We start from the raw sequence: 122,852 nt of genomic DNA on the forward strand, positions 1-122,852 counted from the left end.
AGACCTCAGCGCTGCCCAGATCCTGCAACCGCTGCCTCCCCCAGAAGCTGGTCCAGCATCCTTCCCAGGGATTAAAAAATCCAGATAAACAAAAAATAAAGCCGTGTTCCCAGCTGCACAGGAGAGGGTGTCTCAGCAAGATGAGGGTCTGGGCCTATTTACACAAACATGCAGACTGTTGAAAAGAACAGTGGAAACGCTTTGCACAAAATCCCGTTAGCAAATAACGGGATTTCTGGGAGCACCATCTGTGCATCACATTGAACACTCGCCCCAGAGCACGGAGACTAAAGCATGTTGCATATAGAAACCCAGACAAAAGAATATACAATAATACACAAAGGCAGGGAGAGCACATATAGGATGGGGAAGAAGCCAGAAGAGATGTTTTCCTCCCCATCCTCACGATACCCAAATCCCATGCCCTCCACAGCCTCCCCACAATGCTTCCTGAAGCATCTCACGTCCCTTCTGTGCCCACTGTGAGGCCCCATAGAGTTGCCAAAAAAAGGGAAAAAAAGCTTTGTCAGGAAGAGAATCAGCTGACAAACCAAAACTGTTTGGTGTGAGGTGACGCAGAGGTCTAGCACTGGAAATATTTCTTTTCCTAGGGTGTTTTCCAAGGAGGTTTCACAGATTTCTAAGCCAAGAAGTCACCTGGAGAAGGCTCCATCTCATCTGTGAACTCCTTTAGCTCCACCTCAGCAGAAAGGGCCCCGGAAAAAGTCCAGGAGTAGCCACACTGAGGTAACTCTGAAACAAAGCAAGAGAGGATTTGGTGTAAGTGAGTTTTGCAGAGCAAAACAAACTCAACTTTACAAAGCAGTAGCTTGAATGAGCCATCTCCAGTGATTCTCAAGCACCCCTTCTCCTTCACACTTTCAAATATCTCCCTCTTTGTCTGCCCTCCCAAGGGCTCTTCAACAGCATCCTCCAAAACAGCTATTACAGCAATTACCGCAATTAATTGATTTGCATATCCCCAAAGCCCCATCATTAGTGCAACACAGCCAAGCGTGTTAGTGTTTAATAATATCAATCAACAATTATTCATAACATCCCGCCCCAGCAGACCTAAATATAGAGACAAGCATTGATGCGAAAACAAAAAGGAGGAAAAAAAGCTCAACCAGCAGCTAAACAAAAGAATTAATGTAGAGCACAATTAGGATCATAGAAACAAGACAGATAAGAGACAAGGTCAGATGTCTCGCTCCCAGCTCACGTGTGACTCTCCTAACCTGCCTGCTCTCAGTTACTTAGCTAGCTGCACCTGAGTGATTTTCTCCTTGCTGTAAATAGCCAGCAAGCCACAATGAGCAGATATGCAGTGGGGCAGAAATAACAAGAGACAAGTTTCACAGCCTGCTAGCCCTGGTTCAGAAAACCATCCACAAAAGCTTGAGAGTGCCTTCATTCAGGACAACACTTAAGCACATGCTGAAATTTAAGTACATGCTCAAATCCTGCTCCTCCCCAGGCCAGGCGCTGGTTAGTATAAGGGAAAGGCTGCTATCCAGTTTTCCAGACATTTTTAGCAATACAAGCTGCACCTCTTAGGGACCATATGCTCTTCACTAACCTTCAGATTTGGAGCCAAAGCCCATTTGCTTAACATGTGAGCCCTTCAGGATGCAAGCAGTGCTTTTGTACTGGGACAGGAGAGCACCTCGCACCAACATCAGAGCCCAGCGGTACCATCTGCAAGGAAATAGCGTACAACCACAAGCCAATGGGAAAACTAGGATCAATGCTGCTTTTTATCAGTGCATCTTAAACCATCTGAAACTAAACTAAGGCTTTAATTAAACCCGGGACCATGCTCACAAGACAGGCAAGTCAGTGAGGGAACCACATCTAGCTGAACTGTAGCTCGAGAGCCAGAAACTCATGCTACTGATGCAAGCCTGCTGCATTTCACACGCATGACTGCCTTAGCCTGAACTCCGTTCCCTGTGATGCAGCACCCAAAATTTAGGCATTTGCCACTTCTTGTGGCCCCCTCTACTCATGTTATAGGATCTCTTCCCCACCAGTGCAGGATTGAGCTGGTCCACAGCCTGTCCACACACTACACAAACCCAGGACCAAGGTACTCTGCTGTGGGAGAGTGAAGACCTGGACAAGGAGCCTTGTCAGAAGATAGCTTTCCTAGCTGCAGTCACACGACATGTAAGTCCAGTATGAGACCATCACCACTGACGTGACTCTGCACAACATAAGAACATCAGAGCACTGAGAGATCTTCACCATCCCGTGTGTTTCACATGGCTCAGATGTGCCCAGATCCCCCACAGGCCTTCTGATTCCCTGTACGCTGCTTCATCACTCACTCCAGTGAGGGTCTCCATCACCACCTTCAACAGCAGGAGGAGGTCTTTGCAAGAGCTCAGCTTACATTAACATAATTAACAGACAAGTTAACATGCACCCTGATCAAGCAAAGAGAACTGCATTTGCTCTGAAGCAGCTGCCTAGCAAAATGCAGGCGTTCAGCTCCTCTGCTGGTGTAAACTGATGAGTACAGCAGGCACCAAAGCCAACAAGTTAGTTTGCTAGCTTGACCATGGTGATAGAAAGCCACAGCCTGCTGCAACTCACAGCTTTTCACCAAGCTGGTGAATCCCACTCTGACAATGTATCTTATTTATTAATTAGGCCAGGAGGTGCTCAATAGGTGCTTCCCGCTCTCGCAGATGCAGCCAGACAGCTGGTCGGGCAGCAATGTCTTCAGCCTTCATCACTTGCTACATCCCGACCATCCGGCAGTGCCCCAGACTGGAGCTTCAAAGCCATCTTAATCTTCCTTCATCCTCACCCGATGCAGCCCGAGGTCCTGCAGACAGCTCTGCCAGCACAACCATGGGCACCAGTCCAGAAACAGCAGAGGGCATCCATCAAGAGAAGGGTCCCTGCAAGCATGGGCACGGGGAAGGGGCCCTTGCATCTTGCCTGCTAGCACTGAGACAAGCTCTCCAGCATATGTTTCCCTCTGCTTTGGCTCCGTCAATCCTGTAGTTGCACAAGAGCTATATCCCAACACTGTAAATCTCACCAGCTTGAGAAGGAGGACAACCCGCTTCCCAGCTCGGTGCCCAGGGCTCACACTAAAAGCGATCACCAGCTACTGACTGCAGACTAAACAAAGCCTTTTTTTTTTTTTTTCTCTTTTTTTATACTGCCCATGGTGAGACTCACCCAGCATGAAAACTCCTGTTCCCATTTCTTTCATACCCCTCCCTGCCTCCGTCAGTGCTGATGCTGGGGGAGATATTGCGCCTTGATGGTAAGAAGGAATAAAATGCAAGGTCTCCTGAGCAGCACTCTAAATAGAAAAACAAATAAATAAAGTTTTAAAGCCTGCTTGCCTTTCGTTGGCCTTCCAACTTCCCCCACTGCCTGCAACCATGCACAACATGCCAGGAGGTGTGCCCAAGAAATGAACTGCCGAAAGCACGAGCAGGAAGCAAGGCAAACTACGAACGCAGTAAACCACTTCAAAAAGGCTTTGGTTTTGCTCAGAATTGCTTAAAAGGAAACTGGCCGCTCACAGATGTTCATCCTTCATCTCCTACCCATTTCAGAAGAAATACTGGTCCAATTGTCTCCATTTTTCTTGGGCAAAAAGGGTTTCTGGAAGGCAGGGTCTAAAACCAAAACATAAATAGGAAGTGTAAATGCTTCCTTAAAACCTTATTTGGCTTCTTTGTGAAAATACCTAGCAGCTTTCACTGCCTCCTGAGAGCAACTTACAGATTTTAGGGGAAAGTTAAGACATTAGTGGCCGCAATGCTGTTTTGCAGAATAACGTGGAAGGGGAAATCCAAAACAACTAAGCGCACAACACTGAAGACCTAGAGAGAGGCTTGCTTGGGGCACATATCTCCTGACTGCTGTCATTACCATGAAAGGTCATCAAGGACACCTCCCTGTGCAAGCTGGAAAAAGTCATGTAAGCATTTCATGTAGTTAGTGCAGCTTTTTTAGTAAATGTAGCAAGGCTCTGACATCATGCCACATGAGATGGTATCAGCAAACAGGCATTCTCCTCAGAAAATGCATGCATAAGAAAGCTGAGGATATTAAGCCCATTCCAACTCCTTGCTATCTTGCTCTTAAACATGGCTGTCAAAAAGGAAGTTCAACCAAAGTGCCAGGTAAAAAGGAAAGGCTGCACACACAGGACTTTGCACTGACAGAGTCACGTCTTGAAACGAGTACAAGAGTTCAGTGTGCAAATATAATTGGATTTAAGAGCCAAATTCCTCCCGGGTGATGGCTGTTGAGAGGTTATTGTGTCCCACCTCCAGCCCAGGAGGGTCCACACGCATCCTGTACTCCTCTTGCATGCTGACATCAACACACGCCAACATGCTGCTCTGTGGGGTTTTTGACACGTGGCTTAATTAAAGGCAGATGCAAAGGGTGGTTCACACAAATGTTTATCTTTAGGCACTTCCCTCCCTGGGACCCAACTCGCAGGCTAGGGGCTGAGAATTGAGAGCAGGAGGATGGGACCTCTTCCCAACAGCCTACAGGTCCCTCCACAGCTTCATCCCATGGATGGAGCAGTCCTCTCTCCTAGAATACCCCTAACAGCCCAGGGAGTGCAGGAGGACACATGGGATGCTCCAAGCAAGGAGTCCTTCAAACCCTGCCCTCCTCTCTGCACTACATCTGGGGCTGCCAAGCGGCTGGCCACATCTGCTGAAGCAAGATGAAGCCACAGCATACGCAGGTCTGGCCACCTGATTTCACCTGTCTCAGACAAAATTATTATTTTGGGACTGGACTGCTTCCTTTACAGTCCCAGATCTCATTTTCAGAGCTGGGGGGAGAAAGCCTTTGACCCATTAAGTGCCTTTGTAAAGGACTCACTGTTGGCATCTGACTCTCTTGGCAAGATAAATATACAGTCATTTAGGTTGAAACGGACCTTTGGAGGCCATCTGGTTCAATCCCCTGCTCAAAGCAGCAGTAAATAAATCGCAGCATGTCTCCTCTGCTCGTGCAGCCAAAGGCACAGGTGGGGGATGCACGAGAAGCAGGGAAGCATGCAAGAGACACCTCAACACAAGAAAAATCTCTCCTGCTCTGAACACCACCATGGAAAACAAGTCTCCTATCTGAGAAGAGGCTGCTAAACCACACGTTGCCCTGACCAACTACCTCAACTCTCTGACCTCTCACTCCAGAGCCTGGGAGCATCTCCTCTCCGCAAAAGCAGGTTTTAGCCCTCAAGTTCCAAGCAAAGAAACACGCAGGTGCATAAAAGGCACATAACTGACCTGCACCTGCAGAAACAAGCGTACTTGGTGCCTTTAGTCTAACTTTTACCCCTTTCTTCCAAGGGCTGGTTGCGTTACTGTGCAACTTGTAAAGCAGTCCTGTCCCAGTGAGGGTCTACTGGACTTCATTTACCCTACGTGGTCAAGCTGGGAAGAGCTGTAACTGCTGTCTCAAAGGCATTACATCACCGTACACTAGTGTCAGATTAAGAAAACGCTGAAAAGCCTGTTTAACTGAGCAAATTCACCTGTTTCGTGCTTTGATCTTGATGCAGGAAGCAGAAATAACCCATGCTACCCTTCTCCAACTCAGACAAAATCTTTCCCTGTGCTTACTCTCAACTACAACCCTGCAATAGTTATGAGTTGTTTTTTCTCTAGCCTTTTTATTTCATTTTGTCATATCAAAAGCAGAGACAAGCCTGGAAACTAAATTGCAGCCACCAGTTTCATTCATGAATTTGGCTGCATCCTTGCACAGTGAACTATTGTTGTTATTTCTCACCACTTACTACCTCGAAGCCGGAGTATTGTTTTTATTGCTATTGTGAGAACAAGAGCAGGGGAAAAAAATAATCATAAGCTTCCCTTCCCCTCCCAATCAAATATAATGGAGAAAAAAAAAAATAAACAGGGCGGATGTCAGATCCTCAAGGTTTTTTGGTTTTTTTTTTAGCTATCTACAGGAGCTCAGCCTGGTGCTGCAGGTTTCTGAGTGTGAATTTTATCAATGGGCTGCGTTGGGTCCATTTGAAAGGACAGCAGGTGTTCGAACAATGAACCCAGGCTGCCTCTACATCTGGGCTACAAAAACCATCACCATGTTTACAAGAAACAGGATAATCAAGAAAACATCCTGCCACAGGCACCTAAAAAACTACAGCCCCTTGTTATTTTTCTCTCACACTGTGCCATTTATTTATAGCGCAAGAAGTTGAACCGGGAAGAGAAAAAAAAAAAAGTTTCACACTCATTTCCATGCAGAAGTGACGCATGTGCAACCTGAAAGGGATGGACAGCCAGGCCCTTGGTTTGTATTGTTCCTTCAGCTCTAGGTGGGTCCTTATTAACCCTTGAGCTCTCTCTGTAACAAATTAGCTGGGCATACGTTATTGGTTTTGCTTCATTCATACAACCACATCAGTTGAAGTTCACTCATTCCGGGACACTCCAGATGGAAACAGAGTCCCCACATACTGGATATAACGTCCCTAGAGCCTAAACACAAAGACATGGGCAATTATAGGGGATGGATTGTGGAAATTGCTCATCCATCTTAGCCTTCAGCACTTGAGGTTGGATCCTGGCAGCCAGCAGAGTAAGAGAGGCTCTTCCTGAGCTTAGAAGAAACATAGAGGGTCCTCTCCCCAGAAACCCTCTGGAGAAACCTCTTTCCCTCCATAGGCAGCACTGGCTGCCCAGCCTCCACAGTCAGAAAGGTGAATACACAATGCATCAAGCACATTTGCAGAACCAAAGGTTGCCACCACATTTCAGCTGCTGATGGCTTGTGGCTCCTACAAAATCACAGTATTTTGGGGTTACTTTCTCCTGACATTTTATTCTGCTTTCTTTTAACTGTTCAAGCACAAATGAAGCAGGATGCAACCAATTTAGTAAGAAGCTATATATATATATAAAACTAATTTTCATTGCAGATACACCAAAATGGAACCTGTAGAACATTTCTCACCATCCTCAAGAATGACTTGGGAAGCTTCTCCCCCTTCCAAACTAACGTTTCATGACTCAGGTCATACTACATCCAGCAAAATTAAGTACTCCCTCCCCTCATATCCTCCCTTCCCTGCTTTAATAGTTTTGCTTCTGGAAGCCTTCAAAACACACTAGCTAGAGCCCCTGCACAGAAACCTGGGGAAATGAAAGCTGAGCTGCTCAGCCTCTCAACGAGTCTGACTTCCTTGCTTTTGAGTTGAATCAAAAAGGATTAACTCAACAGGTGCTTTACTGGAGAGTGGGAGGGAAAACAAAACACAATGAAACAACAGCCTACGTGCACAAATAGCAAATGAATTTCTCTTCTGGGCGATAAATTGCTAAAGCAGATGGCTAACACCCCCTTCTCCTTTAGAAAGCCCAAGCCGCTCTCAGTTACTGGCTTTAAAGACATCAAGTCCCCGGAGCTCAAACACTTCCCTTCAATCAGGCAGTGGGTCTGGAAGGGGATCTTCCTGATCCAGACTTGACCCCTGAAGGGTTAAGCTGCCTTCCCTGCCCCTTACTCATGGTCTTCTCTACCCTGGTCATCCTCAGAAACACTAGCTCCCCAGCTGGAGAGCAAAGGACTTTCCAACAGCCCCTCTGTCTTATGTATTGAGAATGAAGGCTGAAGCCAAGACTCCTGCCCCATGAATTCACAATAACTCCTCACAGCTATTTTTTCCTTGAACAGACCATCAAACAGCACACATATAAACTGACCATATCAGAGACCAGCATCTTTGTCCCCCTCCTGCCATGGGAAGCAAGTGGCACTTCTCTGAGTTCTCACCTAGCCAGGGCTCCCCAGCAGGCTGGTCCCACCAAACCTCCTGCCCATTTACCATGGCATGAGACATGGGGGCTCGGGTCAGCTAAAACCCCACTCCAATCGAAAGCAGCAGATGGTGGCTTATGTTCTGTAGCATTTTTTCCTCATCTTAAAAATATAAGAATTTTTTAAGTTTTCAGTGATTAATGTGCACACATAGCTAGTATTAACTGTCCAAGTTTTTGTCATTTTACCGTCAAAATCATAAGAGATAAACATTTTAAATTGATAATGGGTGAGTCTATAAAGTGAGTAAATGGCTAGAGAATCTGTACATCTTAAAAGAACTGAAATGAGTCTGTCCAAAAGTGTCATTTCACATGCAATACTGAATACATCTTCACATTACACAACCAAAAGAAATGCTACTTATTTCCAATATTTGTTTTGCAGAATAATATAGAAGCAAACTTTCCCCTCTTAAGTGACTAAAGCTTGACACAGTGTTTCTGTTAACTTATTAAAAATCTTCTAGCTGAAGCCAAATATTCAAGCTAACCAGTTTTCTAAAACCTCTGCTAACAAATTACTTGGATAACTGCCAGAAGCCTGAGTCCAATTCCTTTTTCTCTTTCTTTCTCACCAAAAAAAGAAAAAAAAATACAGTGTATGTTTATTGTTGATCTGTATCGTCTGCAAGATTTATGCTGTAGCCACCTTTAAGAACAGCAGTCTAGATAATTAAATAGCTGAACACCGACTAACAATTGTCAATACAGAATAAAATCAATACGGTCCCCGATGTTTCCTAATGATAGAGAGCTGATGCTATTTGAACCAGCTTCTTTTCAAAGCTTTAATTTTATCGAACAACATTACTTCAGGAGAGACGATTTGGGGTTTTGCTTTTTAACAAAGAGAGAAGTAGACCGTGGCATGGCATTTAATATCTGACTGAGATTTAAAACACACGCTCCTTATGAAGTATGACATTTTATACCTGAAACCACAGGAACATTTCCCACATTTAAGTGATAGACAGAAAATTCTTCAAATTAGATTTGAACTTTATACCTTCTAATTCTGCTCCAGTCCTCCTCCTCCATGCACCACGCTCGGGCCTGATGAACATGCTGGTGCTATATCAAAGACTAATAGACCTGACTGCTGACAAATCTCCTTCACTTAGCCTTGAAGTAAGCAGCAAACCTCCTATAGATCTGGTAGTCAATGTTAACAGGCAAAATAGCTCAGCGACTGATCACAAGGGTAAATGAACTGGTCAGCACAGCCCAGCTGGCAAAGCCATTCCTCCTGGGTGTCAATGTGAGCTGAAAGCCAGCACTGAAGCCACAGGGCAGACCTAAGTCCCCAGGCTTGCAGCGAAGAGCAACCCAGAGCTCCCTCACGAACTTTAATCCAAGCCTAAAGGAAAACCAAACACCCATCTGCAAGGAAGCCCTGACCAACATCTCCCCACACTTGCCCATCAGAGGTCCTACTTCTCATTTTCCTAGACTCACAGGTCTGCTGTGCACTCAATTGCAACCAGGTCCCCATTTGGGGACAGCTGCCCTGCTGCAAGTGCTGTCACAGCCACTGTCCCTTGCAGGAGAGCTCCTCTGTCGAGCCCTCCAGGGTGAGAGGGACACTGTTGCTCTGTGGTAGGGCTAAAGAGCAAGATGGTTTTCCAGTGTGAGACATCCAGCAAAATCCACCATCCTAACACTTCTTCACAACCCCAGCTTCCTCCAGCTCATTAGCAGCATGCAAACGGGCCCCTTCAACAACACCTCATGTCAGCAAGAGATACCTCGTAGAGCACATCACATCCTACACCCCAGGGAGGTGCAGCACAGATCTCTCATACCTGTCTCCACGGCCAAACAAGCAAAAGGATGCTTAACTCCCAAGCAGCGGCCCAAAGCCTCAGCTCATCCATCCTGCGTGACAGAGAAAGCCCTGACCCACAGCCTCTCCCTTTGCACGTTCTTTGGGCCAGCAACATGCAAAAAAAAAAAACCAAACCCACTCCACCTTCCCTCCTGTGCCTTGAGGGACAATCCAGACCTTTGTAAGTGCTTTGAAATACAAGTTGCAAAGGCAGAACATTTTTCCTATTGTGTTCCTTGCTTTAGCTAAGCCCCTACTCAATAAGAGACAGGTGCGCTAAGCTCTTTGCCAGGGACCTGCGATTAGAGGAACAAGGTCCTCCAGTTTTATACGTTATCCCCTCGTAAGCTCACTAGTCGCCTCTTAAGCTTGTAATAAAAGACTTTTTTGAAAAATGATGGCACCTAGTTTCCAAGGCAGCAGAAATTTTAAGCCCTTGTTTGCAAGAGGAATTATGGATGCCAAAAGGAACGTGCTATATAAAATCCATCACCTATTCCTGCTGGATAGATTAAATAACGCAGTTTTATTTTTTAATGCAACATGATCTGAACGAGGAAGTCGCTATTAATGCTATACAAAAATTGTACAATGTGTGGAATAACAACTACAAATCCCTCTAATCTCTGGGTATCTACAGATCTCAGATGGTTTGCTGCCTGTAGGAATTATCAGAGATGTGTGATCCTAGACTGGAAAGACTGAGATACGTCATGCCATCAATGGTCTACTGTACCTCAGCTGCAATTCAGGCTGCTGTGCTCCACGGGAAAAGACAAGAAGGGAGATAAAGGAAAGGAGAAGAAAGCTGGAGATTGAGAGCAGCTATGCCCAACCTGAAGCCAAGATGCAGCCACAGCAGAAAATATATCATAGGGTGAACCTTTGAGCATAGTACTGTCCAAACAGCCCAGGCAGACCTGCGTCCTCTCACTTCAAATTACCTGAAAGCTCAAGGATTCAACTAGAAACCTACGGCTAAACCAGAAAATCTCACATGCCCCAGTTGCTCTGTTTATAAATGTATTTTCTTAGGCTAAACCAATTACTTATTCTCAGTCATACGCTACTCCCATTTCAGCTACAAAGCAGGCTCCTTTCCCATGGAAAAAAAATATATATCAACTATGCTTATGTATGACTTTTCCCAGCAATGTGATTTTTTACTTTTTTTTTCAAGTTCCCTACAAACCGATGAAAATAAAAAAACCCCTCAGCTTGTGCATGGGCTGCTCCCTGCATGCTGTCACACACATCACTTTTTTGTAGCTTAATTTCCCATTTTTAAAAGGAAGATGTTTGCTTTCCTTCAACATTTTTTTGGGGTGGCAGGGGGGAAGCAAGCAACTGGCGTTACTTCATCTTTAATATAGTTTCCAGTTTAATACAGACCATCCTTTGCACTGTGACGCTGAGGTGCTAACAGAGGTCAACAAATTCAGATTAATAATTAACATCCACATTGTATCAAGCACTCTTGTTGCTCTCATTTCAATTGCTTCAGAAAGCTTCCTACTTTTTTTTGGTCTCGAACACATGCAATAGGTTGCTTAGCTGTTAATTGTAGAAGCTATTTTTGAGCAATGCACTGCAGAAGAAAAGAACTGAAGTCATTTTCTATGCCGACTCCAATTCCTGAATTTACTTAGGGAATTGCAAGCGTTACTCCCTTTCTCTTGGAGATTTGCAAACAGTACCTTGAGATCTATGGGAAAAGGTATATTGCTCAGGGGTTACAGCCAAATCGGTCCTCAAAACCACAGGCACTGATGGAGACAGTACTGCTGGGACTTTGAGGACAAAACTCTTGGCTGAAAAAAAATAGTTCGGCAAAAAAAGCGATGTATAAATGCCCTCATTAACAGAAATAAAAATGTGAGGCTCCCTTTCCAGGCCGCAAAGACTCGGTTAAGGTATTAAATAAGAACAAAACACAAGTTACTTACTGCTTTTGAGACCACCCTGACCTGCAGATGACGACAATCAGACACTGAAAGCAAGCAGACAAATTTCTGAGGTAAACTGCATCAATATGAAGAATCACTTTCAGATTAACACAACTAATTACAAGCTGATTTTACACCATTTTCCAATCCCCGCCCCACCCCACCCCCAAAAGAAAAAGCAACAGGTACTCAGCTCACTTACTCGCATAGCTCAAATATATGCTTTTTATTACAGTCTTGATCCTTCAAGGTTCACATTTTCAAGCTTTTCTCCAAAACCATGGGGGCTAGCAACTTTATTTCAAAGACCCAATAGCCAAGAGTCTCACCTAATCATACAAGCTGAAGCTTCAAGTGGGGGATGGGAGGGGAACAAAGGAACACAGACACACAGAGATTTACAGCAAAAAACGCAACTGGGGGCAAAACACTCTTTGTCCCAAACTTCTTGCTTTTTCCCTTCCCCACCTGCTCTGCGGAGGAGCACATTTTTTCCCCTGCACAATGCAACATGCTGTAATCCTATCTCACTAGCTTTGATTTTTCCCCTTTTAAAGAAGAAAACTTTTGATGTTCTACAACGGATGCTTCTTATTCTGCACATAGGCAATAAAGTAAAACAATTATTTTTAAAAACTCCAGCTAAACATCATTTACAAGGAGGTAAAACAGCTGTGTCAGCCTCGAAGCCAGCCTCCTACCAAACCAGGGCTCAGAAGTTATAGGTATGATTTTACAGGCTTCATTCCAACATGCTCCCATTTACCCCATTGTTATTTTTAAAAAACAAACAAAAAAACAAACAATGAAACAAACGAAAGAAAGGGCAAATCCTGTGAGGTGTGATGAAATACCAACAGGTAGGATGGAAACAGAAGTCCCCATCCTCAGCAGTCACTTCCCAGCCGCCCTTGGCATACAGATGTGCTCAGTTTGTGGATGCAACTGATGGAGGAAACAGAACACACGAGGCAGATTTACAGCTGTTGTGAAGGAAAAAAGTAATAATAAACTAGTTTTTAAGCGGTAAAAGAATGGAAAACCACTAGAAACTTGCCTCAACAGGTACTCGGGGAAAGAAAAAAAAAAAAGTAAACAAAAAGAGGAAAAATGCAGATGCAACTGGGATAACCCCTTAGGAGGAAAAGGAAAATAAGGAGAAACAAAAGGGGGGGAAATACAAAAAAAAAAAAAAGAGGAAAAATGCCCCTTTCTTCTCAGGTTCTCAGGCCACGTCCTGAAGCAGCACAGTGAGGGGGGAGGATGGCCTCCACACACACCCACAGCCCTCTCCCCCCGCCCCGTCTCCGCGGTAACGGCGGGCTCCGCGCTGAGCGCCCGGTTGCCCAGGCCGCGCACAAGGCGCCACCAGCCGGGGCGGGGCAGGGCAGGGCAGGGCGGCTCTACGGCGGCTTTGGGTCGGTGTCGGGGAGCCGTGCCCGGCGAGGCAGTTCCGCGTCAGAGGAGCGGCCCCGCGACGTCTCGGCATGTCTCAGGCGTGAGTAGCGCAGGGGCCAGGCGGGGCGAGGGGCCGCAGATGCCCGGGCGAAAACCCCATTTCAGGGGGGGGTAAAAAAAATACCCCACCCTCCTCCACATACCTCCAGAGGAAAACACCTGCCGGTACAAACCCGGTACAGCCGATTCCGCCGGGCCTTGCCGGCCGGTGCGAGGTCCGGGCGACGCTTCCCACCAAGCTAGGCCGCGCCGCAGGCCCGTGGCCTCCCCTGAGCCGATGGCGGGGTCCGACAGCCGGAGGGTGCTCTGGGGAGGGCGGAATTCAGCCTTGCAAAGTAACCAGGTAACCTCGGCGGTGTGTAGACCAATATTAATATTATTTCTACTCAGATACTAGGCCCTTTTCTGCCTGAAAAAAAAAACCAAACCAACAACAAAAAAAACCCAACAACAGTTTTTTCCTCTCTTACAGACCAAAATTTGCACATGCTATTTTTTCCTGTAATGAACTCTTCAAGCTTTCAGGACAATGCAAAGCTTTAAGAGTTTATTTGCAATAACCAGACACTGATGATGGCATTGGATCAAAGTGCCTGCAAGGAGCCGAGCTCATTTTTCCAGAAGTATTACTAAGATACCAAGCTCCTGTATTAAGAAAGTATTATTATTGCTGCAGTACAAAGTTGGGAACCTAAGTGTGAGCAGCTTTCATGACATAATCCCTCAGTATTTTGCTGTTTGCTGCCTCCAGGTCCAGCAGTGCAAAACCTTGGGCACAGCCAACGCAGTTTAGGGCAGATCCTATTCCCAGTTCTGAGCTGGATGTGGTGTGCTCAAGTTCAGTAAATACTAGTACGTTAGCAGGGCAGGCAAAGGATAACAACCCTAGTGCCTGCTGCTCCTCTCCTGCATATTCAAGCTCTGACCCAGACAAACCTGACCATATCCAAGCTGTTGCCGCAGCAGGTTGTGAGCACAGACTCTGCTGGCTTCTTAGCCTTGGGCTTCTCTGGCATCAGGGATACCAGCCTCAAAGCTTCATGTTTCTTTTGCTCAGTATCATTTTTCTAAACTCCAGCTCTTCCCCAGGTAAAATGCCTCAGACTCCCGAGCGTCCTTCCAGTCTCAGAACTAGAACAGCTCTGTGTCATCTCCATGCTGGGTTTCCCCTAGCCCAGCCTGCTGCCTCAATGCATTTACAGTCCTAGCTAGATACCACCACCAACTCCACTGCTTTCCATCCAGGCAGCTTCCTTTTCCTTATTCCTTGGCTCAGGAGAGAAGGGTGAGCTGAGAGGAATAAAGAAAATCGCCAAGGGCACAGCAAAGGCTGGCCGGGGCCTCTGTCCAAGGACACAGACCAGCACAGCCTCCAGCAGTGCTAAGTTTGAGGAAGGCTTGGTTAGGTCCCTGGCTAATCTGGTGCAGGACTTGGCTTATAACCGCACTAGTCGTTCCTTGCACTGGCATGGTGACTCAGTTAAAGGACATTCACAAAGCAGCGGGTAGTTACCTAAATTTCATTGTTTGAAAGGGGGGGAAAAAAACCCAAAAACCAACCACCCCACAAAAGTAGTGTTTGACCTCTTCCCCAGAAAGTTATCTCAGAATCTGTCATTCCTACCATGTGTCTGAATCATGGTTGCTCTTATTTAGGTTAGATTAATGCAAAAGCAATTAAGTTGAGTATAGTTGGAAAACACTTGAGCTTCAACTGTTTGGCTTAACTCAGTTTAATTTTAGTAGAGACAGAGCTCTTTAGCATTTCCTATATCATTGCTGGCATTGAACAGGAAACCCCTATAAACATGATACACATCTCTGCACCACATGACAAAAGTCTGTACAGTTCTGTTTCCAGATGAGGTAGCGCTGCTGCTGAGGGATGCCACTCTGACATTGTTGCTACTTGGCTTACTTAACTATGATCACTTTATAGCTGTGCACACCACAGCATTTATAGCAAGGCTAATCCAGCCCTTCGTAAACACAAGTCTGAATATACAGCAGTTCATCAACCACTGCATCTATAGAGCTTGAGTTAAGTGACAGGCTGGACAGTTTTGTTTACTGTGTTCTACACCTCAGCGTATCAAGTTTTCTGAAGAATTAAGTGATTATTGCCCCAGCAACTGTATTCGGGTTATCACCTGAGAATCTCAGCATTCCTTTTAGAAAATAAGTAATTTAAAACAAAAAACAAAACCACCCAAAAACGTGAATCAAAAATGCTCCCAAACCTAAATATACATGGCCTTAAAGGTTTAATTTCATGATTTTTAAATGGTTGGGTCTGACTGCTGGCAAATCCATAAAAATTTTATCTTAATGTTTACTGTTCATAGCCTTGTACATTCCTCCTCAGCACAGAGCTGAGTTGTAATCAATGCCAGTAGCTACGAAATAGGAACACTCTTTCCTTTTATTCTAGGCTATCTTATTTTGCAAGGTACAGTTGAGCTGGTTCTCAAGTAAGTTACTGAGGCTACTGTTATATGATTCTGTGTTGTGAGGTTATCCGGGCTGACTACCATAAATCATGATAAAATAGACGTATTTTAAAAGCCACATAACAAAACTGTCTTACAACAGACTGCTTTACTTGATAGCAGTGAAGCAAAGAGCTAATAATGCATGGGGTTTATGAGAAACAACTTTGATACTTGGAGCAAAAGTATTTTAGGGCATACTATCTTGTTTGGCTGGAAGTAGGGATGGCTGCCTATCTTTCCATGTCACATGGAAGACAGACTCCATCCTACAAAAAAGCAGGCACATCAGTCACAGCCAAATCTATAATACCAATTTTCAATACTGTACATTCACATCCTGTCTACTCTATAGCAATGCTGCACAGCACATAGCTTTTTCTTTTTGAGCCTGAGGTAAACAGCTGCTTTTTAGACATTGGGAAGAACAGCTGCTACACAGAGAGAGGAATTGCCTGCCTCTCGTGCAGCCAGTTGGACATGCTAGGGGTACTAAGTGTGCGCGGGGCAGTTGTCTCGCATGCGCTGCAAGTCAGAGCGGTCAGACTGGCAACTTGTGCAGCACAGAGTCACACTGCCCACAGTTTTCGTGGCTCGGATTTCAGTATTTCCAGTCAGTTTATGGGGAGTGTTCGCCATCCTCAAGGCCCTGTACTTTTAACAGAGGTGTGGTCCAAAGCTCATGGAAGTGTTTTATTCCACTGCTTTACTAAGCTTTGTATCAGGATATAGAGACAGGACATTCAGAAAACACTCTGCTATATTCTCTTAGAGTCAGTAAGCCCCAGCAGCCAGCCAGAAGAAAAGTCAGCATGTTCAGACAGGCTTGACATTTTCTAAGGACAGCTGTAGTGCTCATGAGAGAGCGCACCCATTACATTTGCTGTAGGGTTGATTAAGAAGTACTGGACATATCATACTTCCTAAAGTACTCAGACCCCAGTATTTGCATACAGATGTACATTCTGTTCCAGACATTGAACGGATTTACATAGATGCTTTTGCATTTAATTTTTCCTGCTGCATTTCCTCCTCTTTTATGAATTTGATTACCATTTACTCGACACAATAATTTCTTAACTTGCCCTAACAGTCCTAGTCCAGACACGTTCAAAGTTGAGTCTTGGCACCGCTACCATTTGTACCAGGTTTTAATCAGCTACAAGACATTTGCCACTGCCACCAAGGACCTTTAAACAATCCAAAAGCTTTAAAATTTAATCTTGTGTCACAAATGGAACTTAGATTAATTCAGTGGTTTAATATTGATCTAAGCAAGATCTTTAGCATCTCCACTTCTGCTTCTGACAGAAACAACCAAAGGAGAGCTATGTATTTTGAATTACATTCCCAAAAGCTCAGTTAAGGAAAATTAAGGTTGCAAAACCAAAATGTAAGAAAAAGTCAGTGCAACTGTTCATGTCTTCCTCTCTCCCCTGCTTTACCTGGCTGCATTACGATGCAGTTTCTTATGTTGTGATCACATCCTGTTTTCTTCCCACGGGGCCCCGAGCCTCATCCAGCAACTGGGCTGTTGCTGAATATTTCTTTTTATCCCCCCATTCGGCGTGTGGCCCCAGGCCATATTCTTCAAATGCCACAATTACTAGCTTCCTCCTGGGCATTCCTAGCATGTTCTCTCTCATACATCTCACAAGTATTCACAGATTCATCTTTGCCCCTCTTTCCACCCCTGGTGAGCATTAACGTGTCATCCTGCTTATGTTAAAGCAAGAAAACAGAGACAAAATCAAAATGATCACAACTAAGACTCAAAGCTGCAAGTCCCTCCTGTGCCTCCCTTCATCCTTAACCAGCAGGTAGGGAAAGATCTTGCACATTACTCATCTGTTGTCTCCTCTGGGAAAAAGCATTGTCAGTGGAAATATCGCTGCAGCACTTGTGCTAGAAAACAGTGAAGAGGGTACAGTTTTTCAGGAAACTGAGCAGACCACATTAACTTTGAGCTTAAAGCCTCCTGATCTAGCAGAGGTAGAGCAGTACCCAGGCACAGCATAGCCCTTTATGCATGCAGCTGTAGGCAGCTGGACAGGTGATTGCCCTTTCCCTTTCTAAGGAAGAACAAAAAAAAAAAAAGAAAATTATGCACATAGGGTGGTTAATGCTGAAATAAACTTCATTGCCACGCTCAGTAAAGTGTGGTATAGGCAAATGCTGCTTGGAGCTTAGGTAGGTAGGGTCTTCTCAGCTCTGGCCTATTTCTGGCTATCCATCTCTCAACAAAGAGCTCACTACAGTATCTGCTGCAGCAATGCTACACAGTGGTTGGGTATAAGTTACGAAAGCTCTCCTTCTCCATCTTTTCATGTTTCCCTGGCCAGGAGGAATGCTGCTTGCAAAGCAGAGGAGGCTTCTGTTCTCTCCCTTACCTCAAAGCAAAGGGCAGTTTCCTGCCCAGGCAGGAGCTGCAGCCTGAGAGACAAGGATGGCCCTTGGAGCATGCTACAGGAAAGTTCAGCCTAGAATAATGTCTCCCCCACTTTGATCGCTTCGCAATGTCCTCCTGTAAGAAAACAGCCATTTTCCCAGCCAGCCTTGTGAGTTTGGCTCGAGCAGGTGCTTGGGACCTGCTGAGGTGCCATGTTGCCTCCGCCACTTAGTGAAGCGGGCTTCCTCACCTTCCCTGCGGTTTCCCCGTTACGTTTATGCCACAAAAATCTTTTATCTCCTGTTCACTTTCTGTCTCAGTACTGAAATTGGAGATGACAGAAGCATAGAGCTGTTCACGTGAACAATGCCAGCAGGCTCTATGTTTTCTTCCCCTGTCACAGCCAAAGCTTATTGAGGTTTATCCTATATTTTCCCCAAATGCTTCAAACTGTAGAACATCATGGCTAGAGCAAGTGCTTAAAAGAAGTCATCTGGCAGCATTACATTCACCACCAGATAAGAAAATAGGCATAATTGTAAGCCTAATCTTATTTTAGGAGCAAGGCAGGCCTGACCTAGGCTTAGAACCATGAGTCTCCAGACTGCAGACTAAAGGCTTTTAGGACGGGAATTGACTCAACCTTTCAGTCAGTTTGGTTGTGTCCTACGGCCGCTCTGATCTCTGTTTCTGTCTGCACCTCTCCACCCCCAAAAAAAAGTTTCGTCTATAATAAGACAAAAGAAAAAGGAAGAGAGAGGGCTACTCTTATAATGTATGTAGCCCAGCAATCACCATGCGATACCTGAGCAGGTTGTAGTGGAGGAACAGGTAATTCTGCTGACCTGAATAAGCCAGCAGTCATTTTAAGGCTGGTGATTTTCAGAAAGAGAGAAGGAAAAAAAGAAAAGCAGCAGCATTTGTGCAAGCCCCTTTTCCTCTCAGGGCCTCACTTTCCCCTCCCAACCTTTGTCTCTTGTTTCTTTATTTTACAGAGGCTGCAGGGCAGGGTTTCCCTCTCCCGTGCTTGCCCAGGGCTTAGCACAATGGCTGACCTGTCAAGCCCCAAGTAGCTAGAGGAGACCCTGAGGACTGGCCCCTGCACGCACTTCCTTGTCACTAGACCCACGTCTCGGTCGCTTCTCCTCTGCTCCGTGGCTGTTGGCTTGCTCCGTGCAGCGCTGAATACGTGCTGGCTCCTTGAGTGACAGGAGCCCTGCTCCAGCACGCAGATCCCAGCTGCAGCCCAGCTCCCCTTGCTCTCACAAGCCCTGCCAGTGCTTTCTCCATTCCCTGGTTAGATGGCCCAACACAGCCCAATCTGATCTTGTAAAATGAAATGTCAGTAGTTTGCAGTGGCAAAATAGGTGCTTCAAAAATGTTTTAACACACACACACACACACACACACGATTTAGCGCTCATTCAGTCAAAAGGAGTTTCCATATTAGGTAAAGAGAGCCAGGCCAAGCCAGATTCAAAAATTTTCCCTTCCATCTCCTTACATGTGCCCATCCATCAGAAAAAGCAGTAGGGCCCGTACAGTATTACACTCCACATTTATGTGGTTTGCATGTGAAACTGCAAGATATTTCTGTCCTCAGAGGACAGCCCAGAAAAACCCAGCATCAAAGAAGGCAGAGTTCAGCCCATATACAAATCCAGAGACATACACAGCTTGGAGTGCAAACTGTGGCATGGCTTGGAATAACAGAAATAGCGTTCGCTTTGGCAGCTGAGTGAAAACACCAAGACACTTCGTGGGGGGGAAAAAGAAAAACCACACACACACAAAGGTAACCCCACTGATGCCAGATTCCACTGCTGGCTCAAGAGTGGTCTGAGGGACAGTTTGCATGTTCAGCACAAATCCTTCCAAGAAGGGCATGCTTAAGTCTCAAAACCAGTTCAACAAAAGTAAGCAGCTGTACTCGAACACATTTTTCTAAATGTAAGAAGAGATGGGTCAAGCAAAACATGCAGAGTTAGACAGCCCTGGAATATTAAAATGCATAATTTGGCAGGATTTTAAACATCTCTTTATAACTCAAGCAAAAAAACATATTTCTAAGCTTCACTCTAAATAAGCAGATCAGGCTTTATTTTGAGCAATAAAAGCAAGATTCAAACTAGAAGTCATGCTATGGCAAAAAAGTCTTCTTAAGCCCTTGTTTTAGACTCCATTTCCACTTTGTGGGAGTAAAGAGAAGGGACATCAGTTAGGAGGTAAAGCCTTGACCTTCCCTCCAAGCTGTAAGCTGCCAGACAGCACTCTGGAGGCTCTGGAGTTAAGTCACTTTATGTGTTTTTTTCCTCATCCCATTAGAGCATTGCTTATTTTCCCCATAACACTCTTATTTTGTAGTTGCTATGACAATTTGCAGCATTACTTACACTGCTATACATATGCAGAGATCAAGAGACAGACTTTTCCAAGATTTGATAATCTTACACCTCGAGTAGGAAAATCATGCTCAGTCCTGCTGGTTACCTGCACTAATAGACTAGTTCAAATCTCTAATCCAATCTAATTCTGATGCAATATCATCCTCGGGCACAGATACAGCTCAACCTACTCAGTACAGATAGGAACAAGACTACAAGACGAACCAGTAACAGTAAATAAAAAGCCAGCACACTCAAGGCTGCATTGTACGCTACCCCTTCAGCACATGGAAGCAGTTTCGAGGGAGTTTACAACTTAATGCAAAAGGAGACTGAGCAAATAGGCAAAATGTCCAATAGGGACTTAGGGGTCACATGCTGTCCGATTAACAGGCAAGGAGAGTCAGCCCTGTCCTTTGCTTTTAACACATAACCTTGAAGACATGCATTGCTCCTCCTGACTACCTTTGAACATATTTGTCTCCAAAGCTGAAGAGCTCCTCAGGATTATAGCAGCTCTGTCAAGTCTCCCAGAAAGGGCTGTTAACACCAAGCACATCTGATCCTTCAAACTAGTCCAGAAGGGCTCCCATTGGGACACTAATAAAACCTGAAATAATTATTTCAATCCTATTTTGGGGAGGGGAAAGAAATGGCTGTGCATGTGCCCTCTAGTTTTTAATCAGGGTGAACCAAATAAACACTGAAGTCACATTTCTGCTTGCACTGTCCAGTTATCAAGTATCTGCTGTGCCCCATCATGTGCCTAACAACCTGAAGCCCTAGGGCCAAGTCCCCGCAAGGTGTCAAGTCACCCTGACCACAACAGTACACAGGAGCTACCAGCTTATCACAGCTGAAAATTTAGCAGTTCCATATCCATCTTTTCCTTCAGTACTTCATTTTCCAGTGGGCCTGTCCCTTCTATTCCCCTCATTCACACAGAACATCCCTGCTGCAAAAGCTACGAACATACCATATTATCCATAGTCTTAACATCTGACCCACAGCAACATGGTTGCAATTATCTTAATGCTTATCTGATAAACTAATGCTTTATGGAAGCAATTATGGGCCATCTATATTGCCTTATGTTAATATACTCTGAAGGGCTAGAGCACTCCGTCCCCCTCCTCCCTCAAAAAGTCATTCAAAATATAAAAAGAAACTGGATATTGGCAGCCTCAGCAGGAGGAACCACTTGACATTCCTCAGTCAGAGGAGGCAGAAAGGGAGATTGATTGTAAATTGGAGTGGACAATCGCGGAGTCGGTTCTCGTTGTGGTACAATCTGTTGTCTCTATGCAATAACCTGCATTTGAAACACTTTGGCCCAAGGATACCCACTGTTCATAAATCAGCAGTACAGTTGTGGGGTCAACCCACATTGCTAGGCTTCCTCGAAGATTTATAACCTCCCCACTATCAAATGGTCTGCAAGTAGGCACAGCTAAGTAAGTACAATACCACGTTGTTTCCTTCTATGCTGGAAAAATCCCATGAACCTCACACCAGCATATGTTCTTCTGTGTCCTGACTTCACAGGAAGCATACAAAACTCCCATTGATCAACCAGCAGAGCTGTTAGGTCAAAGCTAATGCTGGCCTTGTTTGTGCCAATCTTCACTCCACTGGTTTTATTTTGTTTATCTCCTGCGCCTGGGTTAATTGCTGCAATTGAGTGATTCAGGTGGTGCAATGCAATGTAAATGAAGTCAGAAAAAAGGAAGGGGAAAGACCTGAGTGGGCTGCAGAGGCATTAGGAAAAGCAAGACCAGCTGCATCCTGCAGAAACCCAGGTCAGCTGAAAAGTATAATATGCACTTTAAAAAGTTAATGGTGCAAATTCAATAGCAGAGTTCAGATTGTTGGTGTTTTTGCTGACTGCTGCAGGGAGTCCCCACAGCCCCATCAGCATCCTGAACATGCAGCACACGCCCCAGGCTCGGGGCACTTGGGGACTGGAGTTTGTCCCATCGATCCCACTGGTCCCTCTCATGGCACAAGCCTCCGGTCGTTCTGTACTCTGAGACTGAGAATGATAGGATCAGCTGACAGAGTTCCAACTGAGGGATTTATTATGAAGCATGAGCAATGTTAACAGCTGCCCAGCTTTCTTGTCACTCCCTCAGTGCTGCGCAGGCCAGCAAGAGGTCTGCTCTGAAAGCTCAGCTAATGGGGACAGGGCCTTTTACTGTCTTCATCCTTTGAGAGGCTCTAGGAACAGCAAGCAATAGCTTGGTTAAGCATGTGGATGGGTCTAGATAGCACCATTGAGGCCAATGGCCTATTTCTAGGTTTAAGAAACAAAGATCACCTTTCCTTACCTTAGCCCGGTTTTCCCCTCCTCCTGCAAACCCGACAACATGAATCAAGTGGTTTTCTCTCAGTATAACTGAGTCTCAGTGCAGGAGAAGTTTCTTAGCTCTGCTGGTAGAGAAGCATTTTGAAAGTCAGAAGATTTTTTGATGCCTGTCACTCCCAAGAGGGAGTCTCCACCTGGCAAGCAGGTTAAAGTGGAACAGGACCTAGCAGGGTCTTTCACTGCCACAGATGTTAGCACCTTTCAGTGACAAACCTACTGTTTGAGCTCTTCTCTGAATAAAAGTCTCATTGCCCAGAGTCCATTTCTTCCTCCTTTAGGATGATTTCCCATGATATTCTGCCCTGATATGCTTTTACCGTGAAAAGCCGGTGACAAGCAGTCCACACTCACATCAGAGCTTTCTACCAAAACTACCCAATAAACAGTGTTACCGCTTCTGGAAATGAAGCTGGCCGTGACATCTTCCATGTCACATAGTCCTCAGGCCACTGGATCAGATGTTGAGCAATTGCTTGGAGTGCACCAGTTGCTACCATAGAAATAAATTATTTTCATTACTTCACATGCGAAATAGCGCCCACAGCTACACTGTAGGATTGGCATCAGTACAGCCTTTATCCTGCAATTAGCTCTGAGCAACCACATCAGAAAGGAAGTAACACACACTTTAGAAACATCAATTGGTTCTCATCCCGAACATGAAAGACCTAAAAGAGACCTTCCCCCATCATAAGGGCTTTGAGGGAGGAGACACTTTTTCTATTAAATCATCATCTCAGCATAACTGAATGAAACTCACAACCCTATCAGGGTTGCAGCTTCAAGCATGTATTAAGGATGAAGTTGAAACTGAGGTTTTAACTTTTAGGCTTTCATTAATAAACGAGCATTTTAAGATTCGTATTTTTAAAACAATCAAAAAGAGAAAATTTTGCTAATGGTTTTTAAAATATATTGTAGTAGTTAAAATCTCTTTATAAGTACAATGGCTTACATTTCCAGGCTTGCTTTTTTGAGAAATACACACACACAGAGCCTTGGCATCACTGTATGCTAACTCATGCTTTCATGTCAGGTTAACGTTGTCTCTTCTTTTCAATTAGCACTTACAATAAGATGTGGGTAGACGCCCAGAAAGACCTCGACATCCAGCTCCGGAGAGAAAGAGAAGAGTTCCTCCAGCCAGAGAAGGACCGTGTGAAAGTATTCAACATGTTAGCCACTTCCTACATTAAATACATGCAAATCTTCCGCAACTTGGAGACTGCCCACAACCGGCTCGTTCACTGGCAGAAACGGATGGTGATTCGGCAAGTGCTAGATGGCGTGATTGGCCGGATTCTGGAGGTGAAAAAAGAGATGGTGGAGCTGGAGAACTCGGAGTTTCATTACATTGATAATATCCTGGAAGATCTAAAGCTTCTCCCAGTAGGTCTACCTCTATTATGAGCAAATTCATAGGAACTTTGCCTACATGTATTTTAAGGGCAGTCACATTTACTTGCAGTCCATGAAGTTCCACCAAGTGATTTAGCTACCTGCACATTCACTAGTGTATTGGGTGATAAGTAATTATGGCATTTTTATTAAATATCAGAGTATATTTGATCTATATTGAGCATTATATATCAGAGCAAGATTTTTAAAAGCTGATCTGCTTCATCAATATGTTGCATTTCTGCTTCTCTGTAACAGCACAGGCTCTGTGGATCTTTCTCTTGCACATGTCCTAACATGAAGTCGTAATTAACTTAGCTTCACTATTAACGTCAGCATCTTGGATCTGCCTGATTTTAACGTGGGATTAGATAGAAGACAGGCAACTGATAACTAAGGTACAATCCACTGCCTTTTGTGTTACTGTGAATCAGCCTGACACCAGGCCTCTTCCAGAGGTTACAGGTAATGCTAAAAGTTGCATGATCTGGGCTAGTAGTTCATAGTACAACAAACTACTAAAATGAGAAATCTGAGGAAGTCTCTTGCTGTAAAGGAGATGGGAGCTGGGAGCATGTTCAATGTCCAGGGCTCAGGACTGCCTGTAAAAGCAGCCCCCTGACAGACAGCACACTAAACCAGATGGGTATAACAACAAGGCAAAGTCTTAAAGCTGTGCTCTAAAAGCAGTATAAAAATCAGCTGCAAAAAGGTGGTTACTTCTCTCGCAGACAGCTCCATCTATTGTCAAATTCAGGTACCGTTGCTTTTCTAAAGAAAGCTGGAGCTTAAATTACTGCTTCCCCCCCGCCCCGCCCCGCATCCCAGTTATAACATCAGATAAATGCCTAATATCCTTACAGAATTATTCTGAGGTTTGCAAACATGTTTCTGTTTGCAACTGCATGTCTATTGCACTCTGTAAATTTAGGATAGTAATTACCATGAATTTTCACTAGCTTTTTACCTTCTACATTAATTGCAGCAGAGAACTATTTTAAACTATGTGAAGGCATACTAGAGAGTATAAACACATGTCCAGGGAAATTTATCCTTCAAATCATAGGTTCAAATCATTAAGCGCTGCTGTTTTCGTGTCTTACCAGTAAATCCACCTGCAGCAAAAAGTTGGCAAGTCTGAAAAGTTGTGCTTGACGTCTATTTAGAAAACAAGCATAAATTTAAATTCCTGCAACACACTTTAATTTTAATGCGGCAAGGCATGACATACCTACCTACTACAAAAAGAAAGTCACTGAAGAGATTTCAGGTTTTTTCAAAAAACCATAATCTTCCATAATAGACGGGAACACAGATTTATGGGTTTTCTATAAAATAATCTCATATTCTTGATTACAAAGCAAAATTACTGGCTAGTACATAACAAATAACTTGTTTCTTAAAGAATCTGCCCAGAAAGGACATCGCTAGTCCTTCCTTTTACTGTATTATCATGGGCTAAAATCCAACACAATTGTAGGCAGAGAACACAACAGGGTAGTCTCATTTTATATCTCATGCAATGATACTGTGTACTTTTTTACTGTATCACTGTAAGGCCAAGCTTCACTTTCTTTAGTTCTGTACCTCATGTTTTTGTACGGTTGCCTTCCAACACTCAGTCTATTTCCTGGGGTAATTGTAAAGGTATTTGGATACACAAATCCCATGTGTATCCCAGGAGCGGCTAAAAAGCTGAAAATTTTACTTGAGGATAAGCATCATGAGCATAACTTCTCAATGCTCGGCCCTGGAAAGAGATTATGAAGAGAAGCAGGCTCTCTACTCACCACCCCTTCCAGCCCCAGTATTGTGGCTTTGATCTCATCTTCACAGTGATATGTCAGGCCAGAATCACTTGTAATTAAAGCCCAGGTTAGACAGAGATACTCATCACCCCTGCACTGACTAGCTCGCACTACTACCTAACAGCCTAAAAGCCCTCCATCCTATGCAAGGGTGTCTAGACAAACTGCTTAATTTCTTATACCTAAAGACAGTCATCCTAGAGTGATTTAGACTCTTAAAGTATGATGCATAATCATTTCCACCAATAAAAAATGTTGGAAGTTGCAAACAGGGAGCTTAACAAGACAAGTATTTAGAAACTTCAGCAGACCAGACCTCTGCATTGATAAAATCAACAGGAATAAACACAGTCCTTCTTGGAAGGAAGAAGCTTTCTTATGCTGCCATAATAGGGATGTCCCGGCCTGCACAGTGTGCAGCTGAGGGAATTAGTAATGAAATCTTGAAGTCGTCAGTTCACAGGGGCTGTTTTCATTGGCCACAGCCTTCCCTGCAAATTCTTGCTCTAGAAATTGGAAGGCCTTATTGCTCACAAGCAGCCCGTTTACCGTGTGCCTGAGTCAAGGCAGGAGCAGTGCTTGTTCTTTACAACCAAAACTTTTCTCCTGTGTATCTGTCCACACCAAAGCTGGCACTGAGGCTGCAAAGAATCAAGTCAAAGGTCTCCATGGGCAGGGCAAAGCCCACCAGTTTCCATAGCAGACAGAACAGAGAGCACTGATAGCAGAGCATCAAGTCTTGTACCTGTCTTAGGCTCCTTGGGCCAAAGGACCACATATATCTGGGGACAAATTATTGTGTAGCTTGACTGTGCAACTCCATGAGTAACATGACAGGGTAACTACTGCCTGTCTCCCCCACCCATCCTTCTGTCCTTCTGGGTAAATCATTTGCTTAAGGAGATATTCTAGATGCTCCTGAAACAATATATGTGGAACATGGCACCAGTATGAACCAGACCTATGACAACACCCCCCCACAACCCTGCAAAAAAGTGTACTTGCCAGTAATTATTCTTGAAGAATTGTCTCCAGTCTTCAATACAAAGAACAGGTTATGGCACTCTGCAGCATCTTCTTTTGGGGAGTTTTTTTGTCTGCCTATGTCTCTTAATTTCTCAACAAGAGTGAAATTCAACAGGAGAAGAATCAGTAGAAATGTGAATCAGTTACATCTTTTTAAAGATGGAAACAAGTAAACAGAGCCACTTCTAATCATGCCTGATTTTGAGAGGTGACTGAGATATCACAGTCATAGACAGTGACAGTTTGGCTATAGGTAGAAATACCTGTAGACAAAACAGAATTGTGCTTTGATTCTTTGGAATGCTTAAAAAAATATGAAAGAGAACAGATCTATTTTTCATGTTGATAAAAAAAAAGAAGTGGGATGATCATACAACCAGAGGTATTCAGTTCTGTGGAAATCACATTTAAATTTCCAGCAACCCTGCCAAATATTTTAACAGTTTGATAATATAATTGAGCCATTATAAAAAGAAAGATTTCTGGGCTGCCATGGTTCAGAAACTGGATTGATTTATTTGTTTTTGTTGAATTAGGCCTTAAGTAATTGCAAGGTAACAGCTCAGTGGCTGCTATAGAGGTCAAATTCCCCAACACTCAAAAATATTCGACAATCTCAGTCCAATTTAATTGCTTTGGAAAGGTGTTCCATTAATAAGAAATAATTTTAATGCAGTTCTTAAAAGCATCTCAGAACTATTTCTTCCTCCAGGAAGACATAGAAGTACCCATCCCAAGGTATTTCATTGAAGAAAAGCTGGAAGTCCTGCAGCAGAGGGAGAAAATTCTCGATCAGATTTTGCTTAATGCTGGATGGCAAACACAGGTAAGCGTACCATGTACCTACATATTAACGTGCTTAACTTTTTTGGTTTGTAGCCACATGTGTCTGAACACCTGAGCCATTGAAGTGAAAAGTACTTTTATAGCAGTTAGGAAGTAAAAGTCTGTTTACAGGTAAGGCACAAATAGAAAGTAACATTAAATTTTCCTGTCTAACGGTATCCAGTCACATCTTGAGTCTGGTTAAGACTGAAATGAATTGACTCTGCTTTATGTGTATAAGTGTCAGAGAAAGGGGAGCACGTTGGCCAAGTTTAGTAGGTGCTTTATTTGTCTAGCTAACTCTTATCATGTAATTAGTCCTACTGAAATCAAGTTTGGCTTAAATTTTACTGAACCAGGATTCCTAACTGGAATAGGCAAAACTCAGAGTTCAGGTCAGCACAACTGTCAGCATTCAGTTGTTTATAACCTCTGAACAATGACTGCAGTCTCTTCTGTACAGCTATAGAGCTGCAGCTGCTAGGAGGAGTAGAAAATTGAGTTTTGGCAGAGCAAAAGTCATTACAGAGAAATACATGAGCGCTCCAGTGAAGACTGTTCTGGATTTGATATACTTTTGACCTTTGAGAAATGGCACATTGTCTACAAGCAGTCATTACTAACCCCTTGAAATAAACAACTGTGCCTACATGTCTAGATGACTTAGATTCATAGATGTTATAGCCATAAGAGACGGTCCTGATCAAACCACTTAGTCAAACTGCTGCACTGCCCCAACCGTTGAATTCTCCACCGGTAATTGTGCTGGTGGGGGAAGTCTGCGTATTGATCCCACAAAGCAACAGCAGGAAGGTTCCCAGGGAAAGAAACAGCACCAATCAGACAGAGGCAGTCTGCAGAGACAGAGCACAGGCCCTTTGCTAGATTAATAGGCAGCTGCAGTCCTCTTGGCCTCCACAGTAAACCTCTGGGTGAATTCTCTGCTCTTCTAGTAGTCTGATGTTGGTCTGTCGAGATCCTCTGTTTTGGCATATTAGACCTTGAAGCCTTATTGTTTCCCACAGTTCTGCACTCACCTCTTTTCAGCATGGTGTCCATTACAGATGAGACTTTCTCGTGAGCACAGACAGCTCACCTGGGAGCACCAGGCTCTGGCAGGGTTCAGGTCTCCCTTGCCAGGATGCCACAAGAGGGACACAAGATTCAGTAAACTTGAATAAAATAATCTCAGTATGAGACCAGTGCCCCTTGCTGCACTTCCAGTTCAGTCACCACTGGGATTGCTAGGGGGTTGTCAACACTTCTGCATGCATCATAGCAAGCCATGTACACTCAGGAAATCCTCACTGCTGTGTGACAGACCACTGTATTCTTCAGTGTCCATGGCAGTGCTGTTGCAAGCAGTCTAACATAAATCAAAAACAGTGGAGTTCATCAGATGAGTCTGCTCTGCAGATCATTTGTCCTTCTATGCAATTCTGTTACAGAAAGCCCTGCTGAAAGTGTAGTATAGTGAGCTCCACACAATATATATAGAAGCATTAAATGTGAACTGCCTCCAATCAGGGGATTAACATCAAGAAAGGACAATAATTCAACTTTTCTGTGTGGAGCATGAGGGGTTATAACAAGAGTTCTCAGGAGTGAGAAGGGGGAGTCCCTCTCTCCAGCTGCACTGTTCCAAAATATTTTTCCCCAAGCCTCTTCTACTTGGACTGGGCTGACCAGGCCTGGGCTGGCTCAGAACAGCCTGTCCTTCCATTCAGCAAGAGATCTGGAGTCCCAGTAGCACATGCAGAAACCCATCCCTTCAGAAAAATGAAAGGAAAACATTCCATAGCCTAAGAAATCCTCCTCTTAATAGGACAAAGCCCTATGGTTCTTCATGTCTGTTTTCTCAAATGGATAAAGTTCAGCAGGATGCATAAGCTGTATAGAGCCAGTCGTGCTTCCCACTACAGCATTAGGCTTTCCTTGTCACACATCAACACATCAGGTTTACTTTCTCCTAACAGTCCTCAGAAAAACACATCACAAGATAGCAAACATCCAAAACATTGCAAGACAGCACCGAGACAGGAGTCTCTGCCATTTGTGACCTGGATTTTTTGTCTTAGAAAGTTTCTGCAAGAAGTTAATTTGTTGTTTCATTTGCTAACTGAGGTAGGCAGTTAACAAAACACATAATTAATACTTTACTTTGTCCATTCCTTTTTTGGCTGTGCCATTGAAGAAACCCGTCAAGGCCATGACATTTGAAGAAGCCATTAGAGTGATCCAGGTTGCAGAACGGGCTCGCCAAGGCCGTTGTCGAGCAGCATTCATGAAGCAAATTTACCTCGAAGAGAAAAGAGAAAGACAAACTGAACTTCAGGTCGAGATGGGTCCAAGTCCAGATGACGCTGCCACTTACATTCAAAAGGTGAAATCTTCGATTTAACAACAGTTCTGGCAGAACCAAATGACAATGTTTTGTTCAGACAGCAGTAGGCAGTAACACAGCTCGGAGGATGGGAAGCATTCCAAAATGATAGCTTTCAGGGCATCTAGCAAGGTAGAATACGTCATTTAAACCACTTAACACAATGAGACAGGACCCTAGATGTGAGACCAATGGAAACAGTCCTGCACTGGCAGTGCAGGATGACTTTATAACCTACATGTTGTTTTCTGATTTTTATGACCTCAGTTGCTCTTTCTGGCATCCTCTTGGAATCCAGTGCGTCTCAGAGAACTCATGCCTTTTCCTGTGATCTCTGGGGAAAGAGTTCATTCCATATCTTGAAAAGATGACTAAGGGAAATCACTACTAAATTCCAGAAAAAGTCCTTACGCATGAGTAATTCAGACAATTCTGTTGGATGAGAATGGGAGCTCAGTCTAAATCTTAAGTCTAAACACTTTGAGACCCTGATATTGTTGTGTTTAGAAGCTAGATATACTAGTGTGAGAGAATAACAAACTTCAGAATTTGTTTTTTAAAAAAAATAGCAGATGGCAACCTGTTAAAGAGTAATAGTTTCAATTGGATGTTGTACCTTTCCTTCCGCTATTTGTTTTTTCCTGTGTCTGCCACAGTAAAGGAAGCTGTAAGAAGGCCCATTTATCTCATTAAAGTTTTTGTTTACAATTCAGGTTTGGCGTGGATATATCCAGCGCAAGAAAACAGAGAAAATGAGAGAAGAGGAAATGATATTTCTGGGGATGGTAAGTAGTACTGCCTAGACAATATAAAATGCCACAGTCTGTTTGTTCTTCAGACTTTTGTAATTTAGCAGAAGATGAGAAATTAATTCCTCAGATTCGTCCTATTTTAAAAGGAGTCTCTAAGGAATATAGAGCTAAACTGAAATCATAGATGGCACAGAAGTAGCACAATTTGTCTTGCACTGCATGCTTTTGTGCTATATATACATAGTCCAACATATATGGCAGATGTGGAAACAGGCGGTGTAGAATTTGCCCTGGGTTCTAGGGAAATTTGACCCAGGCATAACAGAGCAAGGAAATTTTGTTAATCAATTTTTAATCCATAATTCTAAGACACTTGAGCTGCCTTATTCCTGGAGTAGAATTAAAGCAGCAAAGTCTTCTTCTGCCACCCCTTTACAAGCCACTGTGTATGCGTGCTAAGAGTAGGGAAAAGGGACATGAGAACTGCCATATTAGTAAGTTAATATTTCCATAAGTCTGTATAGAAATAATCAAAATATTCTTCACATCATACTGCAAAAGTGCAGGGAAGCAAACAGCTGTCCATGGTCAGTTGGATTATATGGGGTGAAAGAAATGAAATTGAAAATTGAAAGCACACTTTCCAGAAGGAACCTCGTCCTCCCACAATTACACCTCCTCACACCATCTTCCTTCCTAGCAAGTAGCTGAGGAAAAGGATAAACGCTTTACAGTTGACATTTTCTTTGTCCACCACCAGTTCTCTGGGTGCCTTCATTAGGCACTAATGGGTGTCAAGCCTCACAGTGCTCTTCAGCTACAGTAGCACAGCCCTCCTACCAGGTTCCAGTAAAGCTGCTTCACAGCACCACATTACAGAACCATTCATCACCGCTTTGTGTTTGGTAGGTTTATTTACACTTCCATGTTCCACAGTTCTTAAATGATTCATTTATAAACGAATCATTTAATTTTTAATTAAAACAGGCTTTTTGCTTCTCCCAGACAATTTGGATTATTTTTTTGCCCAACAATGGAATTGCCCCTAGCTGTATTCTAGTTTTATGAGCAATAGTTGTGCCTATAGCATACATCTGACAAACATGTATCATCAGTTAAGAATGACCTTAAAATCTTATCTTTAGCAAGTAACATGTACATTTACTTAAGCTTTGCCATGTTAAATACAGATAACACCTTAATGGATTATTGCCTTTAATATCTGCTGGTCATTAACAGTAAATGTGGCCAGCATAGCTAAACAGAGCTTTGGGTGCCAATTCTGCCTCTGTTTAAGACCTCCAAAAAAAAAATTCCAGAGGTGTTCACTAGCCTGGACGTAAAATGATGATGTATTTGGGATGTAATGAAAATGAAAACAAGGGATCATTTCCTGTCAAATCCCGTGATCGTTTCTGTTGAGTCTTAAAACTAGTCTTAGGAAGGAAATCTAAGTCTGGTATCAGTTATTGGAGGGTTCACAGGCGAGCACTCTTTTCATGGTGGCCGATGGTAGGAGTAAATGATAACTAGGATGTAAATTGCCTAGTTTATGGGGAGGAAATCTATATGATCATAGGGATGAAGGGAGTTAAAACCAAACATGTACAGTGTATTCATTTCTTGACCTCCATTTAGGAGCAAAAGAATTGATGTTTGCAACTCTGCACTTGGACTCATTACTCTTTATCAAGTATATAATCAAAGCATGTAGGGAAAAATTGATACCCCTAAAGAAAAAAAAAATCTGTTCATCTTTCTAGCGTTTTTATATTCCCCATTTGTGTTTCCCTTTTACTTTTCATGGTGCATTCCCTTCTGTGGTCTCCAAAGGAAGTGAGTGGCAAGCAGGCATTGGTTCACACTGATAGATAGGCAGTGAGCTCCAAAGGTCAAGTCCCTTTGATGTATGATCACGTCAGCCCTCTAAAAAATGATCACAGATCTTCATGTGTAAATATGTTGAATTTGCTTTTCTAATGCTGCACAACTTAGATAAATTAGAAGACCTAGCCATCCATTACTCCCAAGTCCATCCCAAAGGAGACTTGACTTTTACTGCAATAAACATAATTTCTCTTATAGCTATTTTAAAAATGTCTATGTTACTTTCATGTAAAGACTGCTTTTCAAAAAGAGCTAGTCCCTTTTAAGTTCTGAATAATGATTTTTGGAAAAATTCGGTTGTATTGGCCTAAAAAATATGCAAATACATGCAAATACCAAGAATTGTCCAGTCTTTTACTTAATTCAGTGTTATTTTCTTTACTGTCATCTTGCTTCAGAAAAATTTATGTATCTTTTCTGGAATTTGATTCTATTTCATCTTTTGCTTGATGACAGAGTAGAAGCCTATGTTCAAGATTTTTCTTGGCTCAAAAGTAAAGCCTCATTATTATTATTATTATTATTATTATTATTTATTAAAGCTTAATTGCAGAAACAGCATGATTCCCTGAGTACATGTTTTTCTAAATCTCCAATAAATCACCATTTGCAATACTGGTTTAATTTGTAAAAAGAAGCAAGCTTCACTGAGAATGCACGTATCTTGATAACTGTATCCTGACCTGTTTCCTGATCTTCCTCACATTGCCACCACAATGCTGTTTACTGCCAGCTCCAGTATGACCACTGTAACCGGTGTTCCAGGCATAGGACTGTGTTTAAGCCACACCGACCACACTGATGTTGCAAGAAAACATGTTGTCTTCCAAACATGCATGTGCTGTCCGAAAAACCCTGTGTTTCCTTGCTCTGACTATTTCAGCATTACAGCCCAATTGTAACATGCCATTTTTCCATTTTTTAAACTGATGCATACTTCCACTTATCTGTTTCTGGCATTTATAAATTCCCTGTCATTAAACACCCTGGTTAGAGGTTGCTATGTATTCACAGCAGTTTCATTCTGCTGCAGCGCAAGCTAGCTATCAGCCTGGTGTAACTGGATGTGTGAACTGGTTTCTGGGAGCTGCTCTGTCTCAAGGTGGTGCAGAACAGCCCAAGCCTAATAATGGATCTACACTCAGCACTCTCTCTAACAGACTCTTCTAACAGGGCAGATCCTACAGGAAGTTACAATCTCAGAACATAGGCTACTAGAAAAGAGGAAAAGCTGGTTTTAACATAAAATGTTAGGATAAACAGTTTGCAATCAGAGTGCTTTATGGAAGGGTAGTAGGAGCCTAGGAACAAGGAATACAAAAAGACAAGACAAAATCCATCCCCATTTAAGGGCTGAGCCTACTGTTGCTACTTTGAGGCAAGAGTACTCCAAAGGCCTGGACATCCCCTTGCTCATGTTTTCACTTAACAAGCACAAGTAATCAGTATGTTGGAGCCAAGTGCTCTACATGCTTAAACAATTCATAGGACCAAACCCTGCATGCTTTGGAGATGCACATGCAGAAACGCCTTCTTATCTCACAGATGCATCTGTTCATTTACAGTTACACAGCTCACACTGCTCCATTCTGCATTTTCAGCCCTTATCAAAGAGTTAGTGGCACAATACCATGCTCCTCTGTGATTTCCCTCACATAGCATTTCCACCATCCATTCTTCCTTCCTCTATATACTTTTCACATGAAAGAATCTATGTGGTCTTAAATAAAAAACTGTTCTCTCCTTCTTACCTTTTTTAAACATAGCCTAATTTAGGCATGTTGTCTAGGATAATGCTTTTATTTATATCTGAGAAAACAGTCCGCCAAACATTCTTGTTCTTTGAATTCCTGATAAATATAATTCATTTCATCCAGTCAGAAAAAAGTTAGCATTTCCCAGAATAGCCTTCTGTGTAAACACTATAGACTATGACTAAATAAATATTATGTGGGATTTGACAAACTGCAAACTGCATAAGTAAGTGAAATTTAAAATATTTCTTCAGCTCTTGAAAGCAGGCAGTTACAGTAGTGGTACACACCAGGCCTGCTTTTATCAAGTATAAAATTAAAATCACTTTTGTTTTACTTGCAACCTAGATGGAGCATAGATGTCAGCACAAAGTTATAATTTATTTCACCAGGCATACATATACATCTAATCAGTAATAACTAATCTGTGCTGTTTTCAACAGAAATTTTAAACTTGCGTATTTTTGAAAGAGAAAGACGCTGGGAAGCAAGAAGCCTGCTAAATAATTTAGCTTTCATTGGCTGGAGTCACACTAACAATGAAATCACTGCCTTTCAGAGTCCAAAACATACTTGCCATTTTTAGTAGAAGTTTGACAGCATGCCCAGGTATAATATCGGAAATAAACGTAACCACATTTATATAAACTTATATGGTCATGAAAATAAAGGTTTTCTCTGCTTTAAATTTTTTTAATCATATTAATAATGCATGTCAGGTTTTTTTATGTATATAATTTAAGTCTGTAAAATAGCCATTCTCAATATTTTTCTAACAAGGCCTTTTACTACAAATGCTTTGTTTGAATGCATAAGACAATTACGTTAATTGGCAAAGCCATTGAAGTGAATCATATAGTAGGGAAGCTTTAATGAATGCAATATATTTTGCTTAGTTGTTCCTTTACTGTGCCTAATTTAGGAATTCAGCCATATAATTGATGTGGCTGTTGCCATTTGTGTACCATGGAACCTATATGAATACAATCTTCATAATCAAGAGACCTCTTTAAAATACATTTTTCTCACAGCCAGACAAAATACATTGAGGAAACAAGAAAGCAAGAACATAGCCAACTCCTATATTGAACTTTGAAAGATAATTTGGATCACAGTTTAAAATTCACTTGTAAGTGAAGAACAGGACCCCAGTTGCTTAGGCGGTGAAGTCTTTTAGTCTACTAGTAAAGAGTTACTTGCCCATGTAGTCCAAATGTAAAAAAAAAAAAATCTCTCACTGGCACTACTAGTGAAAATAAGTGACCATTAAAACTACTTACTTTGCGAAGGAAATAGTCCTCCAGAGAAGCAAACTATACTAGTACTGAAAACAGGCAATCTACAGCAAAATGCTACACAACTAGTATGTCTTTCAAACCGTTACAATTATGGGCAATACTGTCTGCTGCAGACCATTTACTGAAGAAGTCCCATAAAACCATGCAGCGCATCTCTCAGCTGTGCTGTTTCAGGTCTAAGAAAAGAAGCTGTCCTAAATTAAGTACCCAGTAATAAAAGCTGCAGTAAATCTACCTTTCAGTCATAATATGAATGTTAGCCTTAAAACATAAAGTAAAATGGAATGTATTTATTTCATTGAAATGAAGACTTCTTTCCTTGTAAGTGTAGTTGTAATGGAACAATTGAGGAGCAGTTAGTTCCACAGCATGGGGCCTCCTATATGTAGAACTGTAGCCTTAAGCATGTTCAGCCAGCCTGCACACCTCTAAGTGTTTTATAATGAACAATAAAGCAGTCTGTGTTGGAAAGAGCTGTTGAGCTGACTAAGCAGAAAGGCAGGCTTTTCAACCTAGGGAAGAGTAATCAGTGCAATTGAGTTCCTAAACTGAAAGGGAAAAGGGAAAACAGAGACTTTCATCACATTGGCTTACCGAGGAGGTGTAGGGAACCTCTTCCTTCCTTCTACCAGTTGGTCTTCCACTTTCATAAAACCTAAATTCTCCATGGGGAGGATAAGGGCAGAAGGAGTAAAGAACAGAAAAATTTAACAGCGCTATCATCAGCATACTTGTGACTGATGAGTTGGAATAAAATTCTCTTTTAGACAAATGTCCATTTTGCCTTATTAATTTAAACCAGGATTTTAAAGACAAAGCCCATCAAACATTAGATAAGCATTTTAAGTTAATGGACCATGTAGTCCTATTTTCCCCACAAACTCAAGACTCTTCATATTATGTCCTATTTTTACAGCAACATCAATTATTAATATGTATACTTTTGTTGACAGAGGACCACACTAAAAATGTGAGTTTCGTTATCCAGTTCTGGGTCATTAACTGTGAAAAGCTTGTAAATATAATGGTTTATTCACATGGGAAGCCTTCATTAAGATGCATTATTCTACAACTGATGTGGCAGCATTGCATTATCAAGTTCACTGTCTCCATCTAATATTTGTAATTTGTTTCTAAATGAGTTGCTGTTTGTAGGGCAAGTTAACAAATTTGAATTTCACACGGCCAAAGAAATTTCTTAAAGATGGGAAAATGCTTCTTCTCCTAAGGAAAAGCTATTTATTAGTGTCTTACTGTAGAATGCCTCCCTTTGATTCAGAAGCAGAAACATTAGAGGTGCTGAGAGAAGGGATGTTAGAAATAAATTGGCTTTTGTCTTCGTTAATATGCACATTAAGTATAGAGGGCTATAAAAGCAGTACTCATCATACCATCTCATACAGCTCTTTGGAGCTCCAGAACAAACACGTACACACATGGGAAGCTGATCCACAAAACTGCAAGGCACAGGTCAAAGACTGGCCAGCAAGGAGGCATTCCTGCTGGAGCCATTTGAAACCATCATCTCACCCTGCCCATCTGTCTTTGAACTCCTTCTGCCATTTCGATGGCCAAAGCTTTTTCAGACATACTTTCTTCTGAAGTCTACTCCTTGACAAGGGAACACAAACTCCGCCAGGACTGTCATATAGACTCTGTCTACATTTGAAGACCCAAGAGTGCTTGAAGGTGAATATAAGGTCCCAGGTTTTGCAATCGTCATCTCAGTCCTGAGGCAGGGCTAGGAATGTCTTAAACTCTGAAGCTGGTGAGGTTTAGGATGACACATACTTTTGTCTTAGGACAAGAACATGGTAGACTAAAGAAAGCAAAATTGACATAGTGGCTTTTATAAGCTGCAAAGCAAGAAGGTGGAAGCGGCGTCCTGTAATTTGTATCACCTATGCTATTCATAGCCTTTTTTTTTTTTATGGTGTTGTAGTAGTCTAAAACATTTCATATCATCCATTAGGTGCTTGATGACTCAGTTTTCTTTCCTTTGTCTTTTACTTGAGAAAATAAAAGCATTTTCTATGAAGATGCATAACAAATGCACAAAAAATGGTAGAGAACTGACAGCTGAAAGGATCATACAATTGCATCCTCTGGACATCTTGTTATATCTTTTCAGCAGCTCCTGCCACTGACATGTCTGTTTTAGGTTACGTTGCTAAATTCACTTCCACACTCAACTTTTATCTAGTTCATCTTCTTATTCCCAACCTATACTTTGCCAACTGATTCCTTTCTTTGATTGTTCACACCCTTAAGTACACATGGATCAATTCTTATAGGCCAGGGAAGAAGTTTTTAAGGCAGTCTCCATTTTACTTGTTAGCCCATGTACACGTAATTTTTTCCTCAAGTCCAACTCATTTTTTGTTGACGTAACTGCGTTGATTTCAAAGTAACAGAATAGAAAGTCAGGCCAGTTGCATGTTTGCCTGTAGTGTTTTACTTAAAAACCAAATAACCATGGCATGATTTCCTCGCTGCCATGCAGCACTTGCCTCCTTCTCCTCCCTCAGAACAGGAGCCAGCCTTCAGTTCCTGACGTGCATTGGCCTCCTTGTCTTCACTCATAAACAGGGTGTGCTGCACATGTTCCACATTAGATGGCCACAAATCCTTTAGGACTCATTTATCACAGCCAGCCCTGCTCTTCATTTCAGGCTCTCCCATCCGAGCTGGTGCTCGTTATTGCCAAAGCCTTTGTACTACAGGAAGAGCCCTAGTTTGGCAACTGTCTGTCCACCACTAGGCCAACTTTAAAGGGTGTCATTTCTTGTTAACGTATCTCCCTGCTACTCATCACAACAGCTTGCCTGGCAGCACCAACTCCTGCTCACATCGAGTGTCTTTTCATACCTGCCATGTCATCCTGTCTTGTTGGTCCTCTCCAACACCTACCCTCCTCTCCAGCTTATCTGGCTGTCTAGGTCTGAGCCAGCTTCGTTTTCCCAGCGATAGAAGCAATCAAGAACAGCACATTTCACATCAGCAACAGCCTTTCCCTTTTCCATGCACCTTAATTTAGAAAATATTAATAACAAGATATCAATAGAATTGGAAAAGACAGTCAAACAAGAGTACAGTCTTATCAACTTTCTCTATTCTCTTTCATTCCGTTTTTTCATGAGTTATTGAAGGTGGGTAGCTGGACTCTTGTTGGTAGAAGTGGTTCCTGTTTCTTTTGTTTTCTTGTAGTAAAATAGTTTTTGGAAAAGAAAATGAAGAAATATGAAGGGCAGATACAACAGAGCTTCTTTCCATAAGCTGTTCTAAAAGGTTATGTCTTTACTTCAGCCTTAGGATTTTGAGTGCAGCTCAAACTAGTATCAGCAGATATATTGATAAGTGTATGGTGCTCGGACAAGTAGCTACACAAGTATTTACTCAGGGCTTGGCTGGATTTTACCAACCAGAGCATGTTCTGTAGCCTTGTTGCTATCAGCATCTGAGCCAGCTGGTTTAGAACTACCTGGGCTGTGTCCACACCAGCTTCATGACTCTGGACTCAAGTGTCAATATGGTTTGTTTTAATTCACTTAAAGGTAAGAATCTCCTACTTCTGGTCTTGCTCATGTGGGCACGTTCTTGCCAGTTCAAACAGTTCTTGCCTCATCTGGCTTTGGTGCTGATGAAAGATACGAGAGTAAATTCACAGTGACAAGTAGCTGGTCATCAAAGGCTCCCTCAGGACTCAGTGGAGAACAGTTCAGAAGAGGAGCTGAGTGGAGGAAAGTTTCAGAGATAGCAAAGAGGAGCTCTGCTGTCTGTGCTGCTGCATGGGCCATCCTGCTCTCCACATTGGTCTGGTCCTGTGCCTACCCACCACTTCCCTTGCTATGGCTCTGGCCCTCAGCTGCCTCCCTGGCAAGCTGATTCACATCATTATACCAGGAGACAATTAACCTAAGGAGGTGGGGGGAGACAAGGCAAGAAGAGTTATTTTCCACTTCTTAAAGAGATGAACTGATTCACCACAGAGTCATGTGAGTGCAAGAGCCTGCAAGAAGGGAGGAACCACACATCCAGCAGTTAGGATGGAGGGGGAACTGCCCCTTCCTAGCACCAATAAACTGTTCATCTGATGAGCCATCTCATGATATTTCACCCTTCAACATTCAGATGCACACTGTAGAAGAGCCTGTCTTTCTCCATCGACTGCAGATCAGCCTCACTAAAGCTGGAGATACCCTTGGGTCCCTCACATGGAGCTGTCTAGGCCTGAGCATTGATTCTGTGGCTTCCCAAAGGAGACAGGAGGGGGGGACCTTCTGCCCAACCAGCAATACACCATCAGTGTTCACCACAACTACCTTTGCTCATGGAAATACTTGTTCAGTCCCTTTTCTTGCGGTCCCAGATTTCTTTCCCTTACCCCTTCTCACATATGTTCAGCTGGAAAACATATTTCTAAATTAAACAGCCCTTTCCCAGCTTCCCCTGGTGATCATCTAGTTAGGAAATCTAGTAGGTTGTCCTCTGCACATAATGCAGTGTCTGTTCAGGCTGTGCTATGGCAGTATTTGTATACATCTTTGTAGACACGGAAGAGTCGTGTTGGCTCTAGCTGGCTCATCTCTTCGGTAGCAGCCCTGCTACCAATACCTCCAGGCAGTAGTACTCTGATGGGAACTTCTCAGAAAAGCAGTCCCTTGAGCATTACTGTAGTGAAGCAGAAGGTGAGTGGGAAACTGCCAGAGGGAAGTGGATCTTGTTTCTAGATCTCAATCTGGGTAGGCGGCCTCGTGGGTCTCTCCTCTGGTTTCCAAATGAGCCCTGAGAAAGCATCATCACATCTGGCTATTCTGAGGTTCATTTAATATTAGTAACACAGACAATGGTGAAGTCTAGGTGAAATACAAATAGCATGAATATTAGTTGTGCCATACTTTAAAACAGGTGAAGGTGAAGATTAGAAACACTTGATTTCTGTGGAAGCTGAAACATGAGTGGAGGTAACATCTCAGGGTAAAAGGCAACATTTTGGGTCATATATACAGGAAGAGAGCATGTGCAGCTGCCTTTCAAAAGCATGCTGCTCGTCTTGTTTCCTCCTGAATATTTCCTTACTGGTGTCTTTGACTAATTCCTTTTGCATAGTGCGAGTCACACATTGCAGATGCAGGGAGGGCAGTAATTTGCTTTCCTGAGCAGGGCCCCTGCACTTACTTTGGATAGGTGCAATCCCGCTGTGTACTTTCTGAAACCAAATTTGCTTGGCACTTAGTGATTTTTGGAACCTGGTAGAAGCATGGAAAAACACTGAATAACATTCTTAAATATAAGCTGGCCAAACCTTTGATAGAAGCTTTTTTGTCTTTGTGGGAGACCTCTGGAATTAAGACTTGGAGCACATTACAAAATACATCACCAGAGCAAGGAGAATGCGTTACTAAATTAGTCTAGGATGTGCTGATTAAAGACAATTTCTATACATTCTGAAGGAGGAAGGCCAGAGCAGAAGTGCATAGGTTTTTCTGAGACAAACCAACAGTCCTAGGCTTTTGTTCACACATGCTGCCACCTATATGTCAGACAGTCACTAACTTTGAAGAGTAAATCACACCGTATTACAAAAACAGATCATCTTTGCTCCTCTTTTCCATTCTTAAGTTTGATATACACTATCAGACAATATGATTAGTACTTCTCAAGTATGTAGAAAATACTTTGTCTAGAATTGCAAAAAAGCCAAAGTTAATTTACAAGTTATTTCAAAATATATTTTCTCTGCACTTACAAGGTAGTAATAGCTCATAAAACACTGGGAACATCTTAACTTTATCAACCATTGCAAACTAAAAAATGCAAAGTTTCAGACCACCCACGTAGATGGTGTTTTTCATGCTTCTGTATTTGCATACCAGAAAGACTTTCATTTTTCTCTCTCCAAGTACACATGTAAATTCAATCACAAAGCAGAAATTATTGTAAGACTTTAAAACTGGCTTAGAAGTCCTTCTTGCCAAGGTTATCAAATCATGGGAAAATTGGGGAGCTGTGATTTTTATTACAGTGTTTGGGGCGTTGTTTATTCTTTTTTCTTGTTGTTGTTCCTCAAGGGAAGTTGATTTCCTAAAGGAATAGGACCAGCTGCAACAAAAGACCAGGAAACCAGTGACCAAGCAGTGCATATAAAAATTTAAGTGAACAAATTAAAAACAATACTGGCTAATTAAAAAGTACCAATGGGAAGTCCAAACATTTGAAAATTCAATTAAAAGTATCTCTGGCACCCTTCTGACATGGATAAAGTTGGCATTTGCAGAACAGCAGCTTTCTCACCTGTCTCATTGAGATCCCAGGATCCCACACTAGAAGGGTTGTTTTTGTACATTGCAATGTTGTTAATTAATGCTGAAACACTAACAATAGACCATTGTGTGCATTCAGGCCTTTTTTATGAGCGTGGGGTTTTTTTCCTGGCTTCCCACAAATAAATTAAGGCTTAAGCTTGGATTCACTGTCAACCTGGCATTCCAGTTTATATTAAGTTTCTTTTAATTCATACCTTTTGTTTTCTTCTTTTGTCATTTTCAGAGCCTACCTCCTCACTTAAAGGCAACAAGTATTTTGCAGATGCATGCTGGGCAAGTAAATACCCTGCAAGGTGAGGTCCAGGAGAGACATGAGGAGGTATTCATCAAGGACAAGCTGAGAGAAATGGAGGGGCTCCACATCAAGGAAATTCTCCAGGATCAGATCAGCCAGTGCTTCATTGAGTGCCGGTGAGCAGAAATAAACACTTAGTCCATAATAAGTCCATTTGCCCCAAGAAGCCCGATTTTACAGTTCTTACAAATTGCAAAATCCATCTTACAGTGGTGATTGCTGTCCCAGCTGCAGAGCTAAGTTCCTGAGCAGCAGGACTGCTGATTGGGGAAACCAGAATAGTGCATCACTCCTTGCACAGTCCAGCAGGGATCAGAGGTGCACCTTGAAAGACTGATTGCAGAATCAGGTCCACAGACATTAAAGTGGGGACATGTTCAGATTGCATGTTAGCTTGGGCTCCAGCTTTGTAATTATAAGAAGGATACTTAAATTTTAGAACACTGACTTTTTTCCCCGTGTCTGAATACATAATGTTTAAGAGAGAGAACGCAGTCTTCCATGAGATAAGAGTATAATTATTTGCCATAGCAAATCACATCACGTCACTGGTACTGCAGTCCAGGTGCCTGCTGCTGGTATTATCTAGCAGCCAATATGAATCTGAAGTACTTTTGTACTTGACGCCTGACCTTCAAGACACTCCTCCAAATGTAACTTTACTTAAGTAGTGCTGCTGATCTCAGTGAAACTTCACGTCTCAGTAGAGTTAAGCACATACTTACACATTTCTAAACTGAGTGCTAACACCTATAGTTCTCTTAGAAAGTTTACTTTAGCTGAAGAAGTTTTGAAACTGGCAGTTTTAATATGGCACTGTAAAGCCTTATACTAAGGAATATAAGCTGGTTTTACGATAGAGGTAATTTTTTCCAGGATTTACCCCATCCAGTGGTTTTGTATGTAAAAGTAAATTGGAAAGCAGCACCCAAATGTTACCAGATTTAGCAGCAAGTTTTCAGCTGCTCTGCTTAAAACTGCTCTGCAAAAACACTTCCAGTGGTTTTGTGCCTTGAGCTGCTTGGTGATGTTACACAGCTCATATTTGTATTGTGGACTAGTGTCATGTCTATTAATCATTCAGTGTTTTTTTTCAGTGTAGTAGACCTTCCTTCAGCATGCAGTTGGAAACACAAATGCATTCTGATGAAATCCTGCTCTATTTATTCCTTGACTACTTTAATCAGGTTTTGGTAGCTATATGACAGCACAGTGTTTGGTAAAAAAAAAAAAGCAATCATAAAAATAGCACTCTCACAGGTCTGCCACAATCTATTTCTCTTCTTTCTTGTACTTTTGCCTCTTACAGACATTTGAGACTCTAGTATATTTTTACCCCATCTAGCTCTCCTTTAGAAAGAGCTGCTGGTTTTATAAGCCTCAGTGACTACAAAGCACTTCCCCATACCCTAAATCAATGCTGTTCCTAGGGCCGGGTCTGCACACTTCTTGAGCTGTTTTTTCCTGCTGCTCCCCACAACTCCCAGCGTGCTCTGAGGTACAGAAAGATCTTACTTGCTTTGCTTAATATTACTCATCTAATAGCAATTCTTTAACATTGGTCAATCATGACCAATTAACTTGACTCTAGAGCTTGAGGAAAACTAACTGAAATACTGTGTGAACCAATAACAGTGTTCCTACAGGAGATTAGCAGAGAACAGTCAATCTCCCAGAGACTAAGGCTGAGCAATAAACCTCTTTAAAGACAGTTATAAGGCAGTACTAAAAGTAAAACCCATTCCATGGAGACATTTAACAGCAGAGCCAACCAAGAGCCTAACCAATCCAAAGGATCATTTGGAGGAAGCCGAAGTCATCGTTCAATCAAGGAAGGTGGAGAGGAATGGCTGAATGAGCAGTTTATCAAAACCCTTGCTACCTAATATATAAGCAACCTCAGTCTCATGTATCTATGAAATACTCTGAAGATGTAAGGTGGAGTATAAATGCTGACCTTTCTTATTCAGTAGCCCTTACAAGCAAAATGGGACCTCACTGCTACATTTATATCCCAGATGTGCCCAGGGGCCCATCTTTAGGTTAGACTTCAAGGCTATAGGTAGACATAGTCAGTATCCCATATTAAATGGGACTAAGACATATCCCCACACAGAGCTAACCAGTGACACCACTGATTATAGATAAGCTTTTAGTCAGACATGTTGTTCTGCTGCAGCTGAGACTGACTAAGGAAAGAGCTCCCCTCCAACCTTATAGAATAACTACACACGGAGCTGCCACCCATCTGAAACAATCTGATATTAAAAAAAATTAACCAAGGAGCAGTTTTAAGCTAAATTGGACCATTTTGATAGAGCACAGTTAAAGGGATTGCTGCATGTGCACTTATGTAGCGTGCCTGAGTGCGGGGTCACCTCTGGTGGCAGCAGGGCAGTGAGACTTGGTGCAGGCAGAGCAGTATGATCATACTCCTGTCATTCTCCTTTTAAATTAACTGTCCATCATGTTCTCTAAAAATCAGTAAGGCATGCTTCAGCCAAGACTAGACAGATCTCATTGGTTAAAAAAAATATTTTGGTGATTTAGAAGTGTGGTAGACAAAATTCTGCCACAGTGAAGCTAGTGGGAGAGCTGCCATCAGCTTCAGCAAAGGCTGGACATCACCCAATATTTTAGTTAATTTGAATCTGAGTGATGCAGTGATTTGTGGGACTGGAAGGAGTCAGAGTGAGCTGCCTGCCATCCTACTCTTCACAGGAGGTCTCTATTTAAGTGACTAAAATAATTTTCCCTGCAGACATATTCAACTTGCATCCAAAATAGGTTAAAAAAAATCAGCAGCTTTCTACACATGGGGAGCACGTGTGTCATGCAGAACCAAGCTTTCAGTGTGGTGCATGCCAGAGACACTGCAGAACTAGCAGGGGTTATGTCCTGCTCCTGCATAGCCTGCTGAACAGTGGGCCAGATCTGAAGTGTCAAGGTTAACATTAATTATTACCTGCCAGGATATGTTTTGGCTCTCCACTAAGCTGGTCTATGAGATCAACAGTTAGATGTAGCTTATAAATTTTTCTTTAACTAGGGTTTTTGACAGTTTACCATTTTCCATAGTCTATATTAAATAAACAGATAGCTAAAGGGGAACAAAGATTCTTTTGAATAAATTTTGCTGTATGTACTAAAAATAACCCACCCAAACTTCCATATTTTACCCTTCAATTGGAAAAGGGTGTAATAGGAAATACAATTAGCAGGTATTGTCTTTCAGCACAGCTGCTATTAGATTACAAAAGCAGTGAGCATGTATTAAACTTCTTCATTTATAAGAACTGCTATAAATATTTACCACTTTCTTTGCACAAGGGAACAGGCGTAGCTTCACTCTTTTCAAGACCCAAGACAGCTTCTTATGAAGATAGGTTCTAAAAAAGCAAAACCCAAAGGATTAAACAAAAACGTTCCTGTTGCTTATAGCAGTCGCACTGCAGAGAAGACAAAATATTTTTGATGTAACACTGTGCGTTTCACAGCCTTACCGTCCATCATTCTGTTCATCTGTATTGACTTCCATGAAGCTGTTATTTGACTTGCAAATTGTTCACGTTAAGCTTCCTAGATTTCTATTTGGCTTTGTCCCTAAGCACCATACTAGAAAAAATACAATTTTTTAAATGCTTTTTTACAAAAGCATTGTGCAATATACCTACAAGCCTCTTTTTTTCAAGATAGCTATATGATTCATAGAGTAGGAGTACAAATGTTCCAAAATTAACAGTTGCTATGATTGTATACATCTGAATCTGGATTTTAATCGCTTGACTCCTGCAGATTCCATCCATTACATTAGTAACAGAGTTTAATATTAAGATGTAGCAATTGCATAGCTGGAAGTTTAGTTCTAATTTCCTGTACTATTCCAGACCAAAACCATTTTTCTCTAATTTCACTTTTAGATAACGCCATCATTGTCTTCTCCACTCTTTACCCACTGTACGTACCAACAGTTCCCAAATTACAAATCTTCCTTGAAGTCATCCGTAAAATAAATTTTTAAAAAAGGGGGTTGGGGAGAAGAAGGGAGAAGGATCCCCTTATATAGAGAAATATAATAGTATCTTTGTCTAAGAAAAGTCTTCTCTGACAGAAATCAATACATAGGATAAGAAATCAAGATGAGGTTTTTATTACGAGAAATAGCCTCAAGAATTGCAGGGGGGAGCCTAATACACAGGCTTTGCTGTAATGTGTCTTATGCCCTCTAGCTGTAACAAATTATGCTGTGAATTTCTTGGAGGATTTATACACTGCTGCTCAGTGCTCTGGGGAGCATTTCATCAGTGGCATTGCTGACCTAATAACAGGGGATCTAAGTAATAGCAACTTTCATGTGCATTATGCATTATTCCCACAGATTTGGGGATTGGTTTTCTGGAGGAATGAGAAGGCAAGGGGTAAATGTGCTTTCATAATAGGTTTACACTTTACTGATTAGCTTTGAATGATCTTCTTGCTCTGCCTGCTGTCTTGAGTACTGTCAGGAAAAGAATTGGCCAAGCTTCATGGTGAGTGAATGAGACTCCTTTTGAAGCAGGGGGTTCCCGCGCTTTATTTATTCATTTGGAACATTCCTGACAGCCAGCCCAGGCTTTGATGCAGAGGAAAGGAGAAAGAAATAGGAAGTGATTATGTTATATTTCCCTTTTTCACAAGACTGTTTTGTTGAGCTGAGTTTACTGCCAATACGGCTGTTCATGGGGCTCCCTAGGTAGCAGGGGGTGGGGAAGGAGGAAGATGAATGGAGAGAGAGGTTTTGCACTGAAACTCCACAGAATAGGGAAAGTATTCATTTGTGTCAGGCACTGCCCATATCGCATTTCACACTCTGTACACACTGCCTTTTATGAAGGTAACATTAACGTGCATGAAAGTTGCCAGGCAATCCGTCAGCAACTGAAGTCTTGCCAACAGGATTGAGACAGATGACACCTCGGCAGTGCCAAGCAGTGGTACCCCCTCCCTGTACCGCCTCAGCTCCAGTTCAGTGAAACTGTTGCTCTAAGGCCATCCGGACCCGTGTTGTTTTTCAATCCCGTCTGGCTCATCACACATGCCCTCAGCCTGCCAGAAGCACTTCCCAAGTAACCACGGAGCATGGATTGCATTCTCTACACAATATGGCAACAGTTTGCAAAACAGCTGATAGGAAAATTGCTTAATAACCAGTTTTAGTGCAATGAACTACTATGGCAGACAGTTCTCTTAAAGAGCAAGCTCCAGAGTGGAAATCCTTGGAACACAGAGACATCACCAGCCCCTTAATCACAGTCCTCTTTCCATACAGGGCCCTGTTACTCTGGAAAATGCATTTCCTTCTTCTCTGCCACCCCTGCAAGTACTAAAAATAACCCACCCACTGCAAGGACGCTTCTGTAGGAACTTACTGAAAAATGCTTCTGTGGTACCTGGTACTTAATATTCAGCATAGACAGGAGTCACTGCCCACAAGAGCCATTTATAGGTGGGTGATGAACCGCTCTCTTTCACCTAATCCACATTGTCATTACCTGTTTACCCTGTCATCATCACAGACTCACAAGCCACTTGTATGTAACATTCTACTCAGGAGCAAAAATTATGAGCTGGAAGCATCTGTGAGCTAAACATAAAAATCAAGATATTCTGCAAATGGCAATAAGTGGTTGACTGCTAATTCCACCAGATGAGGATGATCTGAACTAAGTTAGAAAGAGGTCTGTATCTGCACCAGTTTTCTGCTGTCCTTACCTGTGCACTGGAGTTGAATATATCTTCTACCATCTTGTACTTTGTGCACGGAAAGCCTACACAAGCCAAATTCTTCAGGGAATAGCACAAAACAAGCAGAAGCTCCTTCTGAATCACTCTGCAGCCAGGTCTGTGTTATGTTTCTTCTACAAGTCTTCTCATTTTACTCAGGAGCATGAAGACAAGCTCTGAATTGAACCTCTGAAAGAGGATGGCACAGGCTTGGGTGTCCTCTGCCCAAATACTTTGTCTTCCTGCAAAACTGCAGAAAGATTAATAGAAGAGACAATGTCTGTTTTGTCTATCAATAGTTTCACCTCTGTTTTCTGACAGAGCTAACAACTTTAGATTTTGCAAAGGCAGTAATCTCTGTATCGTAACAATTAGTGCTGGTACAAAGTGCTCTCTGAATGCCTTTCTCCCATGCCAAAAGGCCATTCTGCAGGAACAGCTTACATTTAACATCAATCTTCCTGAACATGGCTCAGCCTGCTCCCAGATGTTTGACCGCACCTCGTGTAGACAGTCAAAGCTAGTGTCAAAATCCAACAGGAACAACACAGTTGTGACAGCACATAGCTCTGGTAGCAAGGCCTGTCCAGGACTCTGCATAAATATTCTGGCAGCTAGACCACGCTGAGCTCCTCGCTGCAAGCAGCCATGCTGATGAGTTAAAGTACATCTGTGGGAGCTAAAATCCTGCCTTTGGGCTCCTGGGTGAGACAACCTCTAAGACTGATTAATTAACATAATTAGGAGCTGTAAACTTTAATGGGTAATGTTCAAGCCTTTCTTAACACATTCTTAAGGCTTCCATTGAGTAGTTATCTATTGGCCAATTTTGGCAGACATCTTTAGGGCTGGAGGGAGCAAGGGAATGGAATGTAAATGCATCACTGCTTACTGGAGGAGTACCAGAGCAAATAGCCCACTGGGTTTCTTTGAACAGAGGGAAAATAAGTTATCATAAACAAGAGGATTGTTTGTATATGACTGGAGAGAGTGGAGCCCACAGTTCTGCAACCTGTTTTCCCATTGACTGAAGTCAACTATCTAGCTTTGACAGCCATTTAAAAATAAAACAAACCTTCAGTCCTCCTTTCTTGCTTATGGAAACACCACATTGTCCTCTTTTTAAAAGTGTGAACCCCTCTAATTCCAAAGGAGGGCCAACTGTTATTAAGTCCATCTGCAGTTAATCTACTTTATTGGGTGTCCATGGATTTACAGGAGGCAGGGGACACCTCTGGAAGCTTCTGTGCAGTGGCAGAAGTTGCCTACTTCGGTGCACGCTAAAAATTTATGAGTGTGCTGACATTAATGGAGGCATCTTGATAGCTTTTGAGGGGGATCGGCCGGAAGCCCCTGGATTCATATATTTCTCATACTTGGTGAAACACAGATAAATCTTGCTTGGCAGGTATCTGAAACAGTAAGAACCCTAGTTGTCACACCTCCAGAGAGGCGTTGATAACATCAATAGCTCTGCTTTCTAAGTCACCACAAACTCTGAAATAAGTTGCCTTTTCAGTTTTGTAAGGCTCCTTGAATTTAGACATCAGTTTATGATTGCCACCTCTATACAGTGATTAAAGACATATGCAAAGGACTCTGCTGCTGCTCCTTAATTTTGCTCATTGAATTATCAAAAGTTTGAAATAATTAAAGAACAAAAAGAGGATTCTTAAAATATAGCAGGTGCAAATCAAGCTTCCCAAGGGGTTTTCAACATAACAAGTTGTCCTTCTGAGCTGATTTAGTCACCAAGTGCTGCATATAAACATATCTTCTCCAGCTTTCCAAACGCTTCTATTCCCTTCCAGATAGGCATTCAGATATCTTAAGTCACAGCCGTTAATGATCTTCCCTGAATGATCACTCCTTTCCCTGATAGTTTGCTTACTGATTTTGTTACTGAAAATAGGGTCAGGTCCTGATACTATTTAAAAGAGTCAAGTCCTCATTCTAGGCAGACTCGCATCAGCTTCCAGGGGGATCATAGAGTAAGACGCTGTTGTTTCTGCAGAAGTTTATCAATATCAGGGCTTTTTCAAGGCTCTTACAGACAGGCAGAAGCACATACTCTTGCTCCCCAAGCAACCACCAGTGCAAGATCAGGGAAAAAACTATTTCAATGCCATGGCACTTCAGGCTCTTCTGCTGAAAAGCTCAATCGTAGGCTTTCTGCCTGTGATGGGGCTTTTCCTCAGCATCTTGCAGGAATGCTCAGAACTTCAAGCATCTGCAAGCACATATTCATCTCTTCATCAGGCATGATTTGCATTGCACACCTCTTGCCATGCTGCTTGCATATAAAGTATGCATTAGCAACATTAAAAGCTTGTTCATATCGAACAGTCACATATTAGCAAAGCCAGAACGAGCATGGTTCTTCAGACCAGTCTCTCCTCCACTTTTCTCCTCAACCTGCTTGCTTTGAAATCACTTTGTCCAGAAAGATTTAACCTTTTCCCCATGCCATTTCAGTCCCAGTTTCTGTCTCTTCAGTTTTCAACTGTAAAGCCCTAAATGCTCTGGTGACCGTAGACCAAAGGCAAAGTTGACCAGAGCCTACTAGCTCAGCCTGCGGAGGCAGGATTTTTACAGGGACAGCAGACATTTCCATTACAAAGGGCAAGATGAAACTGAAACTCCTTGTTCTGAATCTTGGGAGCAAAAGGATGGGTCCAATTTTCATTTGTTTAGCATGAGCAAAATTATGTCTTCTCCGTCTTGGAAAAACCCAAATCATTCGAGCCAGTATTTTCAGACCTATATATTGTAAATTGAATGCTCAACATCTAAACTTTCAGTCCAAATAATTAATAGCTTGACAAATCTGTGGTCAGCTGAGAAAGAGCTTTGTAATCAGGCAGTGACACTGGGGAAGTGAGAAAACCAGAAGTGGAAAATCAGCACAGCTGTTTTGGTGCTGTCAATCCCTGCCCAGCACAGAGCTGTTCACACAACACAAGAATGAAGATAAGGTTAATCATCAGAGGTTAGAACACAAGCTGGGATGAGAGCAGTCAGATACTTGAGCACACATGAGAGGGGCATCCCCCACAAAGCCCCAGATAAGGCACCCCGATAAATGAGGGGAAGCAGGTGTTACACCTGGGCTTTCTGAGTCCCATTTTGGGTACCTAACTTTTTCCAGATATGTTGTAGGGATCCATAGCCAGGAACAAGAAATAGTCAGAGAAAAAAGAACCAGGATCCCCACTGGTACCTAGTAGAAGGACAGAGAGGCACTGAAGAGCCAATGGCTGACAGAGGAGAGGTGTTTGAGGAATATTCTGGGAAGAGAAAAACTAAGTAAAAGCTTAGAAGTAAGGAGAATAAAAAATGAACACGAAGCACAGAGCAGTGGCTCCCAAGCTACAGCCCTTGCTCCACACAACGATCTCTTTGGAGAAGCAAGCAGAGGAGGTAGAAAAGACATTTCCAGCCTTGGTTCTGTAGAACGCAAAGAAGAAAGGGAGGGGGCGTGTGCAAAAAGAAATGTCGTGGACTGACACAAGCAGAGCAGAGGGGTAGCAGAAACAGTCACAAGGAGCTGGAGGGGCAGAACCAGAAGAGGAGGGATGAAAGAGGCATATAAATGGCAAATAAACCCCTATAAGTTACCAATTTGAAAACAGGGACAGTTAGAACCAAAGACTGATAGAAAATACAAAGTGCGTCCAAGGTAGAGACAAATGAGCAGTCCCCAAACGTATAACACCAGCAAGCAAGCTCAGGTGGATCTATTTTTTTTTTAAAAAAAAAAAAGACTTGATTGTCAGAAAGTCAGATTGGACCATGGAAAGGATGAAGGCATGCAAGTTATGGCTGGGAATGTGGCTGAAAACGAAAGCCTGTTATTCTTTCTCACAAGAGAAGAGGGATATATTTAACTCTAAAATGCAGTTGTTTCGCTGTTTTCACTGGCAAGTGGGTTTTTCAGAGTTTACATATTGGGAACCATAGCAGCAGAATGTCTGATGGAATATGAGGCTGATTCAGGACATTGCGGCTTCAGTATGCCAACATGTTTATTTAACAAACTGTTGACAAAGTATTTAAGTGCTGAATTTCAAGTGAATTCCACACACAGGAGACTTACATCATCTAGCATAGAAAATCCAGGCTTACACTGGAAATCGGTGGAACATCTATCACACCGCCAAGAGCACTTTCCCTCCAGTCTCATTTCTCCTTGCCCTCCCTTGCCTGTACCTTGGAGAAAGCAGCTCATCTCTTTTTGAGTCAGATATGCAGTTAGACTCAAACTCAGCTGCCATAAGGTACCACTAAGGCTGAGAGCTCAAATTCAGTGAAAGTAGGTTCTTAAGTGGTTAATAAAACATCCAGAGGCATTTAAATAGAATGAGCTTATGCCCTTCAATTTGGGGTATAAGTCAAATTCTAGTAGGGTTAAGCAGAAATGATGGGCAGTTGAGGGGGGGAGATGGACATAGGCAGCAGAAGCAGCTTATCCCATCAGCCTCTAGATCTCCATAGGGGACTAGCTGGTACAGGCTCCAAGTAACAGCAATACACTGACCACAGTCCCAGGGTTGGCAAGTACATCAAGGGCACGTGAGGCAAGGCATATTTTTTTTTTTTCTTTAAGCTGATTGTTTCCCTTGAGAGCACCAGACTACCCCTTTGTTAGGTGGGCAGTGTGCTACATGGTTTGGTAAGCATCTAGGTAAACCTTTCCCAATTCAAAGTTAGTCCATCCAAATTCTGTACTTGGACTGAATCCAAATTTAACGCTGAAAAGGTTTGAAGATACTATTTATATGGGCAGAACAAGAACTTGCCTGAAACCTGAGTCTCATCCATTCCTTCCAGAGTCAATATGTTTCAGTTTCACTGAGTATTTCAGCACAGGGGAGATTAGTCAGACTCCACCAAGCAGGTTGTTTTTATTATCCAGGTCAGAGTCCAGGGCTTATAAGTCATGCTGCATTTCAGTCCTGTGCAGATACAATGGAAAATCTAATTATTTATAGGAATTTACTTTAAACACACCCAGCTATTAGCATCACAAACTAGCTATGCTTTGTCTGCTCTGTCGGGCATCCTTCAGACTTAAACAAGAGCAGTATTAAGAGTTACCATCCTAGTTTGAATGAGACATTAAACAGCACATATAAAAGGGGTTGCTAGTCCTCCTTAGGCTCTACTTACACAAAATAGCTATGTCAGCATAGTACCATTCAGAAAGATACCATACCAAACATAACATTTTTTGACTTGGGCAAAGAGCATAGAACCATAAGAGAGCTGGTTCAGTATTTACTGAGATATTTATGTAATACCAGGAGACTGCATTACCCTTAACTAAAATCTGTTCAAATACTCCCCTCTTTCTTCTTACAGTGTCTTACTGACTCAGTAATCCTTCAGTGGCTTGGGAAGGAAGTTTCCTCTCTTGTTTTGTATTTCCCATCACACAGGGAAACTGGCTCTTTCCTGCAGATCTTTCTGGAAAGCATCTAATCCAGCAACTAATTTTGAAGACACTGGTTTAGAGCACGGCTACAAGTTAAAGGCTGCAGTCTATGTAGCTGCAGGTGTCCTCAAAGTATTCCAAGTCAAGATACAATTGCTCCAAGGGAGCAAATTCCAGAGCCAGAGCTCTGCCATCTTTCATATTGCATACATGTGCTTCCCGTCATTGGCTCAGCTTTCAGGGCTGCTACAGAGCAGGTAATGCTATGCCCAAAATATCGTTTCACCTTCATCCTCTTCTGGGAAATCATGTATAATGCATGGTTTTATTCTTTATGTTTTGCAAGGTTTGCAGTTGCGGGAGGCCTGGGAACTAGTGGGAGTGAAAGCGGGAGCAGTTGATTGTAGCCTCTCCCACGTATGTGCCTGTATTTCATTCCTATCCAAACCTAATCTTTACATTCTTTGCCCAGGGGAGCTCTGGTGTCCTATAAAAAGGCCATTCCAGACAACTGATCCTCTGTACAGGCCTGTGAAGCAATACATTTAAATCTCCAGTACTGAAAAAGCCGCAAAAGTGCCCTAGGATTTAGCAAGTGAGTGAACCTGCCCTTCAAATCTCAACCTTCAAATTGCACTTCCCACACCACCTCACTTGTTGTGCCGCTTTGGTAGAAGGAAATTCCTGATGTTTGGGCACTTTGCTTCTACCAAGAGCGGGCTGCAGGACCAGCTCCCAATTCCCAGAGGACATCCTCATGCCTGTCTCTGGGTTGCCAGCCAGGTGTCCGCCTCTTCTGCCACGTTGCCAGCAACTCTCTGCAGCACTGCCCCCATCTACCAAAGGGATGTTTAAAAAGTACATTATTAAGCCATCATATAAACAAACAATAAAAAAAAGCTCCATTTCATACTTATAATTGATTAAATTGCATCCCACTGAATAGCATGTGCAGAAGAATTCAGTTTAGAGAGGCAATGCCAGAATCCTACAAAAGACGTTCGATTCTTTATCGGTCTCCAAGATTCTCGACTTTTTCAGCCAATTTAAGGAGGCTGTAGATCATATGCCAGTGACACACCAAACAGGTACAGAAATACAGCACTTCAGTGTTTCTTTCAGAAAACTATAAGGTTAGGGTTAATGAACTTGGCATCTCAAGGCATTACAGTATATTGCTCTGACTGCAGGCGTGACTGGGTTTTTCAGTTAACACTGTTTACAAATGGATGCTCTTAATACAAGCCTGACACTGGAGCTTATCTGGAATGTTTCTCCTTGTCTTTCCTCACACATTTTTGAACTGCCAAAGCAGATATTCTAAACTATTTTTCTTGCTACTGAGTTATTTGGTTATTAGCACTGACCAGAAGTCTGTAAACGTCTCTAACTTTATATACAGATTTTCTGCAACATTCTATATAGATTCTCTGCAACATTCTTCAATATCAGTCTCGGGTTTTTCCTGGTTTTATACTCTGTGTACACCTGATTATGATTTATTCAAATAAGACTACACAAGCCAATTGGGATGAACATTGAAAACTCAAGCGCTGTGACTGCTTTCATATGTATGAAATTGCCTCAGATTTATCATTAAATACTTCATTTAAACACTCATGCAAGCCACAGAGAACCAGAGCTCTTGAAGTGGACAAAAATGTTAGCAGCAGTGAAGTAGAAAGCAGCATATTTGGTTGCCTTCTTTAAAACTTAGGAACTTACTATGTGCCATTGTCAGCTTCTCATTTCCCACTGAAGTTTTTCTTCTGCATCACAAGTGCTTTTCAAGGAAGTGCAGTCTTAGCTACAAGTAGTGCAATCGGTCTTAAATGAAGTAGCAAGCCACTTCCCCAAGCAGTAATGTGATGCCTGACAGATGCTGATTACACATTGTCCTTTACAAACGCTTAAAGTCAAATCATGGGCAGGCAGCAGGTCAGAGGCACAGTGATCCATGAATGGGACAGCCATGATATAGTGGTTGAAGAAGACAGTATGCACATACAGATCATTTTAATCCAGGGAGGCAAAAACTGAGGCAAGTTAGAATTATGCCAGACTGGACTGTATTTCTCCATTGATACCACGGATGTAAGGCAGACTTAGAGATCTAGCTACTGGAACGTGTCTGATGCTGCCTTCAATATCACCTCAGCTTTACCCGTCTTCACACTGTGAAATGATGCAAGCAGTTACAAACCAGATAAAAAAAAATATCACATCAGTTTTACCACACTTGCATCAGGTAGGCTGGGTTGTTTTAGCCACCGACACAAAATGCTACATATTACTCTTTACGTACTGTGCTGTATTTATTCCAGTATTTAAATAAGGGCAGATCAAAGCACAAAGCTTCTCTGTTCATTTTCAGGCTCTTAGTCCCCAATTTTCTTGACAGATATAAAGGGTGCATATGCTGCATAGCACATGCAGGGAGTTTGACATGCCCCAAGTGTGTTGAATTTATTATGCATGCACACAACTATTCATCCAGCATATGAGCAATAGGTTCAGGGAGAGAGCAGTCATTTCAGAGAGTTTTTAATCAGCTAATACCACTAGTACCCTTGAAATACTTCAATTACCTTTCCCAGTCAGATGGTGGGAGAAGAAATACAGCATATACAAAACCATTTCAGAACAAGAAGGAGGGCAAGGTTCTGAGAGAGCTGACAGAGCTTGGGTGCCAGCAGCACTTCTCCAAGTAGGCACTTTTCTCAACCCTCCCTAAAGCATTATCTTCAGGTTAAAGTGATGGGCCATGGCAAAAAAATGTAAAGCAGCCATACCAAATTTCCAGCCTTCTCTCTCTTCCATAGGGATGCATTTTGTTTCGCTAGCACCTTGACTTTTAAGAAGCAAAAGCGATTGCTCAAATTTCTCATAAACAAATCCCATGCTCTATATACTCCATTTCACTCCAAATCACAAAGAATCTTGTGATGTTGGAGGGCAAGTTATTTCTTTTGGCCGGCCTTGCTACAAAAATCACATGCTTTATTTTCCTCTTTACAGAATTCATATTGTGTTAATAAAGTACTGTTGATTCCCTCTGGCTGACTCTGCAGGAAAGCTATTCTTGCAAAGCTTCTAGTCTGAGTTAAAGTAATCTTGCTTAAAACTGGCCATAATTGTTTCAGTCTCTTAAGTTTAATACTAAGCACAGGAAATATTGCTAGTTTGAGTCAGGATTTGGCATTCTGTAAAGGCAGGATAAGCTGACCAAAGGTAAGGAATTCAGTAAATGCAAGGAGACTTTGACCTGGGGTTTCTTTGAGCCAGCTTCTGTATTTCTGACCTTACTCTAAAAAGAATGGAAAGATAGAAGAAAACCAAACCAGATGAGAGTTTAATGAGAGTTGCGCACTCCAGAGTACTCATTACTCCATCAGCCAAGTCCCCCAGATGTAGTGCTGGGCCCTGAGGGGAGTTCTTCCTCCACAGGAAGGATTGCTCAACCCACTCTCCTTGCAGCCAGGTGATAGGATTGCATTCCTCGAAAGGCTGTAGACAGTCAACAGGAAGCTGACACTGGAAATAAGCCTGGAGACAGTCTGACTGTCAAAGAGCGGGAGCAGCCTGTCACCTTTTGAGACAGCCCCTCGAGGAATACAGCCTGTTTCATGGCTCCAGTAAACACAGGATGCTGAAAAGTCCAAAAGAGAAGAACAGGCACTGGAAGAAGTCTAGACCTAGAAAACAAAACATGGATGCAGCGTTGGATGTGAGTATCTGTTCTGTGGCTTTCAGAGCAGCAAAAAGGCAGTGTTTCTGGTTCTCTCAGGCCTGTTTGTTTCTGATAAGCAAGAATTTACCCCAACACAAGTACGTACGATCAATTTGATGAATTCCTCGCTAATAAGGCAGTTACTGGTAGGCCTGGAAGGCCAAAGGCAGGAATACTGCAGGCTAGAGACTGCTGTGTGATACCATGACATGCCCTGCTCTTAGCTCAGAAACCGTTCCCTCCAAGGGCAGGGATGGGACATCCAGGTGTCCTTGGGACCACCAAGGAGATGCTTTAACTGCAGAAAGCCTCACACTAGGCTTACCAACAGCTCTGCCCGAGGCTGCTTTGCATTGCAGGAGTCAAGGCAAAAAATCCTAAATAACCTTAGAGGAATCTGCTTTCCAGTCCCTCTAATCTTATTTCCATTTTCGTGCCATGGTGGGAAATTTAGCGCTCGTCTTCTCTAGGTTTGCCAAAGCTTTCAGTATGGGTTGGATATTATTAGCTTTTGCAGAGGAATTCAGTTACATAGGTCAGGATGTGATTTCTCCCAGTCCTGAGTCAATTCAGATTTGAGCCCTGAGAAAACTTTTGGCAGTATTTTTTTTAGTGTGGGGAGGGACATGCAACATCAGAGCACCAGAACATCTTGTGAGTGTTGATATTGCCAAGCGTTTGTTCTGATTTTTCCATTATTTTTTAATTTAAGCTAATATTAGAACTGCAAGATGAATCTTTTTGTTTCTGCTTGGCATTATGCATGCCTGTATTGCCTTTTATTTTCATTCAAAAACTCAGTGGTAATTTGCAGTGCTACCTTCCCATGTCTGTGATTCAATTCAAGAAGAAAAACCTATTGCCATTTTAAATCAGGAATAATCTGTCAGAATTTTAACTGGTCAAAAACCAAAATCCTTTTCCCCTATAGTTTACAGCAGGAAGCAGGATAACCAGGAGTTCTGGCAGAGAAAGCTCATGCCCAAGTCTGAAGGGGAACGGAGATTCCCTTTTTCCCAGTGCACTAGTTACCTGTTGCTATCCTTAAAAGACCAGGAGGATCCTTGAAAAATGTAAAATAACTTGATGACAAAGCAGAACAGGCTATTTAACCGTAACAATTCAAGAAGCTTAAAAACAACTGTACTGGGTCAGCCAAAGTTCTGCCTTTCCTGGCCAATAATACTACATCTAATAAAACTATCAGAGAGAATTATCACATTCCACATTTAGGTCTATCCCCTCCAATAACTGTTCCCAACTATTACTTGGCTTTGAAGCTCACTTCTACCATTTCAGATCTAAACAGGCATTGGATACCCAAAAGACCATCCATTGTTTCTAATTGTGATAGTTACTGTAATAAAGGGTATCTCCTTTCCCCACAAACCTTTCATACTCGTTCCTCCATGGGAATGTTTCTTCTTGCACATTGCTGGCCTCACAACACTTGATCTTGAATTTTTAAAGCCAAATATTTGTCCAGAACAATAAAGTTCCCAGTCCTCCAAACACTTCTCCCTGCAAGTCACTCCACTGAATTACTTCCATGCATAACAGTCACGCATACAAGTGAACTCTGGTAGGATCAGGACCTTAGATAAAACACAAGTTGTAATGTGTCTGTGTCCAAACCCATTAAAGATTACAAGAAGCCTGTGGAAATTAATCTTGCTTTATAAGTAATCCTGTATTTCCATAGGTTATTTTTTCTGGAAGTGATTTTCAAAGAGCTAAAGAAAGAACACACACAAAAGGAAAGAAAATGCTGCAGCAAAGACACCTAAAACAAACCAACACTGCTATTTAAGTAGTTCGAGAACACCCATATCAGGTAGGATTACAGAAATAGGCAAGAACTACAAAACGAGGCGTTTATTTCTTTAAAGGGTTCCCTCCACCCTTTGTTCCTTTTCTGCACAGAACACTCTGCTGTTCCTCTGCCTAGACTGTACAGCCATCATTCATGCCTTTTCTTCTGCACACGGCCCACATCCTTTTTCACCATGAAAAGAGTTAAATGCTCTTTTTCCTCCAAAGAACAATTTTTTATTTTTCCTGACAAGACCTTTTATGCAATTAGCTAGAGAAGCCATGGCCAAAAAGAAAACGCCACATGTAGAATCATGCCAGAGAACAGAGTAGGTAGTAACTTGTTGAGTCTATTACCAGACAAAATGTTCGAATCAATGGTGTGTTCTCATAAATCAACAGCCATATTTAGCCTTAACCGTAACCATCCCTGAGCAAAGTGGAACAGAGAGAAAACACTTAAGGGAAAAAAAATGGTGATGCTTCTGAAATGAGAAGGGAAGGAAACAGATAATGAGACATCTCCCAGACAACAAAGGTATTTTATAGGTCAGAATTGAGGTGCCACAGCGTTCAGGGCTGAGCAGAGACTTCAGCAGAGACTGCCAATCACACTGACTCATACTAAGTCTGGTGATGATTTGAGGATGTTAAAGAACCATTCAAACCTAGTCAAAACTTGGACATTTATGTGGGTCATGCACTAAAACAAAACTTGAGCCCAGAAGTGCCAGAACTCTGTGCTACACGATCAGAGACAGAAGGGCTTGCATTACAGACCAAAAGAGATCATTCTTTTTCAATTACACTTGACAGATCTAAGTTATTATAAGAGGAATAGGTTTGGAAAGGGGAGAGCAGTAACAGTGAACCCAAGAACAGAATGTAACTCAAGAAACAGCACAAAAATCTCATAAGATCCTTTTCTTTTTTAGCTGGGAGTGGAAGATAGTCTCTTTTCACTCCTCCATCTTTTTTCATCCCCTCACTCTTCGGGTTGAGCTGGTTTGATTCAGATTTAGGGCCCCCATTCATTCCAATTAGATGGCTTCTCTCTAAAGCTGTTTACCAAACCATGCTATGCTCCCATTGACAGGATTTCACTGCTTTTCAGAAAAGGAATTGATTTCTCACATACCACAGTTTCTAAAGGTTCCTTCTTCAGCAATGTCCTCCACAGCACAGAAACACTGAGTAGTTCTGTTAAAGCAGGGGCTCTTAACCAAAGAAAGATATTTTGCCTGCTGGGAACCCTGGCACACTTTTTACAAATTTCATTTGTTCCTTTAAGCAAACAGTTTTACTAGAACTGCATCCTCCATATGAAGTCAGATAGAATTTGCTTCTGCTTTTGCTTGCAGTCCTTAACACATTGTCAGCACTCCCACTGAAGCAATCGCATTGAAAATAAGAGTTCCTTCTTCCAGTTCTGACATTTTCACATTGTTATGAGATTCTGGAAAACATAATTGGATATTTTTTTAGTCCCTGCAAACATTGAGACAATAATAAGTAACAGATTCAGTGAGTTTTGACTTGCCTTAGAACCAGGTGTTTGACATGTACTGTATGTCTCAAATGTATTACACACTCCAATACTTTTATCAAGAGCTTAAGCGTGTGGTTTTTGGTGGTTTTTTTTTACACTCTCCTCTCACCATCAATATGCAACAAGACTTTCAGACGTTGCTGACCACCAGTTTAGTTTTTGCATAGTCCCTTTTCAGGGACACACAGAGAAAGCATCAGGGTGCATGAACTTTGTGGGTAATCTGTCAGCTAGGTATAGTGACTGACATGCAAAGAAAGTGTCAAGGTACTATGAATATCAAAAATAAATGCTGGTCTGCATTTCCTCTAATCTACCCAGGTAGTTTTCTCTTTTTTTTTTGCACTCAAAAGAGTGATCCAAATAACAAACACCAGTCTGACATTCACACTCAGTGATCTCCAATGGGCTAAAGCCTCGCAGTGACTGTGGTTGCAACTCAACTTTTTGAGTCAATGCAGGTGCAGGTATAATGCTCTTCTACTCCCTGGTTCGATTTTCAGGCTAGTTACTGACTATGGGAAGCTGCTGACCTGCAGCTCCACCTTCTGTAAGTCTTGGTTTACAGCATGGTTGGGCCACAGTGTGGTAGGGCCTTTAATGCCACGTAGGTGGAACCAAGAAGGATTTCCACCATAAAGCTCTCCTCTACACTTCCAGCATGCTAGGCTCAAGTTTAGAGCAAGTTCTTACATCAACTGGATTAATTTTTCTTTCAGCATTATTGCCTTAGAACTGTCTCTAGTAATGAGTACTTGTTTCTAGGAAGTTTCAAAAGGGGAGGGCAGTTTAAAATTGTTCGAACAATTATTACTGTAAAACAGGCTCAAAATCATTCTACATGTTTGGGAGATCCTACTCATTCAAGAGCTGTTCATTGTTCAACGTGGGACATGCCTGGTGTGACCCGCTTGAGCCATAGATGACATGTAGCTTCTCAGATGGAACAAAGATACAGGAGTATCCTTGCCTGTTCATGGAGTGCATGCTGGCTACTCATTTTACCCTGGTGTTTTGTCATTACCAACAACTGTAAAACCAGCTTATAGAAAATAGTTCAGGTCCAGTTGAATCCAAATTAGCATCTTATGGCAAATGCATGAGACAACCCATTACGATGGTTGCAAGTAGAATGATGCCGAAAAGTGAATGAAGAATGTGAACTGACATTCATTACATTTAAAATGGACTTTTGACCAGGAAGATCAATGACTGCATTTTTCTGTGCAGATTTACAGGCCAAATGAATCCTTGGTTTGACCTCTGAACTCAGAAGGTTTCATAAAAAGAGGAATTTGTCTATAAGGGTCATGCATGTGCATGCTTTCCAGGCATTACAAAATTGAAGTTGTAGTCGTTTAAACCTAGAAGAGAAAGGGGAAAACCCACAAGAGGTCAGATAGGGAAATGAGACTTAAGAATGCTGCTCCCAGACCAGCGGAGAGCTATTGATATGCTAAACAACAGTACACAGGAAAGGATGAAGTCCAGAAAGAAAAAACAGATGTTCCTGAAGAATTAGCATGACTGAAATGTGTGGTCACTGCCTGCTCTCAGGGTCACGGATGACCATGGGAACTTACATTCTGCATTGCCCTCAACCAAAGACCCAGTCCTTGGGCAGCTGACTGGTTAGTAAATGGCTGACACTTTTCTTCCAGTTGTGTGAAAAGATTGGCATTGCCTTCTCACCTCAAGTTATTTTTCGACATAAGCACTTGCTGTAGCTGCTACAAAAAGATGAGATGAACCATGTCATCCCAAACAGCTGTACCAGCTGTGACCAGAAGAATCATGAAGAAAATACAGATTATAAACAAACTGGAACCCACTTCCAGATTTCAGAATTTGATAGAATTTCTAATGCACTCAGATGTACACTCATCATACATACCCAAAGGGTAAATATTTCCATCTCCAAGAGCTGTAAATGATTTAAAAGTGAAAAAGCCAATACAAATACCAAATGTAACACTAATAAATATTGAAAGCTGGCACTGATACCACATTCAGTGGGTGGTAGACTCCAAACTGATCCTTCACCCACGGTGCATATTGCCTTTCCTTCCTCCCAGCTGGCATTAGTAAAGTAGCAACAGCCAGCGTATCAGATATTAAGAAATTTGTTTCTCTAAGCCAGACTTGTAGCAGCATTTAAAACAAAATTGAGCTATTTTCTGGCTGTTTCTAAAAAGTGAAACATGATCTAACATTAAATAAACTAGATGATGCAGTTTTTTGAGGCCAAAATCCCATTCTTAGTAGATTTTTTTAAAAAAAAATACACTAACAATGACATAGCTTTGTTCATGCAGACTGGTTTCTGGGAATGCAATGACCAAAGTTTTGCATCTGTTTGCATATAGAACTAGTAATTGTTGAACATGCACGTCAGAGCTTACAATCACAAAAGAATGTTTGTTTATTCTTTTGTACTTGGTAGTACATTAATACCAGCTAGGGATCCAAACCCTGCACATGGTACTATAGAAACATAACAGATGCTCTGTGCCAAGGATCTCTGTTTAAAATTGAGTCTACTGCCTGACAGTAGACTAGGAAAGTCCCCTAAGGTACCAGTTGTTTTAAAAAAATGAAAACAATTTTTATGAATCACCTTGACCTTTCTGAGCTATTTTGTCCTCAAGGGAAATTTCATTTCATTTAGAGGAAAATTTACCATTCTATTTGAAAGTAGCACAAGGATTTTTCAGAAGTGTCAGAATTTTCTTTGGAACAGAAAATCTTCCTGCTATTACCAAACAAAAATCTTACTGATATAATCCAAAAAGCTACAAAAGTGAGAGAAGTTAAAGAGTCTTAATATAAATGGCCTTCGGATTTCAGTTATTTATATCTTTTAATCTCTTTCTGAAAGGTCTGGAAGCACCCTATGTTATCTCTGCCATTCATGAAACCTTACCGCAGAGTCACTTATTGCCCCCTCACCAGCTTTCATCGTCACCTAATTGTGCAAGTTCACGGGAAATTTTTGAGGGTGGAGATCCTCACATGGAAATACAATCTGTAATTTGTAGATCAAAACTTGATTTAAATGAAACTATTTTTTTTAAAAGCTGGATGTTGAAAGCAGAGAGCAGAGCTATAAACAAACACTTTAAGCTAACCCTCTCAGCTATGAAGTAGTGTGCAGTCCTAAGAAATTCCCTTTCAGTGTTTGATGGGCCATGGGACAAGAGACATGGGTTGGTAGTTGTTTTAATGAATTTACTGGGCAAAAGCCACTGTCATAAGAAGCGATCTGGCTCTCTGTTTTTTGAATAGGAGGTGAGGGAGAGTATGCTTCCCCACCATCTAACATCTTTGTCAACCAGATGAAAAATTATGGATTTTAATTACTTTTTTACTTTGTTTCTCACACAGCCATATCGTAGGCAAGTTTCCTGACTATCCTACTGAAGAGGCAGGAGGTTCAGTGGCTATTCTTTCTCAAAAAACTCCAGAGCAGGTACTGTCACTCCTGTAATGGAAAAGGTTAATGGGATTGGGGAAGGAACTGCCACAAAACAATTTTTCATAACGATGGCCTCTAGTACTCCAGGAACCTTATAGTTAAAAAGCTTTTTGCTGCAAGTGGAAGGATTGTTTTCTTCCAGGATAAACCACAAAAGTCACATACCAAAATTTGTTCCCTTTCAGGATGCACAGCCACTTAGTCATGGCAGAAGGCACTCAGGCATGCAAGTTACAGATAGCTAAATGTCTGAGGGAGCTCAGGGAAGAGGGCTCAGCTGCAAAGAGCTTCTCTCCTGTTGCAAAATCCATGTAGTTAGACTGGTGCTAGTAGAAATAACAGTTTAAAGAGCCTTTGTTTAAAATATGTCTTCAAAGCTACCCCAAAGGCTGAAATTGGTTCCAGTGTGTTTGCATTCAGTATCAGTACAGTCTAGCAATTATGAATTTAGTTTAAGCCGAAAAGAGTTTCTTATGCAGGAAGGCCTAAGCCTTGATTTAGTGCCAAGGATCATTAAGCGAGTTTGAACATTCAAGAGAAGGAAGTATCTTAGTTTACCTTATGTACTCTTGTAGTGAACCTGATTGTTTTTCCTGGTAAAATCCCCCTTCTCACTTCTCTGGCTAATAAAAGTGGCTGATAATCTCTTCCTCGGATCATCTGGATGTCACACAGAGAAAGTGATTAAGACCAGTTGAGATAGTGAAGGCAGTGGTTAGCACTCAGAGGCGTTTCCACAATGATCTTAGCAGGATGATGAGTCTGCTAAGGGAAGCCCTGCACACAGGAGCAGGATTTGGCCCTTGAGTGAACCAGGTGTGGTGGCTAATAGTAGGCTAGGAAGACTGAACGGTCAAAAAGTGACCTTTGTGGTCCTAAAGCTCTCCTGTTGAGACAGACTGTTCATCAGCTGCCTGCAACTGCTGGTCTAACACAGGTGCGGTAAAACAATTATTTTGGATTTGGTCCTTCTTGGAATCATAGGGAAAAGCCTGGGGCATACTAGCAGTCTCTGGGTGGTTTGAGGGGATGTAAATACAGACTAGTCCAGCATAAAGCACAGTACTCTAACCGCTAGTTACTCTGCTTACAAAAATATGCAAGAAAACTGCTACAAACAGCTCTCAGTGCCTCACTAAAGCTGAGCTCAGGCTACACTCCTGGTTTTAGACAAGGTCAACATGCTGGCCTCTGTACCTAAGCCACTCTGTTGTTCAGTCCCAGAGTAAAGGAGACCTGTTGGTTAAGTTTTCATCTTCTAAAGCAAAAACACATGCCAGAGTCAAGAAGGCTTCGCTGGCTGCTCTAAGCAGCAGGGGAACCACCCAGCAAGTATGGCTTATTGCTGGAGGAGGCTTTAGGGAACATGATTCTAGTTAGACATGCTACCAACAAGGATAAACACGACTCAAAGAAAATGTTACAAGAAATTATACTGAGCAAAACTGGATATGGTAGTAGAGTCTGGAGAAATATATTCTTCCTGTCCTACCCCCAGCTTTGAATTCCTACCTTTAGCTATTTTGCTGTGTTTCCTAAGAAGCTGCTTTCTCTCTGCCTAAAAAAAAAAATAAAAGGAAGCCAGAAGTCTAGAGATTGTTTTACTGCCTGTTTCCCCTGCATAAAAAAAAAAGGAAGAAAAAAACTGCATCAGTTTTCCCAACAAATTTTCACTAGCAATTACCTGATTATCAAAGTTTTTTCTCTGTTTTTAGCCAGCACAACCAAGAGCAGAATGTCACATAACCTTAACAGATACCCAAGATGCAGCTGGCAAAAGAAAGTTCAGTACTATCATGATTTTACCTGAATGTCAGACAAGTAAAGCATTTTTTGTTCAACTGAGTTAGCTGCATATTAAAAATCCCTAAGGCAACTGGTTTTGTTCCACACTGGTCTACTGGGCAACGTAGTAAATGAAATCCTGGCCCCATTGAAGTTAATGGGAGTTTTGTCCTTGACTTCAGAGAAGGCAAGATTTCACCTCTTGTGTATATTAGCTTCTGTGAATGGGTTGGTTACTCCCAAGTTAAACTCCATGAAAAATCAAGACTGAACTGTATTTAAAAAGTGAGCATTTTATAAGACTTCGGTAAAGACACTTTGGGGAAAATAAAATACAAATTAATCACTTCACGAACCATTGCTGCATTATTATACATTCTATATTTCTTTATCCTTTGACAACTCTGACCTTACTTGACTTTGTAATGTCACTGGCCTTCTGCACAAACTGCTTTCATGACATTTTACAAATACCTTTCAAAAAGGCATGCCAAAGAGATCTTGATGCAAAGTACTTGGTGGTTTAGTCAGAAAAATATGTACTGTCTCTTGACTGAAAAGCTTTTTTCTACTTTACATACTGTTCAAGAGAAGTTTAAGATTGAGACATCAGTGTAATCTGCCTGCATCTGTTTCAGATGTCTATCCATAATGGTTTTTTATAGTTTGCTCCAAAGATAATCATCAGATGTGACAATTTTTAGCTTTGCCCTTAGACTGCTGCCCACAAAATTGTGATCTCTTCCTGTAGTTCATTAAGTCTCAGCACCCTGAAAATAAGCCAGGAGTTGCCATTTAGCAGCACGTTCCTCCTCTCCCAAGTCCCCCTCGTTTCCAATATTAACTTACCAGAAAAAAAAAAAAAAGCTTACTTACTAAGATTTTGGTTGTACATTCAATTGCTGCATGGAGGACAAGGTCATTTCCATATTACTGTAATGGCTGTATCTGATCCAGCAGCATCTAGAGAAGAGGTGAGAAAAAGTATCAGTTAGCTGCTGTGCAAACACATACTCCTGATCCTTGCTTGGCCCTCTGTGCGATATTATGCTGCTAATTATTAGCATTCATTATTACCAACAGGTAAAAATCCCCATGAATTCCAGTAATCTGATTGTAAATGACAGTGCAAAAGATCCTCCATAGTTAGTTAATATTTAGTTAGTAACCCTGACTATTTCCCAAGTAGGGATAATGAAATGTTATGCCATCAAGTACTACAATATTCACACACACACACAAGTATATCTTACACAGAAATGAGTGTGTCACAAATAGCTTTAAAGTGTCAGAGAAGGACTCAGGAGGCTCTGTGGAGTTGTATTTTTGTATCCAACATTTTGAAAATACCTTTTTATCCTGACAGCAAATACACTAAGGTTACTTTTCAGTTTTAGAAGTAGATGCCTACAGTTATGCTCACCTTTATTCCTTCTGTTCCACACTATTCTGGATGCTCCTTTTCAAAGTTATCAGGCTGGATTTTCACAAGTGCTAAGCACACAGTGCCATCAGCTGGAGCTGGGCACCTCAAAGCCTTAAAGTACTCTGATTATTTAGAGTTAACCATGCAGGAGGACAGAAGTGGTACTCTGTCTCTGTTAAGCTACACAATGGGAAGATGCGTTCACCTCCAGACAACGATTCACTGCAATGAAACCATTCAGCAGGTAGACTCCTAGTCCAGCAGCTCTCCACTGCCTGTGAACATGATCTCTGTTGGCTGAAGTCAGTAGTCTAGATTGCACACCTAAAGCCAGACAGTATCAGCAACCCCTTTTCACCTCTATCACCCACCTTCCCTTAAAAAAAAAACCAAAAAAACCCCACCACACACACAAAAAACAGCACCAGCCTACACCAAGCAAAGCTAACAGATTTCTCAAACACATTCAATGGAGACTAACATTTTGAAGCATTTGCTGGAAAATAAACACAAGTGAGTGAGTTTAACTGGTGAATTAAACTACATTTGGGCAACATCTGCCAGATGGAAAAAACCTAGAGCATGTATCGTGGACTGAAACGCATGACAGTCTATTAAAGCCAACTAAAATTTTGCAAGATCCCATAAACCTATGAAATCCCACCCTACATATTTAATTCATTCCTGCAAGAAACAGATCACTGGGATTGTTTTTACCAGCTTAAGCTTTGCTTGCAAGTGCACACCCAGAAGTAAACAACACTCAGAAATGCCTTGCCAGGAGAACACTACATTATTGAAAGCTACACAAATGCATTTGCCTGTAAGAGGAAACGAATCCAGAACACTGGCCCTCAGCTAGACAGAGTCCCAGGCCTGCCATGATGAAAAGAAAATCTTCTCCAGCTGACAAATAAAATACCACCACCTTACAGGAATAATCAGCCTATAGATAGAGTTGTAAAGTGTCCTCAAACTAGGGGTGCAGGGTATGGGGAAGCACGTTTACAGCATGCTGCACATTATGAACAAGTGATGCAGTCACTTGGGCATCCGATGGGCAAATGGGCAGTCCGATGTTTGGCATGCTACTCTGGGACATCAAGGTGGCATTTCTTCCCATCTCAAACAGTCCTGTTTTCTTGAAGAAACTTTTTTTGTCTTAGATTTCAGAATAGCTTTTTCCTGTAAAGTTAATTAATACTCAAAGAGCACGTTTTCTCTCCAGGAATACTAGGCTAAGTGCACGTAAGGTGTTTCTGTTCAAAATGGTGTTGAAGCCAGAATTACAAGACTCTGAGGCTCTCTCACCCACAGCAGAGGGAGATCCAGAATTCCCAAACTCACTCTATCCCTGCATTTTATTTATACCCACACCACTAAAAGACAAGTTCAAGTAAGGTCTTCTTTCAAGGGATGAAGAAATGTTCTTGAGGAAGAACATTTACCTCAAGTATCAGCTTGCCTGAGCCAACACCAAGCTTTCTATGGCTGAGGACAGCTGAACATAAGCGAGTCCTACTGGTAGCTGGAGGTTTTCATATACTTGGCTCATATGAACCAACATCAGGCATTTCCATTCATAGGCTGCACTCTGCTTTAATTCCCCTCTCTTTTCCAAAAAAGGGGATTTGCACTGCAAGAGTTTGGAAACACACTTGAATTGAAGTATGAATAGAAAAGTCAGATCAGCTTTTGTGGGATGTCAGTTTAGAGGGAAATCACTTTTCAGCCTCGGAAGAAAACGTTACTGGAGAAGTCATCACTAGCACAACAGGAGTCCCACATCAAGACTAGAAAAAAAGGCTGAAATTCATCTGCTCTTATTGAAGCACATTCTCTTCCTCAATATTAAGAGTTTTCTAAGTGCTTTCAGCATCATCTCAAAAAGAGGCAACCTGGCAAAGAAAAAGGCAGTTTAAAATAATTTAGGAAGACGTCTGCTTTTATTTCCACGATGAAGTTTTGTTCAGGGCAAAAAAATGTAAGTGAATTGCTTAGTATCTCTAACTAACCTTTTCTTGCCCTTCCCTTTCTTTCCTCTTCTTTTGTCAGATTCTTCAGGCATCTTCTTGTAGCCAGAAGGGAAATTGTTCTGCATAGAAGAGTACAAGCTATTCAAGATTAGATACACAGCCAGCTTCACCCCAGCTCCCAGTCCTCTGCAGTTACAGAGCTGCTCAGAGCAGAGGTGAAAGCAGAGCTGGAGAAGCTGCATCTGACAGCAAAAAGGAAAAATTGTATTTGCTCTGTCGTTCTCTTTTGGGAAGCAAAGAGCCACTTCAGAAAAGTCAGGCTCCACATGCTGACAGCATTGCCAGCTGCATGGCTTTGGAGAATTTCTCCAAAACTACTTGGCATCTCTTGGCATAGACTACATATATGTTGCCAAGGCATCCAGGAGAGAGGCCGTACAGGTGTTACTTGGATGCACACAACCTCTGCCTGCAGTCACTGTGCATGTTTCTAGGCTTGGCTTCTTGTGTTACTGTGCATTCCACTTGGTGCTAACTACAAGCACCATTTTCCTCTGGTCCTATGTGAGAGGATAGTTAGTTCAAGACATAACACCATAGCTCATACTGCAGTTCTGAAAATAGTTCTGAAAAAAAAATTTTCTTGCCACCTTACAAAACAGATGAAGGCAAGACAGAACGATAAGGACATTCAACAATTCATTCCCATTATAGCAGGTTGATGAGAACAGAAACTCCCTTTCAGTATCATTCATCTGTATAAAAACATGAAAGCAAATCATTCCAGAGTCTGGATATACTTAAAATATCACCATTAGAACTCAAAAACACTGCTTAAAATTAAAACCTTTGGTCGATCACATGTGTGCTTACAGGTATCCTGCTGGATAAACCCACCCCTGAGATGCTGGAAGTAGTTACAATTGCCCTGTGGTAGGCAGTCAGAGCAGAGGACAGAGGTGGAGATGACAAGGTTGGATTTCTGGCAGGGTACTAGCACTACAGAAAAGAATACACTTTGAGTAACTCTGTTGGTTTTGGATAAAACAGGCCTGCTGGGACACTAAAAACCTATTTTGAACTCTAGTCAATGTGTTAATCTATCCCAGGGAATGAAATGCTTCACTGCTTATCACCGCAAGATATGACTGAACGGTACTCGGGGTTTAAATTACCATATTTAATTAAATGTAAGATACTGAAATGCTTGGGGAAGTCTACTAATGAAATTTCACTGGCTGCAAAGTGTAGCCCTTGTCTTTGTCCCCTTGCACTGTCCAATCTTCAATACATTAAAAGGCATTCTTTAGAAAACAAATATTTTTACTGCTACAGGAAACATGTCTTACAGTTGGAAATGTTTTACTTTTCTACTCTTTCATTGTACTGCCAATATTAATGGTTGATTAATAAACTTCAATGGCCACAGGTTTTCTGATTTACACTCATCACTAAATGATCTTCGAATTCCTCTCAGGGGCAAGAGAACACAATGAAAGGTGCCCAGGAACAAGAGAACAGTAAAAAAAGTCAAATTTCACCCTCTGCCTTTCTCAGATAATAAAGTATAAATGGCCAAGAAGTAAAGTTATGGAAATAGATGTAGCTGTACCCAGTTATCAGCTACTTCTAGCTTGCAGGGATAAAGATGCTAGTCTGTCCACGTATGGTTGTCAGAGTTTGTCACAATATCTCTATCCAATCTCTCTCACCCACTAGAACAATTTCAGTCATTAGTCACATACTGAAATTAGACATGCCTCAGGGCAATCTTTCAAAATCCATCTCTATAAAGTCAGTCTGCCTTAGAAACACTAGGACGAATTCATAATCTGAGTCCAAGTCCAGAGGGAACTCAGTTGTATGTCATTAGGATATTGTGCTTCTGGGTGGTTGCAGGAATTGATCTTACTCCATAAAAGCCCTCATGGTTTGGGATTTAGCAGTCGCCTCTTTCCCAGTGATAAATTGGGATGGTCAGCACCTATGCTAAAGTTTGCAGGTGGGAGTGCCCTTAGCATAAATTAAAAGGACTTCTCAGTAATGGTCAGCCACTCTGGAATTCATAGAGAGCTACCAAGCAATATATTGGATATCATGTTTCCCCAATATTGAAAATCTGAAAGCAAGGGAGGAAAAATATACACTGGTTCATAGCTCGTACAAGCACGTGTCTAACACCTTGCAAACGAAAATATTTGACCAGCTCTTCACATTCCTTTCTGTCTCTTTAAGGTTGCTGCAGAACTGGCTGCCAGAAAGGAGATGGCTTTGCAGAAAAAAGCCCAAGAGGGGAAAAAAGAAAAAGAAGGGAAGGAAAACATTAAAGGAAAAAACCCACAGAAAACTGGAAATAAAGTAAGGCTTCCTGCAGTAGGAACAGTTAGCAGCTTGTGAAACCAGAGCCACAAGTCCAGCCTATTCAGGCACATGTGTGCAGAGGCTATTAGTTTACATTAGAGTCGTCACCAAGGCTTCAGGCTTGGGTTCAGAAGACACAGGAGCTGCCTGAGCCCACTCCCTCTCAGCCTTTCAATCACCTTGCTGGTTCTGGGGAATTGAATTTTACCTCTTATTTTCAGGATGACCATTTGTGTGGCCATGACTCAGCTCAGTGAGAAGAGCTGATGTAGATGCAAACTGCAAGACATAGATGAGGGGAAAAAAGACTTTATGGCTTTGACATTGTTGCCAAGACAGTGTGTGCACTTTTCAAAGCACTGTTGCTTTTTTTTATTTGGTGCAGATAAAATGGTGCCCAGCTGTCTAACCACTTTGAGTGTTGGGTACAGAGAAGTTAGTTACTGCTGCCCCTTCACACAAGAACTAGGAAACAAGAACTTTAGTCTCAAGTCAGATACCTGCAGAGTTTGCATGCATTTCAAGCTGATTTATGGATACAGTTCTGTGTAGGCCAGCTGCGCCTTTTGTACTACAGACCAATATTTTGTAAGCCTGTAAATAGCAGTCATGCATTTCCAGTCCACATTCTTAAGGTTTGAACTATTTTTTTTACTTAAAGTCATGGTGAACACCACTTAATGTATGATATACTCCCTGAAATCTTTGATATACTAAGGCCTGGTTTCACAGAAGGTATGCTTCCAAATTGTTTCAGGAGCAATTTCACTGAGGATAACACCTGTGAAATAGTGCAGTGGCCAGAGGGCATCTTCAAAAGCAAGCTATGCAACAAAAATTATAGGCTTTTGCTGAAGCAGCAGCTTTTGTTTATACTATAAAGTAAATGAGAAACAAAGTCAAAACAATATATATATGCTTTTTTAATAAGAGTCATTAATCTCTCACTGAGTATGTGGAGGAGAAGGGTGAGTTTTCTGGGGCAAAGCTTACTCCTCATGGCAAATTTTACACAAATTAATTTTAAGTCCTAACCCTGGAACAACTATATAACAAAAAAGATGCTTTTCTTGGACAATATCCATTAATCTGGCCAAAGCTCTCATAACAGCTAGCCAGGAACCTAAACTGCATTAACTTAGGAAGCATCATTCTGTCTAATAGGGAGGTAGATATCTAAGCGTTAACTTGTAATGTAGATAGCATCTTTGATGATTGAAAACACTATTTGGGTCATACAAAACTATGTTTGAGGTTTTGGGCTTGAGTTTCTTTTCCCCTTTGTAAATGAAAATCCATAGCAGGCTGAAGGAGCAGCATAGGTTAAGTATGTTTTCCAGGCTCTAAGCCTGATCTTGCATTGCCAGTTAGGAAGGGTACTGGCGGCTCCTGTACAAACAGGACATTTTTTAATTTCTGGTCACACATGTCTTCAGACAGTCATTTGTCATCAGCGTGACACTATCACAGCATTAGCGAAGGCATCGTTATCCAAGCAGTGGAAGGTGATCACTGATGCCACTTCGTTGTCCCTTAGTAGCAGAGTCAAGCCAACTTAGGGGAGCGACAGAGGAGAAAGGAATGTAAACCTAAGCCAAATAACACTGATACCAAGTTGTTTGTTGTCCCTAAGACTTCTGGTGACTTGTGCTCATGCAGAGTTCAGCTCTGTGGGACCACTTCACGGTGTGACCCCTTAAATCATCACATACACTGAAGGACTCTACAGGAAAGATCAGATAAAAGTACATGTACAAAGGCAACTGCTTAGGATAGCTTTTGAAATCAGAGACTTTAAAAAGCATTGTCATTCACAGTTATAGAACCCTGTAGCATCTCAGCCCACTTCCTTTTGGGAGGATTCAGGAGGGTGTCCTCTAATGGCTTTACCCTTGTCCTTACTCCTTCCCAACTCAGCTGGCCCAGAACAAATTCCTGTGATGCCTCTGGTCTCACACAGGCAATAAAAAAGGCTGTTCCAGACCCTTCAGTCTAAGTCAAAGTGAGACATCAATGTTCAAGCACACTAAAAATGCCAAACCCTACCTGAGCTTTTGAAACTGGATGGCAACTCACCCATCTGCTTAAAAACCTGACTTTCACAGGACAAATTTGATTCCTTGTTGTTTTTACACATTCCACTAGGTAAGAACCAACAATACCAAAAATTAATCTCAATCCTCTCTAAGTTTCTGCAAGGTTGTTTTGAAGCGTAGTGAAATAATATAGAGCTCTGAGGCTTTATAACTTCATGTCATTCTCATCTCTTCAGCCATCACAAGTCCTGTCAAGTAAAATTCTGAGCCATTAGATCAGGTTCTCTATGGTTCATTGAGAAAGAACAAAGGGAACATTCTCTCCAAGGTTATAATACTGACAGGGGAAAAAAAATAGTATCTAAGACCAGTTGAGGAGTATTTGGAAAAGTGGACTCTTATTAAAATAAGTATAGGCTATAAATCATAGTGATGCAGGCAGAAAAAAGCCCTGCTCTTAACTTCAGTTCTAAAAGAAAACAAGAGTTTGATCCCAGAAAGAAATTTAAATATTTCTGAAAAGCATGATAGCAATCTTTAAAAAGGCATTTGATATCAAAGTAACTTTGTTTTCTTTTCTCTGCAAGGTGCTGATTTGATTTCCCATTGGGCACCTAAGGAAAAAAAAAGCCAAACCTTCAGCACCATATGATCCCTCTTTTCAATAGAAAGATTAGACCACTCTGGACTGCTTCACCCAGCAACGTGCTGCAGCCTGTCTCGCCAAACATGAGCAAGGCTGTGCATCCCTAGATTTCACCAAGAAATGTTTAACACAGACACATTTTGTCCTTAGTGAAACCCATTAGCAAAATCTCCATAGCAAAAGTGCACAAAAGAGTGAGTCAAAGTTTTCCCTGCTGTTGAATGAGAATCACCCTTAGTGTGGGCTAGGCTTTGGAAAGCTTCAGAAACATATTCAAACTATTCTTTTCATATCTCTGCTTAGATTGAAACATGTACTGTTGGTTCAAGTTGCCTTAGTGTACTTAACATAGAACAAGCATGGAATCAATCAACTGAACATAGAAAAAATACATCAACTGACTTCAAAGGAAGAGAAGTTCTTTATATTGACTCTTACATTGTTAACAGAGGCAAGAGGGAACGCAAAACATTCTGCAACTGTCCTTTAGACACAGTGGTTTTGATTAAAATCAATGAAACTGACACAGCAATATTATTTACATCAGTGTATAAAATCATTGAAGCTAGTAATTAAAATGATTTCTGGGCTTATTTGTAACAATAAAAGAAACATTAGTGTGTCCTATGCTATTAAGAGGCTACAAATTAATAACTCGTTTTTAGGCTGTTGGGGGGGAATTTTTTTTTTTTTTAAATAGCAGTTACCAGTATATTCCTCTTAAAGCATCATGGCTTAATAATTTTCTATAAAATATCATGGGAAAATGTTAAAAAATGGATTCTGCCTACTGCAAAAGATCCAAGGATGAATCTCAAAATGCCACATGCTACAAAAACTGAGAATACATTAGAGTAACTGGGAATGTGAGCTCTGGGTGTCAAACCCTCAAACACTTGCTTCTATTTTACCAAATCGTTCTTGATATTTAGTCAAGAAACTCATAAATCTTCTTCAAATACATCTATAAAGCACAGGGTAGAAGTGATAAATGTATTTAGGTTTTGCATGTCCTTCTGGGCCCAAACTTCAATTACTGTAATAACACTTTAATTAAAACCAGATATTTAATAATGAACATGACCTGGCTGCGTCTGTGTCTGCTGATAGCAGGTATGCAATGGCACTTAATTACAGAGTGATATTTAGGGGGTTTGTTTCATTTTACTTATTCCAGAAACTACAATTAATATTTTACTGATAACCAGTGAGTTACAGACTACATATTGGTTAGCAAAGTCTGATACAACTTGTGTTGTCTTGCACATAGATTAAAATGAGATTTCAATAGTTTTGAATTACCCACAAGTTGGGAATTCCTTTTCGGGGGGAGGGAGCAACCCTACAATAAGATTAACTGAAAAAATAGCAAGGTAATTTCATTTACGTGTTGCAAGTCTCCTACCTATACTACATGTTCAAACAATCCTAAATTTATTCTTGCAACCTCAGTAGGGCAACTGATGAACAGATACCCCTTCTCTTCTCTCAGTGGGATATTTCTTGTAGCTTGCTAGGAAGATTTTGTTGATGAGACAACATCATCTTATTCATCAAATTAAAACAAATGTTTAACTCTCTAGTGAAAATTATGACATTTTTTCATACTAGCAATGTTTCTACATCTTAATATTCTGATTTTTATTTTCACCCCACCCTCCCAATCCAGGAAGAACAGGAAGGATGGAAAATGGCTCCCAGTAATTTCCTTTCAATAATGGAGGAAGGAAACAGTCAATACAAAGGTCAGTAAAAAAAGATAACAATTACAGCTGGAATGTTCTTCTAATTCAGCTTAATCTGAATATCATTCCCATAAGGTCAAACAGTGCAGCTGCCCAAATGATGGAACATTATAGAAATGAAGACATTAGATAAAAATGGTACTTAGGAAGGAAGTCTCTCAGTACCTCAGGTCTTCCGAGGAGTCTCTCAAAATCATCAAGCTAATTGTAGAGGAAGGTATACAATTCTAGATGAGTGAAAGTGGCCAAGCTAGAACCACAGTGCATTGATGTTCACGCAGGGGCTTTCTTGGGTTTTCTGAGGGCAACAAAACAACAACTGAATAGCAAATAGTTCAAAACTGCTATGCTGTAGATCAGGCTTCAGCATCAATGTTTTCATGCTCCTGTAATGCTTTATCCTGTCTTCCTCTCATTCATGGAAAGTGTCCGTGGATTCATTCACCTACACAGTCTACAGCTAGTCAAATTATTTCTGATTATGTGTTTTAAGCAAAGGCACAAAAATGCTGCTGGACTATGAATATACTTGCTTCATCCAAAGTGTGTGCAAACATAACTTGGACTTACAGCTAGGAAATCGACTGTTTTTCACTTTATGAAAGCATCCAAAAGTAGGGGTTTTCAAATTTAAAAAATGGTTTTCACAAAAGGACATCTTTTCCACATCTCTCCTACCCTCTCCTCTACACTTGATGCCTTTGTCTGTCTCATAACTTGTTGTCTTCAGCGTGCACCGGAGATACACATGTGAGTTAGCAATCACTTGTGTTGGGCCTGGAAGTGAGTATGGAAGCTGTGCACTTGTCTGAAATGGAAAGGAGCACCCGTCTCAGGAACTGTAAGTGAATAGCACAATAGGACTCCAAAGGTCAGACAATCCAAGGTCCTCTGTCACAAAGTGTGCCTGATCAAAGCTTTTAGGGTTGTTTTGGGGGTTTTTGTTTGTTTGGGTTTTGGGGAGGTTTTTTGGCCTTTTTTTTTTTTTTTGCTTTATTTCATGCAGATTTTATTCTCAATTATTATTTTCTTTTCCCCATCTTACAGTGTTAGGGGCTTGATAAAATTCTTTATGTGAACAATCTCCATTATTCCTTCCTGCTGACAAATTACTGGCATCAAGTTTTCTGCCTGATTTGGGTTGACTGGAGAGAAAGAAGCATACAACTTACTTCCTAAATATACACCAGCACAGTTTGGCCTGACCTCTGACTTGTAACAACTAGGATTTTCTTACATGGTATAGATCATAAAGCAGTTTTATGGCTAAAGAGGAATCCTCCATCCCAGACTCTACTCTTGAATGCTACATCAGAACCCCATTGAAGTCAGCAGGAGTTTTCAATAAGGATCGAATTCATCTGTGCTTCTTTCCTTAACTGTCCAAGAACATTACTTGTGTTTTTCTAGACACTCAGGACAAAAGAGCACCTTGCAACTTGAAACTAACAACAGCAAGACTAGCGTTCCCAGCCAGTCAGTCCCAAGAGCAATAAAGGAGCAGTGTAGAGGCCCTTTCTGTTGCAAAGTAGCAACAAGAGAGCAGGAGGGTTTCACATTGCTACCTGGGCTTGGCAATATGCTCGTCCAGCACTCTAATGAGTAGGTGATGTAGTAGCTGTGCTTTCCAGTGTTCCCACAGTGCTGCTTGGATCCACTGGTGAAGCTTTGCAGTCTAACAGGCTTCCAAAAAAGTGCTGAACTGCGAAGTCACAAACTCCTTGTATTTGTGCAAATAACTCTCCTCCAGGTTGTAGAAAACATGTTTGGCCGTAACCTCAGAGGCCTTAAACAGTGCTTCCCAGCATGGCAGTGGATGCCAGTGTTAGGAATAAAAACATTGCAGATGTCAAAAAGTTAGTTTAATAGGAATAGAGACTCCTAAACTTCACTACTGTCTCAAGTAATAACATGTCAGGGGGTTTATGAAAGGGTAGAGGGGACACGTTTGTCACCCAAACTGTATCTAAACACCAGTACTGCCATTCCTAACTAGATACCTACTTTGAGCTCTGCAAGTGTATAACTTTTTGGGTTTACTCATGTTGACTTTTTGTATGAAGATGAGCGCTGAATTGGGTGTGTTGTGTTCCTGTATATCTCACAGGGCCTCCCAAGGTCAACTCAGGAGCCTGTTAACTGTCTGTGGAGCCTATGTTCCTATTCAGGGACCTGACTTGAATGCCTAAAACCAGTCAGTGTGAGTACCTCCATCTCCCCATTATGTACCAGCAGCACTTGCAGGTACACTGCAGTAATATGCTCGGGTAGGTCAGGCACAAGCAGCACCCTTTTGTGGTAGATAAAGGCTCCAGCCTGGCATTCTGAGTTAAACACAGATGCTCATCTCCAGCCCTTCCTTGCTAGAGCTGACAGCTACTCCCCTAGCTCTAAAGACACAGAAGGAGGAACCATTTTCTGCACAGAGCACAACCAGAAATCCTCAGAGTGGAAAGAGCTTTCTTGCAAGCTTCAAAGAATAGCTGCAGTTCTGTCTTACACACAGTAAGAGTCTATAACTATTCAGTTAAACTTCAGGTGTGGTTTTGGTGGAGATTTCTCCCCTCCTAGGGAACCGAGTCTATTCAACACCATATTTATTTTTAGTAAACAGCTGTTAATTCCTCCATGCAGCACAATCCCCTGCCTCATTCACAAGCACTTAGTGCTTTTTATTGCAGGACACCCTTTATCACGGTACTACCTTGTACTCTGGCCATGGGTAAGGTTCCTTTTCTCAAGGTCTCCAGAATCAAATCTATAACAACTTCTGACCAGAACAATGTGGGCAGTTTCTTGTATTTTTAATTTTAGCCTGCTTTCATTTCAGTAGCAGAATTGTTTAGGAAAAATGAAAAATTAAAAAAAAAAAAAATTGAGTTTAGTCTTTCTTCTATTCTTATGTAGAAATAGCTCCCTTACTTCAATGATGGTTTTGAGATTTATGCACTAATAAATCTGAACTTCTATGCAAATTGCAATAGTAAAGGAGCTTGATTAAGAAAGGCTTGTATCAGATGCCTACAATGGAGTAATTTAAAGACCCTTATGAGTGTGTCAAAAGTTTACCTAAATGATAGCTGACCAAACAACAAACATGTTGATTTAGTCACACACCCCCAACACTTTTAATTAAGAAAGTCTTCCCATCTCCTGGAACTGGTTGCTTTGTTCGTAGGTTACTTAAATATTTAAAAGGATGTTTATAATTTTTCACAAGATCTAAGCACTTCAGTTACAGGCTTTTCCATCCACTTTTTTTCCCCCCTCCTCTACCAAGCTAGAGCTACTACCTAAACTTCACTAGAATTCATGAAGACTTACTCTTCTAGAACTGTATTTTGCAGTTTTGCTAGTTGCTGAACTACATTTTCCAAGCTCTGAAACACTTATTTTATGTGCTGTGTGTCATCTCCTTTTACACTGGAGTGGCAAGAGTTTTTGTGGAGCAAATGTAAGCAACCTGAATCATTACCTCCATCTTCATGGGTTTTATTTTTGCAGTATCCTGTGCTGTGGGGCAGCAATATGCTATGGCCAGTTGATATTTATGACTTGCTCAGTGTTGCAGAGGATATTTGAGTTCAACCCAAATACTCATGGCCCAAACTAAGGTGTGGTGCTATTACATGTTTCTAACTAGGCATCAAAAGATTCAAATCCTTTTGCCAGGAGGCTGAAAGTAGTCATTTTAAGAAAAGCTTCATGCTTCAGATAAATATATTTCAATTATTAGTCACAAGCTGTTCTCTGAAATTCAGGAGTATTGGAATTACCTACTAATCTGCAGAGTGAAAACTAATGGTGCCAAGACGGTGATGTTAGCAGTCACATTAGAGGACTGTGCAGTCTTTTGAGTCCTGAGCTAAAGACGTATGCATATAAAATAATCCAAAGATAAGCATGCACTGTTTTAGAAGAGGTGATAAAAATTACACTGCATACACACACATGCAAAAATATCTCCCATAGCTGGATGGCCCTGTCTGTAACCACATACCAGGCTCTTTCAACTAGCCAGTGAAAACATAACATACTTAGTCTCCTGACCTTACTTTCCAAATAACTTTGAAACACTTAGTTGATCTATAAAAGAACAACATAGCATCTAACACCTATGAGTTATTGATCTCTTTCCTAAAATTAGGGACCTCTAACCTAACGGCTAATATAGCACTCCAAAAAGCCTCGTTGCCAGGTAAATATCAGAGGCAACTGCCTAATCTGTGGGGACTCTCACTGGTTGACCTGCAGTGGATATTAACCACTAATCAATTCACAAAATGACAACAAACAATTATGAAAAAAACAGAATAAAATTCTGTGGATGCCTCTATGAAAAAATAAATTTCTAAAACCTAGTACTACTGTGAAAACATAGCACTTGCAACCTGTTGACCTAGTCAGGAAAGTGTTTAAAAATTCACATAACTCCCATGTAAAATCCCCTTTCCCCAAGGCTGAAATTCCAGGCTGATAACCCTGGAGGAGGTACTTTTTAACTAGGGCAAATCGGCTTTTGCTCTTGAAATATTACATGACATGTGTCATGCCATCTAATGACCCACAACTAATTTAAAGAAATTAATGTGTGCACCTTTTCTGTTTCTTTCCTCATCACTAAAAAATCCACTGTCCTTCTCCATCTCTGCCATTTTCAGTTATGAAATTAAGAATACTCACCTGCAGAAACTATTCCCTATGTGCAAAGCCACAAAAACTCCGCACATAATCGGACACTGAAAATTTGTAGGGAATGGAAATAGCAGCCAGTATTGTATGTAACTGGACTAAAACTTGAATGATCTCCTATGGGTACTGTGAAAACCTGCCTGAATTTATAGTGCTTTAGAAATGGCAGCGGTTACAGGAGAGAGTACCCTGTACCAAACAGATTCATAAAGGAGCCTGTGTCTTGAAGTGGAAAGCTGTTGTTTTAAATCATCTGAAAATTGAATTGGCACATGCTGCTGGAGATTAGCTGTCATTTACAAAGACACTATTGGGGCTTGAAATGCAAGAAATGAATTGTCTTCCTTCAGATTACCTCAAGAAAATGTAGAGAGAGAGGTGTTTCCATTAAAAAAGGTACCTCTTGCTAATAGCGTAGAATTCAGTTATGCTCCAAACTTGCCAGACTTCATTTAGTTTTCTTTCTAAAGACCAAATTGCTGTTTCCCTCAATAAAAATAAAGAACTGCACCTCAGGATCATTAGCTACTTTATCATAAACAGGGGGTTTTTTGATCATCAGTTTGCACAAACTTGCTTTGTTCCTGGAGTTAGGTCTCCTTATTACTTATCCTTTGCACAACGCTAGGAAATGGAGGTGGGTCTTGTCTCTTTCTGAAAGACTTCAACTGCCTCTCAATTACTGCATCAAGCTTAAAACTCCATGTGGTCGTGTGTCTCTTGTGGGTTAGATGCAGGTTATTGCTCTGTCAGAATCGCTGTCCCCTCTCACACCCATTTCCATATGCTCAGTGCAGGCTTTTATGCCTATTCCAGTGGTCCTGGCCCATATTTCAGCCTCCTGTGAATTACTACATAGGCTAACTCACAAGGCTGCAACAGCTTTAACTTAGAATTAGATAACTGAGCAGGAGAGATCAAGGAAAATTCCTGGTTTAAATTAAACACTTTCATCTGGTCCCCAAGCCTGCATTATGCCAGCCAAGAGACATGTGTGGAGAGCATACTCCTCAGGACAGGAGTCATCTTTGTGACTTCTTCATGGTAAAGATTTAAGCACTATGCTGTTAAACAGAGAAAAAGAATGCCAACTTCAGGCACAAGCAAATTCAGCCAATACTATACTACCTGCTCTTAAAGATGAGGAACACTCCAGTCATTCAGCTTTATAACCTCCATATCCCATTATCCTCCTGAAATCTAATACTGATTTACAGTCCAAGGCAAAAAAAAAAAAAAAAAAACCAACCAAAAAAACAACCAAACACCTTAACCTCAAGATTTACAGATCCCAACACAACAGGGCTCTGAACTCGGTAAGGTCCCTAGAGCCTGCTACTTTCACACAGCTAATAATTTAATAAAAGCTGCCTACAACTACCTATTTTTTGCCTCCAGAAGCAGTTGGAGGAATCAATGGCTTCTGTAACTTTTTCCCCCCTTTCTTCTTTCTTTTGGATAACAGCTGTTTGGCAGAACAGAGATGAGAGTTTGGATTTTCTCCAGGATCATGACCCAGAGCTGATCAAAGAAGACAAACGGGAAGAAGTGGAGGAAGAGATCAGAGTGCAGGTGTGCTTACAATAGTAAGAGGACACTAATAGTGTGCATTGCCTGTGTATATTTCTCTGCATAGCTGTAAGAACTGGCCCTGGCATAGACCTTGCCTCCTTCCAGAGTCCCAACTATCTATTCTTTGCTTTAATGCTTGTTTAACTGAACATTTGTCTGAGGTGTGATGACAGAACGGAACACTTAGATTCAAGTGTGTTTGTCTGGATAGGTTGATGAATTGATGCAACAGAAACTGAAGAATCTCAAACTGGCTGTGGATGGAGAGAAGAGTGACAAACAGAAAAAAGGAAGAAAAAGTGAAAAGGTAAGAGCAGCAAGTTGGGAGAATTCAGGGTAAATCTCAGTTCTCTGCCTAGATACAGTGGTATTCAATGCAAACCCTAGTCTCACGGATAACACTGCCAAAATGTAAACCCTAAACATTTACTGAAACTCAAGTTAGAAGGATTTTAAAAAAAAAAATCTATTCACCTGTGGCTTTTTTCAGAGCCTTTTCCTTTAGCTTTTATTATTCTTTAACCCTTATAAATACTGTTTAGGATAAGTTGAACTCTTCCAGAGGTAAATCATTACAAGATAGGTCAGATTTTCAAGAGTGATATACACCCTTTTGAAATCCTGTGATGCAGTCAAACAGGAAAATCCAAGCAATCCCTTTTTAAGGTGACAGGTTCAGATTAATACAGTCTTTCCAAGGAAGGCACGGATCTGGATGCCAGTAAGTTTTCCAGCTGCTGGCTGTTTTCCTCCTAAATGAGGACTGGTTCATGTGTTTCAAAATTGTACTCCAAAAAAATTCACTTTGAATGTTTAGGTGTAACCTTTCATTTATCTATAACACCACATAGATCACATGCAGTCAGATACACATTCATTATGTTACTACTTACTATTGAAAGGTTTGGGAACTTGCAATTAAGCCAAGTTTATTTAAGCATGTAAAATAGATTAAAGACATACATTATTTTTAATGTGTGTTACCCACGAAAACACAGCACACAGGTTCACATCTAGTTTCACAGCATTACCGTACACAGAATTCCACAGCTCGTGGTTCCCCAAATTCCTTACCCAAAAATTTAAACTATAGATCAGTCAGTGCAAAATAACTCAAAGCTTACAGTCTCTACCATTCAATCAGCAGATCCACTTAAAATCCTCAGGCAAATAGCCAACCCTAATCTCACATTGTATTTCATTTCTATAATCCTTTTAGCATGCGAATACTTGCTGTTGCTGTACTTCTACTCAAATTGTCTTTAAAAGTGCTCTTTCACCTGACAAACATGCAGAGGCAATTTAATAATGCAAGACCAGAGTGACTTTGAAAACTGATACCAATTGGATTGCTAAATCTGTTTCAAAAATGGGGAGGCTTAAGATATATAGACAAAATATTGCAACAATCTTCCCAAAGTTGTCGTTTAGATCAGCTGGTCAAAATTCTGCTTCAAAATATCACACTGGACTTATAAAGCTTTATGTTAGGGGTTAGTGGTGAGGTTTTTTCCCTTCCGTATAGTCTTGGAATGGGTTTGGGTAGAAGGAGGTTATTTAACTTGTTTTCCCAAGTTGTGCCAGTAGCCTGAGAGAATGAGGAGGGGGGAAAGAGAGGAAAGACGTACTAATTAAATAATACAAGTTCCCTAAAGATTTTATCTGAAAAAACCAAAACCCCACAGTTCTATTTTGGGGACAGGGAATGGAAGGAGGTATCCAGTTTCAGTCAAAACTCGCCTTCCCTATGCAAAACAATTTGAAATGTCCAGTTGGCATTGGCAAAGGCTTTTTCCAATTAGTATTTGCATAAATACCTCAGGCCATAAACCAATACAGTGTGTGCATACCTGTGCACACAGACTTCAGATCTGCTTTATGAAAATCTGATCTATATAAGAATAGTAGGAGATGGAAAGATTTGGAAGCAGGTTATTAATTTGTTATTTAGCAAAAATCCTCGAATTTTTCAAGGCATGTGTTACCACATCCTAGGTCACATATCTCCCCTGCCCCGACAACTATGCAATGTAAAATAATAGTGGGTTTGGATTCTCATTGTAGCCATGAACACATCGGGAGCACAACGTAAAACTTTCTTTCCCCAAAAAGGGATATTCTGCAAAGAATAGCATTCTCAGAATTCAACATTCTTTGTAGAAATCAAACCTTTTTCTGCACTTTGTCAGTGGGGAATGGGCAGCCAAGGTAATTTCTTTAAGTGAACTCTTACAAGTGGAATTTTCTGTCTACAGGCAGTTACCCCAAATTCACAATGCTACATTTGAACATCCCCTCTGTTGTAAGGAGTGATGTCTTCTACTTTCTTTTCAGGAAGACACTACAGTAGAACTAGGGCTTTTTTTATTGTCAGGGAATAGTCACTACCCAGAGGTAGATGCCCTCTACCTTTTCAAGCACACCTTAGGATAAATAGCTTACAACTCTCAAGAATTGATCTATCAAGGTCGTATTAAAAATATTTGCCTGACACACGGGAAATAATTTAAGTTTGAAATCCTGTTTGAAAGTCCCTTTTGTGAGGAATTCCACAAGGACATTTTGGAATTGGACTCTAAAGGGAAAGCATAAGAAAGCTAATTGCTCCCTTCCAGTCATTGTTTCAGATGGCTCAAGTCTTAGATAAACAGAATTTAACAGCTCCTTTAGTAGGAGTAGGCCACTCCTTTATTTCCATGCATTGTACTAGCCTGAACTTTACCACTGACTCACAAAACTTCAAGCTGACACTTAACCCTACCAAGAATTGCTCTTACTGCCCCTGAAGACAAAAAGCCCATTTGCCACCTTTGTGGAAGAATCATCTTGAGTGGAAGAGCAAATTCCTCTTCTCATTACAAACGGGTCTCCAGACCAGTAGGCTGGTCTAGAAATACATAAACTAATTTGATTGTAACAAGTGATAGAACACGGGGAAATGGCCTTAAGCTGCACCAGGAGAGGTTCAGGCTGGATATTAGGAAGAATTTCTTTACTGAAAGGGTTGTCAGGCATTGGAACAGCCTGCCCAGGGAGGTGGTGGAGGTGTTTAAGAGGTGGGTAGATGTTGTACTTGAGGACATCATTTAGTGGTGTTGATAGAGCTAGGACAAAGGACTCGATCTTGAACATGTCTTCCAACCAAAACTGTTGTATGATTCTATGATTGCACCTAATATGCAAGCCACACTGCTATCATTTGAGGCACAGATCCTGTACCCCTGTCCATGTTGGAATCTTCTCGCCCCACAGACTGTCCCACTATTATTTGTCCTTACGGTCTAGCATTGATAGGGTATAGAGCCCAAGTGTCCTTGTTAAGAGACACACTGTGCTGGACTGTTCCAGATGGCTCCTGATCTGATGCCTGGCACAGGAGAGAGGGTGAGGATACAACAGAAACAAAGGAATGTGGCTTAGCTGTCCTGCAAATTGTATTTCTCTTCACTATGCACAGTGGCAGCTTGTCATCTGTCCGGCCGTGGATCAGCAAGCTGGGATTGTAAGCACCTGTATAAAAACAGGCTGAGCAAAGATTTGAAGGGCTGCTCCCTTGTCACATCATCCCCCAGCTTCTATTGATTATCAGGATTACCCCGGTCCAGGTGCAAGACCTTGCACTTGGCCTTGTGAATCTCATGAGATTCACATGGGCCCACCTCTCTAGCTTGTCCAGGTCCCTTTGGATGGCATCCCATCCGTCAGGCATGTTGACTGCACCACCCAGCTTGGTGTCATCTGCAAACTTTCTGAGAGTGCACTCGACCCCACTGTCTATATCATTGATGAAGATATTAAACAGCACTGGTCCCAGCCCGGACACCTGAGGGACACCACTCTTCACCCCTCTCCATGAGGACAGCGATTCACAATCCCCTTTGCATTTTCTGTAGCTGATGGAGATCAGCACCCAGAGTGCTCAGCCAGCTGTGGGGGCTTAACCTCCTTGGATGCTGTAGCTAAATCCAACAGGGATTACAGATCAGAGCTCCCGATTTAGCAAGAGCTTAATAATCAGTGGGAACATCTTTATCTAAGGACTTTTTCAGTACAAATGTCAGAAGCCACACTCGATATCTTGGCATTGCCAGAAAAGACTTCTCAGCCCAGAGCAGATGCACACAGTGCAAATCTGCACTTGCTCAGCCTCCTATCCAAGCATCACAAATGATCCAGGGAATGCACTCAAACACCTCATAGACTGCTGCTTATACACTGTCATTTCCCTTAAACCACGGGAGTACTTTCCTGTTGTTACTTTTCCACATGGTGGGTGGCAGTAGGACTTATATGATCACAGCCAAAGGGTGACACAGATCCTGTGATTCCAACATGGAACAGTTCCCTCAATGAGGCGTTTTGGCTACCCTCTCTCTTCTGGCAACAGAGACACTCTGCTCTGGAATCTGGTCTGAAATCAGGTCCGTGTTTGTTCATAGCAACCTCTGAGCTACTCAAAACATTTTCATGAGCCCACATCGTAAGACAAAATACCACACTGAGCATGGAAGACAGTCTTCTGTCATCTGCCAACTAATAGCTAATGCAGTTCACTACACGTGACTTATCAAAGCAGAAAGTAACCGAGTAAATGGATGGCTACACAGAAGCTAGACTGACATTTCAGAGATAGAAACAAGCAGATTTTCATTATAAGTGATAAGCATGTTCACATTCATTAAACATTATAATTTTCTAAATAAAAGCAGTTCCCAATAAGACATTTTGGAGGAAAGCCATTGTCTACAATTCCTATTTCCCCTTATCGCATCTCAGTGTTTGCCAAATTTCCCATAAATGCTGTTGTTAACTAGGAAAACACATTTTTCACCTGCATAGTTCATTTTTGTTTTGCTCTTGAGTTACTTTAGTGGTGAAGCTGCCTTGAGGACAATACCAGTTGGCCAATAAATTCAACATATGTTTAGTGTCTTTACATCGGTAGAAGTGAGCTTTTCTTCACAGTCAGAACCCATGATATGCAATTTCTAGCTTGTTGGAAAAAAGATTACAGAGACAAACCTGGAAGAACATAAGAAATAAACCGCTGACAGTATTTCCTCAGTTGTTAAAACAGCATGGTACATGCTTTGTTTTTCCCATTCCTTTTCTTTAAAAGAAAACACCACTGGCACATTCTAATGAGTATTTGCTGTCAAGCTTATTTATGTAAAGAAACCCAAGGTATAGTTCTGCAGGTGAGAGTTGTTTGCATTATTCTAATCCAAAACTTAAGTACATCACCTTTTTCCCTGTGTAGCATATCCATATAGTTCTGGGTTTAGTTTACATTTTCATCTAGATTATCTTTGTTGCCTTGTAAGCAGTAACAGGTGATTGAGCCATAGGTTATTTACTGTCCTTGAAGACTTACAATCGATATCTTTCTGAACACTGCTGATCCATTCTAGCAAAAAACTCCAGCATTTTCCAGATAACTGGATAGGATTTTTTAACTCAATAACATAGCTTCTAGAGCTCTGCGGAAGTAATCACTATCAAAAAAAAAAAAAACCCAACTGTATTCCCAGGAAAGTGAACATAAACTTTTGGAACGAATAAGCTGTCTTATCAACTAAGCATTTAAGCACATGTTTAGATTTGAGTCGTTGAAGAAATCCCATGATTGCTGTGTTAATAGTTGCACTGAAATAATTACAAAGTGGTTTGCAGAACTTAAGTATGGACAACAGTGGTGGGCACTAACGTGGATTAATGATGACCTCTCCACTACTAATTATCCTTAACCGTATTTATGGCTTGTGAGCTGTAATTAACAGAGTGGCTTGACATTACTGATTCACATCTTTCTTATTTATGTTTTCCATGGGTTTTTTGCAGTACGTAAAGAAACTAGTCACACAAATCAAAATCTTCCCGTAGTGAAAGTGTGGTGAAAATACAAAGAGAAGAGCAGATTGTGTTTTTCTGACCTCTTCAACCTTCTTCCCTAAGGCATGAGGAAAGAGAAGGCAGAAGGATGTCTAATGGTTAGGAGGCTAGCCAGAGACTCAGAAGAGTTGATTTCATGTCCTGGTCCAGCTGTAAGCACCCTGTGTGACCCTCAGGGAAGCTGCTTATGTATTTTACCCCAGTGTAAAAAAATGTCTCTGGAGCAGCCACTTGGACCCCACATCCTTTTTCTTCCTGCTTCCCTCCTGGGTAAGAGCCATACCCACTCAACCACAGAGTTGTGCTCCAAAAAAGAAGACGAGTTTTGTCTTGGAGCTAACGACCCTGGGATTCTTTTGTATGCAGCCTCCACTGGAAGCAGTGGGACTGATGACTTTGAAGTACAGTGCTGTTGGGCACTCACTGGGGAGGGGACAGTTGCAGGTCAGGTAATACAGGCTTCCAGAAGGAAGCAGCAGCCACCAGTTTACTTCATGCAGAGTCCAGTTCAAGAGCATCTGCCACAGAATCTGTGTGAGACTTGTAGGCTGAACACAGCTCCTCAGTGGTGCTTCACCTCTCCTGGGCCTCGCTGAGGTACTTATAAATGGGAACTCTCCTGTGCTTTTAGAAATGGGGGCATGACATCCTTTCTCTCAAGGCTTGAAGGATATGAATTTTTTTCCCTTTGGGTTCCTTCAGTTACAAGGGCCACATTCAAACATATATATCTGTACTAAGGTCACTAATTCCTGCCTGTTTTTGTGGTCCTCAGAAAAAAAAGAGAACCGTGAGGAATCAGATATCTGAGATGGAAGAAGATCTAACTCCTGACAGGTAAAGAAAGGACCTGTTTACCTGAGACTCAGACAGTGAGACTTCATCCTCTTTGCATTGGATATGCTATCAGCCCTTTAAATTTTTAATTACACGAGGAACATCTCAACACTGCTATGCTTACCAGCATCAGAAGCTCTACAATACATAAAACCTCTTTACTAACAGCTATAAATATCCATAAAAAGCCTAGATAGTAAAAAAAAAAAAAATCTTTTACAAACTTGAAGCATGTACACTTCAGCTAAAATCATCTTTGCATTCCCAGCAAACACTACAACCTTCCCACTGCCCCTCCCTGACTGATGGCATCACAGTACCACAGACAACAGGGTGACACTGCTTTAGTGCTACACAGCACAGACCTTATTTCCCATCCCCCATCTTCAATGACACATACACCATACACTACTAGGGCCAGTCTCCATTAACTTCAGTCAGGTTAATTCCAGTGTGCAAAGCTAAGCACTTGTCGCATTTAGGCAGGATATTGGTCCTGTTTGCCTCTCTCCTATCCTCTGCAGGTGCAGAAGCACCTGGAAGTTTTGTTGACTGTCAGATTTTCCATCCCAGCTGAACTCTGATAAGGGAGGCTGCAGACAGGCCACTGTACTCTGTAAATCACCCTTCATGTCTGAGGTATAATGTACATGTCAAAAATCAGTCTTATTTATAAATAAGAGTTCTGGCAGACCTGGCAATTTCTTGTATACCCTTGCTCTTTTAAGCACCCTAATTTTGTTTGAGGGATTTGAGAGGATTTCTTTTGACATTACATATTCAGTGAGCTCATGATGCATTTACTGATAATCCATCCATTTTTCACCTATACATGTAACACAGACACTTATACAGATATCACCACTGGGACCTGCTGACCCAGCAGCAGTGCAGGAGACCCAACTCCCAAGAGAGCAGGGCTGAAGAACAGCATGAAGACAAACATACTTAATCACTCCAGGAGGAAGTACATGGGATTCACCCCACAATTCCATATGTACAAGACATGCACAGCAAGACCTGGACTAGATCATTTGGGTGCTAGCACTACACTATCAGTCAGTGATCTCTTTACCTGCTTTAAAATAACAACAAAAAAAAAACCCTCTCCAAATATTTAAAAGAAGTCTGTCATGGATTATAACAGAACATGACCTTTCTCACAAGAGCAGTGCCAAAGTCTAACAAGGATGCATATATTCTGTGCTTTTAACACTACTCTTGAACATACCTGCTTCTTTTATATATATATATATATATAAAAACTTAATGCAGCGTCAGCCATTTAGGACCAGAAGCTTTTTAGTAGCTGGCTTTTGATCAGAGTTTATGTGGTGTTGCGGTAGGGACCGACACCGACAAAAATATATGTAAGAAGGCAGCCTTTATTAAGTTACAAAAAGCCAAGATGGCCGGGATGGCGCAGCAGAAAAAACGTACCCTTTTATAACCTGTCTTATCTGTCCACTGGTTCATGCACTAAGGCTGTTATAATGATTTGCTCAGTACCTCTGTCCATTCGTCTCTATTCACATACTGATTGGCTGGAGCTCCTACGGTACTTCTCACTTCATCTACTGTTCTCTTGCCAAATTTCTGCTCTGTGATATTCACTTGTTTAGTCTCTCCTTGCTCAGCCTCTTATCACCTCCTCAAACCTGTTTACAACATTCTTCATCTACTTCTTTCATCTTCTCACGGGTATACTGGGACGCTGTTGAGGCCAATTTCATCTTGCTCAGTCAGGCTATCCCCAACAATGTGGTATCTTGGTTCCATGCTTTGCTTTTCACTGCTGATCAGGGAAGAAGGAAGCATTTCAGAAATAACCAAGAGAAGTTCAGATTCATCTCTCGTTTTGGCATGGTGGAGGAGGCACAGGGAGCTTTAGTCAACAAAGACTCATCACACCACTCTTACTTGGAGGAGACTCAGGGTATGCATCATTAAGTTTGCGCAGTAAAAATAGTAAGACAGGAAAAGCAGAAGTCATGCTCCCAACAGAACTGTCAGGTTAGTCCAGTTCTACCTTCTGTTTGTTTTATGATGCATACTCAACATGAAAACAGTGAGAATGAAAGCAAGAGTCAGAGTGGCAAAATCAACGTTGTTGAAGATGTGTTAAATTTTGTGTTTGCTTGTTACTCCACCTATATTGATTGTGCCACTAGCACTGCATAAACATAAACTTCCCAGCTTAAATGGAAAAAGGCTGCAGACCTCAAATTATATATGTAGTTATTAGACAGCTGAGAGTTGCTATATAAATATTTTTATTGTAGCCATACCAGAACGTCCCCATTCAGATAGGTGACAAAGACAAAAAGAGCTCAGATATTGAAGGAAGAGGATGCAAGAAGCGCACAAGCAATGAAAGACCTAAAATTCTTCAAATTATTGTTTATACTAACAATACACCAAGAATCTCCAACAGGCATATTCATCATATGTAATCCTTGAAGCAGTATCAATCTGTAGAACCTAGTGCCAAAAATGTCATTGAAGTCAATACTTAGGTAGAACTCCAAAAGAAAGGGTATGGAGAACATCCACACCAACAGAAAATTGGATGCAAGTGTAAGTGTGTTAAATTGTCAGTTGCTGGGAACTGTTTCCAGCCACTAATGGAGACAGAAAAGAAACTGTTCTGCTGGAGAAGTTATGCCGCCTTCCACTGTACATTTCCCCCCAGTCTTCTTTTGGCCACAGCAGTGGGTGGACCACTAGTTGCTCTGATTGAGTCATTCCCAGTACGTTCCTGACAAGATGAGGCTGTCTGTTGCAAACAGAATAGATTCCAAGAAGAATTAATGAATTGCTCCTAATTGGAGAGCTAAGTGAATAGGTATAGTAGTGTTAGGATTGCTATTATTGTATAATTTAAAAATAATTCCCCAGTAATTGATATTAATGAATGAGTCTATCATACAAGTCATAACTGATCTTGCATCACCTGGAAATGGGTAATGGAATTGGTGTGAGAGGGAACTGTGCGGTGTGTGAGGTGGTAATACATGAAATTCCTTGCCATAACACAGAAAAGGTTACTTACTGATTTCATATTGATGGTACTAATCACCTTTACCTCTAAGCTACAAAATATATTTATAAAGCTGAGGAAACCAAAAAACTCTCAAGCTAGTTCAGTTATTGAAGGACTGAGCTTTTACTTACAGTGCACTAGAATTTCTGAGTGATGTCTCTTGTCCATAGGACCATCGATTCTCTGTACAGGGAACTAGTGGAAAAAGGATTGCTAATAAAAGCCAAGACTGTGAATCTCTCCGATTATGTTGGTAAAGTACACATTTTACAATTAATATGGTGTTTAGTCTAACGAAACCTCCAGCCATTCAGTGTTCACTGACCCTTATTTCCAGCCAACAGTGAGTTCAAGAGTAATTACACTTTCAGGACTTTCAAACTTGAGTATCTAAAGCCACGTATGCAAATCAAGTCTTTGTGCAGAGTGCTTAGTACCTTTCACTTCTACTGAAACCAGGACCTGTTTGTAAAGCTGGTGCTTAGCTCCAAGCTCTAAGACTTGGAAGCCTTGAATGTTTTTGGATGTCCTAAGCCACTCTGAGGTGGAATCAGGACATCCTTTAAGGAGCACTGTCCAGGCATTTGCAAGACAGTGCAAGTCTGTCAGACTAACAGGCATAGTCCAGCCAGGATATTCCCTGGAGAACAGCCAAAGTCATACCTTCAGCATTTGTTCATTCATCAGAGAAGACTCACGCCCTTACCTCCGCCTCTCTAACTGCACATGAACTTTGAGCAGTGCTTTGAGGCGTATCTCGCACTTGATTTGAGAACCCTGCCTAGATCTGCATTTCATCATCTGCTTGCCCAGCAGCTGCATTCAGACATGCTTGCCTATGCTCTAGACAGAGGGGGAAAAAAAAAAAAACAAACCCACAAAAAACAAACCACCACTTGCAGGCTTCACAGAGGTCTGACACCATCTCCAAAAGCATTTGGTGACATACAGTAAAATCACAGCAGCCTTAGCAGCAAAAAACCCAAGATTCAATTGTTTCTAAGGTCACCATTATTTGAATTTGCAGACATCCAGAAGCCACAATGACACTGGCTGTTAATACAGTATGTGCCTGAGCCAGAAAAGCTAGATTCTTCTACATCACCTCTAAATACCATGAGTTTATATAAACTCTTAGAAGCACCAATTATTGCCTTCATAGTCTTTGCCCACTCTATTGAAGGCTGAATTAACAAGTATTCCACCTATTTTATGCTCACTCTTTAAAGATCGTGAAGTAAAGTAGTGGAAGATTTTCATTATTCCATCATTCACCCAACCAGTACATCAAGGTCACTTTCGTCCAACAGACATTCCCCTACCACAGATGTTTTTAAAGCACATCTTAACCAGTGGATAATAGTTAACAGCTGGTAACATCAAACTTGGAAGCAGGCTGAGTTGGCTTTGGACCATATTCCCTTGACCCTGAGGTTTGAAGCCTTGGCTCTTCTGCAGCATAGAGCAACACGAGGGCTGCCCCAAGTTACACTAGCAATAGTCACTTCCCAGCAGCAGAAGATACTGGGCATGGAAGCGCAGAGCCCAGCAATATTCACCTGGCTGCCTGCGCCCGTGCAAGGTCCCCGATGTGTCCTGGCAGAGATGCTGGCCCATGAAAACCAGGCAGTGAATAGGTGGCCCAGACTGTCAAAGCCAGCTCTTCCCCAGTCAAAACTCAGTCATGCTTCTTGAGCTGCCAGAACAAGATACAGAAGGTATTCAAAGTTGGCCTAGGATCCAGACCTAGCTTTTTTTTTTTTTTTTTTTTTTTTTTTTTTTTTTTTTTCAATCCAAGAAAAACTCCTTTTAAGGGTCCAAGGACACAGTCAAAGCCTACAGAAAAATAAGTCCTTATCTACTCAGCTCTTACAGGGCTAAAGCCTAAGGAAGATCACTTACTCCCGGTTCCTGGGAAAAGGACAAAGAGTGGAATTGTGCTACACAGCAAGTAAAGGCACTGAAATGTCCCCCCTCTATGACAAACTGACATCACTGAACTAATTTTCTTGGTGACCTTATCTAAATTAGTCAGAGAATATCCACTGTGATTTATGTTCAGTTGCAATTAAACCCTTTGATGCCTTCTAATTAAATCTGTGAAGATTAATTCCTATCCAGTTCTTTTGATTTCTCCTTAAATAAAAGATAAAACCTGAAATTAATTTTATTCTTCAGAGGGGAGGGGGCAGTTGCACCAGGGCTTGTCTGCCTTTTTACCCCCACGTTACAACTCCACTTTCTCTCTTAACAATTGCTGATTTACCTCTGCTCCAGAGATCTCTAGTGCTCTCTCTTTTTATCTCCAGTAAAACATAATATACTATTATTCTTCAAAAATGTTCATAGTGACATGTAATTTATGCTAAAAAATAATTATTGACTACATCACAACCAGTTTTCCTGCTTGTGACCCATCCTTCTGGATCTTTGTTCTCTAACATGTCTCGTATATGGACTTTGACAGGGCAGGCAATGCGATTATGGCTCTGTAACAAGAGCTGAGGCAAGATTAGATCAGTTCAGTTCATGTCAGGGATTTTTAGTTTTCTTGGGTTGTTTTGTGGAGGGTTTTTTTGAACAAAAAAGTGAACTGCAAAGAGCCCCACCAAATTAGGTGACACACTTAAATGTCTACCATAGTGAGAAGCTGAGATGTGATGGAGCCAGGGGAAAGCTTGTTAAAATAGCTTTTCCCCCTTTTTGAAATCCTTTTGATAGAGCGTGGATTGCTGGGATTTCAGCCCTGCAAAATCCCAAACCTAGAAATCCTTTGCCAGCAGCGTGATTTATGGTGCTACTAATGATTCTTCTCCACAAAGTTTCTTTAAAAGGTTACTCAAGACAGACTGCTCTGCTGAATGCCTTCCACAGTCTGGAAGGGAAAGTCCACAGTGTGTTTAACTTCATTTTCCTTCGCATTTCACATTTCCAATTTCTCAGGGCCGCATTCCACAGCAATATTGCCCTGCTTGAGTCCCTGTCCCTTGACAGTACTGGGCTTGCTGAGAACACATTATATTGGTATTCTGTGGTAGTTTTCCATTACTTCAGTTATGCATTTTATAACAATGCAGTGTCACATTTATTAAGCCCATGCTTCCTCCCTACAGGCGAGTACAGCTATCTGGGGACCACACTTCGTCAGGTAGATACAGAGCCAATGCCCTCTCTCGCAGATGTCAGACAGCTAATAGCGCTGTATGGAATATTGCCGTTAGGTAAGAGCACAGCAAATATTACTAGAGGGCAGAATGCAATGGCTTTGCTTCCTGTCACTAACATGCATTTTACTGGCTTTGACAGGGCTTGATTAATTGTAATCTAAAGCATTTTACGGTATAATTGTTTTTCAATTAAGCCTTCTGAGTGAAGACCATATCATTTTAATAGTGCATAAAGGAGCTTGCACATGCTATTGTCAAGTATTGCATTTCCATACCATCTCTGTTTGCACGTTAACAGTTTGTGAATGGCAGCGCATAAAAGGAAACCACTTGGGAAAGATAATAGCTAAAACAAGCTCCAGTGATCAAAATTAATCAAGTTAAGGAAAGGGCTAAGGTTGCAATTTACCTTTTACAACCTGGCTAACGTTACTCAGTACTAAACAATGCAATCATTTAAGGAATTAGTCTGAATACATTTTGTACATCAGAGAGAACACTTTAAAATACCTTTGTAGTTTTAATGCCAGACTTAGCCAATACCTAACAAGGCTTTTCTGGATCAGGTTGTTTCTGGCAAATGGAGCAAAGCTGACACAGAGTTTCTGCTTTTCCCTCCTGTTTGCATGCCTTCCAGAAAGACCAGTGCTTAAGCTATTCTGTACATAACATGCTCTGTGGCTCTCCTCAGGCATTTCCTGGATCCCCCTGTTCCCAAAGCAGGCTCCATGTGCCATAGAGAGCTCAGTGCAATAGTGCACAAGTCTGCTTCATTCAGTTTTCAGGTAGAGAAGAGTGCTTCTACTGCCCTACAACTCAGTTTGAAGAGTCAGATAACCAACAGGATGCTAGCAACACACCTGCCTTCAACCTAGCTGGTGCTCTTCCCATCTAAAACACTCTCAGCTGGTTTTAGGTAAATCCTTAGGGGTTAGCTGCAAGTTTAACCACAATCAGCTGAGAGAGCTCAGCAGTTGTCCTGTCTGCAAAGTGGTATTTCACATATGAGATAACTCCTCCAAGGTTATGCTTTAACACCATCTAATCTAGTGAAATCAAGCCCCAAGTCACCCCCAACACAGAAGAACCCATAAATTTTCTGCCATTTATACAATTGGCTAAAAATCTAGGGATAAGACACCCTGGACTAGTTAAACAAACAGAAGGTATTTGCAATAGCAGTTTGAAAAATGCCTTTGATTAAAAAAAGATATTGCCTGAGCCAAAAAAAGGCACAGGAATGGTTTCACCTCTTAGGTGATATGTTATGGATGACATTTTACTTAATTGGCCTCAGAACTAGTTAATCATCATATAAGTGTTTATGTGTAAAAGTGAAAGTTTTTCTCAAAATAGTCACCTGATGCAGGGAAAGCTCCAGCTTAAATAGCATTGAGAAAATTATAAGCAGCTGAAAGTGGAAATAATAGTACAAGATATACTTCATGTTTAACCACAGAGGAGTCTGCTGCTGCCCTGGTAATAAATCTATGTGTAATAGTAATAGATTGGTATGGAATGACCAAATATTAATAAAGCCTGGGTGGCTGACAACTTCACTACATCCTGCACGGTGCTGAAATAATGGCATTCATCTTAGCACTCAGTCCATTGTCATTTATTTGGGATGTTAAACCGTCAGGACACAGACAGGCAGCCTGACTGGATTTGTTTTGAAAGACTATTCTTACCTGGCTGGCTCCCTTAACCCAGAGAACTTTTCCAGGCTAAGCCATAGGCTGTCTCTACAGCCTATCACTTTTGGGGCTGCTCTCCCCCAGGAGTCCCATAGGCTGATAGACACCAGTCTCAAAGACCTTCAGAACTAGTGGATGCTCACACAGATTTTCAAATTTGACTTTGTAACAACCACCACTGCTGACACAGGATGTTTTTAGGCATCAAGGCAGTGATGTTACTGAGTGGGTGTGGATAAAACATTTGACATGTCCTGCTACTGCCATCTCTAGAGATTCACCCTTACCCAATTCATACAGTGAGAGAGCTGCAGGAAGACAACCATCAGCACCTAAATCTCTCTCTCTGGTTCTGTTTTCACAACACAGGCATTTCTGCTAGGCTTTCCCAGGTGATGGAGCATATTTCTCTTACAGCCCAGAAAGAATTTACCTGGAGCAGCCATAGAGACAGATTTAGAGATGCTGAGCGGCCATCCCTGCCAGCAGAACAAGTGAAGCATAGCAACTCTGGCATTTGCATTTGCTCACCTGAGTAAAATGAAGGCAACAGAAAGGGATCCTTGTTCCTCTAGCAGACATGTCGTGCCTGCTCTGCAACATGCAATGCCATGTTCCAGACGGGAATAACATTGGCTCCTCTGCAGATAAGCTAACCCTATACTCAGCAGGCACACATAGAGGGAATAACAGCAGTGAAAGATTTTGGAGCAGAGCTAGCCTAAAGTGACAAACAGTCTGAGTCTCCAGTGCTCACTGAACAGCAATAACATTTTTGGGTAATTCTTCCTCTTAAGAGGCAGGTGCATGCAGAAGTTATAGGCGAGAAAATAAAACACATGGTAATATCTGGTTTCAAAATCACTGACAAACAGCTCCAACAGATAGTCTCTTTAGTTTGTTTTCTCTAAAGATGGGGAAGCTAGAAATTGTCACTTCAGACAGCAGGAGGAAGGAATTCTGCTAGTTCTACATGCAACATGAATATGTGCCCTTGTCCAATTGCAGAAAGTGAGGACCTGCTTTGACAACAACTGCAAAACTTAAAGCGACAGGTATATCTCTAACTCTACCTCTGCCTGACAGCTAAGGGAAGGCAGTTGTCCTCATGCAGAGCACCAGGATTGTCTGTACGCATAGCCACCAGTAGCAGTTCCATTTCAGTCACGATGAATTTTACTGATTAATTGCTGTTCTTTTAGCTCACATAGATTTAGAGCTGGAATTTGCCCATCAGAAGGTACAAATAAAGGTGTCTGAGTTTTGCAACAAATAGGGATTATTAACTCAACTGTGCTACAGCCACGGCTCTGGTTGTACAGTATTGAACTCAAGAACACTCGTGCCATATTAAGGAAACAATGAATTCACATTATAAATCATTTACAGTGAAGAAAAAAAGAAAATCATTCCATTAACTTTATGGCAGACTTAAATGAAAGCAATAATAGTGCCGTATGACTTCTTACAGGTTCCCAAACAGTCCATGAGAAGGCTCCTTTGGTGAAAGCCTTGTTACTAGCTGGACCTGCTGGTGTTGGAAAGAAAATGTTAGTCCATGCCATCTGCACAGAAACAGGAGCCAACCTCTTCAACTTATCTGCTTCCAACATTGCTGGGAAATATCTAGGCAAGAACAGCCTGCAAATGATGCTTCACATGGTTCTCAAGGTACTGTGTTTTGTGTACTTCTCTACAAAGCTGGTTCAGTTCATAACATCTTTTGTGGAATGATTAGGGAATTGAATTGTAGTTCCTTCATACCAAAGAGCATATACGCTAGTCATACAAGGGCAAAGCTGCTCAAGGTCCAAAGGACTGCCAGCCCAATTTGAAATTCCCTCCCTGCTTTCAAGTTTTCAAAACCCACTTGTTGACAGGCAGTGTGTGCACTGTTGTAGAGGCTATAATGCTCCTTGAGAAGTCACTTGTAGCAGCCATATTTTTCAGATTAGTATTTGTGCAAACTTTGTGTTACCTTGAATATAAAAAGCGTTATAAATACAGAAAATTCTGTTCTCTATTTACATGCACACCAGTCAGGAATGCTTGCCATGCAGCATTTAATCAATTACTAGACTGGGGGTGGTCAAAAATTTCCCCTCTGGGACTGTTGGTGTAAAACAGCTCTCCTCTATACTGCTCTCTGTTTACCTCTCAGCAAGCTTTTAAAAAGAGAGAATCCTAGTTTAGGTTCACATTAACAGAAATGTATGAGAAGTCTGGAAATGAAAGAAGGCATATGAACTGTGAAGAACATATTCCAAATCTTCTTCAGAAAAAAGACACTATCCTGCAGGATTTCTTCCACATTTTAAGTCCTCAACATTTCTGCTAAGGAAGGAAGCTGGTAAACATTTCCAGACGAAATACTCTTAGAAAGAAAAAAGATAGACTAGACTAGAAAAAGCCAAATAGAATATTTTTCTAGTACCAGAGGCCTACTAAAAGACTGACTTCAAATTGGCTTTACCTGGGATTTATCAGATGTATTTTATTAAATCTAGTATTATAGCCAGTTTTGTGACAGGTGCCTCCATCCCCAGAAAAGTCAGGTTTCACAGTTAAAAGCAAAGCAATCCCCAAGGACCCCATTTCTTGCTGGTCAGAGCAGTGCCTAAGGAAAAGCGACAGTGCTGTGATCATGCACCTTTGATGCTGTAACAGTAACACTGGGTCTAGCACTCCCTGACACAAGCTAGTGCCATTAGACTGAGCTAATACTCCCTCTGCTCTGCACATTTCACCCTCCTCCACTTAGTTCCTCTTCCCTCATCAATAGCAAAGCACATGTCTGGCTACAGGCACCATGCACACACCATCCTTTCCATCATTTAGTCTCTGCTAGAGCACAAGGCCTTTAAACACAGGAGAAAGGAGGGCAGCCTTTTTACTCCTATAGAAGATTCCAGCTGAAGATATTAAGGTTTTGTTGTATACGTGCATATATATAATATATACAATAACTGGAACATATATAAAATGTTTATGTATATATACGCACACATTAGATATGTAAGTATATATATACACACATGTATACATGTACATAAGTCTAGGTATATAAAAACCCTTATATTTTTCCACATTACTTAAGAAGAAACAGAAACATTATCCAACACCTCCCCCAGAATTATGGGGAGCAGCCCAAGCTCACTTCTCTACTGTAGCTCTTACAAAAGAAGCAATGACACTTCGGTGAACCTCCATGAGTTACTGGGATGGAAGTTGCTCACAGTCAATCACATTGAATAAGTGCTGTCCAGGCACTCGCTTATCAAAAGGTGACTTGTTCCAACCGCAACAGCAGTGCTGCTTCAAACTCTGCTCCTTTAACAGAGCAAACACCATAGAGTATCTCTTTCCAAGGAATACATCATCTGCATGCTCATTTCTGTGCAAACTCATATTGACATAGCACCACCCTGTCTTAGCATCATTTGAATGAACTGTGTTCAATTTCCATTCCTAATTCCTTTGGGTTTTTTTACCTTTCCCTGCCACCTTCTGTCCCCATGGCAGAGTCACTGATTTGTCCAATCTGCTGATGATTTTGACTCAGATTCTGTAGGTTCTCAGAGCCAGGCTGGAAGCAATCCTCCATCCACAGAGGCTTTCACCTCTGCAGTTACAATCCCTCCATTTTCTGTCTTGACAGTGTCAAACGTGTCTCATTTTCCCAGTCTCTGGAAACTGTCAAGTCTCTGCCACAACTGTCCACTCCATTTGTCCTGACATTGGTTGCTGCTTCTTTACAAGGTCAAATGCTCCCACCCAGTAACATAGTCCTGCATGTGGGATGGAGTAACTCCGTGCAACAGCACAAAGAGGTCCAGGCGGTAGCCCACCAACTAGACAGCATCTTTGCAGGAAAGGATCAATGGTTCTTAAGGACAGCAAGTTGAACATGAGTCAACAGCGTGTCCATGCAGCAAAAAGTCAGCCAAATACTAGCCTATATCAGCAAGAGCATAGCCAGCCTCTTAAAGCAATTAATTATTCCCCACTATTTGGCACTTATAAGACAAGTGGACAATGTGTCCAGTACTGGGCTACCCTGTAACAAGTCAGGCATTGACAAGCAAGCAGGTACGGTGGAGAGCCGTGGAGATAAAGGGGCTGGAGTGCATGAGATACACTGAAATAGCTGGATTTGTTGAGCTTAAGAGCAGACTGGATTGAGAGAGAGTCTAACTGCTATTTTCAGGGGCTTCACGGAATGGAGAACAGAGCCAGACTTTTCCCAGAGGTACACAGTGATAGGACATGAGGCAATGGATGCAAGTTGCAGCAAGGAGAATTGTTTATATGTTAAGGAAAAGTTTCACAAGGAATCAAAAGGATAAGGAATCTTTTATATCCTGATTTTCAGGAATCTACTGTTACCCAAGCTGAAGCAAACACAAGGGCAACACACATTGAAAATGAATGCCTTGACGACAGGAAGCTGAACACTGGTATTTGCCCCCAAAAAAAGGGTTTTTCTTCCACCATGGTAAAAAGTCTGGTGTAAACCTATTTGGATTATTGTAAGACTACAATATACAGTGGCACATATAGCAGACAAGCCGTGTAAGCACATGGTATCTTGCAGCTGACAACTAGAATTTAATATTCACATCTCTCAGTCTTATCTGGCACACCATAGTACACCTTGTGAAAGTGCCTTGCATGCAGATGATCACTGAAAGATTCACCACATCTCCATAATCAGACACTTCTGGTCATGTTTTTTTGCAAACAGCAGCTGTGACTGTTGTCAGGCAAGCTTTCTACTCCAGCTTTCCAGAGGTGCCTTTGTATAGAGTTAGTCAAGCAGAATACAGACCTTCCACTTAGAGTTGAATGACAGGAAACATGGCAGTTCTTTTTCTGTTATCTTATGATCTGTCTAATCATCATTAAACACCAAGATTTAGTAAATAAGAATTAATGGTGCTCTGTGATAAAGGTGAAGTAACCTTGCACTTTTGATTACCTATCACATCTACAAACAACAGAGTTTAATGAAAGGAAACTGGAGAGCATAAAATGACCATTAGGAAACTTTCTGTCCATAACTGAATGTTGGCTGCTGGCAGTTGTTTCGTGGGAGACACCCTTAAACAAGTGAATAGCATTGGAAAAAAATGAAACTAATTTGTTTCAGATGTAAGAGCCAAATTCTTTTTCCCCCCCTCCCTTATTTCAGGGAGGAGACATGCAAGAGATATACCAGCCCTGAGCCAAAAAAGAGAGGCTTGTGTGTTACTCAAAGCAGGCATTTTCAATGTCATGCGGAGGAAATGACTTCTCACACCAGAACAGGAAAACACCAACATTTCAATCTGCCTATTCAAAGGAAATATAAGGGAGATTAATATTTAATAGAAAAGCTGTTGACAGAAGCTGTGAACACAAGCCCGAGCACTTGTGTTCCCCATAAAGACACAGCAAAACCTGCCAGGTCAGCCCTGCTTCGGGGTAAAGAGAGAGAGGAGCTGTCTCTATTGTAGAAGCGCTTCCCAGCAGTCCCAAAAACAAACCCCATCCTTCAAGCATGAACCAGAATGTGCCGGAGTATTTCAATTAAGCCACATTTTCCATATATTGAACCAGCCTGAACTCAGTGGAGCTCTCTGCCAGCCTGTACCAACTGATGGCTTGGCTCTCCCATGTTCCCATTAAAGCACAACACACTGCTGCAGTGCAACAGCTTATATAAAAGATGCAAAAAAGTGTAATGACGGATGCATAGAAACAAAAATAAATCCAGAAAGGATCAAGAAGGTAGAATGCATGACTCTGCAGCACAGAAGTATAAAAATGCAGGTAGTTCATAAGGCTTAACTCCAAGGCAATAAAAATGACAAGCACTGACCTTCCATTAGCAACCATAAGGCAGCCATCAGGTTAATCACTACCAGAGTGAGACAGCCCCTCTCGGGTCCTTTACCAGGGCCACAGCAGCACACAGAAAGCACATTGTATGAAAAGCCACACGTGGAAAAACATTATTAGTGCAACACTGACCAGGCTAAAAGGTTGGGAAAGAGGTGGTCAGGAGGAAATACCAGCAGAGAAGTTGTGTATGTGTATCAACAGTTCAAGTGTGCGCTGTGCAGCCATCTGTACTGAACAAGGAGTTTTACAGAATAGCAAGCTACAGAAATATTTCAACAACATCACTGTTAGGGGACTGTTATCAGGCTATTTGGTTATGCTATTTTGCAAGCCAGAGGTGACTATAAAAGTGTTTTACCAAAAAAGGAATATGATAGAGTTTAAGATTAAATGATACAATCCCAGCATTTAGACACAACATAATTTTGAAGTCTGGCATTATTTTTTTTTTTTTTTTCCACTGAATCAGGTTCATCAGGTTCATTTATTCACAACTACTGCTGTAGCATCCTTTCAGACAGGTCATTTTTCTGGCAATCTGAAGAACTGGGTACAGTTTACCCTAGTGCATTGACAGACATCTCTGTGTATTTAGCATTTCTGTGCCACACAAGACTTTTCCATTATGGCTGAAATTTGGGAACAGTACAGTCAGACTTTCTTCCAGGCATCCCAGAGCAATTCTTTTCTCTTGGTGCAGTTCAGCCTGCTAGAAGCCTAAACCCTTGAAGTGTTAAGTATCACCAATGCTCAAATACACAGAAATCTGTGACAAAAGCAGCTTTACATTGTATTACTCTAATGTCAGAAAATGAAATGCATTCGGTTGGAAGACAGTATTTATAGTTATTTTCTAACAAACCAAAATACAGTGGTATCATCACTGTGGCACTGAAATATTTGCCTGGTGAGGCTCCCACAGATAAGGTCTAATCACAGATTGCAGCATCTTGCTGCTTTAGCTGCTTTGAAGCGTTTCTGTGAATATTAACTACAATGTTGAGCAGTTTTCACCAACAACTTGAGCTTCCAGAAAAACTTAGTCTTGGGCCTTTTAAAAAAAATCCATTAAAAAACTTCAAGTTTGGAGGAGCCTTGTGCACACGTGCCCTGCAAGAACCAAACTTCTGTATTTTCAAGCCCAGCAATTTAACTGTTAAACTCGGGCTCTCAAGTTTGAAAAGTTTAACCCAAGGCTTTCAAAAGTGCTATTTGATCTTTGATGAATGTTGACAGACAGCAGGACAAGAAGGCTTTTGACATCATGATTTTCCTAAAGAGCAAAGGAAGCCTCCCTGACCCATCTGAAAGCAGTTTGCAGCCCAGGCAGCTGCTGGCTCAGTGTGGGATTAGAAGGGTTAAGGAGCCATCTGCTGGCAGCTCCTACAAATTGTTGAATGCAGCAAAGCTAATAAAATTTCAATTACAAATTAATTATGTACAGTGCACTTAATTATCCATGGATTCAAACTGTCCATGGATAATTCAAATGAAGCACTTTCACAGGGGATATACAGTCTGCTACGTATCTGCCAACAATTTAAATTAGATGCCAATGGATTCTGGGTGTCTGATCTGTCTTTAAAAAAAACAAACAGCCAGGCCCAAACACAGTGTGTTGAATTTGGTCGTATTCATGTATATCAACACCAGAAAAATATATGCAGGCCACTTCATACATTTAGATCATTGCCTCAAAACTGAAAGCACTGGAAAGTATCTCTCAGAAGGAGCCAGAACTGAGGTTATTCATTGTGTTTCCACTTACTCTGTGGGGAAATAAAGGGGACCAAAAAAAAAAAAAATTACATGTGCGACAACAGTGAGCATTCTTCCTTAAGAATTAAAATGAAAGTACAGTCTGATTTAAAACTTAAGCCTCCATTTTAGAGGGCTGTTAACCACAGAAGTCATCTCTGAGCCAAATGGGGAAGTTCTGCACCTCCCTGACTGTGGTGGCCCCACCGAAAGGACAACATGATTCCCTTTGAAGTACACAAGCAGAGTTCAGCCATTGCCAACAGCTTTTATAGCATCTGTAACCTCCCCCACATCACACTGCAGCATCAGACGCACAGATATGGAGAATGTATTGCAGAACAGCTACATGGCTCCCCAGCCTTCATACAGCTGCATTGCCTTGCAAAGCAAAAATACCAGAAGACGACTGTTCTCCTTATGAAACAAATGCACAGTACCTCTTCGGTCATAAACGCGAGTGAAGTGGGGAGAAAGCACCAGAACAACAGCAGATCCCAGGGTGACAGAGTCTATCAGGGTGGTAATGCATGCACACGCATGCTGTCTGTAAACTTGAGTAGACAGCATGCCACCAGCCTGATCTTCACTCGGGGGAAAGGCAGTCTTCAAGGAGAACAGTCTCCCACTGCCTCATCTCCCTCCTGACATCCTCTTCAGGCACACACAGAGCAGGAGCAAAAAATGGTTGTTATCTTATGTTTCCAAAGGTGACAGTCACCATCAGAAACGTCAGAAAGCCCCAGCTGATAATCCATTCGTTAGCAGTGCCGAGTTCGGTAAGGGTCTCAGAGTTCCCATATGTCATGGCAGATTTCATAGTGGGTGCACCAAATACAAATACAGTTTTTTAAGAAGCTGCAGGTTTCTTTTAGCAATTTAAACAACGCCTATATGTTTCTTTCCAAGTCTTAATTTTACAAAGAATGTCACTGATCCCATCTCTGCCATATGATCGTGCTACCACGTTACTCATTTCACCACTTGTCTCCAAGCCTGTTTACAGACATCCAGGAGCTAACTGAATTCACCTGCAAGTTCAAATCAGTAGGACTGACTTGCATTTTCTGCACATGTCTGAGCCCTTGACTAGCAGGATGCTCAGCAGAAAATCCTTGAGTCTAAGGCAGCTGCACAGCTCTGTTCAATGAAAGCCACAACCTTGCCCTCTCAAATATACCTTGCAGAGTGTGTGCAGGCTTAGGAATACAAACATGCCTCTGAAAGTAGATAAATAGTAGATGAACAATGCATCTGGCCTTAAAATGGCAGATATTATTGCAGTACAATTTTAATCTGTCATTTCATTCCAGTTTGTATACTCAATACACTGCTGGACTGAGAAGCTATCCCTTAAGTTGTACATGCAGATAAACATTCACATAACTGCCTAGGTCCACACATCAGTTTCTGCAGGATTTTCATATTATCTTTCATGATGTTTTCATTTTTTAAATCCTCATTATTAATGCTAAGCATTTGAGTCCCTGCCTTGCAACAACGGAAAAATAAAACCTTTTTCTTCAATTAAACTGTTCTGAACTTGGAGATACCACTTGACATATTCAGACTGACAAGTTACCACAAATGAAGTGTTACGTGTCAAAGATGGCATTGTTTCCACTTCACCCCATCAGCAGCACAGCAGAGCAAACAAGTTTAACAGCCCTCATCTACTATTCTTTTCCCCTATCTTCAATCCATTTTTACTGTACAGACACACACATGCTTGGTGCTTTTGAAATGTGTCCATAAAAATGAACTGCGGTGCTTTGAAGAAAAATGTTCATGACTTAATTCTCCCTGCACTGGCTGTCAATCAGGCAGTGAGCTTATGATGTATACAACCTATCGATTTTGTAAGCTTCCTTCCTGGAAGCTGAAGTTTCAACTGGAGAGGAAAAAAAAAATAAAAGGCAGGACGGAAGGATGCTGTCTCTCTCGTTACCCATTGACTCCTTGAGCCATCACTTTTGTTGCTGAGCAAACTAGCACAGCTCTGAGAGCCACTGGAAAGTGATTAAAATTTGACAGCAGAATGTCTAAACCACTGGCGTTTCTATAGCAATAGGGAGAGTGCAAAATGTGAAAAAGCCTGTAGCATTGCTGCCATCCTGCTGTGAACCAGAGGTATAGTGCCTCTGACTTTGGAGCTAGAAAGCCCATTTGTATAGACACACACACAGCCCCCCCTTCAAATTTAACAGGTTCCATTTTAATTCCTGGGCTAACTGCAGATTAAACACTATTTTGTAAGCCAGAAGATTGCAGATCAGCCTATTTTGCTTAAATATTAGTACCCTTGTTTCTCATGTAATAGGCATGTCTTGCCTGTCTCCCCATCTGTATTGCCCTCAAAAAACCAGGGAGGGATCCTACAGGCAAGGGCAGCCAGTGTAAAGCTGCTGGTGGTCTATCATTTGCCACTGAACTTGCAAGTCCAAGCTTCCTTTTGCAGAACTGCAACTGAATTTGGGTTGAGAAATGAAAGATAAGAATAGCAGTCAAAATGATCCAATTTAGGTTGGGTTCTTAATGTTTGATTCCTAACTAGAAACATGTGAATTTGCCAAGGCTGCTGAGCAGAGCCAGCGCTATCCATGAGTGCTGAACACTTCTGGAAAAAAATAAGCCAGGCTACTTTTAACTGCTGAAATACAGATTCAAAATCATAATTATAGGCACTCAGGTATGAAATTGTAGCCATTTTAATCAACTACTTCCTTTCTCTCCCCCATTTTCTCTTAGGTGGCTAAGCAACTGCAGCCTTCAGTTGTATGGATTGGAGACACAGAAAAAATATTTTCTAAAGCAGTGCCAAATGCTGAAGAAGAGGTGAGTTTTTTCTTTATCTCGGTGCAGATAATTTCTCCTGTTGCATTACAACTGACACAAAGGAACTACTGTATTTCTTAGCTTAGCACATACCAGGATGACCAGACCTGCCAAAACTTTCTTGATAATACCTCATCTCACTAACATTTTTTTCTTTTAAGAGAGTCTTGTGACTTCTTAAGAGCCCCCAAGAGGTCACATTTCTCTCCTACACACCTATAGTTGCTTCATTTAAAAATAGTCCAGTCACTGCTCATGAGCACACTGAAAAATAGAAGAGATAATGGAGAATTTCAAAATATGAGGCAAGAAACTAAAACTTCAGATGAGCTTAAGTTGTTCAGCTCTATTAATTTGAGAAATTGGATGGAGCTGAAGTGAACAATAAAGTAACAAGGATAAATTTCCACTGTGTAAACAGAGAGCCTATGTTAAATAGTTATGTTTACAGATTATTTTCTTTGGGCTCTCAGGAGCCCTGTTGCCATTGCTTCCATTCCTTCCTCTCTTGTGTAGCTTCCCCACTAGAAAGAAAGTTAAAACACTGCCCAATAGGCACAGCAACTCGGCGACCGCAGCAGAGAGCAATTCGCCTGAAATCCTGATTAGATTCACACTGCTTGCGAAATATTTTACTTTTAAAGCTCCACATGAAAAATTAAAACTTTTTCCTTAAGGTGGGTCCCGTGCATTTAGGCTGTGGGATGAACACAAGCCTGTTTTTTGGAAGACCAATGAACCATCACCTCAGATGATTCTGTTAACTTCTGTGAGGGCTGGATGAGCTGACGGCTGTGCAGTGTTTGATGCCCTCTAGTGGTTCCCACACCGAAAGGGAACCTTTCTCTTGGGCTCAGACCTTGACAGGGAGTGCAGATGAGGATTAAAATTAAGACTAGGGGCCAAAGATTTCCTACAGTACTCATGATCTTTGTCTGCTTTGATAGCCACCAATAAGGAAAAATTTCTCCCCATGCCCACCTCAGAGTCAGGGGTGTCACCTCTATCTCTGCTATCGCATCCGTAGACCTGCAGATACTTGACAAAAGGTCCTATGTTCTTGGTGGGAGTGGATGGCTCCAGGCTTGAAATCACTCATGTCCCACATAGTTCACATCATAACCCATATTTGGAGCCAGAGAGCATGAAACAGGAGGGGCAGGCAGTGGTAACTGACAGTCTGGGGGGCCTTCCTTATGAGCACTTCAAGAGAGGTGGGTTTTGGAGATGAGCTAAGTTCAGCCCTCAGAAGAGGTTGAAGTGATTAGAAGTCACTTTACTCATTCCCGAATGACATTTCTGGCACCATGACTGAGCACCTGGTAAAAAGAAGCCTTAAATTCTTCAGATAGACTACTTTTCTAGTGGGTTTCTCCAGTCACAGAATCACAGAACGTTAGGGGTTGGAAGGGACCTCGAAAGATCATCTAGTCCAACCCTGCTGCCAGAGCAGATCCACCTAGAGTAGATCACACAGGAACACGTCCAGGCAAGTTTTGAATGTCTTCAGAGAAGGAGACCCCACAACCTCTCTGGGCAGCCTGTTCCAGTGCTCTGTCACTCTCCCAGTGAAAAAGTTTTTCCTTATGTTAATGTGGAACCTCCTATGCTCCAGCTTGCACCCGTTGCCCCTTGTCCTGTCATTGACCGTCACTGAGAAGAGCCTGGCTCCATCCTCCTGACACTCACCCTTTATGTATTTATAAACATTACTGAGGTCACCCTTCAGCCTCCTCTTCTCCCTCCCTAGAGGATGCAAAGCAGTCAAATATCAAATACATTATGGTAACCCAATTACCAAGGATGATGTGCAAGTAGTTCAGCCACTCAGTTAAACAGATAGGGATCACCTTCACAATTCACCCCACTTTTCTGCAGCTCAGGTCCACATGGTGGCTGAAATCATATCTTGCCTCTTCAACAGCCTTTCTTGGTGCTGACACATTTCTTTCAAAGTGGAGGAGATATTATTAGCTTTCAGGACATATCCCTGAAATGTGTGCACTATGGATGCACATTGGTTTCCCAAGCATGACAGGAGCTGCTGACGCATAAATGCCAGTCTGGCTTAGTAGGCTTAACATGAGTAGAGTGTTTAGCTTGATCTCTGATATTGGTTCAATCATTTAAAATTTTTAAATTAAGATTCCTACAAGCTGAGCAATGAACACTTGTTGTTACCAACTCTAGATCAGTGGGAATCCATCGGTATGATTTGTCACCCAAAAATTGATGTTCTAAATGCAGGGGATAAATTGGGACTTATTTTCATGACTAAAAGGCGAAATAGGAGTCAGACAATTGTTTTAAAAATTCTCTGCATCTCCTGATAGAGTCAGTCTTTCCAGCAGAAGATACACTGCAAGCCCAGAGAAGAGAAGAAAAAAAAACAAAACAAAACAAAAAACCCTGTCTCACCTGAAGTAACTATTATCTTCTATCAGTCATTTCAGTGAGATGGGAACTCTCTACACTCCACCTCCAAACCTAAAATAATTTGATAATTCTCACTTTTCTAGCAGTATTGATGTCTCAAAATACGAGACCATTGTACATTCCAATACACAGGAGGAGAAGGAAATCTTGAAGCCTATGAGTAGCAACAGAGCAATTTCAGCAGCATAAAATGTGTTAAAAACAAAATTAATCCACGTTTCAGTCATTGTTGTGACCAGATCTCCCTGCCAGAGCAAAGGTGGCAAGGTTAACTAAAACATCCAAGGTGGATATGTAACAGCAGCTTGTTTAATAATCAGAGAAGCCAAGTTCATTACCAAGTTACCAACAAGCGAAAATTTGGATAAGAGCTTGTGATCTGAAGTCATGCACTCAGAACAGTGAATATGCTGTTTGGGTGTGGGCAGAGCAGCATCCTCTGAGCAAGAGAAAAGCCAAGACTTGACCTTTGCACCAGGGCAGACCTGCTGTGGTTACAAGGCACATTCTTTAGGAGTGAGTGTAGGCATTCAGCTCTCCTGGGAGCACTGGGTGCATAGGCACGGCAAAGGAGGAGATGAAAAGGTATCAGCTGGCATTGAGCAATGGCTACAGGAATAGTTCATCCAAGAGCAAAAACATGATCCGGAGGTATCATCCTGGCAAGTAACATGTCCACGCTCCAGAGTGGGACCTAAGCCCCAGTGCTAAGACATGCTCAATTCATTATCATGATTAAACAATTGGCAAACTTAGGACAATGCATAGTATGACCATGAGAATAAAAAAGAATGAGAAAACAGGTGTATTGTAATTAAGATAACTTTAGCTAGAAAATAACTGTGTGACTCTACCCCAAGACTTCTGGGATTTCTTACCAATTTCCCAGTTTCCCCTACTCTGTATTTTTCACTCCAAAGAACAGAGCTTCGGCTCCTTTGTCAGCTGCCTGCTACTGCAGACAACAGAAAAATGGGATCATAAAGATTGTACATGCAATGTAGATTCAGAGGTGTTTATTATTGCCTTTTGGCTGAGAAGGTTTGCAGGACAGTTTCTTCCTTATTGACTTTAAGGAAGGCTGATCTGAAATTTCTGAAACTGAAGCCTAAGTTCCTCAGGGAGCTGCCTACTATACAGTTAAAAAAAAAAAAAAAAATCACAAGGGGGTCTAGAGAGCAAAGTTTTCAAGCGAGCGTTGGTGACTTGGATGTTAAGTCTCAATCATTTCTGAAAAAGAGGCTTCCCAGTCATTAGGCTTCTCTGATACACTATCCTAACCAGTTATTCACTCACAGCTTAATTAACAGTGGAGTGGCACCACAGCAGTTTGATTAAGCTTCTCCAACCAATATTCACTTGAACATTTTCCAACATAACTGTCCAATAACAGGTTTTGCTTGATAACTATTATTTATAGAACAGATGACTAAGTATTTGTATGAAGTCAAATAGTAAATTATTGCAAAGAAATTAATCCTGAGTTCAAAGAGCTTGCATTAGAGCCTCAGCAAGCTAGAAATTACAGCAAAAATTAAGGAGTCTATTTTTCGTATTTAAACCATGGGTAGGAGTTAGACAACCATAACCTCCAATAGTTGGGAATGTTTCGGAGTATTCCACATGCGGTTACATACTCTGGCAATTTTTGATCTGTTAAGGTTCATCAGGTGCACAAGTCTAAGCAATATTTCTCCTTGAACTGGAAATCAGTATTTCCTCCTTTCAATTTGTTGTTTCCTTCCTGCTTTTCAGAACAGGACCAGCAAATTCAATAGTGAAAGGCGCTAGTACAAACCTACAAATACATAAGCAGCAATCAAGTATTTACCTGATTTTCAGAAGACAGAGGCTTTCTACTTAGGTTGAGCATCTAGTTTGCTTATACTAAATGCAGCTAGACTACTAAAAAAGCACAAAATCCTGTTGTATATAGGATGTCTACAACTTCACCACATTAGCTCTAAACTGTCCACATTGGTAATGGCTCTTTCCTCCTTGTATTTACATGTATGTGCTGAAGATGAACCCAAAACGACTGGAAAAGATTCTCCCCAAATTCCTTAAGGCTCTGAAAGCACAGGACAGAGTGCTGCTAGTGGGAACCACCAACCGTCCCTTCGATGCTAATCTTAAGCCTTTCTGCAAAGTTTACCAAAAAATCATTCTGATTCCTAGGCCTGACTACGCTTCAAGATTTGGCAAGTATTCCAGTCATCCTGGTGATTACTGTCTGATTACTGACTGATTTCCAGTTATCCCAATGTTTAAAATCTATGCTTATTGCCTGGTCATCCTCAGAACTGACTTTAAACTCAATTCATACCCCAGGTACATCTCAATGCCTGAAAATCTAGGTAATACTGATACAGGCTACCCCAAAGAACAAATAATGGAAGTGAAAGTTGGGAGGAGAGTTTAAAATACTGTTTGGCAGTGATTAACATTTTTCCATGAGTTGTTCAGTGTGCACCGAGTTCAGCCCAAGCTGGTTTTACCCTGTATGAAGGATAAGATCCTATTTCAGTACGTATTTTCTATTTTAAGCTTTTAATTTTATTATTTTATTTTTATGTATTTATTTACACAAGGATCCTGAATTTCTGTTATTCCTATGCGGTTTCCATACTCTAAACAATACACTTCAGGGCCTCTCCGTAAACAAAACCATGTCTGGAGGACTGAGTTTTGTCACTATCAAATTCCATTTTTATACATACAGATCACTAGAGAAACTGTCCAAGATTTTGCATGTCTAGTCTATCAAAATGTTTACAGTGATAGACAGGTCCTCCCAACGTCTGACAAATTCATTAAGTACCCCATATGCTGAGACCCAAAGCTTGTACGGAAAATAGTGTCTTTTATTAAACCAATTTATGTGGCTAGCAAAAGACAAACTTCCAGGAATGCGAGTTTGTTTTCAGATTTGAAGCACCTTGAAGTCTGCAATAGCTCGACATTGACTAGGAGGAAATGCTCCAAATTAAGCTTCGTAACATGAATCAGTTCCTATGAGAAAAACGGTAGTTTGTCAGCGCCTTTCAGAAGTGGCTGGTAGAAGGGCTTTTATTCCCAGAAAGAGAATGTTTTTTTCTTGTGGTTTAGTCACAGATATCATGTGGTTTAATACACTTTTCTGGGTAGTCAGGAGTCTGGATGTGGCAATTTATGAGCAGAAGGGCTGTTTAGGTTCAGTCTAAAGATAATATGGAAAAAAGCGCTTGGGCTATTCAGAATGGCACCAAACACTTCGAGTTTGGCCTCTCAATGGTGTGCTTCCCCTACCAGCAGCTCCTAGCATGAATATCCCTATTGATCACCACATCAAGGAAAACAGACTCCCTTCATGCCACTGATCTCTGACAGATCACATCCCAGAAGAACAGAGTAGTGGAGGAAACCACATTCAGGTCAGGGACCTCACTACACAATTGTACCTTGACTACAATATTGCTCCACATGGTCACCTTATTACAAAACTCGTGCAACTGTATTATGAAGTCCAGTTTCATACCTCCTTTCACAGAGGCAGCCAGGGTACTGAGATGATGCACGTCTGGGCGAGCTCAAGACAGGTTTTGACTGCCTAGCACATTGTAAATCTCTCCCACGTTCAATAATTTTCATAGTGTGGATAGGAAAAAGTCTCTAAGCAAGCTAACATGTGTTTCATATTATGTTACAGCTCTGATAAATTGCTGACAGATAAGGGACATGAATAAGACCCAGAGAAAGAAGGTGATAGCAGTTGAATTTAGCTGTGTTCACTTCTGGGGATTGAACTGTCCCATTCTGGGATTCTCACCACTGATTTGGAGTCAAAAAGAGGACCAGCTAAAGAGATTTCAACTGCAAACTTAAGGATGCCCCAAAAAGTTAACTCTTGACATTTTAAAGGAGATTAAACTTGTAGCTTTACTTCTTTGATATTGTCCCATTTAAGACAGAGTCCAGCTTGTTCTTTAGCTCCAGCCTTCCCTCAAGTTCCATGGAAATATGACCTTCACGGTACAGAGCACTCACCTTCCAATCTTGATGATTTTCAGTGGGTGACACACAATTGGAGAACTAAAGAAACTTGTTTGGATAGAAAATCTGTGACATAGCAAATATTCATAGCCACAGTGTGCAGGAACCCATCTGCTACAACCCTCCCTTTTGTTACAAACCAGACCGTTCCAATCTACGCGCAATGGAAACAGTAAACATGCAATGGAAATCATTAAACTGGAAGATTCACAATCCTATACTGGTTTCTTGCTATTAATCACCCAGCAAGTCAGCACCTTGCATACGCATGATCCTACCTGCAACAGAAGCTGAGGCACACAATATATGGCTGCACAGATGTGGTGCTCACTTGTGTGCATCAATTCCTGTTTTATGAATTAGTGATTCAGCCAATAATTATTAAGCATAGATATAATTCAAGTGGAAGATCACAATTTGCCTGAGTGAAAAATACAGTACGAAGTTGTCAATAGTTATGGGCACAAGGCCATAGTGTTGACATTGCAATCGAAGGAAGAATAAGGCAGGTTTTCTCCATTATGTGGCTGCCCCAACATCCAGTACTGTTAACTTTCCACCCATGTCCAACATTTTCATACTACATAGGGGCATTTAGACACATGATACTCAAATCACAAATTGTCTGTCTCATTCAGGAACCTTTTTAATTTCTATGCATAAATATCTTTTTTTCCCAAATGTTTTCATATAAGGCTTTACATGAAAGCATGGTGAGATGGCATGAAAGTTTTACTGAGTTTCTCTGAGACAGATTATTACTTTACATAGGATAAAACAAAAGATGTTGCTACTCCTGTTCATTTATTTTTGGAAGCAAATTCTCAGGCACTTCACAAACACTAAGAAAATCTTCATGTCACAGAGGTTCACAGCTAAAAGATACAAACAGGTTCACTATTTAAATAACAAGCAAAATGCCAATCACAGAAATTTACACCTGGCCTTTGCAACACGTGCCTGCATAGCTGGAAGCCTTTGGCTTCCAAACCAGACATTGAGTCCCCATAGCAGCCTTCAGTTCATCAGGAGTAACCTGTGATCAGGGTCACAGAAATAAAAACAGGCTGTTAATACGTACTTAATGCTACACATGTACTTAATGCTACACACTCAAATGGGAACATTCTGGACAGATTCTCTGCCTGTGTATACACACAGGCATGTTTAAGTAGTTCCTTCCGTTTTTACATGCATATCCACCTCACATTATGTGCCCTTAAAGACTTTCTGAAAATACCAACTGGTAACTAGCAAATGATCACTAATAGTTTAAGGACAGATGTGCCTAAAGGCCGCTATGCTGCAAATCTGCAGATGAAAGAAACAGCAAACAAGAAAAATTTGAGTCTTTGCTTTCCTGACCGATATTCCTTATTTTCCTGCTTCAGCTTCAAAATGCAAAAATGTTTCTCCTGCTTTCCTTAATGCATGTCTTCGGCATTCTCTCTTTTTCCTGGTCCTGATGAACAGTCTTATGGAAACACATCATCCTGCAGAATGGTGGAGCAATCACCAACTTGCTGAACATAAGCTGCCTAGCAAAGATGTCTGATGGTTTCACCCCAGGACACATTGTCCAGGCAGTGCAAGCTGTCCTGAGTGAGCTACGCCTGCTGCAGATGACCAGGAAGCCACTGAGGACTGCAGAGTTCATGACTTCTCTGGCCAGACAGGACCCAGTGTACAAAGAGGAGGAGGAATCATTTAAGGTGACATTAAGAGCCATGTTAACTGGCTATCTTTCATTGGCCCCTGCCATGTCCTTGTCCAGGCATATTTGATCTAGAGACCTACTAATTCTGCTGATGGGTTGGCACATCACTATTTGAATGATGACATATGGCTCAATGGCACCAAACACCCAGCTCCCCCATTTTGGGATGTTTGGCAGCCGAGGCTGCTGGACAGCTGGACATACCAGGCAAACGGTTATTATTACAGGCAGCAACTCTGCACGGGCAACACACCTGGCATACTGCCTTGCTGAACCGACTGGCTGCACCCAGCTCATGTTGAACAGAGTAGCCTTCACACGCATGGATAAATTGTGCAGGTGCCATTAGTATAGTGCATTGGTCCTTTTTCTTTCAGAGCTGGCATGTTCAGCAAGCCTGGGTATATCATCTTGAGAAGGCAAAAAACATGGACCCACAGGGCTTTCCACATAGGGATCGAGTTCCAAGTCCTTATTTTAAATTATTTCAAACAATTTTCTTAGAGTTTTCATTTCAGGGTTTGAAAAAATTAATTTCTGCCTCAAACCTTAGGGCTATAAAATCCTGAAGGCAAAACCTAGTGCATTTGAGGTGCATTACATGTACCTCAAATATACATGGATCACCCTGCAAGCAACTATTTTTTCCCACATGTAGCTCAGCAATAATTACTCTTTCTTTTTCTAGACTAGGATTATCTTTATGTAGTGGTTAATTCTGCTTTTGGTTTTCCTGTTGATGGGAACAGTTTATCAGGCTTAAGTACAGGTCTACAATTTATTTATGGTAGTGACTGCAGTGTAGCTTAGGGACAGTTGAACTGGACTTGGGCTAGCTAGTTGAGTGCAGTGCTACAGCTTAGCAGCATTGACACCCCAGAAAAATGGCACAATGCTTGACTAAGGCACTTCAAGCCTACTAAACGCTAGTAAAAGCCTTGGCTGCTGAACCGGAAAGCCCTTCTGTGTACCAAGGAGCTGCAGGCAGCCCACACCAGGGGCTCCAAATGGGATAGGACTTCTGTACTGAAGCCAAGAGACCCCAAAAGAGCTTTCTCAGTCCCATACGCGCCCCCAGCTTCTACCCAGACCCACTTATAAACCATCCAGTTCTCCTGGATGGAAAGTTTCCTTTTTGTTCTGCTCTTCAAATCTCCTCTGATTTTGCATCCCCACAGCACCTTGCACAATAAACAGGACATGGTTTCTGACAACTTTGTCCAAGTCTTCTTCCACTGCTAACCTAATGATAGTGCATATTTCTCCCAGCCCTGTTGAATACTTTCCAGTTTCCATTTAGAGCCGTTTGGCTCACTCAACATAGGCAGCATTTGTGATATTTGGCAAGTCACTTTTTTTCCTCATGCTTCCTATCTAAACCAATATCTTTCCTCAGGGAAAGGCTAATGGTTCAGTGCTGCAGCAAAGAAAAAAGCCCTGATCATTCCCAGCTCCAAGTAGTAATCTATTTGTACCCAGAAACGTGAGAGCTAGTATTTAGTGAGAGTTTAACTTTAAAATATTCCACTTACTATAAATGTGCCTGTTTTGTACAGCACAAAGTATGCAGGCAGCACTTCATTCTGAACACGGCTAAAATGATACTGTCCTCAGCATCCCATGGCAATCATTTCCTTGCATTAATTACAGCCCTTAAGAAAGTATTTCCTTTTATGTTTTAAATTTGTTTCCCTTAAATGTCATGGAACCTTGCCCCAGCACCTGTAATATGGCACAGGGGAAGAGGATTGTCAAAATGGCCTCATGCATTAATTAACTTCAGTATCTCCATCTCTTCTCGCACAGAAGGCCCTCTTCCTGAGCCTCTAATCGTTGCCATTGCTGGACCTTTTCAGTTGCTTTGCTTTGTCCTTTTTGAAGTGGGGCAGCTAAAATACAATATTCAAAGTGAAGATTAATGCTGTGATGAATCTTTGATTTCTGTTCACTGGAAACATGAATCTCCCTGTTTGACATTTATATTCTGCCAGTGTTCAAAAAGGAATATAAATAATGCAAAATTTGTGATAATGTGATTCTTTTGTTCAATTTACTCAAATTTCTACCCCAATTATAGATCCGCGTTTTTGAAATTGTAAATTATTGCACTAGGGTGATTGATACAAATCCTTATGCAGAACTAACTGCAGTCCTAGAGGAGCAAAGGGCAGTCCAACTAGCACGCTAGTTCTGCCTGGCAGTGACTGGTACAAAATACTCGTAATACGCAAGAAAACCCATACCAAAGGCTGTGGACATCATTCTTCCAACAAGGAAACATTTTGAGTTTGATCAGTCAGTCACTGTCAGTAACTTACATCCCCAGTTCAGATGCTAATGCATCTGAATAGTGATAAATCTACTTTTATTTTAACCATATCTGAGGAGCTGGCTTTATTAATCCCACATAGCAGTTCCACTAGCTAAAGAGTCAAAAAGCAGCCATTACCACATGCCAACAGGCAGGTTAATTTTGTGCATTGAAATATATGCACAAAGAAACGAGAAGAGAACAAATGAAGACATCACGAGTCACTCTGCTGCCTGTGGCAGGAAGAGTGGAGTCCTTTATCAGCAACTCAGAGTGGGCAGCGAGATGTCCTCCCCAGTCTGCACCCACCAAACAGCACTTTCCACCTTTCCAAACTGCCAGCAAGCTGTTGGCAGGGTTTTGTTATGCTTCCCATCTGCCACTTAAGGTCTGGAGAACATTATACCCAGGACAAACAAACCTGTGGGGAAAATAGAGTTTCTAAGACCTCACGGCCAATCACGCAGAGAAGGCCAGAGACATTGCTTGATGCTAGCCGCTGCTGGGGAAGTCATTTCCTCCTTGAGCCAATAGTCACAACCACCACCTTATCTTACTTATCCCACTTGTGTGAAGGACCAGAAACAGCCATCTCCAGACCTCTCCCTGTCCCATCGTGTCCCAGCTGTGTCTCTTCTCCCTGACACAGGAATAGTTTGGCCCAAGACCATCTTTAGGACAGCAAAATTCAATTGCCCAGGCCACCACACTGAGAGCCCAGGAGTTCCTCAGAAACACCTCCCATGATTCCATCTAGATGTGGTTGCACGAGAGGTTGCATGGTGTTTTAATCAGTGGAGTCAGGGTTCTTAAAGGAGGGGTTCTCAGCTAATTCAGGCAACTAGTGCTCAGCAGCTAGCTGGACATTTGACAGCTGCCAGACGTCATTTACCTGCTGACAGTATTTAATCTGCAAGACAAGAGATCCAAACAGGGTGCCTGTTGTCAGCCCCTTTCTGGGACCCAGAGGGAGCCTTTAAGAAGCATGAGACCAAGAAGGACCCTCTGGGGCTGGGAGAGGAGCATCAAGGGGTTTTCCTCCCTCTACACTTCCAATACCTCTTTTCCCAGCTGTTTCTCGTGCTGCTGCCTCTCTGTAACACATACTGGGACACCAGACAAGGCAAATTCCTAGGGGTAGACTTACCAGGTTCAAACTGGAGGCAGCATTTTGGATGGATCCTACGGAAAAGGCGGACTTTACAGGGTGCCACACTGATAGGAAAGTTGAAGACAAGGGCCCAAGTGAAGGGCAGAGGAGGCACAGTTGTGGCATTCAGTAGTGGTCTGTGGTCAGAGGAAAGACATTCATTGCTGGGGCAGCACTGGATGAGTATGGTCAAGGAGGAAGGCATTTTATCAATCATGTCAACGCCTAGTGGCATTTTAAATCTCTGGTGTATGTAGGGCTTTGTTGATAAAGGTTCCTGTACATGCCCACAGGAAAAGACTAATTCCTACACACTACTGACTTTACAGCGTTACCTTCTGCTTCACTTTATTTTCAAAGGGCCTAGAACTGCCTTGTTGACACGACAGTCCAGGAGCTTGGCAAGTTTGCAGAGCAACTATAGCAAAATCATTTACAAGTCACAGGACTGTGAACAGGCATCTGAAAGCAATAAACAGGTTTTTAATGTTTGGGGTTTGTTTTGCTTCTTAAGCTCTCTCATTGAAATAAAAACTGTCTGGACTGATTTGCAGGGCCATGAGAAGCACGTGCTTTGTCTATTGCCAAGTTTCAGACCAGAGGGAGTTTTGACAAGAGCTATATACCTCAGAAATAGAGTTGATCATAGAAGTTCTAACATTTCCATAACTATAGCAACACAAATGGCCCAGCTAAGTATTCCTGCTAATAAGGCACAGTTCGAGCAAGCAGTTGCTATACTTCTTGTTGTAATAATGTTCTCGAGAGATCTGAGGATTTCATTTCTGCTTCTCCACAAGCCATCAAGGATTTTAAGAGTTTTGGGTTGGTTTTGTTTTGGTTTTTTTTTTGTTTTTTGTTTTTTGTTTTTAAAGAATGCTCCATTATACTAGTAAAAAGTTTAAGTGGGTTTATTGGGGTTTTTTTAAGTTTTAATACAGTTTCCACATGCTTTTTGATTCTCCAGGGTTGGTACGCCAGGACACCGCTGGGTAAAGCACGAATCAGAGCACTGGAAGAGAGTGAGAAAGCAGAAAAAGGGAAAACAAATAAAGGAAAAGGGAAAAACTAACTTCAAGAATTTTGCATCCTACAATACCCATCATAGCGTTACTTCACTGAAAAGGGGAAGACATTAGGAAAGCAGACTTGTCAGAATAACGCACCCCAAGTCATAGGTATTCCAAGAAAGAGAATTCCTTTCTGGATGGATTTTTAAAAGTTTTTAAAAAAATCGGAAGAGACAATGTGACATGTAGTTCTCTGAGGATGAAGAGTTAATGTTCACTGACTTGCTCAAGCATTACTTATTCTAAGAGATTTTAGGGGGCAGAAGGGTTCATTACTCAGGACTGTAACATGCCATCAACTTTTAGGCTATACTCATTTATTTCAGCAAGTAACTCTCCTTAAAAATTGATGTCACATTAATGTCTTTCATTACTTTAATATCCTATATGCTTTATAAAACTAACTGCTTTATATATCTGTAGGTCTAATGTGTTACAGTTCTCAGTAAAACTATTACAGCTATAAAGACTGCTTTTTAATTGGGATGGGTTATAAGACACTTAATGCAGTCTAACACAAGCTGAATATTTACATAGCTGCATGAGGACTGGCACTGTTTCACCTTTTGATGCCTCATCATGGACAAATTCATATACGTGGATATGCAGAAATATGGATAAGCAGAAAATAGCAATAAACAGAACAAAAGCAAAGGCGAAGACATCAGGTGATGTTCATTTTGGTGGATGTCCTGAGAATCTGTTTTGCAGTAGAAAACAATACCAGATCACCCTGTTTTCACAAATAGCTAGATATCTGTTGCTTAAAAAAAAAAACGTATGTAGCAGAACAGCAGCTGTAAGGGCAATCTGGAACAGGCCTGTTGAGCTTTCTGAAAGGTTGTTTCATGCTGTGTTAAACTCAAACCACCTAAACCTGCTTCAACTTCTGCTAAACCCAGTCACGCAAGCTCTACGTGGCCTGCTGGTGAAAGTCTGTCCGTCACATTCAGACCCCATGCATGAAGCCATGTACAGATGTAGCCTGTGGGATCACAGTGGCTCTTTCTATGTGCTTGAGCAGCAAAACATCAAGCTCCGTGGCAGGATTGTCTTCTGCACAGAAGGACCTTGGAGGCAGAGATTTCCTGGTCTTGTGCTTTGATGTGGTGTCTCCTACTCCATAGGGTGCATTAGGCCTAATATTCAAGTATCACAAATAGCAAGTGCAGGGAGCTAAAGGTTCTCAGAAACACAGTGCACCAAGTAGTCAATAATAGCATTTGATAGTGTTTTTGCTTGATAGGCAATCTTATTTGCTCACAAATCAGCAATTTGGAGGCAAGGTATTTATACACAGTGGTTAGAACACCCTAAAGCTTTGGGACATCCTGTATGACACTGGTGGAGGCAGCACCGCCTTCATGTCAAGTACAAGATCTCATTCACCAGGGTCTTCTACAAATAAGAGCCATGAATACCTGCTTTCACCTCTAACTGCAGCAAACCTATGTCAACAGATAACTCAATACCTATTTAACTGGAAACACCATCCCCAGGGAGTGGAAGGACCTCTCTATACCTTTACTATAGGCAGGCTGAGAGGTACAAGGAGGACTGCAGTGCTGTAGGAAGCTGCTCAGGTGTCCTCCAGCACGGACCAGGCCAACCTGCCTTTGGAGGAGGGCAGGCCAAGGACAGCACATCACACATGCTTCACTCACTTTTAAACATTCTTGTATCTTTGTACTATCCCAACCCCTTCCTCTCCTGCTAGAACAGAATTTTTTCATCAAGAGTATGGTGGCAAGTGACTTGCAGAAAATGTGCTTTTACCTGGATGGTCAGTACACAACATGCTTTAGAATGGAAACCCTGCAGAAAGACAAAAGCCCACCTAAAACCCTGCTTGAGAAACTGCTCTAACAAAGCTTGCTGAGTAAGGGGATGGTATTGAGCCTCTCTGGCTCCTAAGAAGAAATCTAATGGAAAAAAAAAAAAAAAAGTTGCTCCTGGAAACATAAAAGTCTGAACAAAAGCCCAGAAAGATTCCTACAGGCAACTAACTGCTCAGAAAACGATTCAAGCAATCGTATCATTGAGCACAGCAGAGGGAACTAGGTGGTTCTGGTTAATAAAGTGAATTTTCTCCCTGAGGAAAGAATAGGCTGCCATGCTATCACAGCACATAAGACAGAGGCACCTCAACTCCAGCTTTTTGTGGTCCTCTTTCCATGGCTACCTTTTGCTCTCTGGTACAGGGCTCCCCTGAATTTCAGCCTTCCGACCTTGAGGCTGCATCTCCAGCCCTGCCAAGGGGATCCAGATGACAGAAGAGGAAATACTTGCTAGATCTCCTCTGTGCAACACCTCAGGACATTTCTGGTGTGCACAAGTCCTTCCCTCAGCCATCCCAGCAGTCATCCAGCTGCTGGACCTTGTCACAACCTGCACAAGGAACTCCATGAGTATGAGCTGCCAGCCCCTGGATTTAATCGCTTGCAACAGAGCAGCTACAAACTTTGGATTTCCTTTCTTTATTATTTCTTTGCACACAGGCTGCTGGCTTCACAACTTTGGCAGCACATCCTAATTAAAAAAGGTACTCTTCAACTTGATCCACGGTG

General features: G+C 41.6%; 1 protein-coding gene across 1 annotated transcript; it reads left to right on the forward strand.

Annotated features, from left to right (window-relative positions):
• Window positions 1-13,353: 13,353 nt before the first annotated feature.
• On the forward strand, window positions 13,354-120,287 carry DRC11 (dynein regulatory complex subunit 11). The gene is made up of 20 exons (XM_086465993.1): window positions 13,354-13,419; window positions 17,297-17,385; window positions 23,768-24,092; window positions 27,648-27,761; window positions 29,955-30,143; window positions 30,857-30,928; window positions 42,384-42,571; window positions 64,128-64,212; window positions 71,641-71,763; window positions 76,118-76,193; window positions 82,351-82,457; window positions 82,669-82,764; window positions 89,125-89,186; window positions 92,400-92,482; window positions 95,343-95,450; window positions 98,565-98,764; window positions 107,483-107,569; window positions 112,029-112,206; window positions 115,511-115,749; window positions 120,183-120,287. Exons 1-20 carry the CDS (start codon window positions 13,354-13,356, stop codon window positions 120,285-120,287), a joined length of 2,592 nt encoding a protein of 863 aa, XP_086322119.1.
• Window positions 120,288-122,852: the final 2,565 nt, after the last annotated feature.

This window comes from Leptosomus discolor, chromosome 5 (genome assembly GCF_034619465.1).
Source record: "Leptosomus discolor isolate bLepDis1 chromosome 5, bLepDis1.hap2, whole genome shotgun sequence".
Taxonomy (NCBI): domain Eukaryota; kingdom Metazoa; phylum Chordata; class Aves; order Leptosomiformes; family Leptosomidae; genus Leptosomus; species Leptosomus discolor.

Bases quoted from the DNA above. Each gene is read 5' to 3' on its own strand.
- DRC11 (XM_086465993.1), top strand. From the start codon at position 13,354: ATGGCGGGGTCCGACAGCCGGAGGGTGCTCTGGGGAGGGCGGAATTCA. The intron at 92,483-95,342 runs GTAAAGTACACA...TCCTCCCTACAG, and splicing joins GAATCTCTCCGATTATGTTG to GCGAGTACAGCTATCTGGGG. The intron at 107,570-112,028 runs GTGAGTTTTTTC...TATGTGCTGAAG, and splicing joins TGCCAAATGCTGAAGAAGAG to ATGAACCCAAAACGACTGGA.